The 144,179-nt window shown below is 39.4% G+C and overlaps 1 protein-coding gene across 1 annotated transcript; it reads left to right on the top strand.

Annotated features, from left to right (window-relative positions):
- The first annotated feature begins 36,202 nt into the window (after window positions 1-36,202).
- Window positions 36,203-117,548, top strand: MYOM2 (myomesin 2). Its single transcript, XM_059835882.1, has 39 exons — window positions 36,203-36,272; window positions 41,425-41,504; window positions 44,218-44,351; window positions 45,394-45,513; window positions 48,146-48,284; window positions 48,457-48,614; window positions 49,506-49,598; window positions 58,374-58,462; window positions 58,543-58,593; window positions 58,867-59,031; window positions 62,943-63,104; window positions 65,030-65,171; window positions 66,773-66,972; window positions 68,128-68,181; window positions 71,287-71,414; window positions 74,388-74,571; window positions 77,014-77,188; window positions 78,576-78,697; window positions 79,501-79,521; window positions 80,897-81,088; window positions 83,636-83,758; window positions 88,108-88,286; window positions 88,456-88,570; window positions 89,163-89,319; window positions 89,423-89,529; window positions 91,522-91,566; window positions 92,034-92,170; window positions 95,762-95,906; window positions 96,013-96,072; window positions 97,582-97,649; window positions 101,402-101,515; window positions 102,884-102,971; window positions 105,910-105,948; window positions 106,622-106,727; window positions 110,706-110,869; window positions 111,204-111,240; window positions 111,365-111,387; window positions 112,255-112,310; window positions 116,336-117,548. Exons 3-39 carry the CDS (start codon window positions 44,245-44,247, stop codon window positions 116,678-116,680), a joined length of 4,410 nt encoding a protein of 1,469 aa, XP_059691865.1. The 5' UTR covers window positions 36,203-36,272; window positions 41,425-41,504; window positions 44,218-44,244; the 3' UTR covers window positions 116,681-117,548.
- Window positions 117,549-144,179: the final 26,631 nt, after the last annotated feature.

The following is a 144,179-nucleotide window of genomic DNA, read 5'->3' as shown; positions in this document are numbered from 1 at the left end:
CATAGTTCAAAATATTATGTAGTATAGTTCTTATACTACGGCATAGTGAAGAGTCAAGATGACTTTTGCATCCTATTAATTAGGCATTAATTAAGCATTTTCATTCTTGCTAATGCATGAAAATGCTGCTAAATGAGTTTGGGGAAGTCTCCATGATTAAAGCTGCAAAAATATGCCACAGACTTTCAGGAAAGAATGAAACTTACCCTTTCTTCCAATATTTGGAATTTGAATTTCTTCATGCTGTACACCATGAAGAAATATAGTTGGACATAATCTTTACAGTAATAAGTATTCTATGAACCTGCAGTGGTTTGTATTTTTGCTAACTCCTATTGTTAGAAAAGGTTGAATCAAGTGCTTACCCGCTTTCACTGTTTACTCAGTGTAAGTGAGGGCAGAGTCTGGTCTTCATTAGTAGCTGTCCGTCAAACCTGTTTCCTTTGTACGCTCTTTGCATAATCACAGCCTGATGATTGACAACAGAGGCATGTTTCTAGCCAGATTTCCTACTCTGTGGCCTCTGTTTCCTCCCTGGTAAGCCTGAGGCAGGTTTGCTGAGAGTTGTTTTTTCCCTATTTATATCTTCAGTGTATCCAAAAAAACCCCACCAAACTTGGGTGCTAAACCCAGAATTTAGGTAGACTTCAGTCATTGAAGACCAAAATTGTCATCCCAGAACTCTCCAGTTTAACTTAAACTGAGCAACCACTGTCCCTTTGACGTGTGGAGGGTGCTGAGCAGTTCCTCTCCACCCATTTAGTACTGCTCATGTCTAAGCAGTTAGGCACCTACCTAGCTACCGCCTCAACTCCTTTGAAACTAGGTGATGTGATATCCAGAAACCACTGGTGTAATATGGTTTTATGAGACAAACTAAAGGGCCAGGCCACCCGCAAACTGTGTTTGCATACGTTTTACTTTTAAAACAGGGCTATTTTCTCTAATAGCCTGAAGGCTACTGTATTTGCGTGGGAACATGGAGGTACAGGTTCACTTTCTTAGCCTGCAAAGGATTCAGTCCACATCTCCCCCTGCCTGATTGGCAATGGATTGAAGGACCTCTTGGAGCTGATCCCTGGTCTCTAAATATTTATGCATTTTGATTATACATTAATTGGCTAAAAATCTCAGAAATTATCCAGGTAGGTAAATTCAAACCCCCATCCTCACTGCATCATCTGAGACTAGCTGGAGAGACATAGTCCTCTCTGCTGTCTGTCTTCTCCATGAATCTCGTAGTCCCTGTCTCCTACTTTTAATAGGATGTGCAGGAGATAATTTGTCTGCTTCCTCCTCCCTAGAGTACTCGTGTTTTCAGGATCATCTGCTAGAGGATCTAGGCTTGAATTCCCTTAAGCTGAGTAAGGACTGAACTCAGGCCTCCCACTTCACATGTGTGTGTTCTCAAATCCAGGTGACTATTTAGAAGAAAAAGAGTATCGGGACCACCTCCTATGGCTCTTTTTCAGGGATGAACTTCATGCAGATCCTCCAAAAGCACATGTAGGCTCCTGCACACCGAGTTCCAGGTAAATTCCAGGCTCCAGCTCCTGGATGGGTAATTGAGGACACATTTAGTACATGTTGGTGCAACTGGGCAAGTTTTCTTCTGTGGAAAGCTCTTCCAGACAGGCTCTGTATTTTGGGCTGCCAGTCTGAGGTGAGGGACTCCATGCACTGTACTGGGAGGCCAAGCAGGTAATTTGGATTCTTCTCAGGGGTGACACCTTGGTAAAGAGGCATTGCAGTGCATAAAGTGAAAATGCCTAAAGCCTTCATTGCATCTAAAACTAAATCCCTGCTTCAATAAAGAAACAAGCCTTCTTAGCAAATGCTAATAACAGATGGAACTTTACTATTTCCATCTATTAACTAGTTCCATAAAAAGAAATCTTAATTGCAGCAAAGGCATTTGCACAAATTCTGTTTACTCTTGGAAACTAAGTCAAAGGAATAATTGGCAAAAAAATAACCCTATTTGATCAAAACAGGCACCGTTAAGCAACATGGGAAGGATGCTAATCATACCCTATTGATGAATAAAATTGTACAGTAGCTGATATAAATTCTGTCCACAAAAAATTTCTTTGTAAATAAGTACCTGGTAAAATTTAAAGTGATGAAAGAATAAATTATTCACATGAAAGCTGTAACTCTCCTGTGCTGTTTGATTGGCTCTCAGTGTTGTATCCTGATTATCGCTCTTCATGAGTGGCCTGTTGCTTTTCCTGCTTTACAATATCGCTTCCATTGTCTGCTCCGTAGATGTGTTACCCTTCATTATCACAAAGCTTAACAGTGGTACTGGGGTGATGTGCCTTGTGTCTGGACTGACGTGTAGTGCTTTCTACTTGAATGAACTCGGAAGATTTAGTCCAAATTGTATCTTTGGGCTTGCTTTTGAGTGGCACTGCTCCTGGGAAACTTAAGAAAGCACAAGAAGGGGAAATGGTGGTACCGTTGAGCAGTTATAGTAACAAGCATTTAATGAATTTCTTTTTTTGTTTGCCATTATTCTGCACACCAGACTCGCATTGGATTTAACAGAACATCTCTGTGTAGCTATTACCAGTATGAGCCCGAGTACTATTGTAGCAAAATATGTTTTTATTTAAGTATATTTACTGCCTAAGTCCTACTCTGAGATGATTTAATGCAATTTTGTAGTAGTTCCACACATTTAGTAGATTACTGGAACTATTCTGACTTTACATTACTGCTACTAAAAGCAGAGACTGACACATAAGCTCAGTAAAATTGTGCACTCAGCACTCACACTCACACACTTTTCATTTGTTTTGCCCTACTGAATGCTGAGAGCTGCTGAAATGAACCCATCGGTATTAGGAATCAGCAGGCTATTTTGGAGGCTCTCTAACTTTCATAAATTACTCAGTGGGAAGAAATGGGAGTGTGGGGCAGAGGGGTAGGAGGGAAGAGAAGAATTAGGAGCCAAAAATACCTACTATATATCCAGTTGAAACAAACACATAGCAGGGAAGGGAAACTGGAGTTCGTACTTGAGACAGTGATGACTATAGGGCCGATTCTTTTCAAATATTTCTTAAACAGCCTGTGTTTTTACCAGTTATGTTGTTAGTCTTATCATTTTGCACCTGCAATACATCTCAACAACCACAGTGTTTATAAGCTACTTTTTACAGGAGTCTTGTGCTTTGCTTTTAAGTCTTAGTGGATAAACCTTGGACAAATTTGTGAAGTCATGAAATAACAATGTCGATGCTGCCACTTACAACAGATTAACTAATGCAAATGCTTTGGGCACTGTTCACAATTCAGGTGGATTATATGTATAGCTGATGTATTAACAATTTCATTTTTGAAGTATATATAGCTAAAGCTTTTTATGTACTCCAACTTATGCTGTAATGAAATAAATACATACAAAAAGCTTATGCTTCCCCTTAGGGATTTCTGGGTAATTGGTGTTTTTTCTTTGTCATCCATCCAATCAGTAAAGACAAAATTATATGGAATATCACAAAGATAAAATGTTTAGGAAATGTTTCTAAGGCTAAGTGAAAGGGAATATTTTCATTTCACAGTGCCCTGGGTGTTGGGAACGTGAAATATTCTGCAGTGAAAGCACTTCCCTAAGTGCAGATTAGCATAAGCTCCAGTTCAGTTAATTTTTCTTTCCTTCTTTTTTTTTTTCTTGTCAGTATGTTAAACTACATTCTTTATCTATAAAAGTTACATGTAGGTTTTCCCAGGATAGTCTCCTGTCTTATGTCACACATGTCAGATTTTTGGCTGGAGTAGATTTACAGCAGTGTAAGTAAAAGCGGAATCAAACAGAACTTGAATTTCGTACTTTGTCTCCTACTTATTTTCTCATTGTATAGTTTGCTTGAAATGAAGTCATAGAACCTGTTTGAAAACTCCAGGATTCATAGAGAGACCAGGTGGGGTTAGATGTGGTGTCATTTGCATTATTTCCTTAGCTGCCCCAATATGCAAGCTCTACCTGTTTCAGCTTTCTTACGCTTTCTTCAGAACGGCCAAATTCTGCTTCTGGTTAAATCAGGGTAAATCTGCAATAACTCAACCAAACCTCTTAGATTGCCAGAAAACTTGTTCCATTCAGCCCCAGAGTTTTGAGTCTGTTGTAATTTACTAGGGACCTTCATTGGAAAAGAGAAAGAAAAGCTCTGATGGAAAAAGACCCAGGCAATCACTAACTTGAGTGTGGTGTTTTTTTAACTTCATTAGAACATAACTTCCTTAACTCTGTCATTTTTCTCTGTGCTTTGAACTAGACATTGGGAAGCTTAGTGCCGATGAAACTTTATCTATCTCCAATGTATACTCCTGCTTGGTTCATTGAACATTTTGCACCTACATCTCTTGGGATGCTTAGGCCCCAAGCTCAAGCTTCAGGTGTATCCACAGTCTGGTAAATGATGTGGGTGAGTCCAATAACTTGTGCCATGTCACAAGATTAATTTTCCAATTCTGAAACACTGAAACCGCCAGTCGTAGCACAAAGGATTGGGGTTTCAGTGTCATCTTGATTTGGGTACAGAGGATCCCCAGTTATCATCTGTTTCCAGGTACAATGCATCTTTTTAGCATCAGTTTTGTCCACGTATTGGACTTCAAAAATCACAAAAGGTCTCATATGAAAACAATCGGAGGCAGATGTTGTTGACTTGTATTCCCCTGAAGGCAGAGAAGTCTTGCTGGAAAGACAAACCTGCTTCAGTTCCTAGACTGAGCAAGCAGTGAAGTCACATATACCTGGGAACTCCCATGTCATACCGAGTAATTATCAAGTGTTACAAAACAACAGTGTCCATGAAAATAATTGGACAGGCTGGATGGATGGGCCGAGGCCAATTGTATGAGGTTCAACAAGGCCAAGAGCCGGGTCCTGCACTTTGGCCACAACAACCCCATGCAACGCTACAGGATTGGGGATGAGTGTCTGGAAAGCTCCCCCGCAGAAAAGGACCTTGGGGTGTTGATTGACAGCCGGCTGAATATGAGCCAGCAGTGTGCTCAGGTGGCCAAGAAGGCCAACGGCATCCTGGACTGTATCAGAAACTGTGGCCAGCAGGACTAGGGAGGTGATCATGCCCCTGTACTCGGCACTGGTGAGGCCGCACCTCGAATCCTGTGTTCAGTTTTGGACCCCTCACTACAAGAAGGACATTGAGGTGCTGGAGTGTGTCCAGAGAAGGGCGACGAAGCTGGTGAGGGGTCTGGAGCACAATTCTTATGAGGAGCAGCTGAGGGAACTGGGGTTGCTTAGCCTGGAAAAGAGGAGGCTGAGGGGAGACCTCATCACTCTCTACAATTACCTGAAAGGGGGTTGCAGAGAGGTGGGTGTTGGTCTCTTCTCCCAAGTGGCTAGCGACAGGACAAGAGGAAATGGCCTCAAGTTGCACCAGGGGAGGTTCAGGCTGGATATTAGGAAAAATTTCTTTACTGAGAGAGTGGTGAGACACTGGAATAAGCTGCCCAGGGAAATGGTGGAGTCACCCTCACTGGAGGTGTTCAAGGAACGTGTGGATGTGGCATTGTGGGACATGGTTTAATGGGCATGGTGGTGTTAGTTGATGGTTGGACTTGATGATCTTACAGGTCTTTTCCAACCTTAGTCATTCCGTGATTCTGTGATAAGTTCACAACCTGTAGACATATGTACCCATTGTGGGTGGAGACAAAAGCAACTCAAGTTAGTAACTATTAATGCTGGGACCTTGCCTAGAAACAAACCCCAGTCCTGGTTCAGGATTGTGTTGTCTAGGCACCTGTAAACAGAAGAGAAAGCATTCATAGACTAAAAAAACCTATGTGGCTAAAAGTAGGTCAGGGGAGCAATAGGCATTTATTACTCGGATGTAGCAGTACCTTCAGGCTTCTTTTTGAAATGAGTGTGAAGAGCATCTGCATCTCATAAATACCACCGGGAACAACTGTTAGTGAGCAAGCTCAGCTGCTGAGGACAGGGAGCATGGTCTGACACTACAGTGACACCTGCTTGGCAGGTCACTCCAGCTGTAAGCAATGACAGAAAAGAGCTGAATGAGTACCCTCTGAATAACAGCTGTCCTGATGTGAAGTCCTTGAGAAGGAGAGAGGAAAAGATATATGCCTGGCAGCCTTACCAGAGTGCCCTTCATCATTGTATTCTCTTAGTGGCAGTGCCAGTTCTCGATGAATTCCCCAGTGAGCAGCTTATGCAGGGAGAGTTTGGAAGGTGATGTCTTTTTCTACCCTTCCTTTTTTCTTTTTTAACTTTTTCTTTCTTTTTCTTTTTTCCCTTTTTCTTTCTTTTTCTTTTTTCTTTCTATTTTACTTTTTTCTTTCTGTTTTTCTCCATTCCCTTTTTTTCTCATTTCATCCTCTCTTTTTTTCCCCTCTCTTTCCCCCCTCTATTTTCCTTCTCTTTCTCTCTCTTTTTTTTTTTTTTTGTTCTTTGCAGGTTGTGTGTATTTCTCTCTCTGCTTAAATACACCAATGGGTCATACAGAGGGTCTGTGAATTTAGAAAAATTACCTACTGGAAACCAATGAAACTCCTTTTCCTTTCTTCGGGAGGCAGACTTTCTTTCCTTAGCCTGCTAATTTTTTCCTCTAATAAAGCCCTAAGTTTCTAGATGAAGTGGGGAGGACTTAATCCATCTGCTCCTTGGCAGAATGGTACAATAAACCATGAGCTGTTTGCTTCCTAAGGAAATAAATAAAAGTTGTGAGCAATTAAATTAGTCATAATGCAGACTTAAGGCAAGAATTAAGAATTAAGTTAATTCCCACATCATTTAGAAACCATTAGCTCAGTGGGCAGGGCCTAATTTATTGACAGCTTGTTAGTGCATTACAGATGAAGGGGTTGTTTGGTTTTTTTTCCTCTCCCTCTGCTGCTTTGCAGTTCTTTGCACATGTGAAAAAACACTGCAGAGTTTGTGAGTAGAAAATCTGCAGCAAATTTTTACCCATTCTGCACAGGTAAGTGAATCTGCCATCTGCAGTGATGGATTATATGTCTCTCCCATATTTTTCTAATTAAAGAAGATGCTGAAACTTGATTAGAATAAAAGCTGAGGTTAAAAATATCTTAACTTTAGGGAATGCAAATAAGAAAATCCATTATTGCCATCATTGCCAGCCTCTTTTTAGATCATAATGAAGTTCTAGGCAGGCAGAGGGTCTTCTTAAAAATATAATTTAAACCATCAGGAAAAATCAAAATCATGCAGGTTCATGAGAGAGCTCCTGGACTGCGAGCGATGCTGTGTGGGAACTTCCACAGGCTAATTAGGAGAAGTTGAACCTCTTTGCTTTGAGTTCTTACTCTAGTTCTGTGCTCCTATGTATCTTTTGAAAGCAAATACTGCCTGCGACTTCACAATCAAATTAAATATGTTGTGTGATATGATGTGAGGTGCAGTACTCTATTAGTCCCTCCTAAAACAAAGTGAAGTGTCAAAATACTGATGGAAAAGTTTGAGAGAATCGCCTTAATTCATCAGCAGCTTCTTATTAAGCACTACTTCAGTTAACCAAGTGTTATTTAAATATAGATTCCGGCTATGTCCAACTCTGGTTTGCCTTTGACAGAATTGGAGCATAAAGGTATGATGATAGTGCGTATTGATTTATGTAATGTTTGTTTGAAAAGCCTAGTCCAGACAAATCTCTAATTCAGCTAACTTTGAAGTGCTAATGTCATTTAACTTAACCTACTTGCTGTCATTGCTATGACTTTTCAAGCAGGCTATCAGCGTATAGGCGTATATCAATATACATATCACTATGTATGCCTACAACATGCTTTTATCCCAGTCTAGAAAGGGGCATTGTGCCTCCAGCCAAGAAGAGGAAGGAGCAGAGGCTGCTCACCTGATACTCCCCATTGTAAGCAATGACTGGAGGGACACGGGGAACAGAAGTCGTTCTGGCTCCCGCTGCTTTCCTGACCAGACTGCCTGGCTCAGTGCCCGCAGAAAGGAGCGAAGCTGTATATTCCCTTTCCCAAGAACAAGAGAGGCGCAGCAGCTCAGTTGTTACTCTTTTGTAGGTCTCTGGGGAGAGCGCAGTTCAACCTTCCTCTTACTCAAATTACAAGGTTGCCCTTCATTCCCGAAAGCCAAGAAAATAGCTCAGCTTACATGTGGTAAAAGAGAACTTGTAAAAGAAGTTATTTTTGAAGGGGCAGTGAAAAAACCAGTATTTGCATTGGCTACTCTTGATGTTGCTACTGTATTTGAAGCAGCTGGAATGTACTGTAGGTTTCCTCATCGGTCCCAGGGCTTCCTCATGCACAGTTTAAAAGCAAAGGGTTCCAGGCAATAGGTTCACTTATTTTGAACTTGCCCTGCTCTCTGTGGGCACTAAAAAAGGCAAATGAGCCCAGCCAGTTGAATGACTGCAGCAGTTCATCTTCCACAGAGCTACGCAGGGACTCCCTGCATTGCTGTGTGTGGCTGATGGGGCAGCGGAGGGGGAAGAGAGTGTGGGGAGCAAAAGGAGGCTTGAGCGAAGCATTCTCAGCAAGAAGACATCGTAGGTGCAAATTACCTGGGAAACAGTTCCCTGTTAAAATTTTTCTGACTCCTATATATGCTAGCACACATTCAGTCAAAAAAAGAAAAAGACAGGTATCTATGAGCAATGAGTGAAAAACGGAATTACGGTTAGTTTCTGCTCCTCATGCAATATGAAATACAGGCATTAGGAAGACCTAGTTTTATTTCTGATTCTGCCATAAACTTCCATTTATTACCAGGGAAAAGCTGTTTAAGTGTCAGTTTTTTCTGAAAAGTGGGGACAGGGAGGCAGAGAAAGATGATTCATCCCATCAGGTATTGGAGATAAATGTATTTTTTGCATCAGTAAAGCACTATGGGAATATTGGCTCGTACTGCAGAGTGCATTATTTTACTGTTTCATTTTTTTACTGTGTTTGCTCCATGTGAAGAGAATATTCTCTTCCTGTGGAGCTGAACAGAGTAAAAAAGGTGTAGTGAAACTGTTGCTAGTTTGGTCCCTATTTGTGGCCTTTTGCAGCACCCTTTGCCCCTGAAGCCAGGCCAAAGGCAGCGGGACGCCTGCCTTTCTGTTGATGCACAGTTGTCTGCGGCAGAGGAACCAGGTGAGTTAATACACAGGCATACACAGTTCGGGAATGGTAATACCGCTGCTGTGGCTATTCCTCTACCTTCACCTCTTGCCCATGTATTTTACACTCATAGCAGGACATGTAGTCTGGAGAGAAATGCAATGAAAAAGTGGAGAACTTCCTCGCAGTCTCTTCTCTGCTCCTTTTATCTGAAATGAAGTTAAGTACTTCATAGTCTGCCTATAATTAAGGTTACAAATGTTCAAATTTTAACTTTTTTACCTTTAACTTTTTAAGATTTTGGGGCTGATTATGTCTTTGTCTTAACTCTAACAGTCAAAAGCACTGAACATGTCGTTAGAGTCCTTTGTGTGAATTCAAACAGGTGACACCTCAGGTTTTTTCCTCTTTCAGATGAAGTCCTATAAGGATAAAATCTTGTTAGAGCATTGAAGTGTTTCTTTTTGTAGACTTCAGAGAATTTAGAATTCTATCAGTAAAAAAAAATTAAAAAATTAAGTGTAATAAAGTTAAATCCCCTAATATTTGTGGGAAAGAAAAACCCAGACGTATTCCCTGGAAAGGGTTGCAGCTTTATTAGATTTCATAGGTTTTGTTAAAGGCTGCAAACCTGGATACAGGAAGTCAACAGAAAAACGCTGATTTGTACTTCCTGAAAATCTGCTTGCTGGTTTACTTTTGCCAGTGTCTTTCCATGTGCAGATGTAAGAATCTGAGGTTTTAAGGATATCTAAAATGCACTAGCCACCCTGTGTCAAGACCTTTTGAATGTTTTCAGTGGTGTAGTTCACTGAACAGTCAGTTCTTGCTTCTGCCAGCCAGCTGGTGATTGCCACAGCATCTCTGGTTTAAAATTTCAAAACAAAGTATGGGGCAACCCTAGCCAGTTCCCTTGGGCAAGGCAGCAACTCCATCTTCATCCAAACTAGATAGCAAGGGTGCTTTGCTCCATTTCAAGGGCAGAGCCTGCTTACCAGAAGAGCTGCTTCCTGCAGTCCTTCTGCACACAGCTTCCCCATCCTTTCAAAACTGGAAACTTGGAGGTCCCTAAGCTGGAAATTCTCTACAGATAGTGGTTTTTAGCAAACAGGGCCGATGATTGTTATTTCTGGGTGCTCCAGCATCGTGTGTAGCCTCTCCCATTCACCATTGCAAGCTGTTTGGGAGGAGGGAAAACCCACTAAGAGGTGTTATAGAAAGAATAGTTATTATCAGTTTCCCCTTATGTCCACTTGCCAGTTTTTTTCCTGGGTTGCTGGCCTACGTCTAAATTAAAGCCAAATATATCGAAGCTTAGCTGGGTTCTTTTGACAGTAAAGAAGGCATTTTCCTGCAGGCAGGATGGGGCTGCCGGAGACATGGAGCACAGCCTGTTGATCCAAGCCGGCATTTGTGGATATTTATTACTTTAGGCTGATTATGGTTTCGGCAGAAACCCCCTTTAGGAAACCACACAGCGTGCAGGTAATTGGAAACAGAACCTGGCACAAGCATCTTCGAAAGTTTAGCACTGGGCTTTGAATTTGTAAATAGAAAAGGCCCGTGGCTCTGCAGTAAAAAGGTGGTTCTCCCAGTAAATTTCATGAAGGAAACAGAGACCTTATTGTTTTCTCTCTCCCCATATAGTTTTATTTTCCTTTGTTTCTGTGATCTAGGAAAACTCTGGGACAGCTCCTTTAATTAAGGGGCAGTAGACAAAGATTTGTCTGCAGGGCAATGTTTGTGTTGACACACAAAGCTAAGCCTACAGGCTCTGTTTTTTCTCCACCTTTTTTGAGGTTATAATATCCCTTGTTTTAAAGGATACTTTTTTTTTACCCCCTCAAGAGTTTGTGTCTAGGCAGACTACATGCACAAGACACTTTTATTTTTGTTATAGTCACTAGTGTTTTTATGGGCACAGCACCAATGGTAATAACTTACATAATTATCTACAAGAACCACAGATTTCACTTCTATGTCTGTTGTTAAGTAACTGGGATTTCAGCAATTTCCTTAGCCTCTGTGTTGCGTCTCCATGTTACACTGTTCTTCGCTTTTCTGCTTCTACACAACTCCTTTTACTACTATTTTTAAAGTGCCAGATGTGAGCACAGTTGCAAGCAGCTACAGTTTCAGGAGAAACTATTTCTCATGTTTTATTTTACAATAGTCACATGGACAGCTTCCCAGCTAAAGAAAGGGTAAGTTGATTCACCCTGAAAAATATGACTTTTCAAAATTATCTGTGGCTAAACTCCTACTCACTCAGCATCTCCTAGGTGACAGTGACTGCACGTACTCCAAGATATTTTAAAATAAAATATCCCATGGTTACAATCACTGGTTGAATTATGATGATGATAGTGGGGTTTGGTATCTAGCCCAGAGAGCTCCAAGACACCGCTGGGATTGTACATACTGTGCTTGCTAACCCAGCTCAAAGAGATCCATGTGAGACAGAATTTAAAGCGCTGGTGGCAGTATTTTAAGTTGGGTTGTCTATCTGACCATTGCAAACATCAGTGGAACTGGATTGGAGATAGGAAAAAAGAGGGTAAAAAAAATCAGTCAAAAATATCACAGGACAAAGAAATGGTATTTTGAGTCTTCTGATGAATGTTCCTCCAACTGTTAAAAAACCAAGTTCTTCCAGAACTAAATGACTTTATTACAGAAGGAACAAAACTATTGCCTTACTACTAGTAGGTGGCATATAAATCTAAATGAAGCAAGCAGTAGTAAAGAAAAAGACAGCCAAGATGTGCACAAACATGTGAACCCGTGGGTTGGCTGACAAATAATGAAGTGATACTGCCAGTGCAGAAGTGCTGGGACAGGCAGGGGAGATAATCATCTCTTGCGGTAGATGAGACATGACTGGTGCATAAGCGTCGAGGGAAGACAAGAACTGTGCTCGGACAGAAGGCCTGTTCCCACACCCAGCCTTCAGTTTCCTTCGCCAGCATTGCTGACTGCTACTCTACGAGTTCCTAGCATAAACAAAGCAGAGGCTTGAGAGTGACAGATGAAGGGTTTACAGCCTGAGTGTTTGAGAGCTCTGCGGGGCTCCTGCCCAAATGCCTCCCCTGGGTCAGGTATTTGGTTTGCTGTTACCTATTGCGCTTCCTTGAAATCGGTCGTTGCATCAAAAGAAGACCATTTGTATTTTGTGGTTTCAGATCAGGGTATGGAGGAAAGACTGAAATGCTTACAAAAATGTAAATGGTTTGTTTTTTCACCATTTTGAGGATTTGGAAGAGTTTGTAATTTTGGATGGCTGGGCAAAGCAGCATTGGGTCTTATCCTTTGCAGGCTTAATTTAAATTTAAAAACACTGATGGCATAACGTGCAGTCAGATAGAAGTTGTGCAGGAGGAGAGTGTCAAACCTGCCCTGTCTCTACCTTCAGTCGATCCAAAGTGCTTAAATCCAGAGCTGAAGCTGCTGCCACCAGGGCAATGTCTCCAGCAGCCTGCAATGAGCAGGGAGAGGGGCTGGGAGCTGTAGCCTGCTCTTCCACCCTTCTTGTGCCTCATGGCTTTGTTTAACTGCCCAGAGTGCTGCTCCCATCAGCTCCCGCAGCAGCAGCAGCAGGCAGGGGAGGCTGAAGGGGAGCAGGCGGGGAGAAGTAGGTTGTAGTAGTGGTAGAGACATTGGCTGTGGGGGCTTGTGTGGTTGGATGGTAAAAGAGGGACTTGTGGCCCTTGTTACAGCTCTACATCCTATTTACAGAAGAAACCTCTGATGCCAAGCTTACTGCCTTTCCATGCTGTTTCTGCTCTCTGGGCAATATCTGAAGCACATCAGCTTTTGAAATCATGCCAAGAGTACTCAGTTCCGCAGAAGGCTGCGGTTCCCTGCTGCATGGGCAGCCCCTGACACCCTGAACCCCTCCTAACCAACTCCATCTCTCCCACATTTCTTCATGCTAAAGTCAGTGACCCTTATGAAGCACATACTAGATGGTGGTGTCCTTCCTAGGAGAACTCTTGAGCTACTTATCCATATGGCTGAGGGATATACAGGTTGGGTTTTAGCCTGTCTGAACTCATGCTTCATATAAAGGCAATGTGGACATGGTGTGGTCGGTCTCTGAAGCACTCTGGTCTTCATTTGCAAGACAGCTGATTACCGGAATGGCCTGGTGTAGATGGAGTGAATTAAACTGGCAGAAGGGTTTTCTGCTTGTATGATCAATTCTGGCCAGGGGAAAAGGTGCAAAGCTATAATTAAGAACACAACGTTTTCTGCCAGGATCAGCTGCGTTTCACTTAAGGAGGCTTCACAGTAGAGCTAACTAGGAAAGCAAAACTAGGTATGGGTGAAACCTTAGAGCTTAAGTCATCAAAAGGCTTGGATACATCAATACTCCAGATTATTTTTAAAAGATCTTGAAAGAGTCACTGAACAGCTGTCAGGAATGCATTCACCTTCTCTCCCAGTGACTACTCTCCAAACTAGGCTATGGTGTTATTTCCCTGTCACTGTCCATCAGCTATTTCATTATTTAATGCCATATATAGCGGTTGGCAGAGAAAAGACTGAGAAAGGCATCTAGAAAACCTTCTAGACTGCTGGTTGTATCAAGGGGTTGTGGTGATAAGAGTTCACATTTCCCTGGGCAGAGAAAAGGGATGAAACTATTTTTCCCTCATTTACATTAAATCTCTGACAAGTTGCCTGTGATACACAGGGCTAATCTCTCTCCCTGCATTTGGTGCAGATCCTGACCCAAAAAGGAGGTTCTGAGAGGTCTGGCTGAATGAGAACTTGTAAGTGTCACAGGCCTAGTTGGTGGACGTGGATGGCACATGGAGATAATGTAAATGTGGAGCTGTATGATAGTGCTGTACTTTTTCAGTTGTGCCCAAGGGGGCATTTAGGTTCTCAGGGCACTTAGACTCAGTCTGCAATTTGGTGGCGATAAGTGGTTTGAGTGTGCCTGGAAAAAAGGCTGATGCTGATGAATTAGTTTCATAGAATAATTTACATTGGAAAAGACCCTGAAGATCATCACAATGATTGGTATGCTTACAGGGGGTGGCAGTGAGCACAAAATTGGGGTTTGTCCCAAATCTCGTCTTTCTCTGGAACAGAAGTGCTTCAGCTCACTGTGATTTACAATGCACATTCATCCCTTGGATTAGCTGCCTAAAATGACTATTTTCAATGTGAGACTGGCTCCATCCCTTTAAAGTCTGTGGCAGTTGTGCTGCCATACCGTTTCTTAATAGTGTTGTCACTAAGACCTCTCCTGGTGCCTCTTATACTTTAAGAAGTTTAAAACCTTTTATACTTTAAGAAGTTTAAAACCATACTGTCCCAGAACCTTCAGGCTGAAGGCAGTCTCATCCCCTCTTGTCACGACAGTGCGATGATGCTGAGAGACACAGGGCACGAGAGATGTGACACAAGAAGGTGCTGGACACTGCGGTTTGCTGCAGACAGGTTCAGACTCCGGTCCCTGCTCTCACTGTTGTTCAGTTCTTTATGCAGCAGAGTTTTAATGCAAAAGGCTCTGGGATCAGGGATAAAATCCAATGTGGTTGGCCCTTGCTCAGCTGTGGGCCGCCATCACTGCAGGCAGCGATGTCTTTTGTGGTCTCTCCGATCTCCTGGAGCTCACATTCCTCTCAGCAGAGAAGCCGAGTTGTTGCTGTGCATCTGTCTTGCTTAACAAGTGAAGTCAAAATGCAGGAGCAACTCAGTGTGGTGTACAGGATTAGACTTTTATTTAACTTTGCCATGCTAGTTTTACTTCAGCTTTAATTCACCCCAGATTCTCCATTGAATACTGCGGAGTTCCTCTGGCATCCCATACTGTTTCAGCAGCATGGTGAATCGAGCTCATCATTGGAAACTTGATGCAATGATTAAAGTGGCAGCTGTATTTATTATTTGCTCACACAGTCGGTTTTCAGACCTCTCCTCTACTGCTTCCTATCACAGCAGTTTCTCTTGCTGTGTCGGGTTTGTGGTCAGTGGTATCACTAATCTCCCAGGCTGGGCCTCTGCAGGCAGGATGCTTCCTCTTTGCTGACAACTTGCCTGGGAGGGATTTTGTGATGCAGACCTTGGAAAAAAGTAGAAAAAACAGAAGACATAAGTGTTATCCTTCCTCCTTTGTCCGTGTGTGAAAGTGAGCGTGTGGGATATTGCCTCTACTGCCGCACAAAAGGGCCTTTCTCTCTGCCTGTCCGCAGGCTGAGTTTCCTCACTGTTCCCACTGTTCTTCCCTCTGGATACCATTCAAGGGACAAATTGGGGTAACTAAATGTTCTCTGCTGTTCAAAGGGGTCGTTGCAGCTTACATAAAATACACTGACTCTTTAAGACCATAACCAATTCATCAAAGGCATTATTATTCTGTGTCACATTGTTTGGGTTTTTTTCTGCATTTGAATAGAATCATAGAATAGTTTGGGTTGGAAGTGACCTTAAAGATCATCTAGTTCCAACCTCCCTGCCATGGGCAGGGACACCTTCCATTAGACCAGGTCACTCAAAGCCCTGTCCAACCTGGCCTTGAACACTTCCAAGGTTGGGGCATCCACAACTTCTCTGGGCAACCTGTTCAAGGGCCTCACCACCCTCATGGAGAAGAATTTCTTCCTTATATCTAATCTAAACCTACCCTCTTTCAGCTTAAAGCTATTACCCCTTGTCCTATCACTACTTGCCCTTGTAAAAGTCCCTCTCCAGCTTTCTTGTAGGCCCCCTTCAGGTACTAGAAGGCTGCTATAAGGTCTCCCTGGAGTCTTCTCTTCTCCAGGCTGAACAACCCCAACTCTCTCAGCCTGTCCTCATAGGAGAGGTGCTCCAGCCCTCTGATCATCTTTGTGTGCCTCCTCTAGACTCGCTCCAACAGGTCCCTGTCCTTCCTATGTTAGGGGCCCCAGAGCTGGATGCAGTACTCCAGGTGGGGTCTCACGAGAGCAGAGGAGGAGAATCACCTCCCTCGACCTGCTGGTCACGCTTCTTTTGGTGCAGCCCAGGATACGGTTGGCTTCCTGGGCTGCAAGCACACACTGCCGGCTCGTGTTGAGCTTCTTGTCAACCAACACCACCAAGTCCTTCTCCTCAGGTCTGCTCTCAATCCATTTTCCGCCCAGCCTCTGTTTGTGCTTCAACAATGTTTAGAGAATATTGTGTAGCACCGTACACATGCATTATTTTTCTTCCTAAATATGTGTAAAATATCCTCAAACCTTAACTAGAATTACGTCTGTATTTGCAAACTATTGTGCTTAGCTTAACTGTTTGTGCTAATATAGTCTCATTGGTGAAATGCTGTACCCAGGTGAGTCAATGGAGAACATGTCTTTTTTTTTACTGTAGTGGGATTGAATTTCACCCCTGGGGTTCAGTGGGATTATTTTGTGTGGAAGCCAAGCAGATGTCAGTGCCACATTGGTGCCATATTTGCAAACAAGCACAGAAAGAGAAATACCTCAAAGAGAAAATTTCATTTAATGACAGGTAGAGATATTAAAAATGTGCCTTTTCTGCAGGACTTTGCTGCAACAGGTTAGGACTGGATGAAATGCCCTGGCTTCAGCTTTCTTCTCTTTCAGAATGGCTTTGAAAACGTGTAGGAAATTGCAGGACAGATTTGGACAAGCTGACCTCAATGGTGTCAAGAGGAGGTAGCACAAAGATGATAAATAGTAAATATGGAATAACTAGAAGGTGCACCAACAAAAGGACAATAAGTCTCTTAACCAGAGAGCCTAGTATATTCCAAAACTGTACCTAATGATGTAAATATTTTGGTAGATGCAGACCTTGCTTATGCTACCTCAGGTCATGACTACAGTCATGCAGTTTTCAGGGAGACATGCCGGAGACTGCCTTGCCTTGTACATGACGTTCCAGGTGGGCATCAAGTAATTTGTATGCTCCATGACTTATTTGTTTTTGCAGGTGCCCAAAGTGAGCTCAGGGTGTTGACCTGAACATGCTATTCCTCTGAAAGACTTTGAATTTTGAGTTTTCTTCCCTGGGTTCACCAGAACAAAGTTGTTCATCTCCTGGACATAATGAAAGGCCGCTTTTCTTCCATCTCATTCCCAGACTGTTTGCGCAAAGTAATACTTGAAGTAAGCTTTATGGTTTTTTAATTTTTAATGCCATATAATCTGTTTCATGTCAACTACCTGGACAAGATCCTGGACACCTTATATATGCCTGCTTTAACCATTTGGTCTGTCTCATGTTTATCTCTGTCTTGTAGTAACACGCATCCCAGTTTCCTCCGGTTTCCTTTTCAGATTTTACCTTCTGCATCACCCACACAGAGGCTGAGCATGACTTTTTTCCCATATGCCGTGGCTGGCAATAAAACTGAACTTCATGACAGCAAGGAGGATTTTGCTTTTCAGAACTGTTTTATCACAGACAGTGTAACAGCATGCATCTTCTTCTGGGGATGGAGTCATGCAGTGAATAAATATTGCAAAAAACAAGGGGCTTGAATTAAGGCATGAAAACTGCGGGCTATTCCTAAGTGGTGTAACAAGCCGGGCATTTCCCTCATTCCTTAAGCGAAAGTAATGAATGGCACAAAATGCTGCTCTTGTGGCTGAGAAATTAAATGTGAAATGGAGATAGGCAGCAGCTGGCCAGGTAGCAGAGCCCCACCAAGTCCCTCGGGGTGATATTTGGAAACAAAGGTTATTGGGTTACAGTGTGATTCTGTTATGTACCAAAGAGATATTTGCCATTTCAAAAAAATTCTGAACAACAGCATTATTTGTAAAATGGGGATTAATTACACTTCTCTTCTTGGCAGGGGTGAGACTGGCTGAAATACTGCACCTACTTTCAGGCGTTGTCCTTGGCTGTAAATGTGGACTTACTGGAAGGAATTCAGAGGGCAGCAAAGGGAACATGCAGTTTAGGAAATGAAGAAAGTTTCAGAGCACTGGCTACGTGAGTGGGGAACATGAGAAGTCTTTCATTATGTAAAAGGGCGCTATTAAAGAAGATAATGATCAGTTGTTCTCTTTGTTCATTTAGGAAGTGCAAGAAGAAATCAGATTATTTTTTGCTTACTCTGCAGCTAAAAAGACTCGGGCTGGATACTATGAAAAGTTTGTTAAGGTAGTAATATTCCTTCCCATTAGTCTACCTAAGGGTGCACAGCGTCCTCCTTTCTTTATTGGTTTATTACCAAAAATCTCGGTGCCTGACGTGTACTTTAGATACATTTACTCTGCATTTTGTAACTTCTTGATGTGTTTTCAGGCCACACAGAACTACTGAGTAATTTCTGGATAAATCGAACAAAGATGCCATGTTTCTAACAATATGTGCTTCTAATTCTCTTGAGAGCACTGTTGAGAGCTTATGGGCTCACCCATTCTCATTCAATTCTCATGTTGAGCTTTGGAGAAAGCTAAGCATGCTATAGTTTAATAAAGCACAGGAGAAAGTAAATTGGAAAATCAAAAACCCTCAAAGAGGATAATAAAAACATGGAAAATTATTAAATGATTAATGAAAAGAATGTCTGAAGATGCTTTGGGGAGAAGGAACAGTTGCAGACGTGTGAGAAAGTGACCTCAGCAAAGCGAGGCATGCAGGTGACGAAGGAATATCTTCCTGACACAGAGCTGTAAAAGAGCTGTGTGAAAGCGGGAGAGTGGGCAGATTAAAGCAGTGGCAGATGAAGCGTAGGAGGCAGCAAAGAGAAGCTGCAACAGACATGAGGATGAAGTAATACATCTCCTTCCCCCTTCCATCAATTACTGGATGGGAGGTGGGTCTGGTTTGAAAGAGCTGTAAAGGAGAGAGAAAGCACTCTTCAGTATCGAGCTGCCCTGCACAGCTCCTGAGGAAGACGGAAGACTTAGTGTCATCAGAAACCACTGGCTCTCCCCATGCCTGCCTGTTCAGAAGCACTTTCCTATTTTGGTCACTGCAAATACTCAGTGATATCTGGAGCTCATGTTCCTTCTCCTGTGCCAGCCTGTGTGGACATAGAAGAGTCTTGTCTGGTTTGGTTTCTTTGCTCCAGTTGAATCCCAAATTTGCACATTAATGGTTCCATTCTTTCATTTTAATTTTGTCAGTTCTCTTATGGCATGTTGTTCTCCCCTGCTTCAGTTGCAGGCTTCCAAGATTGCTGGTGACCTTGCCTTAATATGCACAAGCTGCTTTACCTCCATGCTACTCCTGTGGTGCACATATCTTACCTTGGCCTCACTCCAAATGCCAATATTGCTTAGCAGTTTTTCATTCTCAGCAAGTGCTCCATTTTTAAATCTACCAGGTACCGGGCTTACCAGCTATATATATGTACTAATAAAATGAACAGGCTTATGGCTGTCATTGCTGTTCCCCAAAACTGCTGGCATGGCCATGTCTACACGATAAAGCTCTCTTAGCTAGCAGAACAGGAGGACCACATCCAAACCTCAATGGGCAATGATGTCTTGCTCAGGCTGAATCCTTGCCTGTACTCAGAAATTGTTTGGGAAAGTACCATGCGTCCTAGTCCAAAAGGGTGCCAAGGAGCACTCTGACGTCGTAACAGTATGGAAGACAGAATTACTGTGCCTGGGAATCTCCTGTTAGGTTCATGAGTAGCTGATGAGTCCTGCCTTCAGAAGTTGCTTTTGGAGAAGGCTGGTGCTCCAGGGTCTGATCTAGGCAGACATAAACAGGATAACAATTCAGCCAACCGCAGTTTGGCTGTTGTGCATTCTGGCATGAGCAAGTCTAAAACGTCTCGTCTGTCCGGGTTGCCTTCATCCAGCTCATCTGGTGCCCCTCACCACTTGCTGCTGTTGCAGAGCTGATACGAAAAATTAATTTTCCTGGTAAACAACAGAAGCCTGATTTTTCACAGGAACAGAAACAGACCGTAGATTTGACAAAAATTTGTGTGGGGAAGTTCATGGTGTTGCCTAACCATAATGTGACTAACCTTTCCTGGAATAATTAACTTAAAGGCTCAAGGTTTATGTTTCTCTCTCCTGCATGAGATTTACCATGTTAATAACTTCCCATCCTGCATTGTCCAAACTTTAAAACAATTCTTTTAAGCTTTTACAATTAACTGGCTTATCTTTGTAACCCTAGGCTTATAAATTTAAGTTAAAGGCTGAAATTTTGTCACTTCAGCAGTGGGAGGCTCCTAGAAAAGAATCAGATAGTTTCAGATAGACAGTTGTAAAGTTGCCTTACAAATCTGATGAATCTGAGAGAAAAGCTCAAGTTTTTACTCAGAATGCTACTAGATGTGTTGTTAAACACAAAGCTAAGAAGATGTATCTCCTCTGAGAAGCAGATGCAGGAACCATTTTGCCCACCTCTAAGACCTCTGCAGCTTTGACATCTGTGTCTGAACTACTTACCCTAGGAGGGCCAATTTTAGACATCTATTTCAGAATGGGATGAAGTGCATTTGTGAAGTGGGTTTCTCCAGTGGCTGTAAAGGTAGCCCATGGTAATGAGTTCAGGTACAAATGTGAGGATAAGCTATATAATAGTAACAGTGTACATTCACATTGTAGGACGATCACCTACAAGACGGTAAATCAACTTTGAACGGATTAAATTAAGAACAGTTGTGGGTCAAAGTGAATACAAATCAGAATGATGTCTTGGATCAGTGGTTATGGCTTTGGCTGTGAAGTGCAGAGATTTTTGTTTCTTGACCCCTTCTCTTATTTTATGTGTGAAGATCAACATTTTCTGTAGGCATGGATCTATGAAGCGGAAACTGGACAGGGAAGCTGATGCATTTCTGTGAGAGGCTGAGTGCTCAGCAGACCAAGCCATAACTGAAAGGTCTCCAAGGACTATTGCTTGTTGGAAACATGTTTTCCTGAGGGGTGCTGGCATTGCTGTTGTCTGGACCAACAGGGAGGAAATACATGATGCTGCTTGTATCACATCATTTTGCCCATGTCCTCCCCTGTTGGTAGCTGAAGCTGTAGTTCTATGTAGTTAGAAACAGATATGTGAAAACCTTCTGAATTTTATTGGTAGAATACAGGGACCTCATTTTTTTTTTAAGGATGTTGTGTTTTAAAGATTAAGTAGCCAAGAATTTTGGGGGGTGGAAGGTCTATGCTTTCCTTCTGGTGTAGGTGCTAGTAGAATTCAAGTCCCCTTACCAACTAAGTTCCAAATTCTGCTCGAGCTCTTAAACTTTTTTGTGGTGCTGATATTTCGGATCACTTTTTGTCCTTATTATATTTCTCCTCCGGAGAGCTTTTCAGGGTGGACCTGGCGTTGTGAGCTGAGAACTTCTTGCCTTGGGGCCCCATCTAGTGGGTAGCGGCTTGCACTGAGCAGCACCAAGAGCAACTTTGTGTTGTTTTGAGAAATAGAAAGCAGTAAAAGGAGCTGATATGAAGATTCCCCACAGAGCTTAATAATCGCAAACGAAAACACTGTGTGTTCATTCTTCTCCTGCTGAAACGTCGTTTCTGTGTCTCTCTATACAAACAATGTTACTTTGCATTATGTACCAAAGCATTTTCATAACATCGTAGAAGTATACTCCAATTGTAAAAAAATAAAAGGAGAGAGGAGAGGAGAGGAGACGGGAAACATCGATTCCTTCTGTACCCCAGCATTTCTTGTATTGTTTTAGAGGAATGGCTGCATTATTTCACTGAGTACGCTGCAGTCATTGGTAAATGATTCAAGGATATCAGTGAAGTTAGCCATAAGTTGAGAGGCTTATTAGGTAACCTTGAAAATAGGAAGCATTCCAGCAGCGCTAAAAGGTCGATCAGAGCCAACATTTAAAATCTGTATTTCGTTGTGACAGTACTGCTTATGTGCCAGATTGCTAAAATGGTAATCATGGTCAGACATGAACTGTTTGTTGTACATATGTATTAGGAAAAGAGAAGAAAGTGGCTTGAGAAATGGAAAAAGGTTTTATGGCAATATCCAAGTTACTTTTACAAATGACATTTTTCTAGTCCATCTGTAAAATGAATTTAGCAAGCCAAATTTGGATTTCAATTGCACTTAAGTCGTTCAGTGTAACCCGAGGGAGTAAGATGGATAGCTAGAGAAAACATATGGCCCTAGCTGTCTAAAAATTCGCTTTATTAAAATAAAAATGAAAAGAAAGAAGGAAATAGCTAAACTATCTAGTAAGGATAAAGCTGTTTTCTCTGGCAAATATGTTTTACAGAACTAGCTCTTTTCAAGAGAGTGTCTGTAACCATACATAGCTCGCAGTCTTTCAATTTAAACTGAAACGCAATTAAAGTGCTTTCTGAAGAGTTTCTGTGCTATCTGTATCTTCAGAGAGGATCATAAGGGGTGGAGACTGAGTACTCCTGACTTTGTGTAACAAACAGTGTTATTTCACAAAAAGTTATTTCATAAAGGATAGGCTGATTATTTTCATTAAGCTGCATAGCGGGGTTATTTAAAAACACTGCATGAAACTCCCAAGGGAGAGATATTGGAAGACAGACGAGAGTCTGGCTAAAATAAAAAGAGCATTGTTGGGAAAGAAGCCTTTTTTAACTTTGAGTGTTGAACCATGATCTTGTACTCCTCTTTGCCTTAGTCTTTTTTTTCCCCTTTCTTTTTCTTTTTTTTTTTTTTTTTTTTAAATTTAGTGGGGGAAAACCCCCAACAAGTTATGTAATATCTAGAAGGCTTTCCATGCCTTGAAAATTTGACTCTTCACTTTACTGTTTATAAAGGAGGAAAAGTTTTGAAGGAAGAATGTGTGAGTGTGTGTTTTTGTGTGAAAGAGTGATTGACAAATGATTTTTCTTTTTTTTTCTTATTGACATCATATCCATTTGTATTATTTTCTATAGGTTTTCAGTTTCTCTTACTTCGTTCTTTGGCTTCTATAACCGACACCCCTTTTGCACCACACTAACAGCTCTTTCTTTGTTTAGCCTAGGTTAGTTTTACACTGTCTCAGGCGTCATGTAGAGAGTGGGCCAGATACTTAGCTGTGCAAATCCTGGAAAAGCTTTAAATTCTCTCCTGGCGTGGAGAAGCTCTAAATTATTTTTTGTCACTGTGTTTCTCAGCCTGTGGTGGCTAAAATAGTTTCCGAAATAAATGATGCTGGAAAAAATGACTTTCAGAATAAATGAGCCGAAGCACAGTGCTGGAGTTGCAGCAGCTGGAATGGTCCCGTAAGACCCGTTACACTGACCAACAATTGTCCTGGTTCAGGTCCCCAGGAAAGGCGTGACAGGCTGACAGAGGTGAATGCTGGTAATGTTTTCAGGAAATACATCTTCTTATTTGCGAGAGAACCCTTGTATCATCACAGCTATAGTCCACTCTAGACTAGACAGAAAATGTCTTTTTCACTATGATTTCTGAGTTTTAGAAAAGGTTCTTGAACTGAAGCAGTACTGATACTTGTGATAACTGGAAGTCCTTCCCTTGCCCGTATTGAGGGTCAAGTCTCAGGCCTGGGCTCCTGTATGTTCTCCTAGTTAAGCTATTTCCATTTGATATTCGACTATTCAAATTTTAGAGACACTGGGCACAGTGTCAAAACCGAGTCATTTGGAGAGGGAAGATTTAATCCCTTTTTTAATCCATGCAGAAGTTAATACCAAAGAGGAGGAGCAGAGGTGCTGCCAAAGAGCACGGGGCTGAGAGGAGGGGACGGCAGATGCAGGGCAGAGTGCTAAGCCTCCAGCTGCATGGCCGAGGGCCGTGGCTGTCTCCTCTCACAGCGCAAAGGGCAGGCTGTCTCTGAGGATACCTTTGGAACATGGTTTCGTGCTTTCTTCATGCGGAGGAAGGTCTTCTGACCTTGGGCTCAGGCCTGGTGAGCCAGTAGCAGTAACAGCTACAAGCATGGTGGGAGCAGCCTCACATCCAGATGTTCGCCTGGTACGTGCCTGGCCCCTCTTCTCTTCCTCAGACTACATGGTACAGGTGGGGCCCTACACCCAGGGCTAATCTGCTGTCCTGTGCTTTCCCAGTGTGAAAGGGAAGACAGAAGTGTAGCCTAAGAATTCACGAACAGTGTAAATATATCTTCAGTGTGGCCTGAAACTCCTCCTTGGACCTGAGAAGTCTTTCCTGGAAATGCCATATCCACAGATGTACTTGTCTGGAGGTAAAGGTAAGTCGCTTTGGTAGAGATTTTTTTCCACAAGAAACAAAATTTTATCAAAAAAATATCTAAACAGATCTCTTCAGTTCCCCAAAACACCAGCTTACATCCAAATATTTTCACACTGAAGGTGGCTGATGGATCATGCTTCAGATGCACGTAAACTAGCGCTGAGCTGAGCTGTGGTATCCACACGGGGCAGCGTCATTCTTTGTGGGAATGTGGCTGTCTTACCCTGCGTTCATGAGTAAACTGATACATCTGCCTGGCTTATTAACTTGGGTTTAACTTCATGTTGATATGGCTAAACTGTGTTTGGGTCCTAAAGAAGCTTGGCTGGTGCCATCCAGAGTTTTCTGAATCATTTATGATTGCCTGGTATAGGTATATCCTGATGGTCTGCTGGCATTGGCTTACACTTCTTACACAGGAAAGATGTTAGGTCCCTTTCTGTTAAATGCAAGCTAATACTTCATATACCATAAATATGGTATTTAATATGAACTTTGATATTTATCAAGTATATTGCAGCATGAATTTTAAATAATTGGCAATACTGATATAATAGCTCACTGGAACTTACCTATTTGAAACTGGAGCTTGCGAGTCATAATATATTGCAGAAGTTAAGTGGGGCTTTAAAAGAAAATTGACCAGCTTAACGAGCCAATTGTCTAAGTGCGAATGCGATACCATAGAAACTCTGCTCTGTTATTTTGTATTCCTTATTCACAAACCCCTATACTCTGTGTTACAAGACAATAGAGATTTCCTAATCGATGCAGTTTCACTGATGGTCAACACTATGCAGTGTGTTTGAAGAGAAGTCAGAGGTGTGGAGGAGGCTTTCACCAACTTTCCTTCCCAAATGTAGTTTTGGAGTTAATAAGAGCCTCCCCCTACCCTGCTCATGGCCACATTTCAGCCCCCAGGGCCATCATCAGTCCCTGCCCTGGTGATGGTGCAGCAGTACCCGTCTCCAGCTCCCCACAGCCCTGGGCACCACTGAAAAGAGCCTGGCTCTGTCTTTGCACCCTCTCTTCAGGTATTTATACACATTCATATGATCCCCTGAGATTTCTTTTCTCCAGGCTGAAGAGTCAAGCTCTCTCATCCTCTCCTGGTATGTCAGTTGCTCTAATCCCTTAGTAGTCATCATGGCATTTCAGTGTAAATGCTTATGTATGCAAATTTTAATAACATACATAACAATTAATCCAAGGATGGTAAATGAAATGCTAGTTGGTAGTCTTGTAAATGGTGGCCAAACTTCCTTGAATGTTTAAAGAATCCTGAGGTGATTCTGAATATTATTAAATTTAAACACCTTGTATAGACAGACCCATCTTTGGACAGCTACTATTTAAATTATTTCCCGGAGGGAGTTGTTGATATTTGGTGTTGATCTTTAACTGTAATGTATCTACCTAGAAAGACGTCATTGTACTTGGCTTCTCTTCTGATTTCTTTTACACACACCCTGATTTTTCTTTCCTCCTTATTTGGTTGCTGTTCCCTAGTCTTTTCTTTCAACGGATTACATTCACCAAGCAAATGTTCATTAGGTTCTGGAATGCAAATAAATTCTTTGACCTTTTCCTCTTTAAGATCCCTGGTGCATATTTTATAAGTGTTGTTTTAACATACGAATGACTTTATTAGACCAGGCCTAGAGGTACATTTAGTGTCTTCTCCCTGTCTATGGCAACTAGCAGGTCCCTAGGAAGGATTTAAAGAACAAAGCAAATGTATGTGTTGTGCTGCTCCTCAGAGTAATTTCCATCCTCTTACCCAATTTCAGGTCAAGGGCTCTATGAGAGGAATATAGTAGCTTTGCAGCTGGGAGTTCAGAAGGGCTGGATGTGGAGGGCTGCTTTCAGGACCAGCATTAGCCCACCATGTTCCAGGTGCCTGGGAGGGCCATCAGCAGGAAGTGCGACTGCCTGTAGAGAGCCCCATCAGAAGACTGATGGATGACATAATTAGTTATGCTGGTAAGTTACATGTAACCCTGCTTACTCTGTGTCTCTGTAAGTGGTGAGACATGGTGGCATTGTCTTCCTGGTCCTCCTCTCATCCCCTGGGCTGGCATTAGTAATGGGACAGCTGGACATCTCTCTTTTCTTTCTTCTTGAGAATTGTTAGTTGGGTGGGGGGGGAGTAGGATTAGGAGGAATAGCAAAACAAGCTCTCTACAACTACCTGAAAGGAGGTTGCAGAGAGGTGGGTGTTGGCCTCTTCTCCCAAGTGACGAGTGACAGAACAAGAGGAAATGGCCTCAAGTTGCGCCAGGGGAGGTTCAGATTGGATATTAGGAAAAATTTCTTTACTGAGACAGTGGTGAAGCACTGGAATAAGCTGCCCAGGGAAGTGGTGGAGTCACCATCCCTGGAGGTGTTCAAGGAACATGTGGACGTGGCACTGTGGTGTTTGTTCGTTGATGGTTGGACTTGATGATCTTACAGGTCTTTTCCAACCTTAGTGATTCTGTGATTCTGTGAAGAAGTAATAATGAACAAGGCACACAGCAAGTCAGAAATCCAAATGTTGAGGCAGCTGCTGTATATTACTTGAGACTGGAACTTTAATGGACTATATCCATGTGGTTCTCATGAGGCACAATTGTTTCCCAGGGCATGTGACACACTAGGAAATTGCTGGCATACTTCCATCAGAAAGGGAGTAACACTGCATATGTGTGTCCTTTCTGCTAGTAGGGAGATACGTGTGTATTGGTCTGTTCTCTTTCCAGTGCCATATTTTTATAAAACTGGAAATGGAGACAGTATTTCTGTTCCAGATGTATCATGCATGAGTTTGAAATGTGTGATTGATCAGAGATCCACAGAAAACCAGCCACCAGTTTTTGTTGCCTATCTAAACTCACCAAGACCAGAAGAGAGCTCTTTCCCTTCCACATACCTCTTTTTGCTGGCTCCTTTTATGATTCCTGTGAAGACATGACCTTCCAAGCTGTCAGGCAGCCTCTCAACCAGCAGCTATCTCAATCAGCGTTACACTTTTTACACCTTTATACTAATTTTACCTAGGATTAAGCAGGAAAAACCATCTGCAAAGTATAGTGTACTGTCTTTCTATATGCACACAGCTGAAGTTCAAGTTGAAGCTTTTATATTACAGTATAGGAATGCAATGCATGTTGCTCAGTTAATATTTTCCAGAAAGCTTCTGAAACGATAATAATCCTAAGGTGTCCTTTTGGCAAGGTTCCTCTTTCTACAAGCTTCCTCCTTCCAGAAGATTCATTTTCTGTAACGTACCACTACAAACTATTTCTTCCATTGCTTAATGTTTATCATGACCTATGTCTATCCCTCATCTCTGATTGATTTTCCGAAGGTCAATACATAATGCCAACTTCCTTGTTGCTTCATTGCCTACTTCTAATATTTTCTAAGCAATCACTCTTTTTTCTCCCACATCTGGAAAATTACAATTATAAACATCCCAAAACCAAACTTGTTTTAATTCTTTGGTCCTTTCCACCTCGTTGTTGACAGAAGTCTTGACTGCTGTGTGCTAGCAGGCTGCACCAGCATCATGCGGTCAGAAACAAATAGTCTGTTTAGCAATTGCAGTGGGAAGGTGAAGTGTGAGCATCTTCAGAGGAAGAAAATACTGTGGTGTTGCTTTTTAAATCTGAGAAGCCAGTAAGAACTACTGGATGGAAGGTAATGCAAAGCAAATTCCAACTCCAGAAAAAAAGGCACAAATTTTTGACACTAAATATGATTAAGAGTTGGAGAAAAGTACAAACAATAGGGAAGAATTAATCTCTGAATATTCCCAAATTAAGACAGATTTCCTTTCATAGAACAAGCACTTCAGGCCAGTGTTGTTTTGACCGAACGTTTTATTAATTGCATGATGTCACAGCACGAAAGTAGCAAACGTGAATAGACTGTGAGGTATAAATAAGGTAATCATGATGATTCTTCTGGCCTCAAACTTTATCTTTCCATTCAAGAGTTCCCACTCATTGGAAACTCCGAGCAGCTGATATCAGTCCCTTTGTCAGGGAGGGGGCAACGATCTGGCACTCCCTGAGGTGTCCTTAGCAATCCCAATGGTTGCTGTGATGTTATGATGTTGCTGTTGTTGCCCTGTCGTAAACGCCCAGACATCTTGACGACTGCACTCTGCTCAAGTTTTTTCCTCTCTTGCACTGCTGTAGTATTTGTGTCACTTGGGGAACACTGCCAGTGGATGGGATTGGGTTCAAGTGTAACCAGACAGGCCACCAAGGCAGGGGGGGAGGACAGCTGTCCTAAGCATTCAAAGCTTTACATTCTGTGACGCTTTGATGTGACCTGGGCCTCAAGATATTTATTACGCTGGAAGAAAGCCTTTTTTGGTCTTCCAGCTCTCTGAATCTGCCTACCTTTTATTTAGGATACGTTACGGTAGAATCCAAAGCAGTACATAATGCTGCCTTATTGTAACAGAAATTCAGAATAAAAGAAACAGGCTCTATACAGCCCATGGTGGAAAAAAAAATTACTGTCATCTCAAACTATCTGTATATCTGGAACCCATAACTTCCTCAGATTAAAATTAAGAATAATGGAAAAAGTGTTTGATTCAGATATCAGTAAGGTAAGAATCAAAATGTATATACTTACATCTGTAAAAGTTTTTCAGTCAGCAGTGTAAATACTACCTTGTAACAATAATATAGTTGCAGAGGAATAGTCAGCAAGCCCAGCATCTGACACAAGACACAGGCTAGATGACTTATGAAAAAAAGTAAAAAGAACAAAATATGAGTAACTTGTCTAAGCTGCGTTTTAATGTGAAGAGTGTTTGTGTGGGGAATCCTACAGTCTTTATCTGGGTTAAAGCACCCTTCGAAATCAAATGAGTCTTTAACTTGAGGACCAAGGACACTAGTGGGTGACTGATTTAGTGACGATTGAATGCCAAAGAGTGAGAAGAGTAAATAATCAGTTAATGGCATGGGCAAAGAATACAGCAAAACCTCCCTGTCAGGAATGCTTGCAGCTGTGCAATAACTGAGGAGCAGCAGCGCTAATGGTGAGAACTAGTGACCTCCAATTATAGCTTCATTTGAAGTACCAGAATATAGACCATGGAGAGAAACAGTAGTTAGAGGCTGGGACAGCATAATCAAATAGGACTCTTCAGTCTGTTTTCTGTAATGAAATGTTGTTTTGCTTCATGCATTATGGCATTGCTTTTGAAGACCTGGAGAAGAAACTAGAGTAGTTGGAGAAGGATCAGTGTGACTCATTGGCACTTCTGCAATACAATGGTGTCTTCCTTTGTTGTTACTAAAAATGCCAAATGCTATCTGTTAAAACAGTGTAAATTTGGGGCCTGCCTGGGACTGGCAGTCTTAGCACACTTCTCGTTGTACCTACCTGTGGTGAACTGAATCCTTTTGGTTGTAACAACCAAAGAATCAAATAAATCCAGCAGTAGCAAGGAACAGGAATGAAGGGGTCCAGCTGTTATAATTCCTAAAGAAAATCGTGCCTGGGCTGCATTTCCAATAGTTCTTGCCCATTTACATTGAAATCCAGTCAGAACTCCACTATATCATTCCTTCAAACTGTTGTGGATGTGAGTCATTTAGCCCTGAAAACAAGCACTACCATTTTTCTAATGAGAGTCACCTGCTTCCAGGAATTTAGAAAAAGGCTCATTACTCTAGAGCACATTTATGTTCATATATAAGTTGGATAGTATATCATGTGTGGCACGAGCCGTACGCAGCATAGCTACATGCTTTCAGTGACATGAACTGATGCATCTGCCACACAAAGTTCAATAACCTTGAATAGTGGGATGTGCCTGAACTTGATACTGTTTGAAGTTTTCACATCAGCTCTCACATTGGACTCATCCTGCCAGTGATCTGCCATGTGATCTTTTATTTACTTTTTATTTACCTTTCCTTCTCCTTTTTCCTTGTGAAACAGGAGCAGATAATTTCCATGTTATCTGTGTGAGGATATGTGGAGTGTGAGAATGGTTTTTTCTATAAGATTATCTGACCAAGGACCATGTCAAATGGGATGATAGGGAAAAGTGGAGAGCCAAACACACAGACACAAAAAACCTGACTAACTATTGATAACAAAGTCAATAACCAGAAACAAACCTGGTTAGTGGCATTAATTGATAAGGATAGTGGAGTGTGAGAATGCTTATTCCAGCAAGATGATGTGATTGAGGAGCACCTAAAATCAGGTTGATAAGAAAAAGTGAAGGCAACAAACATACAGAGACACAGACCTAACAAACAATAATGGAGACTATGAGAAGAAACAAACCTTGCCAGTCACAGTAATTGATGAGCTAGTCCAGAAAAACTAACCTGGACTTTGCAACTGATAAGATTAACTGGAGGGGTTGGAATGGGGTGGGTGAAGATCCTGAAGGCTGGACCAGAGGAGTGGGAATTGGTAGATGTGTGCAAACTGATGAAGAAATGTATAGGGGAAGGAATCAGGGAGGAACGAAGAGAGGAACAGACAGAAAGGGGTATAAAAAGGGCCAGTCCTGTGTAAAACAGGGACGGTGAGTACAGTACGCTTGTCTGACTGAGCCCTGCATCTGATCACTGCAGTCTGTCCTGTCTTCTTTAAAACCTTTCTTAACTATTTCTCCGTGTAATCTCACTCTTCATCCCATGTGTGTGCGTGCTGCACGAACTGAGTGCCAGTTACCGGCAAGACTGGCATGAGTGAACTGGGTGCCAGCTGTTGGAGTCAGACCGGGGGTGTAGGTGCCCCTACACCCTACATGTAGGTATTGGGGAGACCCACAGGTGTGGGATGCCTGTGGGATGAATGTAGCAGTGCATGCATCTGTTTGCAGTGAGCACCAACCTAGACCAGAGAGAGAATAGGTGACCAGACAGCAAATGTGTGTGTGCTTGTGAACCTGGAGAGAGTCTTGTGTTTGCCTGCATTAGTGACCTTTAGTCTTTGCCAGCCCAAGAGGAGGAGGGGACAGGACTGAAGGGAGTGAGCACAAACTGAAATACAAGAGGTTCGGAACATCAGGAAACCCTTTTTTTTTTTTACTGTGAGGGTGGCCAAGCACTGGCACAGGTGCCCCAGAAGGTTGAGTAGTTTCCATCCTTGGAGCTATTCAAAAGCCATCCGGACATGGTCTTGGGCAACCGCTCTTGGTGGCCCTGCTTGAGCAGGTGGGCTGGACAAGATGACCTTCAGAGGTCCCAACCTCAACCATCTGTGATTCTGTGACTGGGCTGTCTGTGCTTAAGTCTTGTGTGAGTCCTGTATGTAGGTGCTGTTATGAGCAGTAATCCCCACAGCTGGCAGCTACTAAAGCCTGAAGGCATTAAAATAGACATTGCATGGTGCTATCCAGTGGTGGATTTGGGACTGTAGCTGTCCCAAATGCAGGCAACTGCATTTCCCAGGGTGGTGAAGCCTCTGGGCCACATGACTGCAGTGTAACTAGCTCCTGTCTCTGCCTTCTTACAACCTGTGGTTGTGTCCAGATTTAATCTGTTGTTACTGACATTGAGATTAGTTGTTAGAGATAACTGTTGTCTACAGCAGATATCTGCAGAGCATATTGCGTGACACTTGAATAAATATACCAGGATAAGACAAAAATCATTATGGTCCTTATCGTTGCAGTTGGTCGAAAAATAGACCTCATTGTAATGGTAAATGAAGAGGTGCCGCTTAGCTGATATACTGCTAGTGGGGCCTCCTATGGTATGGTTTGTCTAACTAACTACAGTTAGTAAACTGTAGTAAGTGTTGTTGTTTTCATTAAGGTTTATCAGAAACACTTCCAAAAGATTTGATTAAATTAAAAACCCCTAACTTTTGAAATCTGAGCTGTAAATTCGCGTCACTGGCGAAAGACTGTAATTTGCTTGGCTAACCCTAAAATTTAGCAAAATGTATTTAGATAAGCATTCCCACTGGCTGAAACCCCAATTTTAATTAAAGTGTCACTGTCAGCCCATTACCAGCTCTAGAGTATTTTATGCTGTCCAAAGCAGTGGAAAATACACTCCTGTTGCCACTTGCAGTAACTCACAAAACAAGTAGTTGAAACAATCTGCTGCACCAGAGAACCCTGCATTTTCTGTTTGTGGCTGAGCTAACCTTCTGTCAACTTTTTAAAGAGGCATTAAATGAAGAAGGATATGAAGCAGAGCTTTCCTGAGTCAATAATACCTTACTACTGACTCTGATGTGTTCCAGAGTGGGTCCTTGGACAGCAGGGTGACACATTACTGTTCAAATTTCTTATAAATCATTGACTCACTGTAATTCAGTGGTGTGTTTGTCTTCTTAGATATAAATAAGGATACTTACTAAGAGATTCACTTTATCTTATGTTGCAGGGAAAAAATCCCAACATTTTGTATATTCAGGTATTTTAGTATTTGTTCAAAGGCTCGTACTAAAAAGTCTTTGATGTTCTGGATGCAGTTCAGTATAGCTCTGTTGAATCGCCAGTTGAAAATGCCTGTCTGGCTGTTTAGAACAGCTTCCAGCAAGTGGTTTTTTGCAGCTGCCATTGTCCTCTCTCCTGGGAGCTGCAGAGCCTTCCCTTGGTTGCAAGTGTCTTGTCCTTCTCCTTCTCCAAATATCTTGGCTCTTCTATGGTGTCATCTCCACACAGCCTGTCCTCATTTCTGGGAGGGGTAGTTTTAGCTTTTGGCAGTTTGCAGCTGCATGTAGCCAGACTTAAAATACTTGCAAGTTGGGCACCAAAAAGGAAAATAAAAAGGTTCTAATCAAGGAAGAGAAAATGCATCAAGAAAAATGAAAATAAGCAGAAAGCAGGAGGTAGAGACATAAGTGTTCACGCTTCTCAGGAGCGGCGATGGGGTTGTTCTCTCCCCACCTGAAAGAGGCAGTCAGGTGTGTTTTGCCTTGGGGATTTGTGCTCAGCTGTGTGAACACATTCACAGCACTGTCAGTAGTCAAGTGCGTCTGTTACTGTTCTCTTGTTAGCTAATCTTCATAAGCATGTGCACTGTCTCCAAAATTTTTTTGAATTAAGTTTTTCAGGTGGTTCTATTCCCTTTTGAGTAAGACACATTCTATTTGGTACATATATGGACCCTGTACTTGATAATCCTGAACTTCTGACCAAAGGCAGTAACTGAGGAAAGAGCACAATTTATTTTTCATATGGTTGAATTTGCATACATTGTTTTGTCTATCATTTGTAATGCCAAGGGAGATGCTAGGAGCTGGGTAGCTGTGAAGGAAATCCAAGAGACTGCTCTATGATCACCAGTGCACAGTATCCATTGTTCTAGCATGGTTTAGAAACCTTACCATAGGGCTTTGTGAATAATTAGGACTGCTGCAGAGATGAGGAACTTCATTGCTAGTTACCAATCTTTTAATTCATATAAAACTGTAAATATGCAAAAGCATTTGGAGAAGGCGAGAGCTAACATATTAACAACGTCAGACTTCAGAAGCTGCCATACAAAGATGCATCAAGTTTTCTCGGAACTGGAGAAAGCTAAAAGCACAAGGCCACTATTAAGGTGCTCTTACAGGCTAAAAGCGTTCTAACACCATTACATTTAATTTCATTACTGTTTTGATGTTTCCTCCAGTAGCTAACACAGCTAATGCATCTTTTTTCTGAGGTCCATTTCAGGTCTTGGTCTTTCCCTTTACGTGATTAGTTGAGCCATTACTTATGCCTGTATCAATTAAACAACCCACATCAAGGGACTGGTATAAGATAGAGAGGTAATTCTAAAATACCACATTCACTAAAGGATTTTAGCACATGCTCAGTTTTAAGTGCTTGAATAATCCTTTTGATACCCTGCTAAATCTCTGCTTTGAAAAAGCACCTCTTAGGAAGAACTTCTATTTGGGAAGTGGAGGGATCAGGGGAAGACACCTTCAGTGTCAGGGGGAAATTTGTTTGAGAATGTAATACAAATTATTTTACAATTAAAATGCTGGATAATTTTTGGATGGTAGATGCTCTGCTGCCTAAATTTCAACACCACTGAATAACACAATATTGCAATTTTCCCTTCTATCCTATTTTGTGAACATCTGTGAAGAGAAGGAGTATTTATTTATTGACTTACCCGGAGACAACCTGGGACTGGCCCCACTGCATGGCTGGTTCTTGCCTATGGCATGTTCCCGACAGTCCTCAGAGTGCACTTTCACATTTTTGATATCCAACCACACCCTGAAGAAAGAACTTAAAATAGAAGAGAGCTCAAGTGTAAAGGCAGACAGAGCAGGCTGTACCTTCCTCCATTTATTTAAGGATAATAAATATAGAACAAGAAATTAAAAGTAGACAGTATAATGAAAACTTTGAAGTTTTCCTGAAAACCAACCTCTTACCTCCCACAGGAAAACGCAATAGGAGAGAAAAGAAGGATCTGTGTAAGTAAAGTGGGTTTGCTCTGGATTATTACATGCTAATTACTCTGACAGCTGCTTCTGAAGCAACATCTATGCTCAGTGCATATGCAGGCAATCCACTGTGTCTGTCTCTGTAGGTCTAATTCTGTCAGACTGAGTTATAATTTAAGATCGTTGAGAGGAAGGTAGAAGTCTGTGTCAAGCAAATGGTAGCCCTAGACAATAAGTAGGGAACATCCTTAGCAGAGCTATTTAGGAAACTTGGATGAATACTGCAGATGCAATTAGAAGCAATTGGTTAAAGGCTTTTCCCCATCTTGCCCTGCTTCCCGTACATGTATGCATAAGAAGAAAGCATGACTTAAAAGAGCATTGTTCATATATCAAAGTTTCTTATATGGAGCACTGAAAGATCTTAATTGTCACTTAGTGACTTTGGTCTTGATCCCTCCCATTCCTGTATAAGTAAATTGAAAATAGATCTTGTTATTTTCAAATATGTTGAATACCAATGAATTCCCTACTCACTGTATCTTGCTGACTCGCTGGATATTTGAGTCATTATAGGCCAAGTTATGAGGTGTGATTAAGTCTGCCGTATAGCCAGGTTTTCCCAGACATGTTGTCCTTATTTCCAGGCAGAATAAAAGGAATGTGATTATTTCTTCATACTTGTCACAAAGCCTTGTCAGAGTTCCTACCCTTCCTTCCCTTCCCTCATATGGGTTCACGTCACGGGACAAATGCCTACGGGGATGCACACCACCAGAACGGGGCAGAGAGACTGAGCCCAGCTTTGCAGAGCAAGTGCTGCTACCCCATTGCATCTGGACATGTCAGAGCCACCACAGTAGTGCCTTGGACCTTCTGGATAGTAATCTAGGAGCCCTACAGGCACCAAAACTCCATTTAAGTTGGTAGTAATCAGGGACCATCAGGGTCTCACAGAATCAAATGCTTTGGCTGTGGTTTTTTTCTCCACCTGTATATGCCTCTATGGATATTAATCCCTCCTACTTTACCTACAAGACACAAAGAAATCTCTCTCAGGTTGACTGGTGACATTATGGAGATGTAAATGGTGAATAGGAACTGGACTTTCTTTAAATCCGTGTTATTAGGCTTTTTATACAGTTGCTATGCCTTCACATATTGCAGCCGTGTTCTCAAATCCAGGGAGCTCTTAAGGAGGCAGTGGGGAGGCTTATTTTACAGCCTGAGGCACCAAGGGGATCTCATATCTCTACTAATAAGATTCTGGAGTTTACGTCTCCTTACTGGTCCTCTAAGTTACTGATCATTTTAAAGCTTCAATTATTTCTGAATAAAAAGTTTAAACCGTTTTCTGACATTGAACTGTTTCCCATGTGCTTGGTTTTGCTGGGAAAAGAAAATCCACTTTTAGCGTAACAATTGCTTTTTTTAGGAGTGAGGTCTATCTTATATTAAAATACAGTACAAAACTGTGTATGGGGTAGGGCTTTTCTTCTGCCTTTATATCACACCCTTATTGCCTATTAGGCTGACTCAGTTTTGGGAGAATCACTTGATCAGTTCTAAATATAGCATTGCATCTGCCCTTAAATGGGAGTGAAGGGGCAGTAGCCTTTAGAGAGGGGAATTATTTTTGTTTTCCTCAGCCAGAGTTTGCTAAGCTGGGAAAGGCTGGTCTTCCTCTCTGCTTTGCAATTTTTCTATATCCCTCGGTAAGTCCATTTTTCATCTAGGTTTTTCTTGTTCAGAACAAATGGGAGTGATTGTGGCAGGGTGTTGGGTGCTTTTCTATAAAAAATAAATTATCTTCCTTGGGGAAAACAAGGTATAAGCAAGACACAGATTGTTTTATGAAAAGACAAACAAAAAAGTAAAGTAGAATTGTTTTATTCTGTGCATAGTCAGCTTGATTTTATTGTGTACTACGTTTCCTCTGTTTCTTTCTTCATATACAGACCTACATTATACCAATTCATAGCTCTATTGGTATATGTGCTTCTCCAATTGCACATATATTGGTAATGCCACTTTCTTGTGTGCTTATACTGTATAAAGAGACAAAACATGATTTATCTGAAGTATGTGCGTAAATAATTAAGCATAAATCCAATAGTAGATGGCAAAACTGTTTGGCATGCTGAAGAATAGGATGTAGCTAGGACAAAAAAAATCTACTGTCTTTTATCTACCATACTTTCAAGTACATGTCTTCAGAAGATGCATTTCTGGTGTTTGTATTGCTCTAGCCTACGTAATGTGTTCTGTGCCACATGAAAATTCCAGCTAAATACCACTGATTGATAGAGTCTTGGGAAATCATGGTCATGCTCTTGAAACTACACCTGTGTGTTGATAATACCTGTGAGCCAATGAAAGTATTGTAATGAAGGATAATGAAGGTTGGGATGATGGGAAGTGACTGACTTTCACTATGTCACTGTCTCACATTCCTTGCTGTCCAGTTGAAGGGATGTAGTACACTCACCAAGTGAAGGGAAATCTTAAAACTTTATGGGAACATGTTGTGACTTTTTGTGCATTTGGAGTGTTAGGATGGCAAGGTTTCAAGTCAATGTGGCCAAGTTCAGCCTAATTTAATTCCCAGTTATGTAAGATCGTGAATTCATAAGGAAGTGTCTACACAAGTACTCTCTCTTGACTATATACAGTTTAGCTTATAACAAGGATATGGCAAGAGAAGTCAAACTGGGGGCTTCCACTCCCTTCCATCATGAGAGTCATAGAAAAGTCAAAATTACATTTATTAGACTCACAACAATGCAGGAACTGGTGCTCCCCTCCACAACATTGACCTCACTTGAGGGAAGGGTACCTATGGCTCTGCCTCATACCTATTTGCTGCAGAGCATAGCTAGTGGTTAACTCCATCAAGGGTTGTGGCTACGACCATGACCATGCCTACCCATGGTATATTCCAAATTACCTCCTCACTAACTGTTATGGTTAGAGGGTGAAGAAAACCATTCAGGGATTATTACAAGGTCAAGATGTGCATTCCAACTAATAATACATGTGCCATAGCCAAATGATTGCATTAAACTGCTTAATCTAACTGTATCTCTTTGTAAGCAGAATCACTTGATATAGTGTAATGTTAAAAGTCTACTCATTCAAAACATATGAAATTATTAATAAAGAACAGACCTATCTGTGATGGCCAGCATCATCATCTGCTTGAAAATGTTGCTTTGCTGGACATTCAGATGACTGGAAATTGATGAGAGAACTCCATTTTTAGCTTTAATGAGAAGAGTAATGCATGTACTTCTGGGGATGATTTGAACCAGATTGAACTTGTTGTCCACAAGATTTCTGTTTAAAACCGATTTGTGAAACTAGGATAATGCTACTCCCATACAAAGGAGGTATGATCAGTAAAACGTAAGACCAGCTATGATGTAGCTAAAGATGTCAGAAAAGAAAAGACCAGGAATCTCAAAGCTTGCTGAATAATGTCCGGAATTCCATATGCTTTAAGCAAATGGGAATTCCATATACTTTTTTAATTTCAGAAGCTTTTGTATTCTGTTGTCAAAAAAGTTAAAGCTGAATTCTCATTATGCAGAAGGAAAAAACTCTTCAATGGGAAAGACAGAAGAATCTTAGAATGACAGTAGATTGTATGTTTTTTTAAGTTCATCCTTTTTCATACACAGAACATAATTTTCTGTCTAAGATCTAAATACACACATGCACAGAGAGATAAAAGACTGGAGAGACGTAATAGCATTTTAAAAGTTTATTACCAAAACGGGGAAGATGTTACCAGACCCTCTACATCCCATTCTGGTTTAGACGGCAGTGTCTATGAGCTGCATAATGATTCATGCTGGTTTTACAAGATTTCCACCAAAGTAAGTTTCCCTGGGGGGAAATGTTCTTATGTTATTATCTCCTGCAATTTCTACAGGATTGACATAACCATCTGGAAAGGACCACAGGTTTTCTGAGGCAATATGGTAATTCTTTAAACTGGTCATTGAAAGCAACTGATGACTAGAAGGTGGTGTTTGTTTTTTTTTTTTTTCCCTTTTTATCTTTCATTGTGGTATATAGGTGGTATGAAATGAAATATATTTTATCAGCTAAATATCATGGGCTTTAATGTACCATGGAAGTATAAATTGGCAAAACAGGGCTTCCTAAAAACACTTAAATTTGAACAATGTGGAGAACAAGCAGAATTACAGACAGGTAGAGGAAACAATGCCTAAGTCATGGGAAAAACAGGACAAACCCTCAAGTCAATACAAATGGTCAAAGATATTTAAGAAAGATGAGATACAGAGGAACATCAATAATGAGGGTATGCACGTAGGATCAGGATGTACTGATCTTTCAGCCAGAATGAGGAGGATAGGCTATGTGAGGGCAGGCAAGAACCCGTGAATCGTTTTTGGCACTTCTGCAGAAGGACAAGGACAGAGATGAGCAAAGGAAGTGCATGTTGAATGGTATAGCATTGACAGGTCAGGCAGAGAAAGTACATGCTGTATAGTGCATTGCTCATGAGCTCAGGAGCCTCCTGAGTATGGGAATGCAAGTTGTCTATCTATGGTGAACACAACCATGTTATCTTCCCATGGCAATTGTCAATCCCATCCATCAAGTTATTTGGTTGTGTGCCTGCTCTCTGAGGCTGTGTGAATGATCACGCTAGAATTTACTGCCTGTCCTTTAAATCTTAATTTAACTCACTTATCAAACTAACAAGGTCTATATCAGACCCTTGGCTTCTCTGCTCAAGAATGTGACCCCTTGTCACGTGGTCCTAGATTATTGCTTTCTATTCAGATCAGTATTACTATGGCATGAAACTATGCATATCCTGGCCTGGGAACTCTGCCTTTTACTCATGACCAAGTATAAATTTTTATATACATGTTACTAAGCATGTGGAAATGTATATTTGTGTAAACTGATTTGAACAGTCTAATTCACCTGTGTTTTGTATCATTAATCCTTAAGGACATTTTGGCTGGCAATATTTTTGTTTGGGTTTAATAATCTTCTGAGTGGTTTATACAGCACATAGATTAGTGCAGTTTAGGTCCTTCTGATGTCCCCAGCATTTACAGTCATAGAAATAAATAGGAATAATAAAAAAAAAGGTAGGAGTACAATAGCAGTGTGTTCCACCCAAAAAGTAAAGGTCGGATGAGAGACTAAACATTTTAGTACCATCTTGTCCTGTAACTCTAGGTCTTTTTCTTGAAATCCAGGGACATTAATAGGATCTACATGGATGAAGTTCAAGGGTTGTTTGTGACACACAGGCCATATGTTTCAGCAGGTTCTCTGTAACTCTTGCAGTCACATACCAGCAGAAATTGGTGAATAAAACTTGAGACTTGCTTTTTAATTTGTTACAATTATCCAGAAAATTCTCTTTCTCTTGGCCTATTTATGCCTTTTTTGTTATAGTTGAATTTTCAATTTCCCATTGGGAAATATTTTTTGTTTTTTTCCCCCAATACCTCTCCCAGACCACTGCCTGCATCTTGCTTTTGGATCAGTTCCACCAATTGACTTACTAGTATAATTACGTCCCCAGCCACTGCCAGAAATAAAATCTTGGTTCACCTAAATTGATAACTTCAGTGGGGCTAAGCTGTCATTTGCATATAATTTTACCTAACCCTGTTAGTGGTAGGTTGACTAAAGATTAGTATATATTTCAAAGATGTCACATAAATATGTATCAGTGGAAAACTGGGAAAACAGTCAACACATTGTTCCTAGGAAGACAATAAAAACTTCTTTTATTATGAACTCAGGATACCCTATATGCTCTGTAGACTCTGCTGAAGCTGGTTTTACAGTGGGGCTGTGATTTTGCTCTTCAGATACTTGTCTTTGCAGCACTATTAAGTATTAAATACATACTCTGCAAGCATCATTGTAATTAACTGATGATTATTACATTTGGAATTGTTGCCAGGCAGCTCCCCTCTGTGTTAACAGAAGGCAAAATGAGTCTGGCTGCTAACAAGCTCAGATAATTGTTTGTGTGGAGGCTGGGAGTGGATGGCTATGCTTTTTTCTGTTCTAAGGGTGTTTGGGTAAATGTGAAAAATATCTGAACCCAAAGATTGAGAAACCCTAGGTGATGTTTAATAGAACAAGATATGCTAATTAAAATGTAAGTTTTACATTTAGTGGAAAAGGCTGAACTGTAGATGGCAAAGATGTTTTCTCCTATCTCAAAAATGAAACTGACCCAGACTTTGATCCATCCAGACATATGGGCATTACTCTGCAACCCTTATGTATCAGATCTCAGTGGCACTTATATACATAACACATAAATTGCACGTTGATAAATTCATAGTATTATTTAACTGGGCCACATGTAAACATGAGTAGCACTTAACAGCTGAGTCAGCTTAATCTATGGGTTTGCCCTTTGCACCTTCATTTAAGTGAAAGGGCTAATTAAAAATAGAAAAGAGGGAACATTATACCATTAACTGTCCGGTTAACGTATGAACTAAGGGGGAAGTCAAATATCATACGCACAATAGTCACACAGTTAGACAACAGGAATAAAACCAGTATTTGATGCCTGCAGGTATACCAAAACTAGGAGAAGCCAAGGCTGCTCTTGGTCTGTGTAACTGTGTTCATGTAACTAAGATAATGTGTCGTATGATGAGTTAATAGGTCTATGTCAGCCCAGCATTGCATGAGGGCACCTAATTAAGCTAGCATCTCTGCAAGGCGCTGCGCCATGCTGTACTAACTTGGGTCATGTTAACTTTCTTATTTCTCTAGAAACGTGGTAATATATTTCTTTAACGTCCCATAGTAATGTTGTAAACTTCTTTCATTTTTGTCTTGCAGTGCCTGGTATTTTGCCTAAAGCTCCCATTCCTGAACGTGTGACTTGTCATTCTCATATCTCTTGGAAAAGGGTTGAAAAGGTAACTATAGGCTATGTAGAAGATGCAGCTCTCAGGTGATAAATTGTAAAAACTCATCTCTTTAGATCTCATGACTTTTTAAAATAAGATGTATCTGCTATTAAACATACATACTGTCTTCTTCTGCAAAGACCTTTTTCTTGGAAAAGTAAAACTAGCTGATGTGAGAACATCATGACTTGAGGGCACCTGACTCAGCTTTTGAGTACCTGAAACTAACAATCAAACACAGCTGGAATTTATTACACTACTTAATCAATAACTAGCATTTCCTTTTGTTGGTAGATACTATATGCTGGAAACGTGATATTTACAGGTATTTTAGCATGTTTAAAAGTTCAATTTCTTAGCCTATGAAACATGGGGGGTTTTTAATTAGTTTGGGTTTAATTTTATACAGTTCAGACAAAATCGCCAAAAAAATACATAAAATCAAGTGACTTGCTAAACTAAGAATTTCTTTCTTTCATTAAATCATTTTACATTCTTCTTTCTAAAAATATGACATGTTGTATAAGAAATCTAGCTCTCCTTTTTCAAGAATAAATAGCTGCAATGAAACGTAGAAGATGATTTCTTCTGCAAATACAATCTGGCTAGTAATACAATTAGAAAAAATGTAAACAAGTAACACTTTAAAAATTCATGCAAAAGTCTTGATAATATCTGTAATTTTTCAACAATTTTATCATTGCTTCCAATTCTCAAATGGGGATTTTGCAAAATGATTTTTCAAAACATGACATACTAATAAAAATTCCATTAAGTGACAGAAAGCATAATTGCTTTCAGAATAAGTAATAAACATTTAGAAACCTATTTTCAGCAATATTTTATTAAAGTACATTGATTGCATGTGCTTTTCACACAGTAAAAAGATTAATGAAACCAAAAAAATTACATGGAATTTGAAAGTTGACAATGACGTAGTGACTGAATTTCTTCAATTTTTAACTAGATGTCATTTTACCAGAAACCACTTTTTTCCCAAAACAGTTATTAATTGAATTTTAACGTGGTTATTGTTCATTTTTGTCCCCAAAGCACATATCTCCAGGTATTTGATAGGAAATAGAACACAGCCTAAAACTGGTCAGTACCAGCGCGTTTGAAATTAAGAGGAACTCATGTTGTGTCTAAATGAGTTTATAAGATTTCTATTCAAATCCGTTTGAGCTTTCATTTTATATGTGTCATGAGGCTGCCTACTTATGAGACTTTTTGTGACAAATGCAGACGTTTGGTGTGGGTCTGAGGGTTTCCATCATGGGCAGGTTCTTCTTGGTGGGGCCCATGGCCGGGGAGGGCCGGGCTGTGAGGAGCTGGAGACCGGCCCTGCTGCAGCATTGCTGGGGCAGGGCTGATGGCCCCGGGGACGAAATGGGGCCCTGGGCCATGGGCAGGGTGGGGGGAGCCCCGGAGGAGGCTGGGCAGGGCCAGTCAGGTCCATTGCTGCCCCCAGGACCTTGACACCCTCTTAACATGGCCTCTGGATGAGCTAGTGTTGCTTCACTTCCCATGGATAGCCCTGAGGTGGGTCCCAGGCCGTGCCTCTGCCTGTGCGCCAGCTTCTGGAGCAGAGCTGACACGCTGCACCCTGCATGAGAGTATAACAATGGGGGTGCTCCCGTTACCTTTCAGGAGGAAATTAGATGTTATTGGAGGACTCTGCCTGACTAAAAACTTCAGGATTTGGCCCAAGCTGCTTTATAGACTTTGTTTTGGGAAATTGCTTCCTTTGTCACTGAAGTGCAGCCATCTCTTGGGGATCATGTTGGCTGTTCAGTTGCCCCCTGGAATCCCTCACCACCATTTAGGACAAGTGGCCCAGGAGTAAAGAGCCTCACATCCAACCGAGACTGTAAATGGGACTTACTCAGCAGACTGTAGTTACACAAGCTGGCACCTACTCAGGACAGGGCTGGTAACATTCCCCACTTTTGCAAGAAGTTGTCATCATATTTCTAATGAACCTAAAGGTACGTGGGCACCTCTGGCTTATTTTATCGCCCATGGTTGGGAATTTGCTTAACTCCAACACAGTGGTGAACATGCTCTTCCCACCCACACTGCTTCTGGGAGCTCCCTGAACATTCCTGAGAACCTTCTGTCCAAATAATGATCAAACTATGCCATGCTTTGGAGAAAGTCCACAGGAAGGCAACCAGAATGATTGGAGGTCTAGAAAAAATAACCCATGAGAAAAGATTGGATGAGCAAACTTTGTTTAGTTTAAACAAGAGAGCTGAAAGGACATGTGAACAAAATCTTCAACAGGCTGCTGCAAAAGTGGGTGAATACGATCTGTTTTTTGTTGTCATGGTGAATTGGACAAGAAACAGTGAGCATAAATCACAACAAGGGACAAAGTAAAAGGTTTCACGAACAGAGAGCTGAAACACCTAAAAATGCCCAAAAAGCTGTCAAATTTCCATCCCTGGAAATTTCTGTGGAGGTGTTAAATGACATCTGCAAGAATAGGAAAATGATCCAACAAATTATCTTCTAGCTCTATCATCTATGATTCCATGGCTCACTGCATGGCTAATAAAATACATCCTGCGGTGCCAGTGTGTATCATTGATGGCTCTATTTGTCCTAAATTGATGGAATTTTATACATTTGTACATGTACTTACATATGTGTATGTATGTAAAAATATCAAACCTAAGTGTCTGAAATATATGGCTAAATGTGATTTCACTTTCTGCAGGAATTACTGACTGTAACAAACTGAAGTATGTCGTCAGTAGTGGTGCCATTTTACCAGAGGAGGCACAAGCACTTTGATCAGTCATATCGCAACATTCAGACAAGATATGTACTTGAGGAATATGCGGCAAGGAAGTAAGTGCCACATATTTCACATATGGAGCATAGAAGAGGTTTCTATTTTGGGTAATCAAGTCTTCTAATCAAGATATTTAGTTTCCCCCTCCTCCTCCTAAAATTGTGATTTATTCAGAATGGTAGTTTTGCACTTCTTTCCATTGGGATGCTCCTTGTCTATAGTCTCCCACCAGCATAGCTAGACTTTCTAACTACATTGCAACTCACCTACACAGACCTTTTAGCTCAGTATCTGTCCTGTTTACTACCTCCAAGTTGGAAATCCTTCCTTTTAGGGTCCAATTGAAACTCTGACTTAAGAGAAATTGCCATGAAATTTATTGTAAATCATAGAAACAGATTTTTACCCATTCTTCCATATGACATGAGGATATTCCTTCTCCTGACGTTGGTTATTCCTAACTATAGTTTTTGTCATTCAAATTCCTTTTTAAAAATTAAATAAAGATTTAACTCCTCTCATGTGAAAACTGAGAATTTTAGCCACAAGATACACATTCTTTGCATCTCAAAGCCTGGAGCTTTGAATCTTAGTTTCTTAAGAACCACTGTACTCTCTCCTCAGTGGTTAGGATGCCTAGCTAGCCTAGCTAGCTGTCTAGTTCGTTCAGCTTCCCTTATGAAAGAGGAGAGTTTATGCAGAAGGTTATGTGAAGTATAGAAAGGCAGGAATATTTGAAACAGACAATGTTATAGGGATTCTGTGTGATTTGTGTATTAGACAGGCTGGTACCCTCGTGGTTCACTGAAATGCTGTCATAGCACTTGAATGACTGGAGACTGAGATAAGTATAAATTTAATAGAACTGAATGAAATAAAATGCCTAATGATCCCCAATGACAGATGATGGGCATTAAGCCCTTGAAGGACAAGTGAGAATCAGCACCCTAGTGCAGTTAGTGAGAAATGCAAAGTAGGTTTCTCACTGAACAGTGCTCAGTCATGGTATTCAGATAATTTAAAGTAATTTCTTTGACTTCTGTGCGTTCATGTTTTGCCAGAATTACTGGGTTATAACAATGTCTTTTATATTTGAAGGGCTGCTTCCAGACAGGCTGCTTATTATGAATCGTCTGGCTTGGGGAAAACGACATGTAGACTCTGTGCCAGGAGGGCACGCACCTTGGCTCATGAAGCAATACAAGAATCCAGGAAAAGGTAAAGCTCTGTTGGTCCCATCTGACCTGTGTAGTGGCTCTGGTCCCGTTTAATATCATTCTTTTGCCAGGGCTCTTTTCAGAGTTGACAAGACTGGAGGCTTCTCTGTCACTGTTCTTCAGTAATCTATTTTGGCTGGAATACTAAATGACTGAGTGTCACTTTCAATCTCATATTTCAACGCAGAGTTGTTACCCTAATCCCCACTCTGACCCTTAAAACAGGTTTAAAACCAAAATAATTTAGAATCTGCCTGGGATCCAAAACTCATTTTCAAACAGATCTATTCGACTATTCCTGAATTTCTGGTTTGGATCAATTTAAACATTTTGAGTTCCTTCCTTACAGAATCACAGAATCATTAAGGTTGGAAAAGACCTGTAAGATCATCAAGTCTAAGCATCAACCCAACAGCACCATGCCCACTAAGCCATGTCCTGCAGTGCCACATCTACACGTTTTTTGAACACCTCCAGTGATGGTGACTCCACCACCTCCCTGGGCAGCCTGTTCCAATGCTTCACCACTCTCTCAGTAAAGAAATTTTTCCTAATATCCAGTCTAAACCTCCCCTGGCACAACTTGAGGCCATTTCCTCTCATTCTATTGCTAGTTACATGGGAGAAGAGACCAACACCCACCTCTCTGCAACCCCCTTTCAGGTAATTGTAGAGAGCGATAAGGTCTCCCCTCAGCCTCCTCTTCTCCAGACTGAACAACCCCAGTTCCCTCAGCCGCTCCTCATAAGACTTGTGTTCCAGACCCCTCACCAGCTTCGTCGCCCTTCTCTGGACATGCTCCAGCACCTCAATGTCTTTCTTGTAGTGAGGGGCCCAAAACTGAACACAGTATTTGAGGTGTGGCCTCACCAGCGCCGAGTACAGAGGCATGATCACCTCCCTGCTCCTGCTGGCCACACTGTTTCTGATACAGGCCAGGATGCCGATGAGAAGTGGGCACACTGCTGTCTCATATTCAGCCGGCTGTCAACCAGCACCCCCAGGTCCTTTTCCGCTGGGCAGATTTCCAGCCACTCGTCCCCAAGCCTGTAGCGTTGCCTGGGGTTGTTGTGGCCAAAGTGCAGGACCCGGCACTTGGCCTTGTTGAACTGCATACAATTGGCCTGGGCCCATCCATCCAGCCTGTCCAGATCCCTCTGCAGAGCCTTCCGACCCTCGAGCACATCAACACTCCCTCCCAACTTGGTGTCCTATGCAAACTTACTGAGGGAGCACTCAATCCCCTCATCCAGATCATCGATAAATATATTAAACAAAACTGGCCCCAAAACTGAGCCCTGAGGAACACCACTTAATATCAAGAGGGCTTAGTGTCACATCTCAGTTACAGCCTTGATATGAAGTCCTATAGAAATGTGCTGATGGCAATATTCCTGTTAGTGAATTTGACTGTTTCTTCTCTGCCATGCTCTACAAAGACATAAAGAATTTACATGACAAGAATGAATTCTGCCTTGTTTGTGGAAAATGTGTGGTGAAAATCATATACATCCATACTGTTCTGGTACTTTGATTGTTTTGAAATATATATCCTAGAAACAGAATGTTCTAGGAAAATCAAACTAATTTGTATACTATAATTTATTATTTTTAAAACTGTCTTAACTTTTATAAATATAAAAAAAATACATGGCAGAATAAGACTGGTACATTGAAGTGGTACAAAGAAATGTTTTTAAAATACCAGACAAATAATGTCTTGATCTACTGTTCACTGAATATCCTGCAAGTCGTCTCATTTGCTTCATGGCACGTTGGGTTATGCTTTAAGACTCTTGCCATATTCTATAATGACAGCCACATTAGCACATTAGAAATTTCTCGTATTCAGCTCCCTTCTTTTCTCCTGTTAGCAAGGCAAAGAGTAGCATAGGCTGCTTACTAAATCAGCATGAATGCAGGAGCTTGAGCTAGCTCCTCCTAAAACCATTTAAGAGTTGTTCTTTTTTTAGGAATTCTGAAAAATCTGTGGAGTTAGATTTTCAGGGAACAACCCACAAATTTCTCAAAAAGTTGTCTTTTCCTGGTAGTTTCTGTAATACTCCCCGCTCACTCTTGTCCAAGGACAGCTTTTTATTGCATGCAGAAGTTCACCAAATCCTTGTGAATTCCTTGGTCGCTATCTTTCAGGTGAGGTTAGCCGATACAGTCCATGGAGCTAGCAGAGCTTCCAGGTGCTAGAGCCAAGGGCACACCATAAGCAAGGCCCAACTCTTACTAGGGTGTGAACAGGCACCAAACATGCCTTCACTCTTCTGCCTTCTTGTGGCCATGGGAAGGAAAATTAGGGGCCAGAGGGAAGCCAGACAGGTTCTTAATCTTGATTACCAGAGGACTAAGACTGTGGACTACCATGTCAACATGACCATGCCAGCTTTCAAGACTTGAAGCTATGACACCACATATACAGGGTGAAAGAAAATGAAGGAAAATTCATATTCATTTCACAAGCTCATTAGGATGGGCAGATAGACTCTAAGAATAATTCCTAAACTAGATTTTACACGTTCTTGATATGGTTCCAGAGCCCCTCAGCTGCCTAATGTGTATTAGTGACAATCTTAAAGCTTCATATTGGTTACTCCTACCTGCTATTTTTTCTTGTCCTACAGGACTCATGAACAAAAGTCTCACGCAAGTGAAGAGAAAAGGATCCGGTTTGCCAGCGAGTTGTCTGCTTTGGAAAAAGAGATTCATACAGCCAGGCACCGTGCTAGAGAACATCTGGATAGACTTGCTATACAAAGGATGGTACAGTGCTGAACCTTTTTGTTGCTATCCAAGCAGCATGATAAGATATACTGAAATTTAGGCCTGTGTTTCAAATACCAATAGTGATCTTTTAATTTTGTGGATTTAAGATTAGATCTTCTACCCCGTTTGAGTCTGGTGCTAGATGCTTTTCATTTCCTGTATTTATTAGGTAGAAGAAAATATGGCTCTGGAAAGACACGCTGTTGAGGAAACTATAAGTCGAGCTCCTGAAATTCTAGTGCGCCTGAGGTCTCACACTGTCTGGGAAAAGATGTCTGTGAGCCTTTGCTTCACTGTACAAGGATTTCCCACCCCTGTTGTACAATGGTAAGAGACTGGCCTTTCCTAGACCTCTAAAAATGTTGTTAAGCTTTTTTCATTTGGAAGTTATGGCATAACAGATAAGTGTCATATATGTAATGGCTATGTTAAACCCCCTTTATAATCCTCATAGATGTGCTGGATTGTAGCAGTTGATACTGCAGTGGAAGGAGTGGGAGGAGGACAGCTTGCTGAATGGCCCTGTACAGTGTGAGAAGCAAACTCGAGTATTTCAGAAGGCAGACTGTGGAAGGCATTCCAGTCTTTCTGGCCATTGAGTTCCCTGACGCTGAAGTACCAAATGGCAAAATACACAGAGCTCACAGGCTACTTGCTAATTCTGGGTAAAATTGCATAGCACCATCGTTGCCATGGGCTGTATCCGTGTGCACTTTGTGACAGCCTCTGTTGAGGTGGACATTAGTGTAACATCCCTGAAGGTGCCCTCCTCATCAGACAAGGGCTGTCCTGTATATGTGAGAGTCCCAGGCTGGACTGTGAAGATCCAGCCTGAGGCACAATCCTGTTGCTGCTTCCCTTGTTTGTGTTGAAGTGCTTTACTGTGATGCAAGACAAAGTTTGCTTCCCATCTTGTGTCAGGGCTAGTGGACCAGAAAGTTCAAGTCACGTGTCATATTCTCTCTACTTCACTGCCTGCTTTTCTGGTTTGGGCACACATCTTCTCTTTGAACTTTCTCACTGCAATGATGGTCCCCCTTTGCCTTCATGGCCCAATACGTATGTCTCCATACATACTGGAAAATACTGTATACAGGTAGAGAAGATTTATAGAGAGAGCTCAGATAATAGTAAATGATATCAGGATGTAAAAATCTACTGAATTAATGCAGTGAATAGTAGCTGATATTAATGAGTTAATTTTTTCTTGATTGTCAGGTACAAAAATGAGGAATTGATTACCCCTGCAAGTGATCCAGCAAAGTACAGAATTGAAAGCAAATATGGAGTGCATGTGTTGCATATAAACAGGTAGATTATTCCGGGGAATACAACAGTTTTTTATACTCTACACAACGCATTTTTTATAAAATACAATTAAAAATTCACACAAAGGCTGCAAGAGAGTTGTTAAATTCAGCACACTTCTCTGTTGGTACTCACATTTAGGCTAGAGAAGGTTTACTAAGTAGCTGAATATTAGATGATGGAAACGAAATGAAAAATTAGATATTTCTATTATTTAGCTCCAACAATCTACAAGAAGATAGAAAAGAAGAGGTAAGTAGCTGAAAGAATGGTACTTCCTTTTTTATTAGAATTATATCTTCTCAGTATTCAAAATGGAAAATTGTCTGTATTTTATGTCCTTGACATGTTCTTACTCTACAAGGTAAGCAAAAATCTAGCTGGTCAGGGAAAGGATACACAGTCATCAGTATTTGTTTTATTATATGTTAGGTTCTGTTTACTTTTTAATCTCCATTTCTTTGTTCTCCAAAAAATAAGGAAGTGTAATTTTCTTTTTTTCAAAGGTTCTAATTTAATTAATTTTATTTTTAAAAATGATGTTAACCTTGTGGTATAGAAAATGCCTGGGTAGAACAGCTTCCCAAAACTAATCCTGTACTGTCCTAAACAATTGAAATATTGCATGTTACATGTGACTTGGTACAAGGTTTTTTAAAAAATATAAAAACCCAAAGAAAAATGAGGACATTACTGTGGTATTTAAAAAGAAAATTAATATCTAGAGCAGAGACACAAAACCCCCATTCTAATTTCTCCAGAACATGAGCATCAGCTGTGCTGAAACAGCTGTAATATTGGTGGCTAACACTTGGCTAGCCAAACTTTCCATCTTCTACCCTGTCTCCATCCATCAGCAGTGGAAGCAGCCCCGAGCACAGCCTTGCGGCATTAGTACAGAAAATAAGTGCATCATTCTTTCTCTTGGGAAGGACTACTTGCCTTTGTCATCCTGCAACAAAGTCCAGCCCAACTGTCCACCTTTCCATAGCTCAGGATGGGAGAAACATACTCCTGTACAAAAGCTGTCAGCAAGAACCACCATATTGTTGCTTTTTAAGGTATGCTTCTCAAGGAGTAGCAGTACTTATGAGTACTTCTAAGATGCTCATAGTCTTCTACCCCCAGGCTATGGGTAACTTGCTGACTGCTCTCTGTATCCATGAGATGTCTCAACACAGCTGATTCTTCCCACCAACATTACTTTTGGAGATGAGAGCAGGAGATTAAAAAGTAAAAACAGTTTGTCCTCCTGCAATCCTCTCTTGCAGCAGGGAAAATGGAAAATGTTCTTCTTTGTCTGGATGTGTGTGAGTGACAGTCAGGAGATGAAACTTTGGTGACGTCCTGCCAGTGAGTGACTGTGACTGTGTTGGTTAGTGTCCACGAGCAGCTGCTGAGTGAGTCCGGATGCTGGGTATGCAGTACATAGGTTGCTTTTGTGACATTTTGGGAGTAAAGGGCTTTTTGAAGAAATGAGAATCAGTGTTGATGCTGCTTTCTGAGCCTCTGTAGCCATCAGGCTGAAGGATACTAAAGGCTTACATCCCCTTGGTGGTTTTTTTTGCTTTCCTGTGCCGGTTATCTGTCATGTAGACACCATCCACAGTCAGCTTTGGGAGTGTTCAGACCCAGCCATGTTTATTCAGACATACCACAGAGTCATTTATTATTTATGTATTCGTGCAGACTCCCTTACGTTCAACCAAGCTGCTAAGTTCAGAGACTGTTGCTCCGTTTCTCTTTCATTCTGTCTGGCAGTATGGACTTTTTGCCACCTACAGATGCCTGGCTGCTGTCCCACACGTTTCTCTTCTCCACTTAAAAGAATACCAGGGGATTGTAGACCCAGAGTTATGATTTGTTTACCATAGATTTATACAGTTTATTAAATTAGAATTTCTAACCTTAAATTTATTTCTTTATTACTAATCTATTTTATTTCAAAACTTGACCATCATCTGTATGTTCTCTCCCAAAAGACAGAAAATCAACATGCAGGAAATGGAAGAACATTTTGATAGTGCATTACTAATATTAGATGTTTCTTGTATTGAAAAAAGAAGGATGTATACATAGTGGTTAAAATATAGATATTATTAATGTTTTTATACAAACATGTATCAACTAACTCTGGATCTTCCATACCTATGTTTGTGCATATATATTTGGAGTATTATTTTTTTTCCGGGAAGTAGAGCCGTTGGGATTTTCTACCTATCCACTTCTGTGCTCTTCTCAGCTGTTCATACCAAAGTGCTGAGCTGCATGTCATCTGATCTGCAGCCACTCAGAACAGCCTTGGAATTTCTTGTCTACCATTCTAGTGCTTCAGTGAAGCTTGGGAGTGAACTTTTCCTTCTGATGCAAGTGTGATATTTATTCCTATGAGTATTCCTTGATCCCAGTGGAAAAATTCTTGAAGCACCAAAACCAGAACGTCACCTTGTCATCTTAAAATAGTAACTGGACACAATTTCATCCCCCCCTGTTTGCTGTCTTCCAGGGCCCATAAGCCTATACAGTAACCAGATCATTTTAATTTATCTGTGTCATATTTTTATGATGCTCTGTGCTCAATTTACCACATTTTCTGCATGCATTCAGCGCTATAGTTATCATATAGTGCCTCTTTCCTGCTCCTTTTAGGCTTCTTCAATTGGGAGCTTGAGCTCAAGGTCTCCCTTGAGCAGTAAATAAAAGGGGTTTCATTATATTTTTTGCACATCTCATAATTATAGGAGAAGAGATATTGCCAGCCTGCACTGGGGTAGTGGTTCATCTCATCTTTCATCTCATTTCTAATACGTGATTCAGAGGAGACCGCGAGAAATCCTCTGAGGGAAAGCTACTGGTAGTTGAAGTGATTGATACATGCCTGAGAATGTGAGGATTTGTTTAAAAAGTATTTCTTTATCCCACCTATTTTAACTATGAATAGGAGCAAAATACAAGAAAAGATTTCTATATCAGAGGTAGCCAAGATGAGGATGCCCTGTTGCTTTATAGCATAGCTGCAAAATATTTTCTGTCTTAGGGATTAAAAGTCATAAAATCTTGAGTTTCTTAGTTGCTGCTGCTTGTTTGGCAACAGGTTTTGGTTTTTTATTTGTTTGCTTATTGTGATGCCTCCTTAAATGAATAACTTAGCTTTATGCAACTGCGAATGGCTATATTACATTTCCTGAGATGTTGGCTGGGGCACAGAGGGGACAGCAGTATGCTCCTGACCGCGGGCGTTCCTGACGCCCACCCCTCGGTGAGCAGGCAGGTGAGCTGATGGGGCTGGATGGTAGAAGGAGCAGGGCAGGAAGTCTGATTGATTTTCCAGAGCTCTGTCAGTGTGATGTGGCTGCACAGTCTCACTTACACAAGGCTCAGAGTTTGACAGTATTTTGTCTTTTATTAGGGCCCTCTCCCTTTCCTGTTTCATTAAGACATCGCTTAAGAAGCGCTTGTAATTGCCGCAGAAAAGGTTTGTGGTCGCGTCAGCCAAAATGTGTGGCAGAGCCAGCAGAGTGCAGTGTGATACCTGCTGCTGGCAGGCAGAGCTAGCCCAGCACCACCAGCACTGCTTTAAAAAAAAAAGCTTAAAAATTGAATGAACCTTCTCTTCTAACTATTCGCATTTAACAAATGACACTGTACAGTCAGTGCAGCGCAATTTTAGTTTGATTAGGCACAAACGGCTGGAGATGATTTTATCTGGAGAGATAGAAAGCGAGGCCTGTCCTTTCTCCTGCTGTAGGTAGAAGCAGAGAAGAGTAGAGGCATTGCGGCAAAGGCAATCCTCCGGTGTAGAAGGCAGAACCGTTGAGCTGCATAGGGTTGATCGGGTGATAAACTGCAGCTCCCAGGGCTTCGCAGATATGCAGTACCAGTGAGTGTATAGGCAGCAGGCATGGTGTACTTCTGCTCTTCTTTCCTTGCTGAAATGCAAACAGCAGCCCCCCAAACGAAATGGGCAGTGATCTTCTGACCTGTCAGTCACTGTCCCCTGTAAGCTGCAATAGTTGGGAGCTTGAGGAAGTGGCCACCTCGTAACAGAAGTCCCCTCTTCAGTAAAAACAAACCCCAGCCAAACAAAAAGAACCAGTCAGACTGAATCTGACTGGAGAATCAGTACATGAGATGGTAATCCTGTAAAGTATTTCCACATTTTGATGTCATATAGCCATAACACTGAAAATTTTGTCATTTGGATTCAAAGGAGGCAATTTTAACTCCGTAATTTACTGTGTTCCGCTTCCTGTTCTTGACATGCACTGAATTGTGTTCCAATTCAGGCAAAAATGTTATTTTACTCTTAACTGCTGTTTTTAAATCTACACTGGGCAGATGGATGAATATATGCATTTTAAACAGATGTATCTGCCTGGGGAGTATTCCCAGCACAAACATTAGCACTTCAGAACCTCATGTGGATTCAGAGCAATTTAATTTTCACAAAAAGTATTAGTACCTTGGGACAGATACAGCTCTGCACTCACACTTCATGCTATCTAAAGGTACTCTATGCATATTTTATCTGACCTTTGTAAAGGTTGGAAAACACATTCTCTATCATGATGCAAGAATAATTGTTGGAGAGACCACACCTTGCCTCCTGGGTACTTCAAATATCGTTTCTAACTGGTCTTGACTCAATGCACTTTACAGTGCAATTTAGGAAATCTAGGTTTTTTAGCATAGAGGGAAGTAGATAGTTGCTAGGATAATCCTCAGTCTGAGCATTATCTGGCACGAAAGGCGAGTCAGGACCTTATGTAACTTGCCATCCTGACCAGCTTTCTTCAGAGTGGATACTAACCCCATACACTTCCAATATCAGATTTGAAGGCATTCCACTGAGTACTAGGCTATCTAAGATGGTTTGGTTTCTCTCCTGGAGAGTCAGGTTAGAGATCATAGCAAGGAATTGTAAAATGCTTTCAAAGCATTGGGTAGAGTTGTTAGAACCTCTTAAATAGCAGAAAGTGCCTGGCCTGGGGAATTGTTACCTGTATGTTCATAATAACTGTAAGTACCTTGTTTCTCTTCATAAACCCAAAGAATGTTGTAAGAGTGTGGTCAGTCATTTGGTCAGTAACTTCTTTCTTTTGTTCCCCCTGAGAAAATTAATTATCATTCCATCACTAACTTTTCTCAAATAGGTGCTTTCAGACATTGAACTTCTTGGGCTAAAGAAACAACCCTTTTGTGAATCTCCTGTCTGTTCTAGAGACTTTTAGGATCATATTCTGTTTTCTCTACCTTGGAGACCATTACAAACAGGAAAATCTCATCAAGAGATGTATGTTGCTGTTGCTTATGAAAGCAAAACTATGGGGAGGGGATTGAGATGAACACAGATGTATATTAATTTGAAAAGTTAATCAGGTATCTGCTTCTTCATTTTAGGGAGACAACTTTGCAGTTCTTACACCTCTAAATTTCTGACACTTTGAGCGGTCTAGCACAGACTGGGGCCTCGCGTTTGTTCAGAATACACTTTTCTATAGTTTCTGGATTGTTTTTACGCCACCTTGTGGTTAATGATAAATCACTCTTTAGATCCTGAATCCTGTGTAATTCTTACAGAAATGAGTTCCTGTTGACTGTTTTGGATTTGACAGAAGTGAAGCAACCTGAATTAATGCTTTGTTTATGTGAGGGAATGGCCTAATACAGCAATGGTGGGGTAGTGTTTGTCACTCAGTTATGATATGGATCCTGTGTGCTGTCCAAATCATGTCCAGCCCAAGGATGGAGCAGCAGCTCATCAGCAAATGCAGCATGGCTCCCCCAGAACATGCCCTGCCAGATGTTAAGTGTGCACCGTCTTCCTGGAGGGTCTAGCTCACCCAGGAGAAGCCTGGGCTTGTAGGTGGTAGGAAGACACTGTAGGTCTTTGGGTAGGATGGCGAATAGCCTGGACTGCGGGCTGGAGGGCAGGAAGCTTTTATAGGGCATGTATCTGGGGAAAAGGCCTGCAGGGTATGCTATGGTGTAAACCTGCCATCAGTGCCTAGGAATTGCACTCCTGGACTCTGCCTGACATAGTAAATTAAAGACGTCCTCCACCACAGTTGCCTCCTGGCATGGGATTGACTAATTCTCTTGTCCTTCAGGACAGGGCTGTCAGGACATCCAGACTGTTTTCTGGAAATGGTCCCTTACTATCATCTCCTGAGCTGTCTCTGGGAATCCTTTTGGCAAGCTGATGCACACCAAGGCGTGCCAAGGGCTGTTCTAACACATCAGCACTAGGGTGATCAAGATCCAGTTTCTGGGGACAAACGATCTAACACTGTTTAATTTACTAATGTATAATATATGCTATTAAATATACTATATATTATGTACTGTATATTCTAGATATATGTCCTAAAAGTGGGGATGTAGTGCAGAGTGATGAGAACGCCTTACAATTCCAGTACAGTTAATTCTGCAATTAATCCCCTTCTTGTAAAAAGTTTTTGAGATGCCTCATTCATTGTTAGCTTGTTTCATTATAGGAAGACACTGTACTGGGCTGTGATAAATGTATGAACTATGTACATTTCAGTACAGAGACATTATAACATGACTTAGGAAAAAAGCCTGTCCTGCAGTTTTACCTTGCTTTTGGCATTTTATTATCCAAATGTTAAATAGCGTGAAACTGGGATAGTAAAAAAAAATATTCTTTTAAGAAGTTAGTGCAAAGAAATGTCGTCAAATCTGACAGCTTTCAAGTAAGTCCAGAATCAGTTAAGCTTTATGTAGATCTGTGAACAGGTATTGGCATTTTTTTAAATCCTTCCTGAAAATGAAAAAAAAAATGTTGAATAATATAGAGCCTCGTATTTAAATTCTTTTAATTTTTTTTTTTTTAAACTTAACTTTGCTTGTCCAGACTGTAGTAGGGTGCTCAAGGACTTCATACCCAACTTGAGGCTTCTTGGTTAAGTGGCCTTATCTTAGGACTTACCCCTCTGTCTTTGATAATTAATTGTATAATAAACTTTGTATTTTACTGCTTTATTTTGTGAAATGCGTGGCTGAAGACTTGACTCCAGGAGGAGCTGTTAGTCCTATACACTTAGAGAGAGAAATCTCAATTTAATAGAGCTTTCATCAAGTTATGTTTTAGACATCACAGTACAGATAGTATCATTTTTGTGATATGACACTGTCCAGAATATATGCAAGAGCTGAAAAATAGGTGTCTGATGTGCCTGTCACAGGTGCTACATAACCCCAAATTGGCATCCTGTTATGCAATTTACATCAAACACTTCTACATATTCTTTCTTCTCTCACACCTGGGATACATGACCTCTTAGAAGACAAGTGCCACCAGAATTTCATCCCTTTCATCTGGCAGATTCAAATTTGTTCTTCTGAGAGGAAACTAAGTGCATGCATGCAGAACATTGTATCTCATCACTGGAAATTTCAGAGTGGCCTCCATTAAATGCACTACTAAATGAACTACACAGAAGCAGGATTTAATTGTGTGTGTTTCAGACAGCAGTCTGATTAGCTGATGGCTCAGCCTAATAGAAATTAAAAAAAAAAAAAATCAAGAATTTTGTTTGACAGACGTATTGTAGAATACTTGGCTAATGGAAAAGTCCAAGAAAAAATACTGAATTGGACCAAAAAAAAGTTTTGTTCATTCAAAACCAAAATGTTTTATTTCATATTAGAGTGTTTATTATGTTTCTGAAAACAAAGCAGAATTAAATTCTGAAATAATATTTTTTAATTAAAATATTAATTCTGAAATGTAAAACTGAAATATTCTACCTTTTTTCATCCGGAATAAATTCTTTCTGCAAAATTGAGGAAATCTCATTCTACCCAAATCTGCACTTTACCAAAAACTAGTCCAAAATTTTTTTAACTTTCCCTAGTCAGTAGTCACTTATATTTATATTTATTAGAAACATAGCAAATAAGTTTATTTCAACTGTAAATTTGAGTAATTGCACCAAAAATATATATTTGCACATAGTTTTGTTTCCTTTTCTTTACTTCCATTTTATGTCAATAGTTCTTCTCCTGACTGACCCCATTTTAAATAAGAAAAGAATTAGGACATCAAAGTTTGTACCTATGTCTTAACATCTGGCCATATATCTGCTAATGTAACTTCCTCTTCCAGGATGTATGTAGTAAGTGAGACAATCCATCACTGGGTCCTATTTTACATGAAGTAACTATCTTTTCTTTATTTTTCATTATACTGACCTTGCATAATAAATATCTTTTCTCACCAAAAAATATATCAAGCCAAAACATTTATGCCCATAAAAAATTTTGGTCAGTTTTCCTGGTTTTGTATCATTTCCTCTCGACTGCCTAAGAGATATGCAAGAGGCGAAAAATGCCAGAATCTGCCTGCTGGGAACAGCCGTAGAAAGAGGAATTTCTGCAAGCATCACATGTACTTTTTTTCCATTTCTCTTTCTTAAAATATGTGGCAGAAGGGCAAGACGGATTAAGGAAGAAGGTTACATACAGAAAGGGAATAGCCAGACTGGCATCCTCCAGCTATCTCCTTTTGATCAGTCTCTAAAGGTCATTTCCAGTTTGCTCAAGTTAATGCAGCCTGCACACTGTGATAAAACTGCAGTAAAAAACAGTACCAGCTTTCTGATTGTTTTTCATCAGCGTCTTGCACTGTGCAACACCAGCAAAGAGCTTTATACACTTTCCTCGGGGTTGACGTAGCTTGGTTTGTAATATGAATCATTAAGAGAATTTGTATTTGCACAAAGAGTCATCTGTTTTCCTCCTTTCCCTTTTCAGAGCCGATTTTGATGATTCTGCTACTTATTCAGCAGTTGCGACAAATGTCCATGGGCAGGCATCAACTAATTGTGCTGTGATTGTGCGAAGTAAGTCCTGCTTCATGATTAAAAAAAGAAATAAATATCATGCTCATGTCATTGAATGTTTATTGTATGTGTATTTATAGGGTTCAGAGAGGATGAAGAGCCTCACCCAGCTGGGATAATGCCCTTCCACTGTAAGCATTTTTTTTCTTTTTGCTTAGATAGTTTATGTACTCTTATCGGAGTAATGTTTTACAGATGAGAAAATTGGATACAACTTGCTTCTTCTGGCTTTGCTTTCTAAGCATTCAGTTAAAATAGGAGCTGTCCAGATGCTTTTGCTTTCCCAGTTGCATTGCATATAGTACAATAGAGAGCTCCATCTCCTATTCAGATCGGACAGTAATCTGCTTGTGCCAAGTACAATTTACTTACACTCAAGAATGTTTTCATTTTCTCATGCATAGTGCCCCTGTCATATGATGTTTGCTTCACCCACATTGATGTCCAGTTTCTGGAGAAGTTTGGAGTCACCTTTGGAACTGAAGGTGAAACACTGACCCTGAAGTGTTCTATGTTGATCACTCCGGACCTGAAAAGACTACGACCTCGTGCTGAGTGGTATAGAGATGGTAAGTTAGTACATTGAATAGAAGCTATCTGGAAAATGTTGGAGGGAACACTGAGGACACGGATCTTAGAACATTAGCTTCTCAGAATTAAATTTGGAATAGACCAAACAAATATCCCTAGTTAGAATTTATAGATCTGCATTCTCTTTCAATTAAGGGACTCGGTCAACCTTTTCTTGAGCACACATTTACAGCAACAGGAGGTAACCTCATATTATCTAATAACACAATAGTTAGAACATTTACTGACAGGTGGAGATCCAAACTCAATTCCTAGATTTGGCCATGATTTATAATTGAATGCTGTGATCAGTGAGCTGAAGGGTACTCACAGAGCAGTAAATTAAAGTTTGAAGCACTGAGGTGTGGGCGAGGACCTCCACTTCCATCTTGCTCCAGTATTTCTTGTGAATTTTGTATCAAAATCAATTTAATGTATAGTTCAGAAATACTTATAGGAGCCAGGCCTGAAGCACATGCCTTTGCTCTGCTGTTTAAGTGGCATGTTGTAGGTTGATTTCCTTGCCTCTTTTGTCAGTGAAAAATTGTGCTATGACAAGTGAAGCAGTCTTAACTGTAAGTACTGAAAATAACATCACTGAGGCATATCATATACTCTGGTGGATGGCACACAAACCCTGCATGAGTAGTGTTTGTTCACTGCACCAAAATAAGGTCTTGAAACATAAAACTAACTACTTAAAGTTTAACGGATAGCAGGCTATTGTAGATATTTAGCTCACCACTTTTCACCAACCCCAGTCTCTGTGTAGGATTCTAAAATAAATACTCTGCCTGAGGATTTAAAGGAAGCCTTGATTATTTGTGAATGGTGAGACCTTTCCTCAAAGGGACCACATCTGAGAATGGTGAACTCCCAAGACTGATGTTCAGACTGGTCCCAGGCAAGCTGGCAGGAATTTCCATAGCTGACAAAATGTGATGCATAAACTAAGAAGTGACAGTAAGATTAATAAGGCAGTCAAGAAAATACAGGATTAGGAAAATCAGGAAAAGGATGCTTTTATTGCTGCTAGTTAATAATAAGAATGGCTTTTTTGTTTGGTGAATAACATGAAATCTAAGGCTCATCCTTGAACCCAGATTCTGTTCCCACTGAAGTGTGCAGGGATTTGTAATCACTATAAATAATTGTTCACCTCACTCTGAGGTGAGCCATCAGTTTCAATGGTACCTTTACTTTGTCTCCTACTGGGCCCAGTTTCTCATGGTGACAAACCTCTGAAATTTTGGATTTGGAACTGCAGCTATGACAAACTGCTAATTTTCAAGGGATGCCCCATATTGTTCCACTTTTCATCCAACATGAATTGTGCTTGCACTATGGATAGGTGAATAAAAGCTTACGGCCCTTTCAGTTTAACCCTTCATGATGCCAAGATAATTTCCTCTTGATATGTAACAATATTATGCTCTTTGTTTTCCCCCTTATTGGACTGAAGTTTACCTTTCCTGTGAAAACCTGAGATCAAAATTTGGTCTTTTTGAAGCCAATAGGTTTTTGCTAGTGAGTCAGATAGGCTTTCATCCCATTATTCTACTTATGTTATGGGAAATAAGATGATACAAGCAAGCTTAGATTTGTCCTTCATTGCACATACATAGATCACAATATTTCCAGGAGGTGTACAGGTGCATCAACTGGCAGAACTTGTTCTCAAACACAGCAGAAATTCATGCACTATGAACCTCTGCTATGTGCTACAGTTCCTTGTGTTGAGTCTCTTGAGAGCTGGAGGCAATGCATAAATGTAAACAATGAGAAGGTTAATAATTTGTTCAATATCATGTGCTTTAGACATTCTGTATTTTTTTTTTTAGAGGTAATACTTAATTCTACTCTTGCATTAAGACAAACTGTATTTTTCCTAAAATTGTTCAGTTTGTGTTAATCAAATAATAACTAAAGCCCTAAGATGGATACGTATGATTTACTTCTAATAATTATACACAAGAGAAATACGTGTTTATCCAGCATTAATAAGCTTCACACGAGTGAACCTTATTGAGGATGTCTACCAGACTCTTAGGGGCATATAAATCAACTGAATCAAATCCTCTAAAGCGGTTTGGGATTTGACAAACATGAATATGATGTTTATAATTCATGGCCCACTTAGAACAATTTAAGATACTGAAAGAACTAAATCAAAATATTACTTCAGGAATGTACATCTAACCTGGATATGAGTTCAGTTGGTAACAGGAGTTTTCTGTTATTGATCTCTAATGTAATATAAATATTATAAAGCTATATGCACCAGCATTCTGCAGGCATTTATACTGTAATCTAGAACAAAATAATTGAATTCAGAGGGAAAAATCATGGAATGCAGAATTTAGCTGAAACTTCAGCAGAGCAAAATAAATGATGAAAAGAAACTTCAGTATATAGCAATTCCCCACTCTTTATATGAATTTTCAGCAGAGTAATGTTTTAGGAAAATTATCTCATGTACTGAAAACATCATGTAAGGCTTGAGTCACACTGCCTCTGGGTGTTACTCTCCTGCAGGTTCGTTCTTTGGTAAGTTCTGGGAGAAGTGACAGAGCACAACACGTGCAACACATAAAGGGTAGAAATGGATGATTCTGGCCTTAATGGACAATACAGGCTTGCCTACAGTTTCTTTATATTCAAACTAGAGTGTCTACCGTTCCATTCAAGCTTGGAGTCTAAATAAGTGACTTGCTTTTCAGAGGCGCTGGTCACTCTACTTTGTTTTATCTTCAGGATTTTCCACAGAACTCATGCATTGGTTAAAGTTTCTGGGTGAAGACGTTTTCTGATTTCATTTAAAGTACTTCATGTCTCTCTACAAAAAGTCTCGGTACCATTGTAACATTCATGACAGAAAGGGGACATGCAGATTTTCTAGGTGAGGGTCTCATGATTAAGGACCTCATGGGAAGCAATGTGACAATTTACTTTGTATGCGTCTCAGAAAAGAACTGTATGCTTAGGTGATTATGTAATTTACTCCTGTAAGTTTTAGTAGCGTGTGTCTTCCAGATGCTTTATTATCTAAATGTGTGTCTTTTTTTCATACGTTCTTAGGCAATTCAGCTGGTGGGTGGGAAAACTGATTCCTTTGCAATTGTTTGACTGTCTGCTCCAAAGTCTATTTAAGCAATAGAATAATAAACATTTACAGATATTCAGTTCCTTTAAATACAGTTCTGCTGCATTGATTACAATAAATTAGTATGCAATAGGTCTTAGGAAGTTAAAAATAAAAAATAATCCAATCAATTATTAAAAAGGGTGATATGAGAAAGTCCCTTGCCTAGCATAAAGTATCCTGCTCATTCCTTTGCTCTGGTTTCACTAGGCAATCAGATTAATTTGCATTAATCATGGGTCACCACCTCTCACCTGTGAGAGATTCAAATTTAATTTTATTCACTGCTCAACAGGCATGCCTTGAAGATTTAAATTTAGTGTGTATTTATAGCAGTCTTTAGATTAAACTGAAATCCGGTCTTTAAGATTGGAGGAAGAAATTGAGTAATCTGACATTTGACCTGAACAGGTAGCAAAACTTATTAAAAATGAAACAAAGTTCCACCTTGCATTCATTACAGGGTGTGGCAGGTTTTCCTGTCATTGTTTCGAAATGCGGATCATATTCTCCATCAGTGTACTAAAAATTATAGTGATGGAAATTCTGTTGTTGGCATTGCGTAGGGTAGTCTGAGACCTCGTATTCTCTAAAATTCACTGATAAAATAAGTTTAGAGAGACTCAGCTTACTCTCTGTAGAGTTTTCATAACATCCAAGCGCCATCTCTCTGAATAAAGCTGGCGTAAAGGCTAGTTTGAGAGCTGCACTAGGATGTAGGTTGTTCTGGCCAGCATAGTAATGTGTCTGATGGGTCTTCTCTTCCAGACGTGCTGATAAAGGACTCCAAGTGGACGAAGCTGTATTTTGGAGAAGGACAGGCAGCTCTGTCCTTTACTCATCTGAACAAAGATGATGAAGGTTTATACACCCTGCGCATGGTTACAAAAGGTGGAGTGAGCGAATACAGTGCATACCTGTTTGTCAGAGGTAAACTTTTCATCTGTTTCCTGGGGAGAAATTAAAAAAAGCAGTAGAAAGATTAGTTTTATTAAACAATCCCATGTATTGGCTGAAGTACAAAAGAAATACATCCTTGTTGTATTTCATGGTCATTTGATTTATATAGCAGTCTGTGCTAGAAAAATTAGTCACTTTACGTGAATGGGGAGCATCAAGAGGAACATGCTCCTGAGGACATTTTCTTTCCTGAAGAACCAGAGAAATCATTCTTGTGAAGAAACAGCTTGTCTCTTTCTTTGCCATCTCCTTTCCCAGTATGAAATAAACATCTTTGCATACTACCAGGCCTCACTGTGATGGTTTTAGCTCTAGAGATTGCCACCTGGGAATGAGCTTTGTTGGGCATTCTCATATCCTGTGCCTGGCCTTAGGAGGAGGCACAGGAGAAAGCAAAAGAAATATTCCCACCACTATACCAGTCACAGTCATCTCAATAATCAGAGAAAAAAAGCAAAGAAAGAAATTAGCTCACTGAAGAAATAGTTTTCACAAGGGACATAGATAAAAGGAGGTAAAGGTATTAAAATAGAATAAAGGTCAGAATTTTCCCTCACATTTGCATGCACAACTCTCAGTGAAGTGAGAATGAGCTTCTACATGCACCCGTGGGCAGAACTTGGTTTTAACTTTCTTATTTTTTCATTGAAAGATGAAAATATCTCTGCTGAGCAGTTCTTTCACTCTTTTAAATACATTGGACAACATCCTTGATGGTGGCAAACTGGAGCAGCCCCACTGAAGCCATTGGAGCTGTATTAATTTTAAACCTTGTTCTTCTTGGAAATGTATTGGAACATATATGTCTTGCAGAAGTGTTGTCCAAACAGTTTGTGTGGGGTGGAGGGACATGTATGTTTTTTCAGGGGGTTGAGATCCATCTTCCTCACAGGACTAGTGCAAAGGCTTCATCAGCTTTGCAATATGTCCTGAACGAGCCACTCTGCCACCCTGATCTCATTGGAAACATTTTGCTAAAGATTTCTACTTCCCAATTACCTTCTAAGAAAGAAAGTACCCAGGTGAAAAAGGGCCACTAATGTATAATAACTTTCCTAGAAGTTTTTGTTGTAGTGGTGGGTCAATTTTAGGCACCTCTATTGTCCATTTTATGCTATGTGTGATCCCTTTGCATGCATAGGAACCTGGAGTTGAGCTATGTGCTCTGAAGTCTCTAGTGTCCTCTGTTGGCCTTTCTTTTGCCTTTTTTCATGTAGGCTGTGACCTGATACTGAGCACTAGCCACCTTACAACTGATGCCCGTTAGGCTCTATAAATATAGACTCTATACAGGATGTTTTTGTGTTATAGAAACCTTTCTTTGAAGGGAGACAACTTTACCTGTTAGGATACTTCATTAGGAGTTGTGGGTCAACATCGGTCAACACCTCTCAAAATGCAGCCACAGAAGGGTATCTTAAAGGTGGAATATCAATGACTTATGTCCGTTGGTATTGAAAGACTTTAAATAAAAAGTAGCCTTAGAAATGTACCAGGAGTTTGCAAATTTTTTATTCCTTAAGAGATTTCTTTTCTTCAGCTATGTGTTCTTTGCTGAGTACCTCAGTAACCCACTGAGCTACAGCTTTCAGTAGGAAAGAGCATCAAAACGACATGGGGTAGTTGGGCTTTTAATTTTCATTTAAAATAATGGTTGTTTGATGCCTAAACTGCTTTTCTGGCCTCAAAAATATCCCTGAACATTTTTATTTATGTGTAGATACAGACATTATGGGTCTGATTCATTAGTGCAGTGAATTAGTGCATAATGAAACCTTTGGGCTCCCATTCATATAAACAAATAGCAGAGTGAACTGGAAATCTTCCCTTTTGTCTTTGTGGTAGATTTCAGAGGAGTCAGGGTCAAAACTGTTTTATTTTTATTTGTGGTCCAGATGCTGATGCATTGATCGCAGGAGCACCAGGGGCGCCGATGGATGTTAAATGCCATGATGCTAACAGAGACTATGTTATTGTTACCTGGAAACCACCAAACACAACCAGTGAGAGCCCAGTCATTGGATATTTTGTTGACAAGTATGTAAGCATTGGGATTTAGTTGATTTTGTTCAGTGCCAAAAACATGTATATACTGAAGAAAAAAAAAATACCATTATATCCTTCAATACATGGGTTCTTTAGATATATTTTACCAGACCCTAGGCACTGGAACTCAGTTGACTACTTTGTTAAATTACTAGACATTTCCCTGGCAAACTTTTAGTCCAGATGATCCAGTACCTTCCCAGGCAATTCTGGGCACAGTCTGGGAGTTAGCAAGGGCCAGGGGCCATTCCCAATAATCATTTGCAGGCAGCCACACTTCATCAGACACTAAAAATGTTTAATAGTATGGATGTGGCCAAATCAGAGAATGAGCCCTGGCAATATTTAAATAATAGAAGCCAGAATCCATGGGCATCTTGAATTAGGTTTAGTCTCTTTAATCTGTATACTGCAAAAGTTGAAATCTAGGAATTATTACAACTTTTTATTTCTGCCTTAACTGTGGTACACCAAGAGCTCAAGGCATGGGTTCCCAGGAGCTGGTAGTTTAAATCAGAATGTCAGACCTCTCTCCTCCAGTCTGCTTTGCACTTTGCTGGGGTTTCAGCTCAATGCAGGCATCCCAGGATCAGGGGATCCAAGCACTATTTTGCATGTCTCTTCCACTGAAGTGCATGTTTGCCCCTTGTAGCCAAAGCAAAATATCTGATCCTTAGTGTCTGAAACCGTCAGCAAAAACATTACTGAAATGATTTCATAAAGTATGCTGCTCTACACTTAAAAGCAACGTTTGCATCTCATTGCTATTTGCTACCCTGTAATTTGGTCTAGTTCAGAGATAACTGTCTGGGAATTGCTGGAAAATGTTGGCTTATGAATGGCTGTCAGTACGAAGAAATTAACTTAAGCCCTGGGGACTCTACCATTTGTATCCAATTTGTGCAGTGCATAGATCATGGGAGTATTTCACCTATTTTGTGTATAATCCAGTCAGCTGTGCCTTTTGACATTTTGCTTGGATTACTGCAGCACCAAGGAGCCCTTGATCATGACCCTGTTTTTTCTGTTAGGGCAAAAGGCAGTCTTCTCCACAAAAGTTTATAGTAGTAGGACACAAAACAGATGTGTACTCACAAAGGAGCCAGTATGAGAACATCACTCTGCTTCTTGATGAACCCTACACTCTGTGGCCTAACCATTGTTGGAGGGAAAAGCAGAAAGATGCTTGCTTAAAAATATGCCAAGAAAGAGATGGAAAAGATTAGGTGAATGTTGCAATTCCAGCATGTTCTGTGGAGAAAAATGTGAAAAATAAAAGTGAATAACTTGTTCTTTAAGATGACAAGGAAGAGAACCAAATGGACGGGAAGCAGTGAGAGTTGAAAAGGCCAAAAACCATGCAATAAAAATGACCTTTGCAATTGCATTATGAATAAATATGAGCAAGGTGGGAACTGGTTGTCTGATCAGAGGAAAGAGCATATAAAGTGTGTGACTTTCATTAATGAGGTGTCTGGTTTAGTTCCTCACCTTAGTGAGGATGACTTCTGTGATTCTGACTTGATATGTGTAGAATGGTGTATATTTATTGTGGGATGATACTGATAAATGCTGTCTTCTGCTACTCCAAGATGTGAAGTAGGTTTGGAAAACTGGGTCCAGTGCAATGATGCTCCTGTAAAAATCTGCAAGTATCCTGTGACTGGTCTTTACGAGGGACGGTCTTACATATTCCGTGTGAGAGCAGTGAACAGTGCTGGCATTAGCAGGCCTTCTCGAGTCTCTGAACCAGTTGCAGCTCTTGACCCCGTTGACCTGGAGAGAACACAAAGTAGGTTATGCAAGGCTGAAACAGATATTGAATATTTGATCTTACTTTTTTTCAGATTCTGTTTTCTTAGTTAACCTAAAGAATAGAGTTTATTTTTTCCTTTAATTGAATATCTCATTATTTTCAAGGTGGGAGACGTAGTTGGAATGGCAAGGTCCATACAGACAATTTGGCAGGACCTGGGGACTCCATCTCAATTATGACTGGTTTTGCTTAGCCTTAAATATAGACACTCATTATCACAAGGAGCAATGTTTTCAAAAGAACTAATATGCCCTGGAAGCTTGTATCATTTGCACTGGGAGATGAGTCCTCAGATCCCATAAACTTCTACGTTTACTGGTAGTAACTTTTGAAAAAGCTATTGAATATGTCTGGTTTAGCTAAAGAAAAAATAAAAATTATATGAATTCACTGGCCCACAGACTGTTGTAGTTTTCCATACCTTTTTTTCTCAGTGAAGTGCCAGTACTGGCACAAAGCCCCCAGGCTAAAGGTTGGGGGCTCTCTGATATTGTGACTTTTCTGGCAGATGGAAAAAGTCAATCTAATGAACAAGCTCTTTCTGAAAGCTGGTCTTGTGCTCAAGGCCACTGCAGACTGCAAAGGAGCCTTATGAGAGCTTCTCCATGAACAGAGTAAGCTGTCTTGCTCTGGGGAGTAGTTTTACTGATTTAGCCTTGTCCTAAACCCCTGTGCAGATTCCGTATGTCGTGTACTTGCACACCTTCTGTTTTGTGTGCTCCTTTTACTCAGAGGGGAATTAAACTCATTATGAAGACTGCCAAGCACTGCCCCAATGTTGCTTGTAAAATTTGACTTGAATATGCTATGTTTCCATTAGCTTTATGATTAATTCCTATAATGAAAGTCCAATTCATGATACAATTGCTTACTAATCTGCCACCAAATTGAATCCATCTATTGTGAGTATGATTCTTACTTTTTAGTACTGTCTTATCATACTCTATTTTCCTATGAAAGTAAATGAAGCAGTGTATGACTTTGAGTTGACTTCATCTGTGGAAAGACTTAATAACAGGGTTATAGAAATAGAGGTATACAGGCTTTTGAACAGCTGATGAACAATAATTTGCAAAATTTGTAAATATATTAAACTGGTTCAAGAAACTAATTGAATATTTTGATTAACAGCTATCCATGTGGATGAAGGGCGAAAGATTGTGATCAGTAAGGATGACCTTGAAGGTATGTAGCATTTCTATGATTTCAGTCTATCTGTTTATATCCCAGGAAATTAGCATTATAATTAGAAACACAGCTTGAAAAGAAATCCATCTAGTGAGTAAACTCTTTATAATAATAAATAAAGACAGATATTCTGGCTTGCAAGACTGAGAGAATGCAAGTGAAAGGGTGAGGTCTAAAAGGACAGAGAACATCACACCCTCAACAGCACTACTTTCATTATGTGCTGACATCATCTCCTCACCTTTTTGCTTTGGCTAGTGCTAAATTGAGTTTAAACATTGTATTTGATTGCCCACATTTCCCTTCCTCCTATCCTTCTGGGAGCTAAATAGAGCTTTTTAGACTGAATTTGATGATCTGAGCAAGTTATTTCCATTTTTATAAAAACTTATGCAACCCATCCCAATTCTTTAATTAGTATATCTGGCTGAATAGAGAGGTTGTTCTTAAGGTTAAGGTTATACAGTAAATATTGTTTTTCCTCAGGAGAACTGGAGAGATCACTGCCAACTTTTGAGATAAAGCCTAAACAACTTCTGTCTTTGGTTGTTTCTGTATGTAGTGATTTTTTAGGGGCTTGGATAATGATCTTCTTTTCACTTAACTGTCAAAAATGTTAACTATAATGGCTAAGTAGTAAAAAAACCCCAAACTCCTCTGCCTACTCTCTTCCACAAAGGTTATAAATGTGTAACTCAAATAATGACATAGTAAAAGAAAAATCACCTGAGAACAGGTGTAGTTTGAAGGAGAACCAGACATTAAATGTTTTGTCCAGTGCACAAGCGGGACAGATGAAGTTTCTCTATTTTTACAATGGTACCCTAAATGAATTGATATGGATATTATAGGATCAGAATCACACTATACTATCAGAATACATTTGTCTTACTTGTTCAGCTTCCAAGAACATACTCCTGCTCTTGGGATTGCCTGAGAATTATAGGAGAGGTTAAATGGCCACTCTGGCGTAAGCGTAAATAATGATACTTGGATTTCTGTATAATGAAGGTGTGTATTTAATAAAGGAGTATGAATATCCAAATACCATTGTTTATATAGATCATTACTTTCAACTGCAAGATTGGAGACCATTTCTGAAAAAGTGATCTTATACATCACAAATGGATTTCCTTTTTAGTGCCTGATGACCTTTCATTACAGAATCACAGAATCACAGAATCAGTACGGTTGGAAAAGACCTGTAAGATCATCGAGTCCAACCTGGGGGGGGGGGGGGGGGGGGAACCACAACCACAAAACCCACGCCACACAACAACAATAACAAGCCACAACCCACCCAACACCACACAGCACCATGTCCATCAAGCTACATCCCACAATGCCACATCCACACGCTCCTTGAATACCTCCAGGGAGGGTGACTCTACCACCTCCCTGGGCAGCCTATTCCAGTGTTTCACCACTCTCTCAGTGAAGAACTTTTTCCTAATGTCTAGCCTGAACCTCCCCTGTCGCAACTTGAGGCCATTTCCTCTAGTCCTGTCACTAGTCACTTGGGAGAAGAGACCAACACCCACCTCTCTGCAACCCCCTTTCAGGTAGTTGTAGAGAGCGATAAGGTCTCCCCTCAGCCTCCTCTTCTCCAGGCTAAACAACCCCAGCTCGCTCAGCCGCTCCTCATAAGACTCTGAAAGAGCAGGCTGTACCATCATGTAATATCGTTACAAATTATGTCAGCTTTGGGTTTTTCAAATATGTAAGAAAACATGTTGAGATTTAGTTATGTAATACCAATTGGAAACCTTTTGACTTTATGCATTATGCTGTGAAGGATTATTGTCATTTTCTTGACTGTATGTTGGAAATCTTGTCTTAAACTCAACCGATTCGTGTGCCTTTCTTAAAGAAAAATTGTATTTGTAGGAAATCAAATATAGAAAGCATTGAGGGAAAATAAATTTTCTTTGGCTATGACAGTTCGCTTTTAAAAAGTCTCATTTTGATTGGAAAACATGTACAGTGAAATAATTTCAGTGCACATTTTGAGGCTGGTTGGTTCTACAGATGTTTATAAACTGTTAAAACACCACTTCCATGATTTAGAGATTATTATTTTCTCTCTTTTCATGTCAAATCCTGAGCATTTATAGGATATATGCTCCTTGCTAGCCTAAGAAGTGGTAAAACACACCTTAGAAGAATGAAACTTTTTGCTTTCTCTATTGCAAGCCATAAAAATAAAATATTTGTAGGTATCTGCTGAGTTGCTATTTATGACCTCTTACTAAGAGGAATTTTCTTCAGGGCTGTGTAGCTATTGCCTGCGGCTGTCTGTCATAGGTCCAAGCCTCTCCTATCTAGACCTGTTTTACACCATTGTAATCTCTCGGATAGCAAAACCTGCTTCTTCTCATGCTGTGGTGGGTGAGCGTGACCACAAAGGCCCACACTGATTTCTTCCAGCCTGGCCCAGGATACGCAGGTCCTGCCTGACGTTCCCGGTAACCCTGCAGTGTGAGTGGAGAGAGGGGTTTAATCAGGCCACACAAACTGGTGGATTCACCAGAGGGCTGGTGATATATTTTTGTGTCTCTGATCCACAGCTTTTAGAAGTGTTTTAGACGCTACAGTTGGTAATACCATCATGTTACAGGATACATTGCTAATAGGTTCGTCTTCCTTTACTGCTTTCTACTTTGTTTTAAGCTGCTTTTCTCCTTCCTATACTTTCCTTCCAGATATCTTCTTCTAGTCAGATTTCTTGTAATAACTCTTTGGACTTCCGTCTTTGATCAAAAAATATCTCTTATTTGCATATAGTGAGGAGGTTTTTTCCAAGGTATTCTGCCCAACAGATAGAAGTAATTCAAATGTGATGAAAGACAAAAAGTGTGACAAATGCACAGGTTTTCAGGGGGCATATTTAACTTTTACCAAAAAAGTAAATAACTAACTTTTAATACCAATGCTTCATTTCTCAAGATTTAATTGAAATGAGCAAGTGAACTGCACAGATACCGTGCTAATAGCTGAGCATTGCACTACAGGGTGGGAGTTCAGAAAGATGTACTGTAGCTTGAGTGCTGACCCAGGGGTTAATCTGCTGTTTAACGCTCACTACGTTTATTACTCTTCCAGGCGATATTCAGATTCCAGGCCCTCCCACCAATGTACATGCTTCAGAAATCAGCAAAACATATGTTGTACTGAGCTGGGATCCACCTGTTCCCCGTGGCAGGGAGCCACTGACGTATTTCATTGAGAAGGTACTGTGCTGTACAGTGGCATTTGGCTGTAAGGTGTTTCATTGCTGTATGCAATTACATTCAGCTCATTTTTAGAACCACAAAATGAACAATAAAACTAACACTTTCTGAGGAGGATTTGGTAATGGGATGTTAGAGAAGCATGGACAATCAAACGTCTTATTACATGATTTAATGAGCATTGAAATTCAAGGTCTGGGGAAAAGGATGCCCCTGTGCTATTTGCTTACTGCTGTCTAAAATGAGAACAAACTACATGTGTAAGGTAGCGGTTTAACGGAAAAGAAAGATCATCTTAAGATTTCACAATCCTACAGGCAAGACTGGAATTTTGCAGTGTGCCTGTATTAAAGGAAGTTTTTCTGGTAGTCCTGTGGTAGAGCAGGGAATAAACAGTGACTCATAATCTCATCCTCACTTTCCTTTTTGCAGGCTTACGGCACCCTCTGCTATACCCTGACATTTCCAATTTATTCTCTGTAAGGTCAGCAGAGAGGCGGGTGCCTGTCTCAGGTTCACTGCTCCCTGGTAGTCTTCCCTGACTTGACAGGGGACTTCATTGATCACAGTAGGGGAGGTTTGTTCTTCTCCCATCTAAGCTACTAAGATTTAGATACATCTGTCCCTGAGCCAGGTTTCTAAATAAAGTGTGTTGGATTACAGCCAGAGGTCTTATTCTTTCCTCCTTGCTACCAAGTTTCCCCAGTATGTAAATTGGGCCTCATACTTGACCTCTAAAACTCTTACATGTCAAGCTATACTTAGTTTTTATGAATTATGCCTCTAGCATATGCCCCCTCTTAATGATCCACGAACACTAAAACTGTCCATAAAACTGCCACACATTCAATTTGCATCTTGAATATTGACAGCCTTTTCTCAAGCCCTTACCATGAAATTTTTTTCTTCTCACATCTGTTCAGCACATTCCTCCAAAGTTCATTTCCCAGCTAATCATTCTGTTCACATTGCTCCTCTTTTTGCAGCCCCCATCTCGTCTTTCCCTTCTTAGTCACATCAAAATCTCCACTTCAAAAGACCTTTATAGCCCATCTCTACATTCTTCATCATCCATTACCTGCTCAATGTTGAACAAATAGGTGTAAAGTGAAGTCCACTCACTAGTTAAATTTTCCAGCAAGCATGTCCATGATTTCTCCCACTCTGCATTTCACATTCAAAAGAAGTAATGAAAATTTCCAGAGAAATAATTATCTATTTTTCTTTCTATGCAATAAAATAGCATGTCTTCCTTGTACTTATTCCCAGTTGCATACATCCGCTCTTATCTATACATTTCAAGAATACTGACTTAAGGGTTGTGAACCAGATCTTGGCATGAAAATACCTCGTTGTTTCCAGAATATGCAGAAATAGCCCAGATAAAAAGCTCGGATGTAGATTTCTATTGAGTGGACACTTACACTTGGTTAGTTGAATTTCATTCTAAGTATGAATTGCAAAAGATATGTATCTCCTTGTTTTACAGAAATAGCTTTATATAGTTCCAGAAACAGTATAGAGCAATGACAACGATGAACAAACAAGTCTTAATTAAATGCCAAATTTACTGAGTGAAAGTGAGAATGAGGACTAAAAGGCTATTATTAGGAAAAAAGTTTTGTTATACTAATTAATAGCCAAATCTAAAATCTTTTTGCATATAAATAACTTATATATATGAATTGTTCAGTCAGTTCATAGGTGAATGTTGGTTTTTTGCTTTCCACAGTCATCTGTTAATTTAGAAAAGCATAATTTCTAATTAATTTATTTCAAATAAAGGAGTCTGAGTCCTGAAGTATAAAAATGGATTTTTAAAGGCTTCGAGAAACACAAACTGGAAACGAGTTCTCTATGCTGTATAGCAATGTTCCCTTAAAATCATTATTTAACAGATAAATCAAATCAAACTACAGAATAAAATGTGATGTTGATTATTTCCTCTGTGAAAACAAAATGCAGCAATTAATGTTTTTCATGCCAGAAAGTAAAATATATGGTAAAATAATGTTTATTTCATATTTTCCATCTTTTTATTATGAAGAAAATGGATGTTATATTTCTTTTTTCTGTTGAGAATGTTAGGTGGGTTCAGTATCTGTGAAAAAGATTTTGATATACAGGCTCCAGCTGTTTACATTTTTATTATTTATCTATAGTAGGCCTCATTATACACAGGGTAGCTTCCAAGCACCCATGAAACACTGTTCCTCCTCTAAGAAGTTCACAGTCTATCGGGTTTTGTTCCCAGACTCTCTGTTCCAAAATTTTATAAACAATTTGTATGCACCTTTCTGTGCTTGAAGGAAATTTTATTTAAGCTATTTACTGGGCAGTTGGGTTTTACTAAAATTGCTGAAAGATTCTATGACTAATTTTTGATTTGGGTCAACAGTTTATCTGGGGAACCTAAAGGACAGCAGACTTCTCTCTTCCATGTGCAGTTGTGATGATGATTAGCTCAGCTGCTGTATTGACAATATTGAAAAGCAATTATTTCATTTGATGAATGCTTTTAGGGACATGACCTTATGCAACAGAATGCAGAAAGATAAAGCAGTGAGTAAAGTAACATCCCCCTCCCTAACTTTCTGCAGAATTTGGATTAGGACTTGCTTGCTTTATATCGAACCTTTGGGTGTTCAAGGGGGTTTTGCAGGACGTGAGAGTAATTCTTTTGGTACCAATCACAGCTGACAGTCATGGCCCTAACTGAAGGCTAGCTGTATGTACAAGCATGTATATACTGAAGTCTAGACAGGCAGGGAAACAGTGAGGTATTCGGACCTTTTTGTAGAGTAATGGAATGCATGAGCTATGAGAATTTGCATATGTTAAAGTGAGGCATTTGAGAGTGATCTGTCTCTTATAGCTCTTAAATAAATTCATGACAGGATGCTCATTTTTTGACAGTTCACAGAAGTGATTCACAGCTTTCTTTTTTTTTCTTTTTTTTTTTTTTTTTTGTAGTCCATGGTTGGCAGTGGAAGCTGGCAAAGAGTCAATGCACAGGTTGCAGTTAAATCTCCTCGCTATGCAGTGTTTGACCTTGCAGAAGGAAAATCATATGTTTTCCGAGTCTTGTCAGCAAACAAGCATGGCATCAGTGATCCGTCTGAAATCACAAAACCTATTCAACCACAAGATACTGTTGGTAAGGCATTAATTGTAAGGCATTAATATTAAATACAATTGATGTTTTACAAAATGGAAATAGACAACTGTCATCATAATTAGATTAGTATGATTACAATAATAGTAATCAAATCCACTTGTGTTCAATACTGTGAAAGATTTCAAAACGACCAAGATGCTAAATTTTAGAAATATCCCAAAATTTTCCTAATGATCACAAGTCTCCTTGTTGAGACCAATAATTGTTAAAAAGTTAAATTAATTTTAGTTATTCATTCTTCAGAGTGCTCTATTAATGTGACTTGTCAAAAAATAGGATAATACAGGTTAATTGCTAACTTAGATAATTATATTGTCTGGCTCAGGTAATTATATACTACCTAATTCCCTGCAGTTTCAGCTAGATAAGGTAGCCTTTTGTTTCTTTCTTAGTTGCAAATTACTGCTGATGCAGAATTCCTGCGGCATGCAGATGAGTAGATTTCAGGGATAGGGGAAGATACATCTACATATTCAATGATAACTTTCCAAATGAATAAGAAATGTTTATCTTAGGACCGCATTCAAAAACACAAGTGAAATTTTAGGGACTGGTTATTCATCTTGTTGCTCAAATGTTTGGTTTGCTCTTGCAGTTTTGCAGAGGTCACATACAACAGCCCCATGCATTGACAGCTGTCACCTTAATATCTTACACATATCTTACTAGTACACTTGCTAGAAATGTAAGAAATATTTACAGTATCTGATACCATAGTTCACTAAATATTGATAGATGCAGCCTTTTTAATGTTTACCACAATTTCAAAAAATATAATCCATCACCTTTAGCTTGATCTGTAACTATACATGATGAAATAAAAACAGCTTTTGCTTTTATGTATTTGTGATTTGATGTCTCATTAATGCATATAAATTATTTAAACCGTTCAACATTCCCCAAGGTAGGGAAGAAAAATACTGTATTTATTTCACTTAGTACAGAAAATAGGCTATCCCTTAGGGGTAAACGCAAGATGCTGTGAATAAATCATAGCTATAGCTGAAAGCAGAAAGCAGAAGATGCTATTTTAAAGGAAACTGCGGGAGTATTTTCAGAGATGGATTTTACCACCTGAGCTAAAATACATCAGACACAAATGGCTCCTTTTAGTTGCCTGCACATAGCACCATTTCACATTCCTGAGGGCAGCTGAGACAACTTCATGGGGATGGCAATCATTACACAGGAATTATGGGTAGCTTTCTCTCTTCTTGATCTTCTCTACAGATCAATATAAACTAACAGTGAACTTTCATTGCATGTAAAGTGAACTGTGTACTATGCTACATTGGGAGAACTGTAGTCAACAGATTGAAGGAAGCTTTATTCACTTCTGCTTGGTGCTGCTGAGGTTGATCCTGGAGGATTGGTTCCAGTTCTGTCTCCCTTTGTCTCGAGGGATGGATGTAGAGGAACTGGAGAGGTCCACTGGATGGCAACCAAGATGGCCAGGAGCCTAGAGGTTGTGACCTGTAAGGAGAGGTGGAGGTAGCTGGGCTTGTTTAGTTTCGTGACGTACAAAGATGATGGTGCCAACCTGTTCTCAGCAATGCCAGATGACAAAAAAAAGAGGCAACAGCCTCAAATTGTAGCTTAGTAAATTCATGTTGGACATACTCTCTCAGTGAAAAGGGTGCAAGAGTGCAATGCTGGAAGAGGTTGTGCAGGGAAGCTATGAAATCTGCATTGTCAAAAGTTTTCAAGACTCAGACAAACCTGTGAAACCAGTTTAGTGTTGGTGATAATCCCACTCTCAGTGATAGGTTGGACTAGATGAACCCCAGAGATCCCTTCCAACCAATGCTCCTATGCTTCTGTGAAATCCATCTAGCTAAGTTGAGCTAAACACTTAACATTCAAACACATGCTTGAAATTGTCCTGAAAAGCTGACCTTTTCTGAATTGGAGTTGTCATTAGTTGACTGGAAGGCAGTATTTCTTAATACTCATGATATCATACCTCTACAGTTTATGTGCATTTCTTACTGATGCAGTAGTGCTACAGGGACGTAAGCTATACATAAACCTCTTATTTAAGAGAGAACACTTGAGAGATAACATTTTCATATCTGTATGCCTTTATCTACACTGATATTTGAAAATATGTTCTCCTACAACTCACTCCTCAGAAAACCTATACAAAATCAGACAGGTAGGGAGCCTCATAGCTTAGAGTAAGTTTACTCTAAGTAAACAAATAGAAAAATAAGTCTATTTATACACATGTATATAGAAGTTTCCAGACTTACAGTGAAACAAATATACTAAAATATATATCATATAGCAATATTAACATGGTAGGAGAAGTCACAGCTGTAGTGATTAAATATGATAAAAGTATACAGTGTTGTATCTACCTCAGCTTACTTTTATTTTTATGTATTTCATAATACCATATGTTTTCTGTCTCTTTCTTAGCTGTCCCATCTGCACCTGGTCGGGTAGTGGCCACAAGGAATACAAAAACATCAGTTGTAGTCCAGTGGGATAAACCAAAACATGAAGAGGATTTGTATGGCTACTATATTGACTATTCTGTAGTGGGATCAAATCGCTGGGAGCCTAGTAACCATAAACCTATTAAATATAACAGGTATTGACAATACTTCTGCGTTTTGGGGAGGTCTGAAAACTGTAGGAAAGTTTTAAGCCAATTTATGTGCTAAGCAATGGTGTTATCATGGAAGGTAAATGTTGACTTAATGTGAAAAAAAAACCAGTCTGCAGACTCTCAGAGCTAAGTTCTTCAGATTGCAGAGCAGACTTTCTCCTCCCCCCTTTTTTTTTTTCTCCAAAGGGAAGCATCTTTTGTCTATTCCATGACTTTCAGTTATAAAAGCAGGTTCTAGAGACATGATTCTATATGTCTTGGACATGAGTAAGCTTAAATAAATGCCTTTCTTAAAGCCTGAATTATGTTATGCGGTAAACAGACCTGATGCACAGGAGAAAGAGTATGAGAAGGAGAGGGAACTCAAAAGCTTTCCTGGGTGTTTCCTCTTGGAGTCCATAGTCCATGGACATCAGGGCAAAAGGGCAGGCCATGACTGCTATAAACATGGTGGGGAAAGTGCTTCTGCTGCTAACACTGCTGTGCCATAAATCCAACTGTCCCATCCCAGAAACATCAGGCCTCCCTGAGCTGCTGCATCTATGGATAAAGAACAGTAGCCCCTGTTTCTGGTTCCCCTGTCACGATGCTAGCCCTGTCTATTTCTGATGCTTTCTTCCTCCTTCCTGAAAATATCACACTTCATTATGTGATTCTTCAAGTAATTTCCTTTGTGACAACCATGCTTACTTTTATTGGAATCACTCACCAAATGCAAAGTTTAGATGTGTAATTTATATTTTCTTGTGGGTATATAACAAGCACATCATGTTGTTTAGTGTATTTTGTGTTATTAATTAATTCTGAGTGACTTTGTATTCTGCTGAATCCTTAGATCAAGTAGTCAAGGAATTTGATCAAAGAAAAAGTAGAGACTAATTCTTGGTCAAAGGGATTGGGACAGCACAAAAATAAGAAAAACATTTCATTTTTTCACATGGGAACATATCCTACAATAGAATAGGACTATTCTATCTGCTACAATAATTACCTAAAACCTCAGATCAAAACTGAAAGCTATTTTTGATAGTGACTATGAAAATACAGTGAAAAATATAGTCCCTTCCCAGAATAGATTAGAATTTAGGAAGCCAAAGTTCAGAGGGAATATATCATAGTTTATCTGACTCTACCTGGTAGAGCAGCACTAGCAATTTAATGAGTACTGTGACTTTTGTTTCAGTGTCCCATCCAATTATGTTGTACTACATCACATCATTGTATTACGGTTTCCCTCTTGGAAATATTTTCCTTTGTGAAGCATTCATAAAGTTGAGCTTTCTTATTGTTGCCAAGATTTCATGTTACAGCACAGAATGGTTCCTGTAAAATATATACTAATACTTGATGCTATTTTTATTTCACCCAGGTTTGTTGTTCATGGTTTGGAAACTGGAGAGCAGTACGTCTTCCGTGTGAAAGCTGTGAATGCTGTAGGATTCAGTGAAAACTCACAGGAGTCAGAGGCTATAACAGTACAGGCAGCCCTTAGTAAGTATGATTCTGGTGCAACTCAGCTTCTTGTTTCTCGAATGAGTTACATATTTTCAGCAATCAACTCCTTTGGTCTCATTTGCTGAAACGGTACATTTTGCAGCTATCGAGCACATCCCCTTAGTGAAGTTTATGCTCTGGCATGTGGCTGTTCTACAGAGAAAAGATATTGTTTAAAAAAAAAAAGTTATTCATAATATCTGATAGAAATATTTGGTCAGGTTCACTATAATGGCCAGGCTGCCTTCTGCTCATTAGTTGTAACAAAGAAGCTGTAAATCTTAATCAAGATTTGACAAGTAGATTCTGGGTGATTTGGGGTGGTGCAAATCAGTTTAGCGTGGAATCTGCTCAGTTTAGAAGAGTTTCAGGAAACTTCATTACTGTGTGTCTGGACCAAACAGAAAATTCCCTTTGGCAACTCCCTTTGGCTAGAGAACAATTTACCTCCACTGCTACCCTGCAAGCAAAATTTCAGTGTAAGAACAATCCATTGTGCAACCTTCAGTAGGAATGATATATGGTGAGTGGAGGGCTGGATAATTATTCAGAACAAAAAGTACACAGATCTGGGTTACTATGGTCCAATTTTCATTTCTGCACAGTTTCAGTTTCATACTGAAAAATTTAAAATAGAACACCTTTCCCCCACCTGAATGGCTTCCACTTCTTGGAGAAGAAGACCAAAAGGCATACCTGCCAGAAACAATCCTCTAAAAAATTTATAATTCAGAATGGCTGTTAGAAGATAAATTTGGATGAGATTTTACTGACAAACTTACTCTATTCTATTTTTTTAGGACAAAGTGTGTCTCATATGGGTAGGTGGTGCACAAACACTTTCACATCTATCACTCCTATGCCGTAAATGCACTTGCACCTTTTATTTTGTCACTGTGTGTTTTGAAGATGAGGGTTGCATGGAGTATGTCACCAAACAGAGCACATGGATCTTACACACGCTTAAGGGATGTGGATGGCTTTTATCCATTTCGGTAGCCCTAACAGGAATTTAGCAGGACTATTTATAGGTGACTTACATTAGCATGGACAGAATCTTTCTGGAGTATTATTTTAAGGGCATTTATAGGAGTTTGCTATGGTCATTCTTATTTACCAAGAAGTGGCAATAATTGCAAAGGCCATGTTTTATGGCCTCTGAGTATAACACCACATTTGAAAATAAGAACAAAAGGCCAGTTCTGCTGATTACTATCTGTTTTCATGCTGATCACTACTAGTACAGCTGCAAGACCAGGGACTGTATTAAGGGCCTCTGCTAACATATTCTCTTCTGAATGAGGTAAGTCACATTCTCTCAAGTTATACTGGTAATTCAACTGAAAATATCAGATGAGCTTTAGGGGCAGGAGCTTAGCCTGTACTGACTGCAGCACAACAGAGTCAAGAAAAGAGTATCTTTGGGCAAACTTTCATGCATGGATGGAAAATACAAAGCAGCACTTGCTAGAAAGGGTGTTTGCTAGTAGTAGGGGTGTGAAAAGGTCAGGAAAACAGTTTTCTTAATCTCTAGGAAGATGTCTGGGTGACACTTCTGCTTCTGCTACAGATGGGAGTAAACTCATGAAGGTAAACTCATGAAGGAAATGTCTTTTCTGCCTCAACATAGATTAAGCTAGTGAAAGTCTAAACATTTTCTACTCCTTATAGGGCAGAAAGCACTCTCAGTCTGAAGTAGGCATATAATATGGGGATAGGAGGAGAAAACCATGAAGGCCATAGATCAGACAGTCATATGATTTCATTTCATTTAAGTTCATAGCCTTTTTATTTTTTCTTTCTTATTGGGTGATTCTCACTGTATTCCAAAAGTACATGAGCAGCTTATTTGGTTCTTAGTAGGAAAAGATCTCTGATTCATTTCAATCTTCTAGCATAATGTTTGGTCTGGAGACACTTTTGCTGGCATTACCATTTCCATACCAAAGATCATCTATTCCTTCTTGCTATCTCCTGAGAGGGCAGCACATTAGGCAGATGTTTCAAAAGCTTCCATGTTTATGTTTGGAGATAAAATTAATGTTGATTAGCCACTTTACAACTACTTTGTTACCAGTATGCAACTGAAAACAAAATGCTGCAGAAAACAAAAGCAATACAAAAAACTGTTAAACAACTTCTACACTGCAGTGTTTTAGACTCTGTCCTAACTCTCAGGTTGCTTATTTCTTATAGCTTGTCCATCATATCCTCATGGTATCACACTTCTGAACTGTGATGGTCATTCAATGACCCTTGGCTGGAAAACACCAAAATACAGTGGAGGTTCACCAATCCTTGGTTATTACATGGATAAACGAGAAGCTAACCATCAAAACTGGCATGAAGTCAATTCTTCCCTTATTACCCGGACGATTTACACAGTAGGTACTTTTTAATCATTATCTTTCTGGAGTTGATTTGTACTATTTCTTTGCTTTTGGCAGAGTTCAACCTTCTTGCAGAGAATTTCTTTAAATACTTACTACAACAAAACCAGGCCCTTCCATTGTGTATTTTGGAGTGCAATGAGCCTCAAAACTAGGGTAGAGAATCAGTGCATCTCCTGCTATGAAATTCTAAAACCAATAAGACCATTCAGATGAGGAAACTTTTGAGTAAAAAGTTGTGAAGCACATTTTTCATGAAGAACAATATGAGCTATAAAATGCTTCATAAACTATATTCATTAATGAGCACTATATGTGTCACCACTGTAATAACATGCAGAGAAAGGATGGAAGCATTTAGCAGGACAGATGACTGTGCTGTCTGTAGAACCAGAGACTTGTAAATGAAATGGAGATGGGCTGAGAACAAATGTAACTGTCCCTGTTCTTACTCTCAAAATCTTCCTTCAGCTGGAAAGGGAAGTATATTAATAAACCTAGCATTATGCCTCATCGCCTCCTTTCCAGAGTACCAGAGTGATGATTTTAGTTTTGAAATAAATTACTTCTGGTTGAGCTTACAATGTATTCAATGTTTCTTAAAAGAGGAAAATGTTGATGTGAACTTCTGTGAAGAAAGGTTAGGAAGATAGGATGTAGCAAGTAATTAATCAATCTGACATTTGTTAAATTAAGTTAAACAATTAGATTTTATTCCCAAATACTTCTTAAAATTATTTCTGCAAGTCAGCAACTTTCCTATAAACCTCAGGGCAGAAGTAAGTCTTTAGCAGATATTTGACGCTAAAGTTGAAAATAATGCTGCAGATGAGCTCCAGAAGAATGTTTCATGCACAGACGGCAACCAGCGATACTCAGGTGTATGTATGCTTGTTATTGAATTTATAACTGGCACCTCTGACATAGCAGATGGAGCACGGATGTTGAGAAATAAAAAAGTGTGGGTAGGATAGGCATGAAAGGGCAATACTAAGCAATGCTTTCCAGATATTTTCATTTTTTAATGCATTTGTAAACAAATGAGTAATGTAAATTAAGGGAAACCATTCAGAGTCTAATTAATTGGATATTTAAGTCTCAGTCCTACCAGTAACTGTATTTGTGCCTGAGGGTGCATCTTCATATATTAGTTTGAATGACTGGAATCTGAAATACTGATGGGAAATAAAAGCAAGACAGGTTTTAGTAGCACGGAATATTTTATGACATACTGTAAGCAGAGAAGGCCCTGAGATATACAGTACAGCACTGGGAAATCACTAAAGGTTTAACCCTCTCTGATTAAATACTTCTATGGGAATCCCACAAATATTCTTTCCCTCAATAACCGGGGATTTCAAAACCATTTTTACAGGCTGAGCTGTTATTCTCTCTTGTGAATCATTATATAGCTCTCTATCTTCAGGAAATACTATCTAAATTGTATTAGTGCCTGACTTTTCCTAGCATATATTGTTTGCTTTGGTCTTGTATTTGATGCTACCCCATCATATGTTTGTTATCATCCCATCAAATCTTTGTTACCATTAAAAAATCACACCAAAATCCTTTTTTATCTTACATTTTCCCAGAGAATATAGTTATAGTTTATTTATTCATGAAAATCTAAAACTGTTCAGTCTCCACTAGAAGTACTACCCTCAGCTGTCTCTTGAGACATATGATTAAATATAATTTTGGGAAAATTATGCAGAGGACTGAGGTGTAGAAGACTTGTTTATTGTATTTACATGGCCTGGAAGAGGAAGGATAGAAGAGGGCTGCTACCATGAGGTGCTCAGGTTGTCAAGAAGCTTGTCTACCTTGACCTCAAAATCTGAGATAGTGATGTCATGATGGACTCGTTAGATCAGCCAGGGTTCATTTACCAGGGACATTTGCAGACGTATAGCACAGATTCTGGTCATCCCATTTCCAGTGCTTACTTCCTCGCTTTATAATGGTAGGTAATATTAAGAGAAGGATGCATACAAGCCAGAAAAAATTACTGAGAGAATTTTTCCCAGAGTTGTATCAGCACACTGCTGGACTAATTGGGTTGGCTTTTCCTTTAGTTTCCTGTTGATTTCCTTTCCTCCCTGGTCAGTCCACTATGACCTTTTTAGACCAAAACACCATTCGAACCCTTGCTTAAGTGAATGGCTTATGAATAGCCATTCATAAGCAATGCAGGAAGGTATTTCATGTTAGAGCACTCACCCATAAGTATCTGCTAGTGGTCATTCATTGAATGGGCTCCCTGGACTTTTGCTCTAACCTTTTACAGCCACTCATGCTGATGTATTGAGTGCTATTATTCCTAGGATAATGTGGCTGAAACATGGAAGTACAATGTAGATCTCTGCAGTGTGTTTGGTTTAAGAGTAAAATCTTCAAATTAGATCCTTCCAGTACTCCAGCACAGCAGCAAGGCCTGATAATTAATTAACCCATGTCAGAATGCTTATTTTAAAATATTTAATTTATTAAAAGAATAAAAATAATCGCTTTTGATCTATTGAATTGTTTTCTCAAAAAAAGGTAGAGGATTTGACAGAAGATGCCTTCTATGAATTCAAAGTTGCTGCTGCAAATCTGGTTGGAATAGGTCAACCTTCAGATCCCAGTGAGCACTTTAAGTGTAAAGCCTGGACTATGCCAGAACCTGGTAAGTCTACTAGTTCCTCATGAATTTCAATTCAATATAAACTCCTTAAAACACAGTCAGTGCAATGTTCCAGCCAAACTCTGCTGGATGTCTTTTGGTTCATTTCTGCCATATTACCTCTTGAATTTGCCATTGCTTCCGAGAGCTCCTGTTAAAAGCTACCTCCACATCCCCACTTATGACATTGAATGTCTTGGGAACTGGGTGACCTTTACTTAGCTTGCAGAGTGACTCCTTCTTTCACTGACCACATCAGCTCAGAGCAGAAAGTCTTCAACCTTTAGTCTGTTTTTATCTCTATCAGCTCTTCACTCCCAGCCCTACAAGCTCCACCTCACACTCACTACCTATGCAATACATAGGCATCCCTGCACCATAACTGCAGTCTATTAAGAATATACCTGGAGTTTCAGACTCCAAAACTATGATTTTTGTTCATAAATAAGACACAACAGGGGCCTGTTTCTTGACATGGAGGCAAGTAGCACAGTATAGCTCACACTTTACAGCTAAAGTCTCCCAGTCTCAACTAGTGTGCCCTTATTTATGTGTTTTCCCTGGATTGTACCCAGGTGTTACCTGAGAGATTATTATTAGTCAGGTGTTAAAACAAATGTGCTAACAAACACAGTAGGAATGACTGTGTGATAGTACTCAAACCTGTGTTTAGGTTGCCTGTAGTTTAGCAGTGTAGATGTAGCTGAAGACTGTTAATTGCCATGCTAACTCTAAAATATGTTAAAGAAGAAGTATTGTGAATTCAGGACAACCAGCAAAAGTGTGTGAAACTTTAATCTACCTCATGTGCGCATATATATTTGTGCCTAAATGTTAGACATCTAGGGAACTGGTTCCTCTCAGTAATGCTCGAGCTCTGTAAATAATCTATGAAAGGGTTTTTGAAGGCACATTTGCTTATTTTATAACAACCTCATTCATACTGAGCAACACTTTTGCTGAAGCTATTTCTGATGTCTGGTACTGATTTGCCTAAACAGAAGGTGTCACAGTATAGCCCATAACTAAAACACAGGCACTTAACACTAATATATTTCTACCTTCTTTTCCCCAAAATGATGTAAAATGCTGTTGTGTTGTTAAATCGGATTCTATTTATGACATTGAGCTTTGGTATGCAATTAAGGATCCATTCTAAAAATACATGCTTATGTCATCAGGAGCTGTCTGACACCTACACACATCTGCTTCGTGCCTAAATGTTCATGCAGTTATTTTCTCAGTAAAGAAAAAAAAATCCAACCCCTAAATGTGATTTTATGAAACTATTGGAATTTTTAGTGATTTCAAAAAGGCATTATTAGCATAAGAAGGGAAGGAATTTTTAGTTTTCTTTTCTATGTTATACGTAAAAAGTAATTCTTGCCTGGAACAAGAAACAATTCAGTAAGATCATGGAATCACTTACTAGGAAAGACTCTCAAATGTCATCTAATTCAACTGCTTGCCCCCATGCAGGACCAGCTGTATCTATGTCATTGACAGAGGCTTGTCTAATCCACCCTTAAAGACTTCTACCCATGAAAAAGTCCAGTTTCTTTGGACGGGTTCTATCACTAATCTTACTATGCTTACAGCTTAAAAGCTTTTCTAATATTCCTGAATCTTTCTTCCTGCAATTTACGCCTGTTTGCTTCTTGTCCTGTCCACCAAGGACATGAAGAAGAGACAACAGCTTTTCTAAGCATTTAAAGACTTTATCAGTCTTAAGTTGACAAAATCCAATTCATACAACCTTTCCTCATAGATCATGTATTCTGTATCTCTAAATAAACATTTTTTTTGCTAGTCTTTGAATTTTTTCTAGTTGGTTCATGTCTTTCTAGAATGACAGTGCACAAACGGGAGACATTATTTCAAATAAAGTTTTTTCAATGCTGAGCAGAGAAATGGTAATGCCACACCTCCTACAATTATTTGCCTGCTTACAAATTCCTTTCTATTTGTCTTGTTAAAAAAAAATTACGCTGTTATGCTAAGTTCCAAGTTTACTTCTTTTTAATGCCCAGATTCTTTTTCTGCAAAACTGCTTGTCAGAGAGTTGTTCTCCATGCTTTCTAGCTAAATTCTTCTGAGCTCATATATCTTACCTTCTGGATTTAATGACATGGCAAAGCTGTCAATAATGAAACGTTTAATCTCCTGACCTTAACTCCCTTTGTGTTCATTACATTTTCTTATAATTTTGTAATATTTTGTATAAATACATCGTCAATGAAACACTTATTTTCCTTAAAGAAAGGATCTGCGATTTATACTCCCTACAGTGTTTTCAAAACGTCAGTGAAATTACCTAGTGTGTAAACAAGTGAGGATTATCCTTCATTTTAAATGATATGTAAAGAAATAAAATAAAAGGCACTTTCAGGAAATGAAGAGAGTGAAATTTCCATTTCCATAATGAACAATCTGACCTGTCTACTCCTTGGCTGATTACATTGTTCTCATTATGAAACTAGTTGAACAGAGAGTATTGCATTCTTCCTGCTTAAAAAACCACCATAAACAAACAACCCCCTCATCCCCCCCAAATCACCAAACTTGTTAAAATATTTCACAAGCCTTTTTTAGAATAAGTTTTTAAACAATGGCTTAGCAATAATGAAAAAAAAATAGTTGAGATTTAAGACTGAGAGAAAGAGGCTGACCCTCTTCCCTGACTTACTAAAGATGCTGAAGACTAATGTAATGTGACTGCAATATACTCCCAGTGTCAATGAAATATTCTTCTGCCTTTTGATATGTAAGGGAGGTTTCCTTAGAAAGGCTAAAATCCCTTGCAGGATTTCCAGCGCGAGTGATAGATTCCTTGCCAAGAGCCCATAATTATTTCATCCTTCTGCAGATCTCAAGTCTTAGGTATCTCTGTGAGCCCCTGTGAGTTAGCAATGATAGCTAATGAATTATTTTACATGACTTAAAAAAAAAGAAATGTTTGTGGTCTCAGAATCCTCAGAATAGAACATATTTCATTACACATCTTCTTCTACTGTCTAGATTTCTAGCAGGTGCATCTGCCAGTGGAATTTTAATTATCTGTGGATATATAGACATTTAGGTTGGGATTTTTAAAGAGCCCTGAAAGAAGGCTTTGGGCTCCTTGAAGATTGTAGTCTTTCCATGAGAAATCTAGTAGTTATCCTCATAAGGTCTGCAACAGGTACTTTTATGTTTCTTCTCTGAAATGTGCTTATTCGCTATTGGAGAAAGACTTTTCTACTGTTTTTGCTGTATATTTGCTGAATACCATCCTTTACAAATTTCATGTTCATTCATCACTGGTTAACATCATGTAGGCTGGAATGGCAGTCAGGTTTATTTGTAAGGTTTTTCTACTCTTCTTTATTTTAAATGGTGAGACGTGTTGTAGGGAAAAGTAATATCTTGAATTAGGCCAAACTGACAACACTGAGAAAATCCCTAAGTCTCAGTTACTTTCAGGTTTCCTTACTCTAAATTTAAAGCACAAGAAGGAAGCTTCCAGCTACATTATTTGGCTGAATAACAGTACTCTGTCATGGGTGTTTTCACCACGGTAGGAAACTGATATGGTTATGCCTTTATAGTCTACTGATATAAATAAATATCAAGAATATAGTGAAAAATAAATGCTACAAGTTAAACTGAATGGCACTAGAACAGTTAAGTGAAGGAGAAGGAAAGTATAATAGAGAAAACATAACCTGACAGCTGCAAAGGTATGAACTCTCATTTATTCATAGAGCATCAGGATGTTTTTGGAGTAAATAATTTTCCTAACAGTTATCCTCTTGAGAAGTTCTTCTTGGCTATCGTTATCCACCTCACGACGAAAAATTCTTCTGTCAGGGAACGAAAAGCCTGATCTGAAGTCCACTGGTGCCAGTGGGTTTTGGATTAGTCTGAAGGATCATGATTCATGTATACCAACAAAAATAAAAATCCTGATGCTGAATTATGAACCTGAGTCATGGTCAGTGAAGCAACTGTGATGTGGGACTGGTGAATTAAATAATAGACAAGAAACCTCTGTTACTTGCTGGAAAATTTTAAACTGCATGGATTTTCCACATCAATAACTTTCCCTTAAAATGGAGTTACTGAGATCTAGCTAAGAATGTAATGCTTCAGAATACTAATGTCACTCACTGCATAAAGCAGGTATTGCTATATACAGCCATGAGGGGAAAATGACCTAAATACCACATATACCAGGTTTATTGTAAAGGATGAGATTTTTGAAAGCAAACACAGTCAAAACAAAATTAAAGAGCTGCATTGTGGCCTCTACAGAGCCAGTTTGCAAAACTTTATTGTATTGAAGTGAACTTCCAATATTTGAAATATTTTAGGTCCTGCCTATGATCTCACGATTTGTGAAGTTAGAAATACATCACTGGTTCTTCTGTGGAAAGCTCCTGTGTATGAAGGCAAAAGCCCTATTACTGGGTATTTAGTGGACTATAAGGAAGTAGATACAGAAGACTGGATCACTGCTAATGAAAAACCTACGTCAAAGCGCTATTTTAAGGTAACATTTTCCTTAGTTAGTGTTAATTCGAAACTGAATTCTAAAAACATCTGATGGAGTACAACAAAGATGTGTATTTGAACTTGGGCTTCTGCTAACATCTTCATATAAGTAAACAAAAGAATTTAGATTGTGTTTTAAATTGGCTTTGCTCTTTATCTTGTTCAAGGTCACTGATTTACATGAGGGTCATACATATGTTTTCAAAGTTCGTGCAGTGAATGATGCTGGGGTAGGCAAGTCATCTGAGATATCTGAACCAGTTCTTGTTGAGGCACGGCCAGGTAATGAACTATTTTATCTCCTCTGCTTCTGAAATACTGAAATACTTAGAAGTGAATTTAATGAATCTGATTTGATATTGTAGGACAGATAAGTATTTCAAGAGTTAAGAAGCTCTTAGCCTTAAAACTTAAAGAAAAAATCATGTGGATGCAGAGGTACTGTCAAGACTTTTTGCTTTACTGGCTGCAGGAAATATTTGATAATCAGTTATTTTAGTCTTTATTCTCATAAACAAAGGTGCTACTTTCTGTGAGTGAAAAGAAGTATGACAATACATTTATTAAAGCTTCAAGAGTGATAATAAAATTAATTTACTTAAACTGTTCATATCTGCTCATATTCAGTTTCATTTGCTTTGTTTCTGAATAAGCATTTATTATTTTTAGCATTCCTTTTTTTTCTGTAGAGTAAGAATCTTGCTAGTATGTGATGCTGAGTCAACATATGACATAAACATGCTTCAAGATCTGCAAGGAAGATCAGTATCTGTTAGAGAAAATGGACAAAATTTGCATGGGCTTTAGTAATTTCTGAATTGCAGCTTGAAAGAAAAATGCATCCTTGACATATGAGTTGATTCCTATTTTGCAGGAACAAAAGAAATCTTTTCAGGTGTGGATGACGAGGGTAATATTTACCTGGCTTTTGAGTGCAAAGAAGCTACAGATGCATCTCATTTTTCGTGGGGTAAATCATATGAGGAGATTGATGATTCTGATAAGTTTAAGATTGAAACAGAAGGAAATCAGTAAGTCATGCCAGTCTATCAAATTATTAAAGTTTGTCCTGTTAAAAATCTCAATAACATAAGAAACCCTGCTAATTATATCCTTCTTTATTGATAACTTCAGTTCCAAGCTGTACTTCAAAAATCCTGATAAATCAGACTTGGGAACTTACTCTATCTCAGTTAGTGACACAGATGGGGTTTCATCCAGCTTCGTTATGGATGATGAAGGTAAGGTCCTTACCATCTCAAGTCTTTTTTTGTTTTATCACCTCTACTACACTAAAAATTGTCCAAGAAAAAAAAAGAACCCCACAACTCTCACACTCTTTCCTATGCATTAAGGAAAAACAAAAAAGACCACACAACAGGCTCTGTGCGATTACTTATTTTTCTGACTATCACAATAATGAAAGTTGGGATAACTTAAGGCAATATTTTCTTTAAAAAAAAGATAAAGAATACGCCCAATTAGAATTGTTTGCTTTATGCTAGGACTATAATGCGGTTTGCAAATATCTATTACACTTCCAGTTAAATGTCTGAAAATGTTGCTTTTTTCACTGTTTTGTGAATCTTTCTCGAGTATGTCACATTTGCTGTGCTTTGACTTTATAGCCTTTCACATCTTATAATAATTGGTTCTCTGTTAGCTGTAAAGCTACCATCAGATCTCTGCTTACCAAGGAGCTTAATATAGAGACAGAACTTGGGGCTCTAGATATAGTTTTGTATAACTGAGATGCAGAGAATTAGTGAGAAGAATGGGAGAAAAAGGATGTTGCTTTAACAAGATCTGAATACATTGGGTTAAATTGTCCTTTGGCTTAAATTTAGATTCGTTTTGCTTTATTTCATTGTAGCTATTTTGTTTCATTGGAGTTGTAATGAATTTGCTTTAGTCTGAATTTGGTTTACCATTGAGAGGTGCTCAGGTGAAAGGCACAAAAATTACTTTGGTGCTTTCCCAGTCCACAGGCTGTGATAGCCCATTTCCTTAAGCATGAAAATCCCTCTACTTACCTTCTTTCTAAGTCATTTAAGGAGAGGAGATGAGACTGAGTATGTCTCTGAGAGTAGGCAGGACTTTTATCACAGTGTGAACCACATCAAACCTCCCATTCAAAGTAGGTGTTGAGAAGAAATCCGTGTGCAGCCACGAAAATATGGTTCTCCAGGACATGGACCATTTATGTGGACTCTTAGTCATTACCAACATCTGCTTCTTCTAGGGAAGCAAAACTTGTAATATTTTTAATTTTCCAATGAATACTGTAGGAAAAGACAGATATGCATTTGACCATGAGAACTTCCCTTTGGCTGTTTTGAATCATCACGCTGAAACCTGTCTGTAGGTCTTGCCACTGTCAGTTACACCTTCAAAGGTTTTTGTAGAAGAGCACTGAAGGTGTTTCCCATCCCACACTTAGCCCATGTCTTCCCTGGTCATATCTGACACTCAAAATTACACTTTTATTTGGACTGGATCCCTGCACAAGGGTCAGATTTTGTATCTTAGCACTGAAAACCATTATTTCACTGCCCACTTAGTTCCTCAAATGCTATAAATTCTCCTGTAATTTTGCTAAATCCTTGACCATGTCATAAATCCTTGCTAATTTCCTCTGGTCTTTATATTATCTGTAAATTTGGAACTGGCAGTAGTGTTCATCTTCAAAATCTTTATTAGTAATGCATATGATAAATAGGGTTAGTATGAAAATCTAACAAAGTGATTTCTAGACTCTCACGCAGCCTTTGTGAGGATATACTGCATTAAATAGAACGTTGTGTACCTTTTTCAGACTAACCTGTACTCAATCTTGTTTCCTGCCATACTAAAACAAGCTTTTCAGGTACAGTGTCAGAAAGGAAGTCAACAGATAAAGGAATCCCATACACTGCTTTGAAGCTATTGTCTCCCATCTTTTGTTTAAATCCCATAGAGAGTTTAAAATATATTTCGTCCCTTGTTTAGATTCTTTTGCGTAAGAGACTGTGCATGAAAATGCATGAAATAGGAACACTCGTTAAACCCATGTATCAGAATTTTAAGTTTCTTAAATTTTATGTTTTAGTCATTATTTTCTGAAGAGAGTTGGGTATTTCACATATAAGACTTGAAGAGATTATCTGCTGATGTTGATATGTATCTTCTTTGACATTCATTTTCTGACTGTATTTTTCAGAATAAATTAAAACGTGTATTTTTCTTAATTTCAGAGTTTGAACGTTTGATGGCATTAAGCAATGAAATAAAGAACCCAAGTAAGTTGAAGATCTGAATCTATTTGATACTTGTAGAAGAAATATAATTACATACTAATGACTGGAGTTCCAAAAAGATTCTTCCTGAGACAACAGCAGCTTCATTTTTCATGGAAAATCTTGCTTCCTTATCTTTCCATTCATTTAGAAGAATATTAGTTTGCATTGAATAAAATAATCATTGCCTAAAAGCCTTTTGAAGTTTAACTTTGACAATAGACTATAGGTTGCTACTAGCCAATTCCTTAAACAATGTGCAAACTATAAGCTGTAAATTCTTTTCTCCCTTTAAGAAATTAATTTAAAAATCAACCAAAGACTGCATTAGACAACTTTTCACTGCATAAAATCTATTCTATATCCAGCATTCCATAAGTAATAGGGAAATACTAATATTTTACTTCAATAGTCCTTTTTCTCACAAGGATTCATGCATTATTGAGTTTTGACTGCTTTTCTTTCTGCAGCAATACCTCTGAAATCAGAATTAGCTTATGAGATTCTTGAAAAAGGAGAAGTTCGTTTCTGGATTCAGGCTGAAAGCTTATCACCAGATTCTACCTTCAGATTTGTTATTAATGATAAAGAAGTTGAAAACAGTGATGTAAGTACATATTGAGTACTATATATATGTGATTTTGTTTACTAAACCTTTATGCATTAATAGGTATTCTATTTTTATAGTTGCTTAAAAACATGTTATTAAGGTCCAATAATACCCGAAAGGAATGCCAATCTTTTTTGCAGTATAGAGTTCCTGTTGCAGAGTGAGTCTCTTCATACCAAAACAAGAGAGGAAAGCTTAACCCTCAGAAGTCCATATTCATTTTGGGTAGCTAGATGACCAACAGCCAAAGAGAAGGAGAAATTAGACACAGACCAGGATTAAACACATCTGATTAAAAGTAGTGCACAAATATTTTAGGAAAATAGCTCAAGACAAAAATGCTGCTTCCAATACAGTTTTAGACTCCAAACCAGCAAGACATGCTGTTCCCAGAGACGCTCTGATGCTACTGCTACTAGTTTTACCTATAATGTGGGAGGCACTTGACAATGCAACAATAAAACTTTTAGATGGTGTCACTTTTTTTTTTTTAAAAAAAATTTTGGCTTAGACATTAAATGGACATTGAATGGCTACATGGAGATGAAACGGCAGGCCACCAGCTTCCTGCATTTTTATAGCTCTAGGAAGACCTTTCATAGAAAGGGACACAAAACAGTGGTCAGATTGGGCTGAGAAGAAAGCAAGGTCATGCCTTTGCAGGCCTGGAGTATGGTTCATCTACTGGGCATAACGTACAGCACTGGAAATATCTTTTCCTGCGAGGAATCCACCTCCAGTGCAGCTGTTTGAAAGGCTCAGTTTATTCCTGAGGATGCAAAGCCTGGTTTTGGCCAGAGGAGCTTATCAGCATTTTTAAACCATAGAAAAGCAAAGATTTAATTACATATTGACAAATGGAAGAAGTGTTTTCAAGTAAAATACTTCTCTGTGTTTCTCACTTTAAGAAGTATTAAACTATAGCACGGAAAACCTGAATATTAGTGACTAGGATGTATTGAAATCACAATATTCTGTCTTGGCAATGTTAGTGGAACAGAATGAGCTATTTTTAGTTCGCATATGTTTTGGAAGTGTTGACATCAGAGAGAGTCTTGAAATGGAGCTGCATTATTTCACCTCTTTAATTAGTAACCCACAGGTGACATTTACTTTTGGAGACTGATGATATTTTTGTGGAAAGTCACATAAAAGCCTAGTATTTATGGTGCCCATAAAATCATTGAACTTCATCTTGCTGCATAATGGCAATAGTTAGAAGCCTAATTACACTCTAAAACCTGCCTGGAGACTGGGCTACAGTCACTGAACATGGTCAATAGACCGTTATGCTGGTGAATTGTACTCTGATTCTTGACATTGGCAGAAGTGATAAATTTTTCCTTCTAGATCCTAACAGGGAACGTTTTTGGTAAGATTTCAAAATAATCTGAGAATGGAATGAACTGCCCCCCATTTAATCAGCCGTCATTTTAATCTTTTAGTATTTTTTTCCTTTATCCAAAAGCAAGAAATAAAAAAAAAATTCTGGAAGTGTGATAAAGGATCAGATTAAAACATATATCTTGGTCTTCTTTTTCTGTTTCTGGCAAATCTTAATTTAACATTCTCCCTGAGAACTCATGAAACAAATGCAGGTGTTGTCCCTGACCTCTGTGGGCAAGAGACTGTAAGTGAGAATTTGAATTTGCACTTTTTGGTAGTTTGGTGAAGTTTATAACTTCTCTTTTTAACGTCCCTGGCCTATCTCCTCAACTCTTACAGATGAACTCTTACATAAGTAATTTTTCTACTTAATTTCCTGATTAATTAAATCTTGTCTTATTCTTTGACATTATATCTTTCTTTGAACTACATATGGGAAAGTGCATATCCAAACTATATGAGCATTTTCCCCTGTTATTTTATATAAATGTTACACCTCAGTCTCTTCCCTCCAAGTCATTTATTTAATAAATTGTTATTCTAATCAATCTGTTGGCTACTGCTTTGTTAATTCCATTATCTCTTCTCTTTCTTCATTCTTCAATTACCCCATTAAGATTTGAACTAGTACCGTTTGTACATTTGAAAGTACCAGTAATGAATGCTAAACATCTTGACTATGTCTACACTATTCTTCCAGGCTTCTTGTCCATAAAACTGTGACTTTGTTCTTGAGGTTGGCCAGGAGGTGTCCCTCAAAGCTGAAGCAGATATATCTGTGGGGTCATTCCTACTAATTTAGGATCAGTACTTAAAGGTTCTTCCACTTAAGGAAGTGGTCCCAGAGAGTTTAATAAGTGGTATTTTTACTAGCTTTTTTTTCCTTCCTTCTTTTTCCCCTTTCCTAAACTTTATCTACCTGTGGCTTTAGGTGCCTTTTTCTAGTTTTGAAGTCCAATAAAAGGGCTAATAAAAACATTCTGTTTATAAGGCATCATGTCTCCTTTTAACAGTAACAGGGTCTGTGATAATTTACTGCATAGAAATCCTTCTATATGGTGACATTTACTTTTCTGACCCATCATGAACCGAACAGTTAGTGTGTAATACCCTTGGTCACAATGGTTACCTAAAAGTATTCACCAAGTGACTTCTGTGGATTAATTTTGCTTTGCTTTAGGAATTTGTTAGTTGAGATTGGAACAACACTCTTAGTGGGACACACAGTCCGCGTGGTTGTTATTCACTGAATGAAAGAAGATATTACTTAGTAAAAGGTGGTTGTATCTAAAATAGTACCTGCAAATTCAAAACACATATTTTGCAAGTATTGTCCAATATTTGCTTGCAATTTTCTATTTCCTTCACGATGCCTGCCAATAATTTATCTTTCTGGAATATTTAATAGAAAACAAACACAAAAAGGACACAAACAGTGAAAAGCATATTTAACTTTGAATTCAAGTCAATATTTGGTGTTTGGGGTATTCTGCAAGCACTTCAGTAAGTAACTAGATGTTTTGACAGAATTATAATCCTCTTTTACTGGACTTGGTTGATCTTTTTAATTCCCAGAAGCTTTGTTGCTTTTGCACATTACTGTTCTCAGGGTCTTGCACTTTAATGTTGTTTGAAAAGAATACCTAGCGTTAGCTGAGCAAATCATTATACCCTTCCTAAATAAACTTTGTTAGTGAGAAAAATAAGATCCAGTGTTGAGCTGCCTCATATGTCTCAGAGATATTTAGTAGTGATGACTTTCTGGAGTTGTTGTGATGGATTTATTTGGACATCCACATTTGTGTCTACAGACGTAATACTTCCAGCTATTTCTGGACTCTGCTAGGAATAGTGCTTCAGCCTAGCAAAAGCCCTTGTTGAACTGGAAGCTGTAATGCAGCTAAAGGCTGGCTGTGTAGGGTCTTCAAACATGCATAGTGCCATAAACTATTATTTTTAAATCCAAACCAGTTGTATTATGATGCCTCTAGGATTCCAAATGCAGCTGCACACAGAGGTTTCTGTCATCACTGGGATCTTGTTGTACAACAGAAAATACAAGGACAGCCCAGTTTCCATAGTTTACAATCAAAAGGACATGAAAAAGATTAAGTGTGGAGGCAGGGTTACAAAACATGATTAATTCGATAGGGAATCATAAGTAATTTACACTATACTAAAGTTATTACTTGTTTATTTCAGAGGCATAAAATAAATTGTGACCGTTCAAACGGCATTATAGAAATGATGATGGACCGATTTACTATTGACAATGAAGGTACCTACACAGTACAGATTCAAGATGGAAAGGCCAAGAACCAGTCTTCGTTAGTTCTCATTGGAGATGGTATGTTCACTGAAACATTGAAACTTTGATAAAGAAATGAACTTCAATTATTCTTTGAGAAATTTGGTAACTAACTCATTTTTCATTCACCTCCTCTAAAATCTAGCATTCAAGGCAGTATTGGCTGAGTCTGAACTCCAGCGAAAGGAATTTCTCAGGAAGCAAGGTAAGACAGAGTAGATTGGTGACTTTAGGCCCAGTTTGCAGCTAATGATGCACCCCTGGTGAATACTAAGTGCTTCCAACTTCCATTGATTTAATTAGAAGATGAGTATATTGCCCAGTTTGAGGAGACGCTGAACCCTTGGTGGATCTTATTTTCCAGCATTGTCATATGATACATGCAAGTTATGACAGAACTTTTGCTAAGTAGAGAAATGAATAGGGAGACCTTACAAGACATTATCTTTGCTCAGTATTCATGAGAAGTGTGCCTACTGTAGGCTCTGATCCAACAAAACATTTCAGCATGTTTAGTTTTAAGCATACAAATTATCCCTTCAATATAATTGACAGAAGAGTGGACAGCATAGTGTCAGACAAGGAAGATTAAAAACCTGATCCTGTGGTTTCTGTCCAGGCAAAATTCCAGGAACCAAATGCATGTTTGTTGCATAGTTGTGATACAGTTAAAGAGTTTGTTGTATACTTGTTATCGATATTGCTTGCAGCTGAATGTAAGAATTACTACTGGATACCGAATTCAGAATTCTATCGCTGTGAAATCTTTAAAAATTGAGTTGGAGCTCTAGCTTGTAATCTTCACTTGGCAAGCACATGGCTTTTAGGATGAAAGTAAAAATAATAATTAAAAGCATTTATTCTAAATAGCTTAGGTAAGATTCTCTACATAAGCAATATAATTTTTTTTTTTTTTTGGGGGGGGATTCTTTTTTTAATAGATTTAGGAAATAAATTATACCACTTACAGCATAAACTCACAAGATCTTTCAGTTCTCACTGACTTAAGTGAAAGTCTGGGACTTTGCTACCTCCCAGGTCTGGATATTGCAATTATGGGCCCTGATCCTGCAGACACTAAAACATATAAATTTACTGACATGAGTAAACACAATAACTTTTAAAAGGCTATATATGTCAGTAAATTTACTTAAGGATATATACTTGCAGGATTGGAACTTCAGTGAGGAAAAGGAATATTTCCTGTTCTGCTTGTAATGTTTCATACATTTTTTAACTTTCTATAATTTGGACAAATAGTGTCTGGCATGGGATTTTTGCTTTGAATATTTAATTGGGTGTTTGGATACACTTGTTTATTCTCCAGTTCCCTTTGCATTAAATACATTTTTTGTGCACTTGTTTGTAGCTCCTTTTTTTCTTTCCCATGCTTAGCTGGCAATTGGGCATAAACATATTTAGCAAACTGATTTCTCTCACTCACTTCCAAATTTTACATTTTGGAATACTACATGACTTATCATATAAACAGAGATGAGCCTCAGGTTTTTAATCTGTACTGTAGACACCTGGGTCAACATAATAAAAACTTACAGCAGGATTTTCCTTTTAGTGCATGGGTAGTTCAGGAGTTGCTTCTCATCATTCTGGTGTAAGGATGTTATATAATTGTCATCCTTTTTCTTTCTTTCACTGGATCTCTTTGATACTCTCCATTCTACAACATACACTTCAAGACATTTTTGTTTCTTAGGTCCTCACTTCTCAGAGTTTTTGTATTGGGAAGTTACAGAGGAATGTGAAGTTTTACTTGCTTGTAAGGTGAGGAAATATACTTGAAATAATTTGTTGTTGATTGAAAATTGAGGTAGGAAAATGTGAGGAAAGACTTTGATATTTTTAAAATTAAAAGTTTCATATGAGAACTTTTTTATGATTTAGAAATATTTAAAATCAAAATTTCTGACTTTTTACTCTTCAGTAGTAGTCTCCATTAAAACAAACAAACAAAAAAATACAGGACATTTCTAAATGTGTTAGGTGATCTAATTCTTTATAATACTTGTGAGCCATAAAAATAATTTAAACAAAATATTCATCCCTTAATGGTCCTTCTTCCTTCCTCAAAAAAAAGCCACAAAAGGCCAGAGTTCAAACTCTTTCCTCACTCTTTGCTAATTTGGAGTTTCCTCTACCAAATCATCTGTTATCTAATCAACTGTAACCAAACATGCAACAAAGGCTTCTAGAATTAAAGTTATAAAACATTTTATTATATTTGACTAATGACTTTTGAGTCTTAACTAATGCTAATGTGCATGTAATTCAGTGTAACTTATGCTATTAACATCTTTATATGCCATTCTAAACTGATATATTTTCATTTCTGTTGCTCTTCTAGAGTCACTAATTAGAGGTCTGAAAAACTAAGTTAATTGAATTTAACAGGCATCAAACTCTCCTTCATTGCCTTTTCCTGTAATACGGATTCTTTTGTATTAATTTTCTCCACTTCTTTTGAATAAGTTTTTGGCTTTTAATTAGACTAACTTGAATCATTCATTATGAGCAATTTATATGCACATTTGTAGGATTTTTTTCCTTCTTTTTTTCTGCTCACTACTTAGGAGTCCTCTAACCTCAACTTATTCCCAGCAGAACTGACCTGGGTGGTGAAGCTGCCATTCTGTGTGCCCCCATTTTAGTGCTCAACACTCAGCTACATGGTACCTTTGTTGGTACTGAGCTGTGTAGCTGCAGTACTTTATAATCTCGACATGCATTTGCCTCAGGCATGAACCCTGCTTATCCTTTCATTCACATGGGGAATTAAATGTTGCTGAACCAGTTATACTAGTGTTAATTCTCTACAAATTAATCTGAAATTATCCTTCTTTTCATTAACTGTCGAGCCTGTTTATACCACTGAAACTGTGAAAGGCTGAGTGTCTGATTATATGCTTTTCACCAGTGTACTTCTTGTTCATAAGGTCAGAACATTTTATGTAAATGAGATCTAGGATGTGGGCTGTTTGCACACTCATCATTTTAACTATGCCATTGACCTTATAGTGTTTGTTACTGTTAATATGTGACTAGCCATTAGGTTCACACGGTACTGTTGTTTATGCCTGTTTAACTGATATTTGTACATAGGAAGAGTTTGAACAATAAAGCCTGGATTTGTCCTATGAACTTCAGATACCTGACAATCGAGTTAGAAGTGTGGCTGCCCTGGGCTATTTCTGTGGTAATAAAAACATCCAAGGAACAATCTCTGCCTCCCTTGGCCATACCATAGTACTTGGCCCAGGTCTCTTCTGGGCTCTGTTTAGTGCTCTTGTGCAAAAATAATTGTCATGGGTGGTTTTACCTCTTGAAAGAGCCTGGGATAATGTGAAGAAAGTACCTGTAAGAGAGGGCTTTTTGCCCTGACTTTCTCAAAGGCCATGGCATGAAATAGGGGAGTTAGGAAACCAGGCCAACTGGAAGCTTGTGGAGGGCAGAGGACTGACTGTATCATCCAGGTCCACAACAGTAATAATGAACAAATATGGATTGTGTTATAAAAGAGTATATAAAAAATAATACACATTACCTCACATACCATTTATTTTCTATGTGATTGGACCTCATTAACTTTTGATTGACTTTGTATTTAATTCTGAAATAGCTGGGATTGATGACCTTGTTCTTGGTATTGTAGCCCCTGCATGCCAGTGAGACATTTGTCCATCTGAATGATAATTTGATGGTGTTTGCTTTTTATTGTATGTTTATTTTTCTTCATATGCCAGCATCTACTATAATTTTTCTTCAAGTACTTCTAAATTTCAGAACGTTCAGAAGCTACCTGCTCTTGCATAAATTTGAGCCTTATTTGTACGTTGTCTGTTAAAAGCAAGATTTTTGGTATGGGGCTAAACAGCGAAAAAGGTAACTTTTCATAGTAAATGTCAACATGAAATAACTTCAGCACTGCAAATTGCATGTGTCTGAAACTCAGTCTATTTATTGTCAGATTGAGTGCTAACAGTCTTTGATGAAAAATTGTTGAAAAGCATTAAAGTCTTGTTCCTTCAGGCTTTGTTCAAATAAAATTGCCAGCCATGTCATATGACTACAGGAATAGCCACTTTGTAGTTACTGGTAAATGTAAATTGCTGCTCACTTTTCTCAAGCAAGGCATTGCTTTGGGCCAGGTTATGATCTCAAATACTTTGTCAGAGTTCCATAGCAACCACACTGGTTATTAAGCAGCAATATATGTGATTAATTTGAGCAGGTTTTATATAGATATTCAGGAATCAGTTTAGGAGGCCCTCCCATTTGTCTAGTCATCTCTATAAAGAGCTTTCATAGAGCTGTTCATCTATGGAATGACTTCTCTAATGTGAAAGGGTTAGAAATTGGTGCATGTTTTTTCCTCCAAGCAAACCACTTGAAAACTGTTGCAGATCTGTATTAACTTCTGGTCTGCCCTCTATCCATTTGTTCAGTTCTTTTTTAAGGAGGCTTTTTAAAGCAATTGCCTGGGGACTGAGAAATGTCCTGCCAGCTCTGTCCTTCTACCAAAGCCACGCTGACCAGGAATTCAGGCTGTGCATGGAAACACCATTGCATTTTTGTGATTTTTAGAAGGGTATGGGGATCGCGATGTCAAATAAGCCACAGTGTTTCTGAAAGGGAGAAAAATAAAATATCTTGCCAGGGATTCTAAAAATAGCTGGGCTTTTAGATTCTTTAATTCACAGTTTGAGGTCATTCATGCAGCGATATTTTAAGCGTCACCAATACATAATTTATATTTCAAAATTATATCAGTACTTGAGGTATAGCAGTAGCCTATTTATGCATTGCTTAGATGGGCTGCTGCTACTACAGCAAAATTCTGGCTGTCAAGCAACTTCTCTGCATTTGCACTACGTTGTTAAACCCCTTTGTGTTGGAAGAGACTGCAATTTGTAGGATTCCTCAGGTCTTTGTGCTTCCCATAGGACACAATATAGTAGAAAAAAAGGATTTCTGGTACAGCTTGCAATTTGGAAGTCTCAAATGTTTTCAGAATAGTAATTTCCATTGGTCTCTGCAGTTTAGCTCTGAAAGACATTGCTTAGGTAGCTGGGATAAATCTGCTGAAGGCTCTGTAAGATAGGGCCTAAGTTCTGTGTTACAGCTCTCTGGAGACACATGGTAAACACAAAAAGATAAAGGAGTGTTCAGCAGCTCTAATTTCAAAGATACTTCTCACAGATGTCTCTAGACAAACTATAACCACAGAGCAAAGGTGCAAAACCCTTCAAGGGAAGAGATTGACAGGATGGCCTTTAAGGATTTGACAGGGCTCTGAAGCTGTAAGCTGTATACTTCTGATCAGTTCTGTGCTGCAAATAAATACCATAGGACTAAGATATGCTTAGTAGGACTTGGTTGAAATTGTTTTTTTACTTAGCTTTATTTGACATGTGTTATAAAAAAAGGCTTCTTACATTGAAAGTACCTGTGTAACTACCTACAGTGTGGTACCTTTCTTCAGGACATAGCCAGGTTTATGTGCCTTTTCTGTTGTACAGGTTGCGAACACAAAGAAGGAGACTGTTTTCAAGTGGTATAAGGACGGTTCTGGGATTGACGTTGATGAGGTGCCTGATCTGCAGAAGGGAGAATGTCACCTCAGTATTCCCAGGGTACAGTATCACCTAGTGATTAGAAATGACAGCTTCTGCTTGACACGCTATAGATTTGCCAGGCAGAGCACTAAACCAGCTATCATGATTTCTGTGAACCGTTTTAAGAAAAGGCATATTTGCTACTCTTCAATTAGCTGGTGAGTAACTAATGCTAGTAAAAGAGTATCTATTTTTGTTATCAGCTCAGTTCATGCTTAAGTTGCTTCAGTGTCCTTAGGTGAACTCTATCTCGTTCTTTCTTATTGCTCCTTAATTTTTCAATTTGTTCAAGCAACTAATTTCTGACAGTGTCTCAGTTTTATTGCCTAAAATGAATAGGTTTGAGGTATATGGCTTCTTAAGATTTATCCTTATGCAAGCAGGATAACCTAATTTGAGTCTGAAGCCTTAGCTTGCATAGTTGCTGTCTTCAGCAAGTGCCAAAACCTCCCCGAATCAAGTTTTTCTGCTTTCAGCATAAATATGCATTCCATTTAATTGACTTATTTATTTTATTTATTGGCTTCATATTCTTCTAATTCACTTCCTTCATTTCACTTGCAAGAGGTTACTGGCTTTCCAGTGGCTTCATTTTTCTTCAGTAGACTTTTTTGGGGGAGGGTGGTTTCTGCTTGTCTTGAATTGCTCTTGTTATTTGTCATTCAATTACATGATGCTTTTGCTATTAATTACTTTGTTTTGGACTTGTATAAATCTAAGATTCAATTAAATAACCTCCAATCTATATAAAATTATTTATATATTTTCCTTCATGTTTTAAAATAAATTTAAAAAAACCCACCCAACCCAAAAACCCTACTGCCTTTAATGCAGTATCACTGTGTTAGATTTTAGAATGTAGGCTCTCCAACAGTAAAGAATTCATTATTTACTTAGCATAGATATAATCTGAGTACAGCTGCTGCTTAAATGAAAGCTACTGAGTTGGTATTTGGACAGTTAAAGAATACAGATCCGTTGTTATGTTTCACATAGATTGATTCAAAAAAGTAATAGTTTCAGTTGAAGAAAAATTGCATTTCTGAAGTTTGTGTGGGTTGAAGTTACCCTCTGTTACACCTTACTATGCTACTTGTAATTTCTACTGACCGGGATCAATCTTGTTCGTCTTTTTGGCACAAAAGAAAAAACATGGTTTCTCAAGGCAGTTGAACTGAAATCAGAATATGTTTTAGGTTTAAGGACTAACCACAGCTCCATAAAACAGCATGCACAAGCCTTTGATAGTTTCTATCTCATCTCTGGTGAGATTATTTAACCAGAATGCGGTACAATGTATGTTGTTTGATTTAGAAAATCATGCAGGGGTTGAACAAATGTACCACCATCAAGTTTGTCAGTAAACGTCTTGTGCTTTCCTTGTAGCTGTCTCGCAAAGATGAAGGCGTTTATAAAGCAACACTATCAGATGATAGAGGTCATGATGTATCTACTCTTGAATTATCAGGAAAAGGTAACATTCAGTTTACTATATTGAAGTAATGATGTCCACATGTTCTCAAGAGGTGTCAAAGATCTATCCTTGCAAATGGCAAGTTAGCAAGTATTTTTGGGGTCCTTTGTATTTCGGTTCTCTTCTAACACTATAGAGGCTTGCATTGCAGATCACCAGTTTGGGAGGGATGACACTGAGCATTGTAATGATTAATCTCTAGCACCCTGACAGGCAAGTAATGAAGTAAGTTTCTGATAAGACAGACACCCCCTTTCATGTCAGATCTTTCGTAGAGAGCTTTCTCTCTCTGAAATTTGGTAAGATTTAGTATCTACAAAAAACCCTATAGCACCAAGAGGTTCGAAGTGCTGAATATGTTGAGGTGGGACTCTCAGTGGGGACTGAGAGTTATTTTGATTGTAAAATCAGTGGGTTAACCCCAGTAGGCAGTTCAGCCCTACACAGACACTTGCTTACTCCGCTTTGGTGGGATGGGGGAGAGAATTGGAAGGGGAAAAGTGAGAAAATTTGTGGGTTGAGATAAAGACAGTTTAATAGGTAAAGCAAAAGCTGTGCATGCAGGCAAAGCAAAATAAAGAATTAATTCACTGCTTCCCATTGGCAGGCAGGTGTTCAGCCATCTTCGGGAAAGCAGGGCTTCATCATGTGTAACGGTGACTTGGGAAGACAAATGCCATAACTCCAAATGTTCCTTCCTTCTTCCCCCAGCTTTTATTGCTGAGCACAACATCATATGGTATGGGATATCTCTTTGGTCAGTTGGGGTCAGCTGTCCCATCTATGTCGCCTTCCAGCCCCCAGCCTACTTGCTGGTGAGGCGGTGTGAGGAACAGAAATAAAAGGCCTTCACACTGTGCAAGAACTGCTCAGCAATAGCTAAAACATCCCTGTATTATCAACACTTTCAGTCACAAATCCAAAACATGGCAGCATACAAGCTGCTATGAAGAAAATTATTCCTATCCCAATCCAAACCAGTACAATCCACCCCTTATTCCATACCATTTATGTAATGCTCAAGTCCCATGCTATGCAATACAGCCTCATTAGCCACCTCCTCCCTTCCCATCCTTTCATATACACACAGATATCATTCCCTTAGTCTATGGATTTTCAAGTAAGGGGTATCCTGACCCGTGGAATGAACAAAAGTTACCGTAGTTCTCCATCTTATGGTCAGGGGTCCTTCCAGAGACAATACTTCAGGTATGGCAAGACTGTGCTGTGCTGGAAATGTAGACAATGAAATGACTATTTTGAGAATACACAGTGTCTAATTCTGTGGGTCCAGGAGGCTTTGAGAATGTCAACCAGCAAAACCACAAGAACTGCAGTGTTAATCCAAACAGTGGGTGTCCTAAATGGTGGATTTAGCCTTGAAACATAAACAGAGAAATTTAGCATGAACGGGGCCCTGGAAGACTGTGTACTGGATGGGGCAGGCTAGTTCAAGCTCAATGTTCATTGGCATTCAATTGAACATAAATGCAAATGAGGGTAAGAGAATCTAGTCTAAAATGCACCGATAATAGGCATTTAAATAAGGTTTTGTATGTTATCAGATATCACAGTGAGCTACTGTAATTTTATGTATATTTAAAATTGTTCAGTAAAAAAAAATGTTTGTTTACTTCTGAGTCTATAGCAAAGACTGATCTATTGCCAGCATAAATTAATTTTACTCAGGTTTGGTAGAGAGAGCTTCCCTGGGCTTCTCTACTTAGGTCCCACCAAATAGGCCAAAGTGGACATGGATTTATCCCACCTGCATGTAGTCATTTGACTCAAATAATGAAGATTTTCTGCTGGGTCCTAATAGACGTAGAAAGACATATTCAAAATTTAATTCAGTTCACCAAAGATTTTAGCATTCTTTTTCAGCAGGTTGGGGAAGTACCTGAAGTAAGAGGAAAAAATCAATATTAGACTTAGTTCTTAAGCTGTGGTTTATCTTAGAAGGCTGTATCATCACTTCATATTCTCTCAGGCATTTTTCCTCTACATAAACTCTGTCAGCCATTCTTTCAGAAAAACATCTCATTTAGACAGTATAGACAATATAACCCCACTTCCCCCAGACATCTGTCATGTAATGTGTATGTAGTATGTTATTCATGTCCTCTTGTCAACATGCCAGTAGAAGCATACTGAAGTTTGCAGAGCGTTACAGAATAGAATCGTGATTTATTTTAACAGAGACAAAAACTGTGCAGATACAGATCAATACAGATCAAATATACAAGTAGTATTTTCTGAATTTCACACATTTCACTGTCTTCCCTATTCATAAAAATTCTTCAGCCTTGAATATGCATTCTTCAGTCTTTAATAGGCATTATTGAAACTATGGTGCTTCTTTCTTTCTTTCTCTCTCTTTCCATCTTACACAATGACACTGAACAGGATTCCTCCGCTATGAGAGTTACTTGCTTTTCTGCCCTTGTCTCCAGGACTCTCCCCTTCTGCAAACCCATCAGCTCTGTGATATTTGATATGGTGCCTGGTTTCTTTCACTTGCTGTTGAAGGGGTTTACATTTGTCAAATGCCATCCTACAGGGAGCAGGTGAAAACTGTTTTCAGCTAGAATGTAATAATTTTTCTTTCCTCTGCACTCTCCTTTGAATATGAACTATCCAGTTTTAATGACCTTTTATTGTTTCTGGCCTGAGGGATACAAAGACAAAGATTTGACAGCAGACAGCTGACTCCACACAGTGGAGATACTCAGTGCCACAGCACAGAATTCGTATGCTGTACACAGTCTCCAATTTGTCCCATACACCTGTTGCAATTTTAATGGTTTTCTTTGCCTAAGGATGTGAAGATTTCCCATATCGCTTTAATTAAACTGAACATAACAAAACTATATTCTGATTGAATTTTGATGGTACATTTTCTTTTTTCTTTCTTTTTTTTTTTTTTTCTTCTCTTCAGTGTATGATGATATAATCCTGGCTTTGAGTGGAGTCAGTGGTAAGTAAATGCTGTCTTGGATTTTCATGTCGGTTTTTTTATGTTAAAGTCATCTGAGCCTGAGGCAGACAATTTTTATTGTAAGTGGGAAATCTCTGAGAGTCATGATGCTTATATTATTATGGACATGTTATTAAGTTTCTGAATAGGCAGTTGACCTTGCTAATTGGCACTATGAAAAGGGAACAAAGTATTATTCCACCTGGCTTGTTTGGTTTAGATACTGTGACAATGCTGTAGCAATCATTTTCTTCCTACTTTCCATTAGTAAGTGAGCCTTAATAACAGAGAGAACGAGATTCTGATCCTGCTCCCAAGAATTTGGGAGTCATTCCACTGAAAGAAGAGGGGTTGTACAAGAATAAAATTTTCGTGCAATTAGAATTATGACACTACTGTTTCATGGCATGACTAGCTTATTGTTTCACAATGGATCTTGGTAGTCATAATGCTTTTATATGAAAATTAAGCCATAAACTGATGCTGAACTTTCACCTGATACAAATCAGCAGATCTACTTTGAAAGGCACAAACCATTGTCTCTTTGTAGTAGTTGACAATCGTGGCCCAGATCTTGAAATGTTTTTTGTCCTGACAGTATAAGTAGTCCATTTGACTGTTTCCTATTCATTCCAGTATCCTGTTTGATCTGCATATATTCTATTTTACTTAGGTAAGTCAGCCTCTCCTCTGAAGATCCTTTGCACTGAGGAAGGAATAAGGCTCCAGTGTTTCCTGAAGTATTACAATGAAGAAATGAAAGTCATCTGGTCTCACAGGTAGTTGAGAATTTTTTTTTGGGAAAAAATGTCATCTTTATGAATCACTATTTACTATTCTGCAGCATTCATTTGGTAACTGGACCACATTAATGAATTTCTCTTTCTAGCACTTCATATTCTCTTTTCACATAGATAGTACATAGAAATATTAACAGACCTGTCCAACACCTATCAGGAGGGCTGTAACAGCCAGGAAAAAAGAATCTGCAGTATTCCAGCCTCTTATTTAACAAAAGACTGTTTGTTTTTCACTATGTTATCTCTTTGGTTCAAAGATAGGAAAATATTCAAGCATTGTTTTCTATTCAGGGCTGCCCTTTTCTTTAAATGGCTGAAATTCTCCTCCAGCACTAGGTGAATACCAAGGATCTGTTCTCACAGTTTAATAAAAGCCTGTATTAAGAAAGGAATTTTTTTTTTCAAACTGATACAGTCTTAAGTAACCCAAAATATTTTAATTCTGTTCCTCTTCTTTGAAAATATATTCAATGCGGCACAGAATGCTTTGAGAATAGCCGTCAGAGCTGAGAATAAGACCACAGAATCACAGAATCACAGAATCACTAAGGTTGGAAAAGACCTGTAAGATCATCAAGTCCAACTAAAAAAAAAAAAAAAAAAACCAAAAAACAAAAAAAACCACCAAAAAAACCCCAAACAAACCACACCACACAACAACAACAAACCACAACACACCAAAAACCAACCCACCCAACACCACACAGCACCATGCCCATTAAGCTACATCCCACAATGCCACATCCACACGCTCCTTGAATACCTCCAGGGAGGGTGACTCTACTACCTCCCTGGGCAGCCTATTCCAATGTTTCACCACTCTCTCAGTAAAGAACTTTTTCCTAATATCTAGCCTGAACCTCCCCTGGCGCAACTTGAGGCCATTTCCTCTAGTCCTGTCACTAGTCACTTGGGAGAAGAGACCAGCACCCACCTCTCTGCAACCCCCTTTCAGGTAGTTGTAGAGAGCGATAAGGTCTCCCCTCAGCCTCCTCTTCTCCAGGCTAAACCACCCCAGCTCCCTCAGCCACTCCTCATAAGACTTGTGTTCCAGACCCCTCACCAGCTTCGTTGCCCTTCTCTGGACACGCTCCAGCACCTCGATGTCTTTCTTGTAGTGAGGGGCCCAAAACTGAACACAGTATTCGAGGTGCGGCCTCACCAGAGCCGAGTACAGAGGCATGATCACCTCCCTGCTCCTGCTGGCCACACCATTTCTGATACAAGCCAGGATGCCGTTGGCCTTCTTGGCCACCTGGGCACACTGCTGGCTCATATTCAGCCGGCTGTCGATCAACACCCCCAGGTCCTTTTCTGCGGGGGAGCTTTCCAGCCACTCATCCCCAAACCTGTAGCGTTGCCTGGGGTTGTTGTGGCCGAAGTGTAGAACCCGGCACTTGGCCTTATTGAACTTCATCCGGTTGGCCTCGGCCCATCGATCCAGCCTGTCCAGATCCCTCTGCAGAGCCTTCCTACCCTCAAGCAGATCAACACTCCCTCCCAACTTGGTGTCATCTACAAACTTGCTGAGGGAGCACTCTATCCCCTCATCCAGATCATCAATAAAGACATTAAACAAGACCGGTCCCAAAACTGAGCCCTGGGGGACTCCGCTTGTGACCGGCCGCCAGCTGGATTTCACCCCATTCACTACAACTCTCTGGGCTCGGCCATCCAGCCAGTTTTTTACCCAGCGAAGAGTGTACCTGTCTAAACCACGGGCCGCCAGCTTCTCTAGGAGAATACTGTGGGGAACAGTGTCAAAGGCTTTGCTGAAGTCCAGGTAGACAACATCAACAGCCTTTCCCTCATCCACTAGGCGGGTCACCTGGTCATAGAAGGAGGTCAGGTTGGTCAAGCAGGACCTGCCTTTCATGAACCCGTGCTGGCTAAATGAGCTTTAAAGTTCCCAATAGTTTTCCACCCTCATGTTACATTAATCTTTGACTTTGGAGGCACTCTATTCATCTGTGTATTTACAGTTAAATGTGTGCTCAAATGCTTTGCTTTGTCAGGCCCTCATTTGTTGGAAACCACAGGTAGGCTTTGGAAGGATTTTAAAACTCTTCAAGTGGTTTCAACTTTCACATTGCTTGATGGCCTACAAAGATGACACACAGTGAACTGGTCTGACCCGGACAGGAAGAGGCTGGTTTATCAGCATGTGGTCCTAGTTTTGCAATGCTGTCCAGCCTTTGATTTCTGTGAAGACAGGAACACAGGAAAAGTGTCAGTGATCATCAGGTTCAGGGCTTGAGAACACTTTTGCAAGAGTGTGCAGCTGTACTCATAATTCAAGCTTTGTATTCAGTAAGTTCTGCTCCTTCTTTCAGTAAATATGATACTAATATGATGGAAGGAAAAAGAAAAATATTTTTTGCCTCTGCCTTTTACTATATCTGCTTGAGTTTTAAAAGTGATTTAGTCCATTCCACCATCCAGTTCATAGAAATATAAAACTAGAGAATGCTACATGGCTAATATGGAAATATCAGCACGCATATTTATATTTACATACAGACAGCTCCTCCCCCCTCAATAGTTCAGATTTTATAATGTCTTACACATTGATTGTCTTGAACATGATTGAATACAGATTTTGAACAAATAAAATTTCAATTCTCCCATGAATACAATGATTAGAAGCCAGAGTTGTTAAAGCTAAAACAGAGACTAAAACAAACAAACGAATGAACCAACCTCCCCCAGCCTCTCCAAACCTCCTGGATCTTTTAATTTAGCAAATTTTTTTCCTGGAAAAAAAGAAAGGCTAGACAATCCATGTTTTTTTTACTATTGTTTGCACATCATGAAATATGCCATGCAAATTTCTATCTAGCTTTGAATTATCCACTATACTGCATAGCAGGGAACATAATACAAGTCCTAAAGCCAGCATGAATCATCCACTCATGGCACAGTGGGGAATATTACATGTAGTATTTTCCAATATATAGCAGTTTCTAGCCAGGTATCTAATTTGGTGTGCTGAACTCAATGTAGTCATCTTACAGAAAGGGAAATAGTAAAAATTCCTTTTCCCCATCCAAGTAACTCTCTAGCTATGAAGCAAAATCAGCCCTGTCTGGGCAAATAAATTAACTGATCAAAGAGAAGCTAATGTTGACTTTATCCATTAAAAATTCCAGCTAAAGATGCTTGGGAAAGAAGGATGAAAAGAAAGATTTCTTTAGTTAATGAGTGAAAGAGGAAAATTCTCTGCAAAACATTGAAAGTGGTCTGCTTTGCATGCTCTCCGTAAATAGCTTCTTCTATTTCCACTCTTCAGGACAGATTACAGACCCAGAGAACCACTGTTCTGAATCAGTAGGACATTTCCTATATTCTTAGCTTAGGAAGTGATGATAAGTCAACAGAATGCTACTGTTTTTTAAAGACCTGTTTATTAATAATCTGCAGTTAGGAAATTTGCTTCTTGTCTTGTTCTTAAAAAAAAAAAGTGTATTGTGACTTGATGCAAGAATAATAAATTCTATGCAAATCTTTTATTGTTTTCTTAATCAATTTTTGAAGTTAATGAAAGATAAAGATTTTTTGCTCATCAGAAAAGGTTATTTGCCTCTAGTTTACCATTCTGATATATTCCATGGTAGTGTGTATAGAGCATACAGAACTCTAAAGTCATCCACCATTTTCGCATACAGACATGTATGTGCATATAGATAGAAACACATACGATTGTGTATGTGGAGAGAAGGAGAATGAGAAGAGGGTGAACAAATTAAGCTTTGGAATGAAAGCTCAAGCTAATGGTTCCAAAGTGTTTCATACTCCCACTAGGAAGAAAAGAATCTCTTGTGAACTTGCTCTCATTACTTGCAATTTATCTGTAGTTCAGGAATAGTACGTTATCCTTTGTAACTTTTTATAGATGATCTCCTATGGAGAATATATATGAAAAGAATATTCAAACTCATTTCTATTCATTTTTTCAAGGGAATCTAAGATTTCTTCTGGTGAAAAGATGAAGATTGGTGGTGGAGAGGATGTTGCTTGGCTGCAGATAGGTGAACCCACTGAAAAGGATAAGGGGAACTACACCTTTGAAATCTTTGGTGACAAGGAATCCTACAAACGCACACTTGATCTGTCTGGGCAAGGTATATTTATAAGACCATACTTACATGGCAGCTTTTCATGGATTAAACAGAAGTAACTGGCAATAATCAGAGGAATGACAGTAAAAAAGAGAAAGCCTTTGGTCAAAATCGGTTGCAGTTTAGTTGCATAACTGTTTTGATCTTTTTAGTCTTGTATGTGTTTTCACTACCAGTGGCACTGGGTTCCAGGGGTTTGGTTTCCCATTTTGCTACTGTGTAACCGTGTATGTGTTTTAAAAGAGCTTTAACATGGGTATGTGTTTAAATGCTTATACTGAACCCCAAATGCAAGTTATGTTCATGAACAATAACTCTGTCAACTGTTTTGTTACAGCTTTTGATGATGCATATGCAGAATTCCAGCGACTCAAGTAAGCGCTACATCTTTTGCATTTTAATGCTGTAACAATAGTGTCTTAACCTACAGAAAAAATTATTAATAATTTCATTAATAACATTATGTATTTCTTTTCCTCTCCTCCTCAACAATTTTAGGGCAGCTGCTTTTGCTGAGAAGAGTAAGTTTATTTTATATTTTATCAAACGTGTTCTACAATGTAGTCTAGTGTTCTCTTTAAGGCATCCATCATGATATGCTGTCATAGCTTTCAGAGTTCTGTGGCTGCAGAAATCCCCTGTTAGTGCATAATACTGCAATAATAATAGTAAATTGTGGGTCTATTTGTCTTTAATTCCAATGGAAACCCACTAAAATTTTACACATGTTGCAAGACTCCACTACATCTTCTTGTGTCTGCAGAGGTTTTGTGAGGTGTGAGCTTCTGCATATCACACAAGAGGTGTTGACTGTGAAAGCTGATGATGATACTAAATACTGGGATCTACCTATTAAGTAAAAAATTACCTACTAATGCCTGCTGGGTGTAGTGCTTGCTGAGACACAGATAGTGGGGAAGCTTGTTACTGTTAGGAGCTGTTGGAATTCTGGTACTTTGATATCAATTCCCCTAGTAATGACAAGCTGCTTCTTGCACAAAGACAGTGGCAGAACAAATTTTCCTTAGATCTTAGATACCACCAAGATGCTAAAAGCATCCTCCTTGCTTTGCTCTGGGCCCAAAGCACAAACTGTCAAGCTCAGCAGTAGCTTCAAGGTAGTTATGTGTATCAGTTTAGAATGCTGTAGCACAATCTTGCTAAAAAATCTGAGGGGATCATAAAAAATTCTAAAAAGAAATAACACAAAATATCACAAAAATTGTATTATTTTGTTATTAATTAACCAAGAACTACATTTTTTTTAAGATAAGTAAGTCCAAACAAAAGTTGTGACTAATATGGCACCAAGTTATAAAATCATTAAAAAATGAGTAATTTTGAGTCCTAAACTTCACATGACTTACATATTTTTCTTTAACTCCTAGATCGTGGTAAAGTCATTGGTGGTTTGCCTGACGTCGTTACTATAATGGATGGGAAGGTAAGGACAGTTTTTGTCAATGAGTCATGCTGACTGGTGAGAGATTTGCTTTAATGGCAAAAGGGGAGGAAATGTGGATGATTTCATAGAAGCAGAGAGCAGGAGGATAATTTAAACTATCTAATGGTAGTAATTTAATTGAGACACATGCAAAGTCACAAGCGAGCATAGGTACACCGTAAGCTGACTATACAGTCAGAGGAGGCACCACCAGATTCAGATCTTAGGCAAGCAAGGTCAGCCTCAAGAGGAGCTGGTCTTTTGTGCTAATTATGCAGAGGCTGAGTTAACTGCATACTCAAATCTGGGCTGGCTTTCAGCTCTGTGTACTGAGCAGAGAAGTTCAAGGGGAGAGTCCACTCCTGACCTGTAGGAGAAACTGAAGAGGCAAGAGGAAGCAGCTACCCTCTGAGACCCAATGTAACAGAAACAAAAACTAGGTCCCATTCTCCAGTATGCCAGACATAGACTGTTATGGCTGGTAAGAGTAGAGGAGGGTAAAGAACCTACCTGGGCCAAGAGGCTAAACTCTTCCCTCTTCCTATATATTGGCAGCTAGCCCCATTACAATATATAATTACAGAAGACTGAAGGCCATTGAATACACCTGTTTTTTGACATCAATAATAACTAAACACCCCGATACAAAGGCAAAATTGGTGAATCTTTACAAAGTCCTTTCCTAGGTCAGTCTGACTGCTGGAGAAGAAATTTCATGATGCTGACTGACTGGTGTCCCTTACTGGGCTTTCTGTCATGGTGGAGAAGGCTCTCATGCAACCTCAGACCAAACTCTCTGGGTACTAAAATAGAAGGAGAAGACTATTAGTCTGAGCTGCTGTTAGTCCCTACAGGTGTGAGGAAGTACCGGAACTTGGTCTTTCCATTCTGAGGGTGAGTTCCAGACTCCAGACACCCAAACCTTCAGTCCAGGAAAGACAAACTCTTTTCATCCTTCCCACACAGACAGCAAGTTCTTGTCTGCTTTCTCCTGAAGCAAATCTTCTTCTATTGGGTGCCCTGTCCTTCTCTATGTGGAGAAACTAGGCCTCTTCAGTCTGGGAAGAAAAATGACTGAAAGAGCAAAAAGAAATCTGCAGCATTGTGCATGGCGCAGAGGAAGTACTTGGAAATGATTATCCAGCACTTCTCACAGTGTGAGAACTAGGGAGTGCATAATTACATGGTCATTACAGGCTTTAAAGAATCAAAAGAAAGTATTTTTTCAATTGGTTCATAATTAATTTGTGCCTTAGTATCCTAGGCAAAAATACATTTGGGTCCAAAAAACCAAACAGGCAATACCATGAAAGGAAGTCCAGCAGGGGCCATTAAATACAATGTTCTCGATACAACTTGTGCTTATAACCAGTTTATAAGCCACCAAACTGTGGAAAGCAGGGAAGTATACTGGCAATAGGATCACATTATTCATCCTTTGTATTTTTGTACACTTTCTTAAGCAGTTGCTTTTGACTTCTAAAAGAGCTAGATGGACTTTCATTCTGACTGACTATAGCAGTCACGAGCCAATGTGACTCTTACCATCTGCTGGCTATCAAGAGCGTGTTGATCAGACTGTTTATGTCTCTTGTGTGAAGTGCATCTTCAGAGACAACAGCTGTGTCGCTTTGTGTGGAAGCTGTCTTTCTTCTCACTGGATTAAGAGGTTGCACACAACTCTTCCAACTTCCTGCGTACTTGGCCATTTTCTGGATATCCAGGAGCAGCCTCTTTAGAAAGATGGGGGAACATGTGGGCCTTGCAGTGGATGCTGAAAGTTGGACCAAAGAAAGATGATTTTCCTCTTGGCCCATTCCTTCCTTTGTCTCTAATGGGTGTTCACATGAGGTGCCTTCTTATTGTTGTAGACAGAGGCACCTCACAGCAAGAAGGCCAGTCTCTGAGGAGGTTAGGTATAAGTCACTCTATGGCCAACAGCTTAAAACAGTCTAACTGCAAGGAAACAGCTCAGTGAAGTCACCCCTGACTGCATGCACAGACGAGCTGCAGTTTCCTCATACAGTCATGCCCTAAAACCCACAACCTTAAATTAAGGAAATGCTACATAGTAAGTTTCCAGAAGTAAAAGGCTTCAAAAGGGGCCTAATCATGTGAGGATTATGTAACTGAATGTGTGAAAAGAAATCTCTGATTCCTGAAATCAGGCAAAACAAAATGGATCACAATTTAAAATCACCTCTAAATTAAATATGAACAGGTATCATGCAAGAATCATGTAAGTACAAGTGTGAGAAGTAACTATATAAAAAAAAAAAGAGCAGAGTTTTCCTCATGCAATGGAATGGTATAACTACATAAATATATGGTCACAAGACAAAGCTTTACTAGTGCTTCTTAGGAGAGTATAAATGATTTTAAGTCAGATCTATAACTTAATATATTAGAACAGGCCCAAATGACCTAAAATGACTGTGGAATATATCTGTTCTCTGGTAAGCTTTTAATATTAACTTATTAAGGCTTGATTAATTATTATGAATTAATAATTAATTACTCTTAAATGAGGTCACTTTTGAGGGCAATAGTAATGAAATGATGCCTGAGTTACAGAAAGGACAGTAAGATTTAAACTCATGTCATTAGACATTAATTTGATTTCCCAAAATTTTATTTTCATGTTTGCATCATTACTCCTTTAAATGTTTTATAGTAAGGCTAGTTCCTATAGGCTATTAGTTAACTTTACGTCATACATGATTTCACTTCTTTAAGAGTACTCACACACTTAGGTTGTCACTGGGTTGTACCCAGAGCATGTAAATCTCCCTTCAACATTCCCCTCTGACTCTGGAGGCATGTAGTATGCACGACTGCTTCTATTTGTGAACGTACAGCACTTTTGATCACTTAAAATTTCTTGCTGTTTTATTTTTTTCTCTGAGTTATATCACGCCTCTTCATTCGTCATAATTCAAGAAAAATACTGTACAAAAACATGCACATGTGCACACAGACGGACTTTCTCTGCTCCCTCTGGGTTGGGAGTCTGTGAAACCTGAAGGGGAATATGGCAGGGAGGGAATATAAGGAAGCATTTTGGTAGAAACTATCAGTTTTGGGTTGTTCATTGCTTGGGTTTTTTTCTTCTTTTTTTTTCCCCTAACACAATGGTGCATCTATGAAATTCTTAAGGTGACTTATAATTATCTAGGACAGAATTTTGGGCAGAATGAAATTCAAGCAAAGGTGGACAAAGGAGGCAATAATCAATGCAACTTCTCAAATGATTCTTTCATTCATTCTGTCATCACTGTACCTAAATACATAAATTTTACATATCTATACATATGGTGGTCAAAATGGAGTTCAGCAGTAACTATATAAAAATTTGGAAGAATGACCATGAAAATTTTACGGGCTTCTTCAATCTCAGTTCAGTCCTTGGAAAATACCTGAACTGCCAGGATGGCCTACTAGGTCATGTCAGCTATCCTCTGAATATGCTGTACATGAGTGTAACACTTTTATAACATTTATGTATTATTTATTCTTCGTGAAATATGTCCATTTTACTCGTCAGCAGCATCTAGAATCATTGTCCAATGATTCATATTTTATACTCTATTTTTAAGTGGCTTTTTTTTTATCATCTCAAGCAATAACCTCAGGAGGCCTTGGTCAAAAAAGATTTGCTCAGTTATCCCCCTGTTGTGTACAGGGAAACTTCAAGGATGTTTTTAAACCTATCACTGCCTGAACCTCATGTCAGACTAATGGGTTGTCAGGAGTATCCTGCAGGCAGGACTGCAATGACAGTCCAACTTACCATCTTCAGATACTGTTACCTTGAGGCTATTACTGCATCACAGTCACTGGTAAGGTGGTGAGAAGAGTGAATTAAAAAAAAAGTATTAGGAACCCTACTTTTCAGTCCTCAAGAACATGATACCTGTCTTACTTTAATTAATTAGGAATAAGAAGTGCCTGAAAGCAATACTGAGACTATTCTGGTTAAACAAATCTGACTGATCCTTAAAATTACTTCTTTTTTCCTCCCTCAGACACTGAATCTGACCTGTACTGTGTTTGGAAATCCTGACCCCGAAGTGGTTTGGTTCAAGAATGACAAGGCCTTTGACCTTAATGAGCACTACGCTTTTTCACTGGAACAAGGGAAATATGCCAGTTTAACAATCAAGGGAGTGACCTCAGAAGACTCGGGCAAATATAGCATCCATGTCAAGAACAAATATGGCGGGGAAACAGTGGATGTCACTGTAAGTGTGTACAGACATGGCGAAAAAATGCCTGAAATTAAGCCAGGCCAGCTTGCTAAACCCAGGCCAATACCACCATCAGAAGAAGTCCTCAAACCTGAGGAAAAGGCAAAATCCAATAAAAAGTAAAGCTTGACAGTACATTTGACACACATAAGTAATTGGTAATATCCAAAGGGAAACTGAGCTTTTAGGAGTTTGCTTTAGGGAGGTAGCTGTGCTATGATGCTGTACACATCTGCGACAATCTCATTTTGAATATATGTAATAGGGTGGGACTTAAAAATAGCAAAAAGCCAAATGCCTGCCAGAGGTTCCCATATGCAATGCCAGGTTGCACAAACCTATGGTAAACTTCCATTTCCACCCTCCCCAACCCTCTGTAAAAAAACCCCAAACCAACCCAACAACCTCTGAGAACAAATGTCCCATCAGTAAAGGTAGTGAACTGCAGTTAGATACATATTCAGAGATGGTTCCTACTTTGTTCCACACATAGTCCCTTTGGCTTTGAAGCCTCTGATCCTGTAAGTCTAGTGGATAGTCTCTATTTAGTAGGGATACTGTTGTTTTATAGTGTGACTTTATGTTTAGTAGACTTTTACAAATGTTCACTGTTTATTCATCGCAGCATAGGTCACATGGTTGTATTTTGTTTTTCTTGCTTTGCGCTTAATAAAACTTTAAAAGTCACCTTTGCTACTCACTGCTCCAAATCACACCTAACTAGTTCTGTTTATTCTCTTTCATTGTTTAATTATTGCTTATTGTACAATTTCACAGCTGGTAGCATGCAGGCTATCGACATTCAATAAAGAATGCAAATTATGGTTAATCACAGTCACTGGGTGGCTCTTGAGACATTAATTTTGCTCTTTACAATATAGGTCAAGATGCAAGCTTAAACTTGGTACCAAAAGACATGTATACAATTCTGTCACTTAAGATAATTATGTCTTTGATTCTCCTCTATCCAAAATAAACAACAGAACTCTTCCATGGGTGAAGTGATATTCTTTGCTAGGCAAAGATTTCAATATATGCTTATCATGAAACGTTCAAATAGAATGGGCTTCAGTGAGATTACTCACATACCTGTCACACAATTCATGATGGAGTGTTTGCAGTGCTGGATTTTTCAGATCAGGTTCCCTGTTCAATAAAAGTCCATTTATCTACCTAGATGAACCTTTGTAATATGCTAAGCAGCTTCCAGCAAATTCTTCTTCTAATGGTAAGTAACACTGATGATAGTAACATCCTGGATGCAGCCCTCCTCTCTTGTGACTTCTCCCAGTCTCTAGGATAAATGCGAGGAAAAGGGAGCATTGTGGGAGACAGGGGAGCTTGGATGAGGGGCAGCCTGGAGAAACGGCACTCTGCAAAATCTTCACTGGAGAAACTGGATGAAAGTCTTTGGCACAAGTATCGGGACTGCAACTTGTGTTTGGGGTCATGGCTGAAAGCCCGTGCTGAGTCTCTGACAGACTCTGAGCTTAAATGTGGAAAATATGGAAATAATTTTCCTGGCTTTTTTTTTTTCTTTCTCCCCCCCCCCCCCCCCCCCCCCAGCAGACAAATTGAAAAAACAGGAAATTGAACAGTTTCAGAGTAAATTTAATCTGAGGGCTTTTTTCCCTTTTTTTTCCTCATTTAAGTGACATAGACCTTCCATTGTTTGGTCTGACAAACAAATACTTCACTTGATTCAAAAAATGTTTTATTTTTGAGACAGATGAAAAGCAGAGGAAATGAGAAGCCAATTTACAAGCTGTCAGATACAGTAGGTTGGAGCACTCATCTGGGAGACAGGAGAGCAGCATTCCCCTTCCCCCTCCTCTCCATCCATGGAGATTTGAACCTGTATCTCTGACCACCAAGGGTAGTGCACTAATCTCCAGTCTTCCCTGTATTTGGAAGTGCTGCTTCTATTTATCCTTTTTTCACTTTGTCTGACCAGGTAAACAGACTGAAAAAGAAACTAGACCTAGGCATCCTACCTTTCACATGAGCATGTTTAATGCTAGATTTGAGAGGTTTTTCTCCCTTTCTTGTACTTTATCTTAGTTTTCAATATTGAAGGAGGGATTGAGGGTGTGGTACTGTAGACTATTTAAGAACCTGATGGTTTGAAAAGACAATGAGAGAATGAGGATGGATTCATTGTAGTTTCAAATTCCTCAAGTAAGAAAGACTGCAAGCCTCCTTTGCAGTCTTATCATTGATATCTGTGAGTAATCATGATAAAAATCAACATGCCAGCTCTGGAAAGGAAATAGTCTTTAATCACACTTTATTAAAAGATGCTTTGATTTTAAATAAATAGCTTTTTGAAAGATTTGTGTACTTAGATCCAATGAAAAGTGATTTTATACTTAAGAACAGTATAAACAACCAGGAATCACATTGGACAGTGATGAAAAATACTTCTTTTGGGTGAAAAATTCTTGTGGCTGTGGAACCACATTCTGTGTCTGGTCATTGAATGAAAGTGTCTGAGAGGGTTAAAGACTCAAGAACATGATATTGCCATGAGATTGCTTAATTAGGAAATTTTAGGACACAAAGCAAAGCAAGGATTTATCCTCCAAATATCTATGAAAATAAGAAAATATATTATTATATGACTCTGTCGTCACAAGAACTTCAGCAAATCTCTCAATAAAATAACTCAGATTTCCTTCTTTTCTGTTTTCATTTCTTATTAAAGGCCTTTAAGGTTTTCAAAATCTTACTATGGCAGGCTCACAAAACATCAGAGTCAGTCTCTGTAGCATACAAAGTGAGTATCAGCAAGAATTTAATATTATTCTTATCTCCTTCTACAGTACACAGGTTAATTTTAGCTGAGACTATCAAATTATTGTATGTTATGGCAGCTTTTCAGACGTATCCTTGGGCACAGGAGACAAGGTTAGTCTCATCTCGGTTGTACCTTTAGCTGGCCTTCTTACTTAAGCAAGCTTCACTTATTTCCTTCCAGGCAAACAGAAATAATTTATTATGACAGTTAATCCTCTGCTGAAGTACAGAAATTATCATTCACAGGAACATTGTATTCAAAAGGCTAAGGACTTCCTATAAACTCTTTCACATTTTTCAGTGTTCCATGTACCTTTGATTCTTTTGTACACATTTAAAAATCTTGTTACCCGTGCTAGGAAATGAATCAGATCAACTGTCTTTAAAAGGGACTATCTTTTCAGAGTGAATGTGAATCTAGTTGCTCGGAGGGGCAATACAATGGGATGGATATTAGAGGGATGAATAGTATGCTCTGGTAATCAAGTCAGATGGAATACATCAAGACGTATTAGCATTTGCACACACCCTTCACAGACTTGGTGTCAGCATTAGTTTAATTAATAAACATTTTGAAGGAGGAAGAGAAGAAAGGAAGATTTGCTGGAGAAGGTCTGATGCTGGATGGGCCTACCCACACTAAAGTCAAGGGAGATTGACTCATTGATACTGGTTGTGAATCTAGTCTGTTATTTTTACAAATCCAAGGGCCCATTACAGTGAATTAGCTATTTCTGTTACCTTTAAGAAGAAATGCTTCTATTAGAATGATTTTCTGTCACACTGGTGAGTTTTGTGTTGTCTGAGTTTCATGTTGCGCTTTTCTAGGCAGTGCTAGCGTGAAATGGAGCATCGTTGACTTGTCATGGGAGGCAGATAAGATGTCAGCCAGTTGTGCTGATGGGCCAAAGTCGTGGTTGTGTCTGTCATGTTGGCATTCTGCTACAAGGCTGGCAAGGCTGCCTTTTCTCCAAGCACCTGCTTCCTTTGAATCAGCTTTGATATGTTACTGTTTATTTTCTTGAAAACAAGTTTTATGAAAATTCCTCCTAAGGCCAATTTAAAGGTGCTTTTTATGAGGAAGAGATTTTTTTTTTTATGACAGTATTTGCCTCTAGAGTAAATCTTTCCCCAGCTTATAAGGTTCATTTGCATCCCACAGCTCAAAAAACTGTGCACACTTCATTAATCTGCTCTTGTATGGAGACAGAGGTTCACTGATAATAGCACCCTAAGTGATCTTAATGCAGAGACAGTTTTTAAAGGAAACTTTTCAAATATAGTAAAGCACTTTATTTTCTGTTTTGTAGAACTAAGAGTAAAACCTCTAGATGGCACCAGAAGAACAAGATAGAAATGAGCAGGTCTTAAAAAATTCTGCCAGCTACAGCATATCCATCATTTTGATGCAAACACATCACTTGGGGAATGGGAGATTATTAAAAGCATTATACTTATACCAGTGACAAGGACAGGTCCAGCAAATGACTGTTTCCCGGAAATAGCAGGTGATTTTGCAAGCAATAACGCTGCCTCTTAATCTTTGCATGACACACATTAAGAGGTTAAGCATGCCTTGTAAAATATTGCAAGACTCATGTTACATCAAGTTTCTCCTTAGGATATGAAAACCCCAGCATATCAACTATATTTATGGAGGAAGATCTGAATTTGAGCTCTAAAGGCAAAGCTCTCAGACTTAGCAGCTTCCATAGCTTTTCAAAACACTGTTTCTAATACTGCAAGGCGCATGCCCTACAATTTTTGTTCAGTCTTTACAGAGGGATGATTCCATTTGAAATTAACAGGAGGTCTGGGAGCAAGGAGCGCAGGGTCTGGCTCTCAGCACTGCCACTGAAAGATTCAGTGATGTCGAGACCTGTAAGAAACTACCAGTAGTCTTCTATATTAATATTTAATTCCTCATTGGAATGTGCAGTAACTCAGTACCAGCTTTGTCCTTGGGTATTAGCTCAAGGTTTATCAGATTGTTATATTTTAAAAATAGCACACTTGACCTCACATAATTTCTTTTATGAATGTTTGAACTTTGTGTGGGTACATTAAAGGACTGTTAACTTGTAATAAACTTGTCTCATTTTTTAAGTTAATGTAACTTCATTTTCTGTTATTGTTGCTCCTCTGTTATGTTAATACTGTACAGCTGAGAGTCTGATAGGAAAAAGAGACTTAGACACCCTACTGCAGTTAGAAGTAATATGGTTAATAGCTGCAGCTAAAGCCTTTCCCATGGTATCCTAAACTATCCAGCAGGGTTGTCCCATGCAGATTTCACTGGGCACCTCAAGAGGGAATTTGCCCTCCACCCTGCCGAGAGCCTCTGCGGGAAGCCATTATTCATCCTATGACGTTGGTGCACGCAGCATGTAGAAGAGAGGCAGATGGAAAGAGTTACAACTTCTGTTAAAGACAGAGCCAGCGTAGCTCTTTACCATTTTAAATCATGGTAAAAATGATGACCAAAATTTTAGTCTGCTGACTTAGTAACTTCCACTGGATGATTCTGAATGAAGAAGTGCACTAAAAGCCAATCAAAAAATTGTAAATCAACCCCAAAGCCAGCCCTCCTGATTGCAAGATAGTATGTGAAAAAGAACACCACACAGTCATGTGCCACTTTTGCTGTCTGGGAAAAAATGCCTTCCACATATGAAAATGGCAATCAACCTCCTGCATCGTGCTTAATGGGAGGTAAAACACAAGACGACTCCCTGGCTGGGAGTTACGAGGCCACATGCAGATGTCTCCATCTGAGCTAATCACTGAAACTCCCTTCTTAGAAAATGGAGAGAAACAAGTACTAGTAGGGCACAAGTCATGTCATTCTAAAGCAGGTGTCTCAAATAAGTGAGATGAATCATGTCTATTCTTTCCACTGACTGTAAAGGGAGCTTAGTATAACCAGGTTGGATGGGAGACATCTACATGGCTGACGTTTGAAGTTAGGTGTGATAAATTCTGCACCATGTTTCTCTAATTTAATTAGCTCTTTACTTGAAAAATCTATTTACAGAGATGCTTCATAATACCTGGAATTTTTGCTATGTTTTTTACAGACTGGCTTCCTCTACTGAACTCTGGTGTTTTGAAGTCTTTGCTGCCTTCTCTGATATCCACGTTATTTTGAAATCTCTGTGTAAACATTTGCTGACTTCCAGCAGCCATTTGGTCCAAACTTATGGCTGACTCTTGTGATTTGGCCTTTACCAAGACATTGTGTTAGGCCTTCTATTCTTTTAAATACGTAAGTCTTCATACCAGTTTTCGATTGGCTGTGATGTTGCTGTTAGTGTGGGACTTGTTTCTACCTTTGGTCCTCTCATTGCCATTGCTCTGTGGCAACATCTCAATCAATAGATGGATGCCATAAGCCTTTCATGGTCAGTTAGTGCCCTTTTGCTAAGCCCATAAGATATGCCCTGTGCAGTTTCTGCGTCATGCTGGCCAGGCACACCCTCTGGTTGGAGAAGCATGATTCTTTGGTTCTCATGTGCCAGACTTCTTCCAGTGTGCCTAAGGCAGCTCGGTGACTGGCCAAAGCTCTGAATCCTCCTGCTCCTGGGTTTGAACCTGTCTGCTTTTATCTTCTGGTTGTCTCTAACTAGTTCCCAGTTATCTTTCTGTTCAGCTCTGTTACTCTCTAGACCTTGTGGTTTCATGATATGATCTGTGTTCCTCTGTCATTTGCTACTGCTTTAATGGCAGAATCTGTATCAGTAAATAAAACAGTGCCAGGCTTGATTATCTAGTCCTTAGACCAACACCCTGTACACATCATATTAACCCCTTCTAGCATCCACGGCACCCATCTGAACTGCCCACTGGAGACAGTACTTACCCACTCTAACTTCAGATCAGGAGATGTTTAGGAGTGTGTGAGCTGACCTGCACAATAACTTTGCTAAGGTCAGTCTGAACAAATAAAAGTACTATCTAATTAAGTTCAGTGCTGATGCCTTAGCACTGGTTAATTTACTAGCAGAGGTTGTAACTGAAGTGTCCAAGCACCAGTAGCTGTATGAAATGTGTATGTGATAGCATCAAGACTTAGTGTCCTGTTAGTAAGTAAATAATTGAGCCTATGTGGCTTGCTGTTCTCATAATCACTTTAAGCAATCAAGCCTACCCTAATGAAAACTAAATGTTTGGTTCAGCAGCCTGTGTGTCTCTGTACTGTTGGTAGCTGAACCCAGCATTTCTGGATGTTGACCCTTTCCTGTTCATGATGCCCTTTTATCAGCATCCACTACTGATTGTCTTCCCACTAATTTTTGGGTAACTTGGGGAAAAAAATGGGTTATGATTAACTGGTACATTAGTACTTGAATTCCTCTGTAATGTACACAGCACTTTACAGGCTTAGACCTTAAACTTCCTGATTTTTTTCTTGGCTTTTGGATAGACCTCCAGGTCACGTACAGTAAACACCTGTGGCAGCTTTGCTGTTGAAGCTTATGTTCTGACCTTTCAGGAACAGGTTGGGCTCTCATGAGACCTTTCTCCTTATCTTGGTCCATACTGCCTGCTGCTCCAGTCTGTTTCGCTTTTATGCCTGGCCAATGGGCTTCCAGGTTGCCTTGGATGTGTCTTTTTTCTCCAAGTGTGACATAAGGACCTGTTTCACCTTGTCATCAGGTCTTAAACCTGCTTTTGCATTCCCTTTAAACACAATTGTGTTTTACATGCACAGCTCTCCTTTTACTGGTTTCAGACAGCTAAATTCCTATGGATTTTATTCTTTTCGGGCTTACTCATCTGAAGTAAGTCTGTGTCCCACCCTGTTGTGACTGCCTGAAGTGTCCTGTCGCAAATCAGAGAGTATTGCTTGCAGACCTCTCTGTCTCCTGCATCAACAAGTCACTTGTATTGCAGTCCATTTCATTAACCATGATTTCCCTTCTCAGAATCTTATCCTTGCGTCGTAGTACTGAAGACTCAGAAACATAATTTCCATTACTTTGAGATCTCCGCATGATACTTTCTGTTAGGCTCTGGTCAGGCCTTGTGTCCATCCCATGCCAAAATGTGAACTGATATGACTATTCCATTCCAAAGGACACAGCTAGTAATTCCCCTTCCATCTGAGCACAGTCTCTTTGGGCCTGACAGGCTTTAATTGAAAATGTCATGGGCCAATGACTTTGCAGTAACTGTGCTCCCAAGTCTCCTCCTGAGCCTCGGGCTGTAATTACAGATGCTCCACAGGCATTTCAGGATTGGCAGCTTGCTTATATTCATCTTTATTCTTTCAGATGATCTTGTATTTTGGTGTTCTGGTTGTTACATCATGGTTTCTTACCTATTCCTCAGCTTTACAAACATCTGATATGAAAGTGCAAAATGTAGAAAAACTGCCTTCTGCACCTGTACATCTCTAGACATTTCCTTGAAGGCTCTCAATTCCTGAGAATCTATTCAGAGATGTAAAGGAGTTGTAAGTGCTGACTGTAGGAAGAACATTTCCCAACACTTTCTTTGGAATTATTCTAATTTTACAGCATGAACCCTTTTTCAACATAGTCTATAAAAAAGATTTGGGACAGCAAAAACCTTGGTGCACGGGCATCCCTTTGTGTTTATTCCCTTCAAGCGGGAGCTCTCTGGGGCCAGATAACTGAAAAAAGGGAATATAAGGGATAGAAAGACCACACGGTTTCATTGCCAATAAAAATAAGCATGTACTTGTTGGGAGGCTTTAATTCTTATCGTGTGTTTGACTTGAAGGCACCTCCATTAAACTCACACTTAAACTTTGAAAATTTTTTCAAACATTCCCAAGCCTCAGTTGAGTTCCTATTCAATTTAATTATTCTTTCAAGTGCTTTGTCTTTTCACACATATTCAGTCTTTCCTTGACCTTCTCCTGCTTTGCTGAATCACAAATGATAGCCATCAGTTATGACAATGGACTGTTCCCATGCTTGAACAGGTACCTGAAAGTCCAGGATAAGCACAGAGGACCCGATGGATCTGCTAGAGGGTGAAGGAAAGCAGAATATAACTCAGTTACCTCACAGACGGTAGGACATGGAGTCACTGAATTCGAGGGAGGCATTCACAGATTTCTGGAGGCTTGAATTAGGTCATTCATTGTCTCAAGAAAAATACCAAAATTAGCAGGAAAACAAAATTACTGCGCTGATATGGACTAAGGACTAACTTAATTTTCTCTTTTTCACAGAATATGGCCTAAGTCTTTGCTTATACTCCATCGCCTACGCTATTTAATGCACATAATTCTTGCCCTTCTCCATCCCCCTTTTAAGGAGATGGAAAGATGGGGTAGCAGTGGAAGTGGGAGTACTCATGTCCTAAACATCTCTGTGCTATTAACATTCAGGGCTAGCTATTGTGAATAAACAGCTGTCAAATAGAAAATTCACATGCAGAGTATTTTAATTTCAAATTCCTAATCAAAGAAGTACTGGAAATGAAAATTAAGTCTAAAACAACACTGAAGAAACTCTGATTCTGTTCATATCAGAACATATCAGAACTCTGTCCTGTTCATATGTCTGAAATATGTGTTTCGTAATAATGTTTCTACAAAGTGCAAAATCTAAGGGCACTGATAGCATTCTGATTCACTGAACATTCCCAATGTGTTCAGGTATTTTGGATCAACAGATAAACAGATCTCTGCGGTGCTTGCAACTCAAATAGTGCAAAACTGGATTTGTGCCAAAGAAACTAGAATTGACTAGAAACACAGACAAATGGAATACCAATTGGCTGGTCTACATTCATTGCCTGAACCAAGAGAAAGGAAAAAAAAGTAGTAAAATTGACAATTAAATATCTTCTTTCAAATTCTTCATGCACAATAATCTATGGTGTTATTATAACATATACACAGGCAATACATATATTTTATGAAAAAAAAATCCACAAACCCATTATTTTTATTGTTGTTAATTCTTTAGCTGTGTTAATTTAAAACATCTTCCTTTTTAAAAAGCATTTTCATGCAATTCTTAATTTTTATTTTTCACTAAATGAGCTGATTTTATTAAGGAGAATAAGACAGAAAACACACATGGAACCACACAAACACAAAAGCATACAGTATATATGGTATTTGTGCTAACTGATAATAGTACCTTCACTCATTGTTTGAATATTGCCATCCTGATCCTACCTGCAATGCAATAAAATGCATACTAAAAGCCAGGTTTAATGATCTCAACACAGAATCACAGAATCACTAAGGTTGGAAAAGACCTGTAAGATCATCAACTCCAACCATCAACTAACAACACCATGCCCATTAAACCATCTCCCACAATGCCTCGTCCACACGCTCCTTGAACACCTCCAGGGATGGTGACTCCACTTCCCTGGGCAGCTTATTCCAGTGTCTCACCACTCTCTCAGTAAAGAAATTTTTCCTAATATCCAGCCTGAACCTCCCCTGGTGCAACTTGAGGCCATTTCCTCTTGTCTTGTCACTCATCACTTGGGAGAAGAGGCCAACATCCACCTCTCTGCAACCACCTTTCAGGTAATTGTAGACAGCAACACTTTTTGAAGTGAATTTAAGTAGCAACATTGTGCAAGAGAAAATTTCTCTTTCACTGATCTACTTATGTGAATAAACTTAAGCATAGTTATTTCTCTTTGAAATCCGTATTCCCACTGACTAAAGATGGTACATATGAAAGCTCACCAGCATTTCCTTTTTAAAAATCCTGTTTGCAGTTGCATATATGTTTGACTAACTATTAAATTTTTTTGCTGAAATTCTTTATGGTAGATCTCTGCCTCAGAATGTTTTTCTTTTAGTGTTATTTTATTTTGGGAGGAAAATGGCAATTTCTTTGAAAACTTATCAGCTTTTCCTATGACTGAAGTCAGGAGAAATTATGTGAAGTACATTACATATATGCACATATGTAATATATGCACATATATATTCTATAAAGTATATCTGCAAAATGTGTTTATTAACCATTTTATGAAGACTAAAGCCCTCTCAAAAGTCTTTCTTTTCAATCCCCCAGACCTTTGGGTCTTGAAATTTTTCTTGAGATTGAATGGAGAGGAGCAGGAAAGGGGATCTGCAGAAGAAAATTGCCTCTTGCTGTCCTCTTGAAAACCTGTCTAAATTTGGTCAAGTTGGTAAATTGTAGTTTGTACATGAGTAGAGATTTCCTAGAGGTAAAAGTCTCTGATGGTTCTGTGTGCACAGGTCAAGCTCCAGTCGACAGCGGCTTGCCCATTCCCTGAGATGACTCCTCTGGGATGCCAGAGGCAGCGCCTGCTCTCCTCCTAACTAGATGCTGCAGCGAAGAGCATCTCTTTTCTTCCTCCTGCTTCCCTGCGGGATTGAGGCAGGGTAGGAAGAGGGAGCTGGCTGATGCTGGTGCAGAGCTGGTGAGGGGAAATGGTTGTGGGAAGCCTGGGACCACAGGGAGCCCAGGGAGAAGAGGGGAATGGGGACCGTGGAGATGCTGGGGGGCAGCTGGTAGACCGAGTGAACAGGACAGCTTCAGAGAGCATCTGATCGTGGAGATACTGGCCTGGCTGCGAAAACAGGCAATAGCAGGGAGAGAGGAGAGTTTTAAAACTACAAGGGGCAGCATGAGCAGAAGGCAAGGAGACTGCAATGAAGGGGATGGGCAGTCAGGCTGAGATGAGTACCCAGATACATGTGTTGAAGAGGCAATAGTGAAACGGAATACAGCTGGATGGGAAGGCACAAAAGCAGTAAGGGCAAAAGCATGGGTTGGGTGATATGTATTTCTGTCCAGAATCTGAGATCATGGACAACTCTGTGTATTTTAGATTACTACATTTTATGAAATCTGCTATTGATTAGCCAAAATTATTATTGGTGGCAGCTTCTAAGGGAGCAGAGCATGGCAGGTGAGTGGCATAACAGGACTGAAATTCAGGAGGATCAAAAGATCTAAGCAGTAGGATAGAGTGACAGGAAGAGAGGCACTGGTGAGAAACTGAGGAAAAGATGCTGCTGTAACTGGGGAAGACCATGTCAGACCACAAGCCAGAGTGCTAAGGAAACGTATCAACTCTGAGATACTAAAGGAAGACTCGGCAATAACACCAACCAGAGTATGCAGGGAAGAAAGAGAGAAATTAAACATTCAACCAAGCTTGCAGGCTGAGAAAGAGATTGATAGTGGTTATATTCATGGCTATATGAGGATATTTGCAATGGGAGTGTCAGAATTTCAGTTTGCTGAAAGTGTTAGATGGCATGAGACACTGGCATCAGAAGCAGAGATGTGTGATTGAGCTGCACAAGAAGCTTCAAGCTAGTCAGATGAATGTAACAGTTGTTCTTTTATTTATGACAGATATATCCCTGCAAAGCTCTGATCTTCTACATGTGAAGACTACCAAGCTCACTAAGGGACTCAGCTACACGATTCTAAATAAATAAATGAAAGTCTGTGACCAGGTCCTCAAGATAAACTTGCAAAATCTCAATCTGAATCTTTCTGGTGGTTAAACCTGCCCCCTTCTCAGGATCTCTGTACAGCACTTGGACCTGCTAAGCTTGATACATAGAGTGATCTGAATACATTATACATATTGAGAAGTGGGACACTCTCTTCTATTTGAGGGGATGCTGTTAGGGAATCCTTTAGTTTGGGGAGTTTCTTCTCCTTACCAGCTGTCCTAATACTAATACCAGAACTATTGACGAAAGGAAGTTAATGTTTGGGCTACACATCCTGATTAAATGTTTTTCTGGTTGACTGGCAGGAGGATGGATCTCAAATAGGGCAGAGCAGGAACTGCACAGCTCTCAGTATTCTCTCTGCAGTGATTTCATCTGTCAAGCTGCATACAGCTTTCTGCTTGGCTTTACAAAAGAAAAAATAATGAGAGATACCGTGGCCTGCCAGTTTCACTGACGTGTCCCTGGTTCTCTGTACCCAGCTCCAGTGACACACTATGGGCACTACCTTAATGTTTATGACTCTCTTGCTCTTCTGGCATGGTACAAAACAACCCCCAAGAATCTAGCATATATTTTTCTCACCTGTAGATGTACTTTGTTTTCAAGGTGTTATTTTGTTTTCATTACCTTGCCGTTGTGGCCATGAGCTATCGTGTGAAAAGCTGCAGCGCTGCATTTGCAGAAAACAAATTTGTATATTTTAACTGCCATTTTCTGAATTTTAAGCCCTGCCCTGTTATATTTCTTTGTTTTCCTGAATAATAATAAATGCTTCAATAATGAACCTGCACCTAATCGGGAAGACAAATGAAAGCTACTTCACGTCACTCTTATTTTCCTTTTTTTATTTTATTTTGGTGGCTAATCCCAGATAGGACACGAGTATCACATTCTTTTTTTACAAGGCTTTGACTAAGTACGTAAACTCTTATACAGTATGAATCACATTTGAGAAGCTTGATAACAACTGCTGCAATATTCCTATTCAACCCAGAATGGCAACATCTTAGCTATCATTTACTGGAAGTACTTTTTATAGTGAAAAGCTTTAACAGACCACTGTTTAAACTCTTCCCAGAAAAACAAAATTATGAGGACAGGATAGCAGAAAAAACATAGTGCACTTCAGCCATAAGAAATATTATGAAAGAAATATCACGGGCAAGTGAGACTTTCTTGAAAAAATTGAAGTCATGAGCTGGAGTAAAATTAGCAAGTGGGAATGTAGGAAGCTCTAACAACAAAAATAGATGTTTTGTAGCTTGTCCCACCTGTTAAAATTTAAAGAAGAAATTAAAGGAAAAAATGAAAAAAGTTGAGCACTTCTACACAGTGACTGATCCACCATAAAATCTCAATTTCTCTCTGGGGTATCCTTCCCTAGAGGGATAAGATCTTCACAGGGACTACAGCACATATACCTCTAGAAACAAATAGATGATTCTGTGTCTTGTATGATGCAGCATCCGTGAAAGCATGTGAAAAAAGCAAAGTGTGAAAAAATTGGCAATACTAAAGTCCAGGCCTCATTCTGTTGCTTGAAACATGACTAACTGATAAACATTCAAAACCAGGTAGTAGGAGGAAATAACCCTCCTTGAAGCTAGCAGAATTCAAATGGGAAGCAAGTAGCTAATTTTTAACAGTGAGAAGCAATTAACATATGGGGCATAGATTTCAAAAGCAATTGAGGCAAAGGGTCTTTCTGAATAGTTACATATTAGTTAAATCACAAGTTATTCAATAATTGCTGGTCAACTTAGTTTGTGAGTTTTTTATTCAGGCTGGTCAATTATTTTCTTCCTGACTTAAAAATCTATAAAGCAATTACAGTAGTCCCGTATAATCTTGTGATATTAAGTAAAACCTTAATTCTTTCTTCAGCTCATGGATTTAGGGACAAGGTCTTGAATAAAAGAGTAAGTGACTCCATCATCATGGAGGGTGTACAACTCAATAACAATGAGAAGTAACCGAAAGGGTTAGTTCAACTAGAAGTTTCTGTGAGACTTACTGGGGAGGAGAGATGAAGGTTTTCCCGGTGTAAAAGATATATGACAAATACAGCTGTCTTTGCATTCAAAGACAGGGTTCATTAACAATCTGGAGTTGGGTGCAACTCCTTGTATATCATCAGGCTGAAATTTTGAGTCACACGCTTGTCATATTATTGAAATAAATGGGGTCATACTAAGTGACATGTTCTTGGGTTCTGGGAAGTTTTGGCCCCCAAGGACTTTATTCGCCCATGCTACTTCTGCTAATCAATCAACTGGTCGTTCACATTTAATCCTGGCACTAAAACATTCTTGCAGGAGAATCTTAATTTGTGAGCTCTTTGTGTTCTCTTGTGAATCAAAAAGTTAAACTAATTTCATATTGCACTCCCTTGATAATGAAAAAGGATGATGAGAATAAGAGAGCGTTTACAGTAGCGTGTCTCATTAAATCATTTTGCATTTCAGTAGTAGGATGGTTTCTTTTTCAAGTGGTGTTTGTGATACAGGACAGATAAAAAAATCTGTCCAACAATCATACTGAAAATATTAGTGTTCATTATTTTTATAGAATAACATTCAAATTTCTGCTAAAAATAATGGCTGAATGGTGCTAGAAGTTGTACAAAAAGCTCCAGATCCATCAGTGAGATGTAATGTTGCCAATGGCTGCAATTTCTGCTGCACTACCTCATAATTTAGACTCAAAGTCCTAGACTGATGTGAGTATCTCAGTTTTAATTTAAAACATAGGAATGCATTTCTAATCTGGTGGTGGTGCAGAAAAGCTTGAGAACATGAACTAGAAAAGGTTAGAAAAATGAGAAGGCAGCAAATACAAGAATTTATCATTCAGGGTGGGGGGAAGTCAAGTGCGTTTAACACTTCCCAGGAGAACTGGGCTTATTCTGTCCACTCTAACCACATAATTCACAAGTGTGGCCTCCCCAGGTGCACCCAAAGAAAAGCATCCTGGAGTGGGCTGCTGCCACTGGCGCAAGTTGGGGAACTATCTGCTGTGGAGCCTCTTTCCTTGGAGGTGGATGGGGTGGGGAAAGCTCTCCCCAGGCCACATGAACTGTCCTTGTTACAACCGCAACCTGCTCTTCATCACCATTTTTCCTTGTGATCCTTCCCTCACGACATGACAGAAGGAAATCAATTTATTAGACTTAACCCCTACTCCTTGGTTGCTGCTGAACTGTCTGAAGAGGGATGTTGAAAGCAGCTGTACGCTGGATTATTTTTTCTGATGGGCCACATGAAGCCCCACTGGATGTGAGGTGAGCATCCCTGGATTATAATTTTATCATAAATGTGAAGACATTTGGCTGATAGTTAATTATATGTGAACACAGTGAGATGAGTTTTACCTTCACCTGTAATTATAACGATGTGAGGATCAAGATTTATCAGAAAAGAACCTGCTTAAAACTAAACCCAAAGCTTTCCTTCATACAGGAGTCTGATTTCCAGGCACAGCAATGTGCTTATCTGTGCAAGAAGCTTTCTTGATCATATTCACATAATAGTCTACTTACTGCAACATACAATAATGCAATATACGATTCTAATGACAGGACTGCTATCTATAGCCATAAACTCATAAATAAGCTTCTTTATCCAACCAAATGTGCTGTCTTTTTCATTGTTGCAGCTTGTGCTTGTGCTACTCTAAAGAAAATTTGTATATGCTTATTAACATGATTGTCATATAATATCTCTGTTCCTGGCAAGAGAAATACAAGCCCTTATTTTTCATACTTTTTGAATAAAGAAAAATTTCTAGAAGTCCTTTTATAAAAACGAAGATTAGTCTGAATTGAACTCAAATTAAGGCAGATCTTTAGTATTTACTCTTTAGAGGGGAGAACTAAGGTCTAGGAGATACCTACTCCTGGATGTGCTCATTAAAAAGGTACATAAATCAATCAGTTTAACTCACATTCACAGGTAAAAAACCCAACTTCCCAACATCTAAAATGACCATTTACAACCTCATGAAACAAATGTACTTTTTGCTTAAGGGTGAAGAAAAAAAGGAGAAAGAGGAGCTAATTTCATATCAGAACATGAGTAGGAACACTCTCATGATGCCAAACAGATGTAATAAAGGTTCCCAATAATGATGAAAACCACTTCATGTACATAGGTGCCTTTGGCCATGTGTAGCCTCTGTGCAGTGCTGCAGTGTTCATGAATCAACGAACAGCAGCATCTTTGCAGAATGCTGAATCCTAGAAATGTTAATGAGGCAGTATGCAGAAGTCATAACTGTTGCCACTGTCAAGTGGCCATGACAATGCTTACCTGGTAAGATATTAGAGGCAGAGCTACTATCCCTTAAATTCTCATGGAACTCATCTGATTTACTAACTTCTCATTGCATCAGGATTTTTAGTTTGTCATGGCAACCTAGGAACAGAGAGAGGAGTAGGATGCCATCAGGCAGCAGTCATAATGCCAACATAAGTTAAATGACTCTAAAGTTAATTATCCAAATTCTTCACTGAAGCCATGATGCACACAGTGTAACTTGGGGGAGGTGCACAGATGCTGTAGATTACTTTGGATGCCATTACCATGACCCTGGGCCAGCTGTGCATCAGACCAGACTGGTGGCATAAGTTACAATATTCTAACTGCTGCTGTGAGTGGTCCTGAATGGCTGTTGTAGCATCCATGTAATGTCAGTGTCATGCTGAGTCCCTGCCAGGCTTTTTTTCCCTTTCCTTCCTTACTCTGGCTGTAGGGTTGAAGGTAACATGGGAACTGCTACATTTTTTCTGCCCCGCTAGAAAATTACCCTACCCCAAATAAACTTTCACAGAATCACAGAATTACACAGAATCACAGAATGATAGGGGTTGGAAGGGACCTCTGGAGATCATCTAGTCCAACCCCTCTGCCAGAGCAGGTTCACCTAGAGCAGATTGCACAGGAATGCATCCAGCTGAGTTTTGAATATCTCACAGAATCACAGAATCACTAAGGTTGGAAAAGACCTGTAAGATCATCAAGTCCAACCTGAAAAAAAAAACAAACCCACAAAAAACCAAAAAACAAACCACAACACACCAAAAACCAACCCACCCAACACCACACAGCACCATGCCCATCAAGCCACATCCCACAATGCCACATCCACACGCTCCTTGAATACCTCCAGGGAGGGTGACTCTACCACCTCCCTGGCAGCCTATTCCAATGTTTCACTACTCTCTCAGTAAAGAAATTTTTCCTAATATCTAGCCTGAACCTCCCCTGGTGCAACTTGAGGCCATTTCCTCTAGTCCTGTCACTAGTCGCTTGGGAGAAGAGACCAACACCCACCTCTCTGCAACCTCCTTTCAGGTAGTTGTAGAAAGCGATAAGGTCTCCCCTCAGCCTCCTCTTCTCCAGGCTAAACAAACCCAGCTCCCTCAGCCGCTCCTCATAAGACTTGTGTTCCAGACCCCTCACCAGCTTCGTCGCCCTTCTCCAGAGGGCGATTCTCCAGAGAAGGAGATTCCACAACCTCTCTGGGCAGCCTGTTCCAATGCTCTACTACCCTCAAAGTAAAGAAGTTTCTCCTCATGTTTAGATGGAACTTCCTATGATCAAGTTTGTGCCCGTTACCTCTTGTCCTGTCACTGGGCACCACTGAAAAAAGACTGGCCCCATCCTCCTGGCACCCACCCCTTAAGTATTTAGAAGCATTAATAAGATCCTCCCTCAGTCTTCTCTTCTTCAGACTAAAAAGACCCAAGTCCCTCAGCCTTTCCTCATAAGAAAGATCTTCCAGTCCCCTAATGATCTCCATAGCCCTTTGCAGCCCTTCCATTGCTGCTGGCCCTTTTAATTCAGTAAAATGCCGTAAGTCGTCTTGAACTCAAGGGACAAGCTAAGGCAATATACTTTCCCTTGATTTGCATTTGTTTCTGTTTTACATTCTATTTTATTGTAATAGCATGGACACTAATTTTGCTTTAATTGTAAAGCCTAGATCCAAGAAAATGCTTCTAATGGTATCAAAAACTGTTCACCTGGGTAAAAAAATGGTAACTGAAAAGCAATGTTATTGACAAAATTATTTGTTAATACAACAGCATTCTCTCTACAGTTTTCACAGTGTGATGATATTAGTGTGTGTTAAAGCTGCCTGCCTGCTCTGCTGCCTGCTTTTTAGTGATGAGTATTCCTATTATATTGCAGGGGCTTTTGGTCAGAGCCTTGTGTATTTTGCAGTTTTATGAATATATTCCAAGATCTTCAGGTTTCATCATCTGCAGATAATTGTTACAGACAAACTAACAGAAATGAATCTAGTGGAAGAACAGGAAGAAACATCCACAGCCAGAAGTTCGGAGGTAGCTATTGAGTCATGTGAAACTAGGACAGACCTAGCAGGGAACAGCCACTGTTCATCTGTGCAATAAAATCCACGCAGTTTAAGCCACAGCTGTAAAATTAATGGGGGCTTGGTGAGCTCCCACTCCCTGGGGACAATAGTCAGCCTACATGTCTAGATTTCTTACATTCTCCTTTCCTTACCCTGGTAACCTAGGCTGCTGAAGTCCTTTTTACACTTCCCTCCTCTCATCCTTTTTTCCCCTGAAGTATGCCAGGAACTCTCATAAAGCAGTCACTGTACTAGGATACAGAAACTCCCAAAGCCTGGGTAAATGTCAGCGCCATGGAACAACTTTCACCCCTGAAAGGTCACAGACTGCAGTTCCAGCACATGATGGGCCAGTCAGCAAGCAAGCAGTCAAGCATATCAGTTCAGCTTAATACCACATTATTACATTTATCTGGCCAGCATTAAATGAGCTGCGATCCCTTGCTTTGTTTTCCTTGACTTTAAATGAATGCGGCGTCTTTCATAGGCCATCCTAAAGCTGTTCATTCAAACAATAGAAACAGGCCCTGGTGTCTGATGGGGGATTTAGACTGAATGGATTTAGACCTAACACCACAACCATGATCCTCAAACCTTCACCCAGCTTCTGTCTAATCCTTACCATTTACATTTGCTAAAAAACTAGTATAGAACATTAAAGTTACCTGGTAGCACCTCAGTTGTGATGGGGCCAGGGAGCTCCTGGGACAGGCTTGCATCTGTCTGAGTCTGCCTGTTTCTCCTGTGTCCGGAGCTAGCATTTGCAGACATGAGTCTTTGTCTTAGACACTGGCTCCTACAAAAAGCAGTACGTTGAAAGAAAGCAGTAATTCCTGCTCTCTTTTTTTGGTTGTTTTTTTGTTTCTTTGTTTGTTTTTCTTTTGAAGGTAGAGGGAAAAGGGTTTAAGAAGTTTCCAGGTTGCAAATCCCAAATGGAAGACTGTGCTGCCTGGTAGTACTGCAGCACTAACTCAATGTAAACCCTCTCTTCAGGACTTCCCTTTAGGCTGCTCTGTGCTGGTTATACTGTTTTTTGTGGGTCTAGCTGTTCTGCATTGGGGTCCCTAAAGGTTGGCTACCACACTGGTTAACATTTTGATTCCTAAATTCGCGTGGGGTCTTACATTTTGTTGATTATGACTGGTTGCTGTGTGTATGGGGAATATTTTGGGAGTAAGAATTTTCTAATCTATTTACCAAATTTGCCAATTGAATTTGAAAAAGTATGCCAGAAACAGGTGCTTAGTTTTCTTGAATTTACATACACCTGTTTTTTTAACCAAACAGCAGCACTAGGAAGACAGCAGTGGTGTATGCTACTAGACACTTCACACTCTTATTGATTATGTATCACAGTACAGATTATATATTGATTCTGTAACATTTTAAAAATATTAGCTGAAGTTTTCACAATCACCATGACCAATTATTTAGAAGACTAGTGATAAATTACTCAGCTAATGATTACTCACTGCTAATAACTTCTTTTCCTTGGATGATTATTTTGTTGGAGATTATTGCACAACCTATAAAAGTTTCTAAAGCTATGTTTTGTGTGGGCAAATCAACACTTCGTAGAAGGGCTCTGCATGTTACAGCTTTGCTGTTTGCTAGGGCAGGCTGCCTATCTCTGCTTTCACTTTTCTGAACATTATCAGAACATCTAATTTCTATTCCGCTTTAGGGTCATGCTAAGTTACCAATTTAAAACAGTTGCTGTGATGTTGACAGTTTTAATTTGTTCCACTTGATATGCTAGTAGGCCTATTGTCTGTTCAAAGTAGATTTTGTGGTTCTGAAAGAGACAGTTTCTGTATTTTCTCAATGCAATGCAATTTGTATGCATATTGCAGCTTCAGACATCTCCCTGGGGGCAAATCTAATTGAAGTTGCTTGATTTCTGTTACCAATCACAGCCTTTTCAAACTGTGTTTCTTTTCATCTCTAATGCTTTAAGCTTCTCCTGTATTAGCAGGCCCACTCAGGTATAACATTTTCTCTGAATCTGTCTGCTTGACCACAGCCCTCAAGTTTGCTTTAGTCAGTCTCACAGCTAACATTTAAAAAGCACCTGATGAGCTCTGAGACCATCTGATACTTATGAGATTTATTTGTCCTTTCTTAAAATGAATGCATGTAAATTAAGCCATAAATCCAGCTCTGACTCACCTTTCAGCAAGTTGTACCTTAGCTGGACTCTCAACAGAGCAGGGCAGGATTCAGCATGGATGCGAGGACCACAATCTGGATCTCTGTCATTCAGTAGTCATTTAAGGGGGTAATATTTCAACAGTTCCTAAGCAAGTCACTTTACTGGATCACCATGCAGAACTGTAGGTGTATTTTTTTCTTGGGAAAAGAAGGATTTGTTGCCAGTTTCAACAGTATGCAGTGGGGTAAACGTAAGTTTGTATGCATTTGCATTGGAATTTATAGTTTGTAAAAGAGACGGTGAGGGCGGAAATTTCCGTGGGAGTACATTCTCCCATGGAAAAATATACAGATGTAACAAGCACTGCTTTAGATTTTAGGAAAAGCACGTAATGTATTACTTGAGGGCTTTACTTACATCTTCGATTTCAGTAAGTTGGCAAGTGCTTGACATTCATGGATCTTTTCTATATCAAAACCATAAACAAAACTCTGTTAAGTGTAATTATCTCATCATTAATCATCTCATGATCTGGGTTTTTTTTGGACCTTAGTGTAACTTGCATTTTAAATACCTTTGGTTTGTGATGAATTTGTGTTAGACTCACATTGTAGGGATATATCAAAATTACTTTTTTTCTTTCTTTCCAAGTAAATAGCTAATCATGCAAAGCTTTTTTTCTCAGCAATCGATGAGCGTTTCCATTTGGTTTTCCATCTACACACAAGGCTTATCCTCCCTCCATTTCCTCTTTCAACATTTGAATTTTTTGTATTTTAGAAACAAATTTTTGAAGTTGGATGTGCCTTTTACTGAATAGCTGTCAGGAAGAAAGACAATGAAGGAGGAGGGGCAAGAGAGACTGGCAGGAGAACCAGGATGTGTGTGTACCAGTGTCTTCAACTCGCTTTAGCACAAGTGGTCTTTGCAGTTGGAGGAACCTCTGCCCCTGGCTTCCCCTTCCCTCCCCTCAATGCCAGCTTTTTCCCATTAGGAAAGGCAAAGAACAGGCAGGGGATTTGGGTCACACAGAGGAAGGGGGAGGATGGAGCCTATGACAGGGGGTGGTCAGGGTGGTTGGCAGGATTGCCAGTTTTTGTACAAGGTATATTTTATCACCTTTGATTTGGAGATGGGAAAATAGGACACAGAAAATTAAGTGATTTACTTGTGGGAAAAAACACAGCCGAAGCTAGTAACAGGAGCAGAATTAAAGCACTCCTACTACCCAGTTTTATCTCTATTTCATTTATGTTTTGTCATGTTGCTGCATACAGAGACTTAAAAATTAATTTCGCTTGTGAAATCACTTAGGATACTAACTCAGTCCTTTACTAGGTTAGTGTATTGCAGAACCTTCACAAATATTTTAGGGTGGCTCAGCAGCAGCTAGATCATTGATTATGAATTAGCTGATACTTAGACATTGTGGAAACAGTTTAGACACAGATCCAGAGCTAACACAGACCCATACAATTCCATTGAAATCACACTCCCTGAGTAAGTTCAGCATTGCAATATTTCCCTAAGTAGTAATATATACTAGGTAGAGTATTTCAGAAATTACGGTATGGATATTATGGACAAAACTGCCATGTAAAGAATGATTATTGTTAATCCATAATAACATATTGTATGCACAAGGGTCCAATTGTACACCATAAAGAATTTTTTATTTCAAAAGTCTTTTTTAATGTGCAGTATTTTGATCCCATATGTAACATTATAAAAGTTTTCAATTAAATAAAATTCTGTGTAAGGAAAATCTTGTTTTATACAAAATCTAAGCTTATAATACTAAAAAGACACAGCTTGAGAAAGGCTATTATTTTTGTTGCTTGTAAATATAAAGGTATGCAAGGATACCTTTTCCCCACAGGGTTGATGACCTTTGAATGTATTATTATGGGAAAGTGAATTCCTCAATAGAAAATCAGCGTTCAGGATAAGGTTCTGAGGATGTATTTGGATCCTGGTAAATCTTTGCTGATAAAATTCTATCTATCCCATTGTTACCCAAAATAATGATGCTCCATTTTGATTTCTAAGCTAAATCATAGTGCACTAGAAATGCATGGAACTGGTGCAGTTTACTAAATCATGCTATGAAAGATTAGAATTGTTCTGCATAAGCCTCAGGAGACTTGAGGCAGTCCAGGAAGCTTTTGTTAAGCTTTTTCTCTTGAATTTGTCATGCCAATATCTGAGGGAGAACTGTTGTATACTTATTTCTGTGATAGAAAAGTTTTCAGAAGGTTCAGCTTTCTCATTTAAATCAACTTCTAGCAAAGAAGAATACTTCCATAATGAGTGTTTTATACTTTCAACACATGGTGGCTATACTAATCCTGCCAATACCATGGATGGTGAGAACAGTGAGTATCATTCATGAAATCACAGACACTGGAAAGAGTAGATTTTTTTCTTACATTCAGCAGAACTTAATAAATTGTTTCTAGAAAGGCTCTTTGCCATTAATATATAGTTTATATATGCTACAGCTGTTTTAAGCCACTGAAACTATTCATGATACATATATTCATTACTGAGTGGTAATCAGCATGGCTTTATTGGGTCAGCACACCGAATAGCGGCATATATTAGTTTGTTTGCTTTTAAGAGAGATTGGAATGGAGATTTTATAGTCAGAGATACTAATTATAATATAATTTATTAGAGTTTACATCAGCTGTTGACATTTTAAAGCCATAGTCCAAATTTATTAATTGAGCTCAGCAGCAGAGCATCATATTCAGCTTACTGTTGACTCCTACAATTTATTGAAAAATGATCTTGCTTTACCTTATGTATCAGAATCAGTTTGCAGAGAGCTTTTCTGCTGCAGAGGTATCTGCATTAAATTAGTACCACAGATTAAAAGAGAAGGAAACGTTTAAAATGCCATTAAAATTGAGCAGTAAATCTTTCACTTTAAAAAAAGAGAGGAGGAGGATATCTCATTTTTCATTTCTCATCAAAGGTAGGCAACTAATTAGTCTCACTCCAATTAATACATGGGTTATATAGAAGATGATTGATTCTGTCTAGATTTTTATCCTTTGAACATATGGCAACAAGGAACACGGAAAGTTTTTGTCTTTCATGTTTGTGCTGGAACCTTAAAGTGTGGATGTATGGGTTATGCACAGGCAGTGGTGTATTATTTTGGCTGGAGAGATAAGTGCATGCTATTTAATCACTTTTACTTCCACTGTTTACAGCTGATAAAGAACAGATCTTGGCCATGCAGAAAGCGTGTTGACCACCTATACAGTCTACAGATGGCATTTGAAAGTGTATCCAGACTGGTGATTCCAGTGCAGAGCAGAGAACACAACAACAATGGCAACATATAAAGTTTAGGCTTGAGGTAAGATGCAGAGTCTGGGCCCAACTAGCCAGTCTCAATTTCCTACAACCAGTCCCATAAGCTGCCCACTCCCCCAGCTCCTGCTTGTTCCCCTTCTTTTAAGTCTGCTGTTTGAATCCCCACTCCCATGGACAAGCAGACCCTGGCATAGGCTCGACCAGGGAAGGCTTTGGAGCTCCAACCTGCTTCCTCAAATAGGAACAGCTTCCATGTGCTGTGCAGAAATTGCTTGCCTGCAGGCTAGCATAATACAAGTTTGCCTGGAGTTGTATGAAAGCAGACCCAGGGGGAAATGGGTTGAAGAAAATCGCTTGCTGAAGGTGGATGTGGTATGATGAAGAAGGGTGATGGGTCAAGCTCAGGAGTCCAGGAACATGAGCTTTTGAACATTCTCTTGGACTGCTCATGCCTATAGCTAGGCCTGCCAATGGTAGGAGGGGTGCCAGAGAAACAGTTGTGCGGAAAAGCTGTAGCTTGTGCTGTTTCTAACACAGACCAATTACAAGTCTCTCCATTTGGCTGAAAATTTTACTCCCTTTTCCATCTACCCAGCCCCTTATTTGAGAGAAGGTGATTTAGAAAAAGCGTTTGCTAAGCTGGGTGTTAATTTAGAAAAAGTTAAGTATAATTAATAAAAATTAAGTATAATTAATACCTCAAACAGGTACATATTTTAAGCTCAGTCATCCTCATTATGGGTTAGAATTTCTCCTGGTTGCAGAAGAATAGAGGGCAGATCTCCGACAAGAAAGATACACAACAAAGTTCATTCAGTAAATGAATGTGATCTTAGCATGCTGCCTTTTCTCACCTTCAGTTGCTTTCTATGAGCTCTCTGCCTTTGACTTTCTCTGCGTTTCTCTAGTGTACTTTATGCCATTTATCTTTTTTTTTTTCTTAAACAAAAAAGGGGACATGGGCCCCTCACTACAAGAAAAAGACTGAGGTGCTGGAGCATGTCCAGAGAAGGGCAACGAAGCTGGTGAGGGATCTGGAGCACAAGTCTTGTGAGGAGCGGCTGAGGGAACTGGGGTTGTTTAGTCTGGAGAAGAGGAGGCTGAGGGGAGACCTCATCGCTCTCTACAACTACATGAAAGGAGGTTGCAGAGAGGTGGGTGCTGGTCTCTTCTCCCAAGTGATAAATGATAGGACAAGAGGAAATGGCCTCAAGTTGCGCCAGGGGAGGTTTAGACTGGATATTAGGAAAAATTTCTTTACGGAGAGAGTGGTGAAACACTGGAATAAGCTGCCCAGGGAAGTGGTGGAGTCACCCTCCGTGGAGGTGTTCAAGGAACATGTGGATGAGGCATTGTGGGAGATGGTTTAATGGGCATGGTGTTGTTAGTTGATGGTTGGAGTTGATGATCTTACAGGTCTTTTCCAACCTTAGTGAGTCTGTGATTCTGTGATTCTGTGAGTGTTTTCTAAGGAACTGGGTAGAAATCAAGTGCAAATTCTTATACACAGATGTCCTAGAATGTGAGGAGATGCAGGCAAATGCAGGTTTCTCAGTGTCACCAAACACTGTTCCACTGCAGACTGCTACAAGCACTGGGCCACGTGCCTCAGTGGCTTTCTGCATTTCTGCCTTTCAGAAATGTTTCCTGGCACAGGTCACAGCAGCACATACTGCAGCACTTTGCTGACTGCTACTGTGCTGGCCTGCTACAAAGGGAGAGCATTGCTGAAATGCGGACTCACCAGAGCCATACTTCTTTCTTCTGCATATTTTCCTCTTCTACACGTACATGGCATGCAGAGGTAGTATAGAGGTAGGCTGTAACTCAAACATAGCTGCTCTTTGAGCCAGCAAAACTGCTGTTAGGCAATATTGCTTGGTAGTCACCCTCTGTTCAGTGCCATCTTTCCAAAATTTAAACTGTCTTAAAGTCTCCTCTGTAGCATGAATTAGGCCCATGATGCTTAAGAGTGCACAGAAAATGAGGCAAAAGAAACTCACTCATCCTGAAAAATAATAAACAGCATAATTTGAACAGTATATAATTGAACAATGTTACTTCCGTAAGCATTTTCTGGCCTTAGCTTGTAAATTAAATCAATTCCTGATAAAGAAATACATGGAAATCCAATATCATGACTTTACTTGTTCATATACCTTGCTAGAGAATTATTTTTCTGTAACAAAGCATATTTTCTGCACTGTTGAACTACATCCATCTTAACAGGATCTGCCTCTGTTGGATTTATACATTTACTTGAGTGGGTGAGTTGCCTGCTTGAGAAAGAGAGTTTCTTGAATTATGAAAGCAAGAAAATCTCATATCCACAAACCACTCTCTACGATTTTTAAGACATGATATAAATGTTAACAGCAGAGTTGCTAATTTTCAAACATAATCATCAGTAACTGTTCAGGTTTTTGCTTCCTCAGTAGTTTATGAACTGGCAGTAAATCTTATAGTGCTTTGGTGATTCACCTGAATCTGGGAAGATTCACCTGAATCTGGGAAGAGAATATTTTGCTGAACTGGATATAAACCCCCTGTCCTTTCTATTTTCCCAGTATTTCCAAAGTACTTCTGCTTTTGCAAACTGCATCTTGAATGGCACCAACTGTGAGCAGTTTGTTGCTCTGTGATGAGGCACTTTGCTTTCTTGGACTGAAAGGGAGCTTCAGGAGCCAGATCCTCAGCTGGTGTGAATATATGAATAGTGCTGAAGTAAATACACTGCCATTTAGGCTGCCTCCTGCTGTTCCCTTTCATTCCCTTAGAGCGATCTGTGTCATCCCACTCACACAAACCTACCATGGCTGATGTTATTCAAGATGCTATTTGCAAAGCAGAAGGGCTTTGCTCACTGTAAGGGTAAAGGGGCAGTGGTTCTCTATCCAATTCATTCTCTCCACCACTAAAAAGCTGTTCACAGGCTATTGGCTCAAGCAAATCACCACAACATATTTACTTCTGCAGCAGAAAGCAATAAGCAGTTACTCAAGGGTACATCAGTAAATTGAAGACAATGGAATTATGGTCGTTTACACTGGTTGAAGGTCTGCCCTAGTTTTTAAGAGTATATTTTTAATATCTGACCAAGGCTTCATTTTTCATACACTGGTTTCTATTTCAAATAACTTATTTTCCTGGTGGCCACCAAAAAAATTCAGGCATCATCATGTACCATATGTAACGCTGTGTAATAATTTCTTTATGTTGAATCTAGAGACCGTGGATCAGAGACAGCATTGCATAACGAGTTGGACGGAGGAAAAATAAAGACTAGTCACTGAATAATATGCAGCAGAAAGATACTGAAAGAAGCCCCAAGCGAGCTCTTCAAGAAAAACAGAAGTAGAGTAGAAGACAATCAGAAATGGTGAAAGATGAGGAAAGAATGGACGGAAGAAAGGTGTTTACACTTGTTTGGCACTAACTGTAGGAAGGCAAACACTGCTTTTTTTTTTTTTTTCTTTTTATGGTCAGTGGTACCACCACCTCTAACATGGATGTTTTAATTG

This window comes from Gavia stellata, chromosome 2 (genome assembly GCF_030936135.1).
Source record: "Gavia stellata isolate bGavSte3 chromosome 2, bGavSte3.hap2, whole genome shotgun sequence".
NCBI lineage: Eukaryota > Metazoa > Chordata > Aves > Gaviiformes > Gaviidae > Gavia > Gavia stellata.
The sequence above is the reverse complement of the archived record's forward strand: the minus strand, read 5'-3'. Positions and strand labels throughout refer to the sequence as shown.

What these genes read in the sequence shown, in the direction of transcription:
- MYOM2 (XM_059835882.1), top strand. Translation starts at nt 44,245, where the DNA reads ATGTCGTCAGTAGTGGTGCCATTTTACCAGAGGAGGCACAAGCACTTT. An exon ending in GACTTGCTATACAAAGGATG is followed by an intron (nt 48,285 to 48,456) that starts GTACAGTGCTGA and finishes TGTATTTATTAG; the next exon opens with GTAGAAGAAAATATGGCTCT. An exon ending in GTCACCTCAGTATTCCCAGG is followed by an intron (nt 101,516 to 102,883) that starts GTACAGTATCAC and finishes CTTTCCTTGTAG; the next exon opens with CTGTCTCGCAAAGATGAAGG.